The sequence below is a fragment of the Topomyia yanbarensis genome, chromosome 3, assembly GCF_030247195.1.
Source record: "Topomyia yanbarensis strain Yona2022 chromosome 3, ASM3024719v1, whole genome shotgun sequence".
Classification (NCBI taxonomy): domain Eukaryota; kingdom Metazoa; phylum Arthropoda; class Insecta; order Diptera; family Culicidae; genus Topomyia; species Topomyia yanbarensis.
In genome coordinates, this window is record NC_080672.1 from 316109705 (window position 1) to 316236196 (window position 126492).

The following is a 126492-nucleotide window of genomic DNA, read 5'->3' on the forward strand; positions in this document are numbered from 1 at the left end:
TATTCATTTTTTCCTAAATTAGGCATTCTTCAACGAAACGAAAATTACACTATGCAATCTTAAATTCCCATAAGGGAAAATTGGACTGAACCACTTTGTGCATTAAGGGCACAAAACCTAACTTAAATTAAGTTTTATTTTTTGTGTTTCGAATTCATCTCGTCAGTAACTAGCACCATCTGGGTGTCTAGTTAGACGATGTATCTAAACTAGTACCCAAATTAGCACTAGTTAGACACAAAAAATTCCAAACAGTTCACACGACACATGTGAACGTTCAAAGCAACTGACTTGTCCCGAGTGATGTCCCGGGAAGCAAGCACAGAGGCTCAGATTTGCTGACGAGAAAGCGAAAACGAACTCTTGTCTTTTGGCTCGGGAGCCAAACGCCTGGCATTATGCAATCTTAAATTCCCATAAGGGAAAATTGGACTGAACCACTTTGTGCATTAAGGGCACAAAACCTAACTTAAATTAAGTTTTATTTTTTGTGTTTCGAATTCATCTCGTCAGTAACTAGCACCATCTGGGTGTCTTGCTTCCCGGGACATCACTCGGGACAAGTCAGTTGCTTTGAACGTTCACATGTGTCGTGTGAACTGTTTGGAATTTTTTGTGTCTAACTAGTGCTAATTTGGGTACTAGTTTAGATACATCGTCTAACTAGACACCCAGATGGTGCTAGTTACTGACGAGATGAATTCGAAACACAAAAAAAAAACTTAATTTAAGTTAGGTTTTGTGCCCTTAATGCACAAAGTGGTTCAGTCCAATTTTCCCTTATGGGAATTTAAGATTGCATAATGCCAGGCGTTTGGCTCCCGAGCCAAAAGACAAGAGTTCGTTTTCGCTTTCTCGTCAGCAAATCTGAGCCTCTGTGCTTGCTTCCCGGGACATCACTCGGGACAAGTCAGTTGCTTTGAACGTTCACATGTGTCGTGTGAACTGTTTGGAATTTTTTGTGTCTAACTAGTGCTAATTTGGGTACTAGTTTAGATACATCGTCTAACTAGACACCCAGATGGTGCTAGTTACTGACGAGATGAATTCGAAACACAAAAAATAAAACTTAATTTAAGTTAGGTTTTGTGCCCTTAATGCACAAAGTGGTTCAGTCCAATTTTCCCTTATGGGAATTTAAGATTGCATAATGCCAGGCGTTTGGCTCCCGAGCCAAAAGACAAGAGTTCGTTTTCGCTTTCTCGTCAGCAAATCTGAGCCTCTGTGCTTGCTTCCCGGGACATCACTCGGGACAAGTCAGTTGCTTTGAACGTTCACATGTGTCGTGTGAACTGTTTGGAATTTTTTGTGTCTAACTAGTGCTAATTTGGGTACTAGTTTAGATACATCGTCTAACTAGACACCCAGATGGTGCTAGTTACTGACGAGATGAATTCGAAACACAAAAAATAAAACTTAATTTGAAAATTACACCTTTAAAATAACCGCTGCACAATATCGCCTAGCTGGATAAAACCTCAAAATTTTATGTTAGATTTACCATAATTTAACATTTTGCTATGGCTGTGAACAGGATCAATAGTTTTCTCAAAATATTAAATTTTAAGGATGAAAGTTTGAGTTTTTGCAGAACTTCAAAGATGAAATAGGGGATAAATTCTGAAAATAAACTGTATTCAAACTACTATTATTCAAATGAATATATCTTTTTAGTGCAGATTCCGATTAGAAGCAAGGTTTCATTTTAATTGAAAGGTTATTCGTTGGGCTTATACTTACCATTCGATTTAGTCAATACCTTTTAGTTCGGAAAAATCGCTTGGAGTGCATGATACTTGAAAGCTAGTCTATTATCAGATCAAACATTTTCGTATCGCTCAATAACGCTTACCAGAGACGTCGCATTTGTCCATGCTTTTGTCGCTGCTGTTGTCTTGTTGTTTTAAGTTATTCTATTAAAATTGTTACAGTTTTCATAATTACGATTGTGTAACCATCTTTCTAGTTTGTTTCTTCGCTGAAGTGTGCATTCTTTATCCAGTTTCGTCATATCAGGAATGTTTTATCGATATTGTTCAAAAGTTTGGCCGATTCAGAAAATTTTATTTATTTATTTCTAATCTTCGGTATACACCGCAAGACAACTTTTAAAACTATATATTTCTTATTAATAACTTAAATCTATGCTTGGAGATGTTCAAATCGAACATTGAAAAAGTTTTGTTATTATTGGATTTTTTCCCATATGCAGAACGGTGTGTGGTTACGTAGAACACGGGGAAGCGCATACAAATTAATGCCCGAGAGAAGATCTGGACTGACGATATTACCTGACAGCAGCTCGAACACAAAAGCTCTGCTGGAAAATACGGCAAGTCGCTGGAGTCGACAGACCGAGTAGCATACATCTATCGATGTACGGAGCAGAGTTAAAAATAATCGAAGCTCTTTTTTGACGGTTGAAAATGAACCTGATGCGACTCGCGGTGAATAGAAAAAATATTCATTCAAATATCCATTTCATTTAACTAATTATCTAGGAAAATGTTTTCAAATGGCGGTAAAGCATACGAAACAACAATCATCATCACTTACATTGTTCCAGGGCCTACTTTGATGCGTTTGATTCGTTGCTGCACGGTCGCTTCATGTAATAATCGGAGACGAATGAAAATGTGCATGGATGAATGGGCGGTTTGTTCGTTTGACGTTTTCAGCTGCGTCACTGAATATTGAAAATGAATGTGGCTGAATATGATCAATTTTCATTCAATGAATTTGAATATTTTTAACTCTGGTACGGAGGCAATATAACTGGATTATTCCATGAAAGTTTCCTGAGAGCGAATCGCATAAAACATCTTTATATTCGTTCCAGTCGGTCACTTTGAACGGCATGGTATGGTCCCACACTTGCCCAGCGTACTCCAGAACACTTCTGATCAGCGCAGAGCAAAGTGCTTTTAGTGCGTAAAAATCTTCGAAGTCCACGGTGTTCCGCTTTAAGAAGCCCAGCATTCCGAAAGCTTTAGCAGTTGTCGCACGTAGTGCACTGAGTGCGCAAAGTTCAGAAATTTAGAAGAAATTGTCTTAGAGCTTCAGGAGGTCGCCTAAATGCAGATAATGACGTGACTGTCGAACGGTTTAAGTGTACACAAAGCAAACTTCGTTCCATTAAACCGAACATAGAACCATTTATTATACAAAACAGCCGTCAAATCATAAGATAAAAGATGCTCATACTTAAGTAGGATTTTAAGAACATTTTCCAAGATTTTCTTAAAACATGAAAGTTTTATTACTGATAACGGACTTTAGACTTAAAAGTTTCGAGTAACGAGAGCTCTTCTGTCAAATATCAGTTTTGCGCATCTCTTTCAGCCAGTGTGGCGTTTGATAGTTGAGATTTGGGAAAATTTTAGTTGAAAATAAGAAAACAATTGTTGCTTTGTTAAAATATCTTTTGTTTAGAAGTAGTAAATTACATACACGGTGCTAAAAAATTTAAAAAAGTGAACTGTGATCTGTTATAGGTTGTAGGTCTTGTCAAATAGGATACAAAACCACACATGATCAATTTAATATACCCTAAAAAACTTGATTTATAGCATTTTTAGGATATTTGGCACGAAAAAATGTTCTTCGCGATCAGCCACCATGCAGCCGTTCTACGCATAATTGTCCCATGTAGGGGAACATGGGGAGACTTGACCAGGTTTTCAGCCTAAACCTGCATAGCTCTTAAAAGTTTTCAATCCTTTAAAACTTATTGAAATATGATGTGCAATGGTATTGTGCGTGTTCATGATTTGTTGCAGAATTTTAAATTTATTTTTGCAAAAGTTATAAAAGTTTTTTGCGAACCTTTTTTAGTCAAGTCTCTCCACTGCGGGGTCAACCAAGAGAATTTTTGAAAATAAGGACAAAAAATAATGACGTAAAACATACTGTAATCCATTATATATTAGAGATCCGTAGGTAGCAGTAAAAAATATAAAAAGGTTGGGTTTCACAAATTTCGAATTTATAGATGTAATTCCTTTTAAGGATTATCTGTGCTGCTTATACACTGCATGTTCACATGTTACGAAATTAGCCATATTCATGATACCTTTGAATCTAATAATAAAAGATATAGACTGAGGTTTGAAATGGATGTTTTTTGTGGCGTGATTAACATTAACAGTAGATACCAAAGCATAGTAAATATCAGAAACTTTGTATCTTTCTTCCGTTTGTTGCCACTTGGTCAAGTCTCCCCATAAAATCTTTGTCAAGTGTCCCCAACATTGGTTCTTACGTTCAATGTCGCTTTAGTAATTCCAATGTTACGATTTATGTAAAATCGTTTCACTACTTCATAAGGAATAAGATGAGATATAACTACTTTGAAAGTAATTATTAGTCGAGTAGATATGTCCATACAAAGTTTGATAAAAAATTACATCATTTAACTTAATTACGATATATTTTCTATAAGAAAAGAATTTTTCATTCCAAACTTTTAAAATTACCTTAAGGGATCGAAACAAGCATAACAATATTTTTGAATTTTTTTTTAAGAACCTAGTAGAACACGTCATAGGCGATAATAGAATTATGTGCTTGGTTCAAGTTTCTTCATGTTCCCCTATATAGGGTTCGTCGCGGTGCGGATGTGGGCGGTAAAAGGATAGTCCGCACCGCAACCGCAAAAAATAACACCGCACCGCACCGCACCGCAACCGCATTGCATTTACCGCTCCGCACCGCGCGGTAATGCGGTAAATGCGGTAAAAATCATGTATTTTAAAAATTGTGCTGAAAAATTATTCATTTGTTTTGTATAGCCATATATAGTAAAATGTTATTCTTATTTACACGAAAATTATCTTTGACGGACTCCTCAGAATGTAACATTTATGAAAATATTCAACTTTGCAAGTTTTATTAAGAGGGGTAAGGGTTTTGGCGTGAAAAAAAACACTTTTTCTCGATTTTTTTAAAACTTTGTGTGAAGCGAACTGATTAAAACTTTTGTACATTATAGTGTATCATTTCAATAACATGCTGTGATTTTTTTATGCAAAAATATCGACAAACGACTCGGTGACGAAGATATTTGTAGAACATCTCTGGAAAAACATGATTTGCGGTGTCACCTGCCATTCAAAAACTAATTAACCGATTTCTTTCAAATTTTGTATACAGATTCTATGTAAAAATACCTAACTCCTACGTTAAATTTTCGAGATAAATTTTCAATTAAGGCAAAAACTGTCCAAACTATGCAAAATTTGGCAACTTTGACACTTGTCAGAATATGAAGGAAGACCTTAAGGGAGACTTTGAGAAACACAAAAAATCGCAATGCCCTACACTAACTTCGGAAGCTTTACTTTCAAAGAGATACAAAATACTCTAAACTGAAAAATATTATTTGTTAATTTGGTAATGGACGCACGCGAAAAAAAATTCTTCCAAATTCGTTTGGTTTGATGATGATAATTACATTCTTTGGATTGTTTTTAAGTCGTAGTATCATTAGTACATCTCTAAGTTCTCCAAATTAATCAGAATTCACAGTTGAGAAAATGTCATCGAAAACGATTCATAATTGCCAAGAGGAATCAGGAGAAGTTATGCATTTTGTAATTGGAATTGACAGTAAAATTCAATTGTTTTTCAATGATTGGATTTTGTGTTTTATATATTTAAAAAGGTTCGTTTGTTAATAAAATAAATAGTTTTCAAAATATGTGGTAAAAATAATGATGCCAAATTATATTGGACACAGCTTATAGATTTCATTTTTTAGTAACAGTATGTTTTATCATATTTGAATGACCAAAATGTAAAAAATCAGGTAGCTATAGGTCGAATACAGATTATATTCGGATTTCTTTTCAAATCATTGTCAAGTCTATGGAAATTTGAGCAATTAAATGTTTATCATGTTTCTCTATTGTAGGGTAATAAATAGAACTCGAACGTTCTAACAGAGAGATGTTCCTAATAATGACATTGCTAAGCATTCTTTCAGAAAATAAATCTAGTTGCGTCCTTGGTAAAAGTAATTTAATTCACTTTTAATGCAGACTGCAGACATTATCAATTATTTTTTGAAGTGCGGTTGCGGTAATACCGCGCGGTAAAAGCTCTTTTCCCGCACCGCATCCGCGGGAAAAAGTGTCTCACCGCACCGCAGTTTTTGCGGTGCGGGTGAGGTAAATACAGCGCGGTTGCGGTAATTACCGCAACCGCGACGAACCCTACCCCTATATAGGGAATCCCATAGAATATTAAGCTTATAACGGCAGTATGCTGTGTTCCTCCATAAGGAGGAAGATTTGGTAAACACCAATCTTTCTCTTAAAGGAGAAATTTTTTTGTAAAACAACTCTTTAATGTGAAGGGCACAAATCCTAATTTAATAAGTAACCATTATTTTACGATTTTTTCATGAAAAATATAAAAATTGCTCAACATTTTTATTAGGACACGTCGTTGTTTTAATAGAAATTTAGATATGACATTTAATTCTGCATTCAACGACCTATTTATGATCTATGATCGGTTGAAAAATGGCAGAGTTATTGATTTTTTTCCAAATTAGAAACATGCTCACCTGAACTTTTATGAGGCATTTTTATATATTTTTTTTTAAATCGTTTTTTTTTTGCTCGATTACTTATACATTCAAATGTATGTATGTGAGCTTTGAAGCTAAATTGGAAAAAATAATTTAGAATTTTATAGTGCGCGACAATGGCTCACTAACCCCTTAAGAATTCATGCAAGCAAGGTTATATTTCGGAACATCTATTTTTTATCAAAAGTTTTCCTTATGTATGCGATTATTGGTACATCCACCCTATACAACATTTTTCATACATTATTATGTATTGCATTTAATGGAATCTACGACCTATGCCTATACTTGAAAAGTACAAAATCACTGTAGCACCATGTGATCCCGATGAGAGGTAAACTATTTTCTAAAACTAGGGGTTAGTAATGCCCGGGATATAACCACGGTGTTGACGTAGGACTATTCATTGGTGTATATAATTCTTCTTGTATCTCTTTAAAATGGTTAAATTAACACATTAAATTTGATTCGCCGGGCTCAGTGAAATTTTGCTGGGGATTTAAATAGTATCCCGTTCGGTAATCAATTTAGTAAAGCTATTTTCTAACCGAGTTTTCCGTTCAAAATAAAGGTACATAAACATCTGCGAGTGAGAGTTGATAGTTTTCGGTTAATAAAAGTTATGACATGCTGATTAGTTCAGTTATTCGTATTTAAATTTGGCGAATTACTAATAGAAGTAGTACGTTTTAGTCAGGCATTTTCAAGGCTCCACGGAAAATTTGCAAACAAAATGATTGTCCTACCTAAACACGCCGGCTATGTTCCGGAAACTCCCTACCCCTAGTTTTTTAATAAAACGATTTCCGCTTCTATCGTACATGTTTCACAGCGCTACAATATATTTTTTCACCGAACTCTACACATCTGCAGCTTGTATACTTCGATATCAATTACAACTATATCGTGTTCAATAAAATTACAAATTACAACTATAATGAGCCTTTAGTCAGTATACGTCGTGCAAGTATTCAATCACTCCTCTAATGTCTTTCTTGTCTTAATTGCTATTGTTCTAGCACATGATTCGTAATGAGCGTTAGAATGTATCATTAAAAGATCTATAAGCCTTTGGAAGGGCCAACGGAAACGCTATTAGAGGTATAGTAAACACCACATCTGAAAAATGTTCGTGTGCGGAATTCCAAATATGAAGTTTTCTTGAACTGTTCAGTTGAAGCAAATCTAAGTACAGTAACAGTTCTAACTATACCGGCGTGTGGGGCTTCTTTGCGCACTTTTTATCAATTTTTCTATTTTGGCGAATTATAACTCCATCATTAGTAGATGGCTTTGTATCATATCAGCACAGATTTATCGTCAACGTGTATGCAGTATTTATGCCAAATATGAGCAGAATTGGTTCACAAATAGAAAAGTTGTTCACAAGGCGTTTTAAAATATTATATATGGACTAGCTGGGGGCTGCTTTGCAGACTTCTTGAATTCGATATAAAATTAAAATTAATCAAGTTTATTTATTTTTATTGAAACATCATTAATTCAGATTCATATCTGAGGTTTTTCAACAATAAAACATCACCCATTTGTCGTATTTTCTAAAACGAGGGATTCATTTTATTTTAACATTTAAAACGTTGTTCGTCAAAACAAAAACAACTTGAGTGGGTTGAAACTGCATATTGTTTTCCGGTTTCTCTAGTATGTCAGAATTGGTTTTTAATAGCATTTAAAAAAAATTGTAATATCAATTATAAAAATAGTCACACGGTGGGATTGAAAAATTCGGGAAATAAGGGGCTATTAATGACGTACATTTGAGTGCTACATCGATGGCGTACACGCAGAACTTTATTTATTCATCGATAACATACTTTTCTATCTGCCTCTTGTTTGCTCTGCTGTAAATTTTATGCATTGGACATATTCGGTCTATCCACTCATCGAATGCTTACTAGAAGTTTATGCTAGAAAATACATAAAATCACAACAGAATAAAAGAAACGGGAATAGAAAGTATGCTAACTCTGCATATTTTCATTTCTCAGTGTAATTAGTACACAAGGTCACGTTCTCAAGTTATGCACTTTTTAATTCAAGAATTCCGAAATAAAGGTTCGAAACCAGTTTTTTCACGGCAAAGATCACTTTATTTTGCAACTGCCAACTTTGAAGTTACAATGTCTTCGAAGAAATTTTACAATGTAATACAGAGCATCTCTTAAAAAGTGGTAAGTAAAACATTATTTAGAGGCGTGGTATCTTCGGTAAAATTACTGAGAATGATATTAGAAACATCTTTTTTGAAGTCAGAAAAATCTTCAAATTCTCATAAAAACCAATTCTGACGTACTAGAAACAAACGGAAAACGCCATTTTTCATCTTCTTTCCACAACACAATATGTGGTCTCAGTACACTGAAGATTTGATGCTTTTTCGAACAGTTTTGTTTGTTTTGGTAAACAGTTTTGTTTGCTTTGGTAAACAGCGTTAAGAAAAGTGATAAAAGACATAATGCAACACGGTTAAAAAATGTGGCTCTAAAAAGTATTATATAACTATTAAAAGTGCGTGTTAGAAAATATTGAAAAACTGAAGTGTGCAATGTAGCCTCACATATTCAAAGGGGCTCGACGGTACAGTTATCAGATCTTAAAAATCAAACAACGAAACATCATTAATCTGCATCTCACTTAAGACCCAACCATAATGAATTATAATTTATAATATTACGGAATATTATTCAAAAACTTTTTTGATGTAATATACGGTCAACGATCTATTATACTTGTTTTAGACAGCATGTATAGCGGTTAGTAGGATCCTAGCACTAGCCTCAGTAACCCACTAAGAATCGGCAGAGCAATCTGTCGAAACAGAAGGTCAAGTTCCGCGATGAAATGTAGTACCGAGGCTTTGCTTTGCTTTTTTGTCATCGTAGCAACTAGCCACTGAAAACTATTAGGATTCCCAGCCTGGCGTCAGACAATAGTCACGAGTCTATCGTTACGATATCGATGATAATTACCTGCTTTGTTGCGTTCTGGAATTTCTCAGCGACGAGTTCTCCCAGCCCGCTTTCTTATGTATGGGAAACCGGAAACAAGAGTTGTCGGTAAACAAAACACATGCACGCACGCACACACGGCACGGTCGCAGGGGGATGGTTCCAGCTTAACTCTGCTATCAAGCTCAAAACCGGTAAACTGCCTACCGGTTAGCCTATTAGCAAAAAAAAACAGCTCAACCTTTCACGACACGACACAAAGCTCTTCGTTCTGCAACACGCTCAACACATCATTCAAACTGGTTTTCGGTGACTCATAGATTTAAAGTCAACAATGTGAATGAAAACAATGTTTAAATATTGAAGTGTCCTAACTATTTATTTCACATAACGCACTTATGTTAACCTATTAAAACACGACACTATTTTCATTCATAATATTCAACTGGGCTGGTATTCGTTTTTCACACTTTTCTGCAGTTAAAACAAACACATTTCCTCTGCCACTAAGTGACTTCTAATGGGTGCTAGATTACAGCCAAAGCGAAATTCTCTACTTTTACTGGTAGGTTTTCCAAAATCCACAACGGATTCCGATGACAGACCACCAGTCAATGCGAGCTATCGCGCCAAGCAACCGGATACAACTGAACGAGTTGCTGTTGCAGGGACGAGCATCGAGCGATTGCTGCACCCCGGCTTCGATTCGAACTCGATCCGCATTCGCGTATTTGTTTAACTACCCGACCGCACGGTAGGTATCAGCAGTAGGTATCTACCGATAGTCACACCACAACTACCTACATATGTACATACATGAAGCAATATTTTGGGAATTCCTTTGCTTCCCATTTGGCCCAAACCGGCACGGTTCTGCTGCTGCTGCTAGTGTGGTTGATGTCTCGCACGACAGCCGCGAAACACGCCTGCTGCCCTGCTTAGCTTATGCGTACCCCTGCTGGCTTAGGAGGGTGCTAAATAGCTATAGACGTTTGCAGATTAAGATGTAGGGACTGGCCAGAAACAGAGCAACGCAACCGCGCCTTAAAGGTGGCGCGGATGTGATACTCAGGCGATTGTTTACATTTTTGCTGAAATATTACAAACAATGTGCTTCTGCAATTAGAGTTCGGGCGCATTAACCTATTTTTGGGAGCGCGCGGCCCCCGATGCCAACATAGTACGGTGGTGTTGGTTTTTGATCGGTAACATAGTTAAAATAAAAAGTAATCGGATAGTAAGCAGTATTTTCCAACGTATATCAGTTTGAAAGTTTACACAGGTTTTTAAGGAAATTTTGTTCTAGTCCAACCGTCTGTTATCTGTGCTTGAACCTTCAGTATCATCATCTTCGCAATGAAGCGCCAATATGATTCGAAAAGTTAGCACAAGCCGATCGTTTCGTTTTGCAAAACAACTTAAAACATGTGGTTGAAAGTGGCATCGTTGGAATTAAGATTCCCGTATGTATTGAAAATGATTGTATAGATGTAAGGATACATGCCCCATCACCTTGTACCCCTCCTCAGTCAATTGCAAAATGCAGGTCGCACTACGGAGAAGTAGAATCCGTTACGTCTGATACTTGAAGAAACCGCTTCCCGGGTACTCCTGCCGGCGTTTTTGTAATGAGTATGCGGGTTGAAAAGTCTGTACCCTTCTACTTGACAATAAAACTCAAAACTCACTGATCTTAGCTTAGCTTAGTTGACCACCCATGAGTTTCCCGTGATTGATCAAAGCCTGTTGAAATGGCATATTAAACCAATTGCAGGATACTTGGGAGTAGTACATCATACTCAAAGTGCAACCTAAAAAACTGAGATTATAGTATGATCAATAATGTAAATTGCCACGCCCATGTAGGTCAATCCTGGGATGGAAAGGAATGTTAGTTCAACACTTGTGACTATTATGATCGAGGAATTTTCTGCATCATCCACGAGTGTCGCAGAATAGAATTGGTGTTAGTAGGTAGGGAGATGAATCAGCACGTATCTTGGTATATATTGTGATTTAGCTAAGTACTCGTGCGCTTTGTCTTTTCATTTTAGATCAAACCTCCAAGAGAGACATGAATTCCGCTCGAGTAGGCATTTAATAATTATTCTTCAGCGGGCGTTACATAAAAGGACAAAGCCGCGTGGAATAAATTAGAGGTATCTATTCATCTATAGTCAATATGATCTTAGTAATATGTGCGAATGTCGCTCGCGATCGATTTCCGAGAGTTCGAAACGAGCAATTTGAATTTCGAACAGCCGATCATCGGGAGTGTGAGTGTTGCTTCTTATTAATATTCTAATGATAATTTACAAAGTTTGCAGTACAAAGTAAGCGTACAAAAAGTTTAAAGGACGTCCCAAACGAATGTGAAGAAATTCACTGCGTAATGCTAATGACAAGTTGGCATCTCCACTCTCCCTATCAGCCACGTTTCCATAATTGAGTTAAAAGCCAAATTGCAATCGACATGTTTATTATGTGTCAGAAGAATGGATGAAGAAGAGTAATTCTTGCAAAGACCGACTACCATATGAGCGGTTCAAACTCGAAAGAGTGACGTAGTGTACTGCACTGGATAATTTTGATGAAAGAACCAGGAGTGCGAGTTTACGAAGTTTTAGCTGTTGATGGCCCTACATTTTCTGACAGAGTGAAGTTCTGGAGTGTTGTAATGTTCACCACTGTTTTTAGGAAAGCAAAAGTAGTACAAAGCTAGTGTCTGACCTTCGTGAGACCTCAAGATGTCACTTTTGGAGGTATTCGTCAAGGTCAATTCGATAAATTTCCTACATGAAAGTTTGCTTTTTTAAGTAAGGGAATGTAGTCTAGGTTGGGGTTTGTTTAGAAGCTGATATCTTGTTTCCAGGACAATTTTTTAGCTTGTAGTACACCAATTTGTAAATATATTATGTGGCTTAATGTCTGCGAATGGATGATGTTTACTTGCAATTTTAAATAAGACTCAGGATCAATTTTCTGCATGACAGCCAAATGGCCAAAAAATTGTGTCGTATAGGTTGGGACACTTCAAACAATTAAAGACAATTTAAACTTTAATGTATTATATTTATTTTTTGGTTAATATTTATTTGTTAATAGGTATTTTAGAATAGGAATAAGTGACTGATAGACTTATTTACTTCCATTTGACAAAGTTAATCCGACTCACAGTTTTTACATGTAAAACTTGTACGCAATCTTGTACGCATGCGTAAATGCATGGTGTCCCAACCTATACGATACGCTTGTCCAAACCAATTTTTCGAAGAAAAAAATCTAATAAAGCAAACCCTGATCGGTAATAAGATTTCGGTTACTTCTTAACACATTAAAAAAAATTATGCTGCAATTTCGATGAAAAAGATGGCCCAAAAATCAGCACAACAAAAGACTTTTCGCTCGTATTTTGACACTGCTCAGTGCAGCAGTGACAAGAATGAACTATAACTTCAACTTGGCATAAAAATTAGCTGCAACCGAGTCTAGTATGTGCTAAAAATAACAGATGGCAACACTGCATTGGAAGGAAAATATCAAGCTGTCTCAACCTATACGACAATCCCTTACGATTTTCAACCCAAAGTTTTGAAAGTTATACCTTGGCGTGGAAGCGCTGGTATATTAATAGATGCTGTTACTTAGTGTAGAATTAGACTTCATCCTTTACGGTTATTGTACAATCGCCAGAAGAAACCTAGAACTGAACACTGTTGGGAAAAGCGAATCAGAAAAGTTCAGTGATTCACTCAATACAGAATGGATAAATGCTATGATGCAATACCTTAAGGTCCGTCCAGGTTAAGTCTTCGATATGGAGCAATACCTTAACCTAGGAACTCCTATCATATTGTTAGGCGCCCTTTACGACATGGGAGCAGGTTCCCAGTGGTTCTATTCTTGGCTGAAATAGTGCAAAAAGACACCGGACACCACACGGCTTTAAAACTCAAAACTCACGGATCTACAATTAAACAAACTACGCTTAGCACCTATGAGGGGCAAATTCCTTCGTGCCAGTACTGTAATCAGACAGCACATCATGGACAACGTTGCGCGGAAAATGCAGAGAAAAAGGCATCTCAAGCGATTGCCAACTCATCTACGGCAAACCAACCCAAAACAGAGTTTTAAGTACCAATGCCTGAACCACAAATGGTGACCAAATTTCAGACCATAATGACAACCGCAAAAGAAGCATCCAGCACACCAACATCAACTGTAAGCAACATCGACAAGGTAATAACAATGACGGCGGATTTACATTGATCAACAATAAGTGCAAGAAGCAGGGAAGAACATCTGATCGTGGACACCAAGCCAGCTTCGACCTGGACGTGAAAAAGAAGAGAATACTGAATGATTCCTCTGACGAGGATTTTCATACTCATCATAAGTATATCCTAATTTATCATGTTAGATCACTGAAATTCAAAAATAAATCTGTGATTTCATTGGCTTAAAAACTTTTGTACCCTGTAAAAAAAGTATCAATAGATGCCCATTTGTTCAAAAATTTCACAGTGTTTAATGTCCTTAGGTGAATTGGCAAAATTTTGGGTGTATTTCGCATAATTCAAAAACACTGTTAAGTATTTTAAATACTAGAACTAGAAGTTAAGGATCTGTATTTAATAGTGATGTGGGAATGTCATCCCTTGATGTTTTTTAGTATTCGAAAAAATCGAATACACTGAAACCTCCATTTACGAACCAAACCGGGGGTTTGTAAATTGAATTAGTTCGCAAAAAAGTGTTTCGTTATTTGGGATTTAGTTCGTATAAAAAGTTTGCTTCACATTCTTATTAATATTCGTTGGTTGAGCAATATTCTCGATAACCCTAACAATATGGGTATTTTTGGAACTGGCTTGACAAATAGATGCTGAAAATGGAAGTTTTGAAATTCAAGATGGCGACTTCCGGTTGAGCAATTTTCTCGATAACCCTAACAATAAGGGTATTTTTGGAACGGGCTTGACAAGTAGATGCTGAAAATGGACAATTGGAACAGTTTTGAAGTTCAAGATGGCGACTTCCGGTTGAGCAATAACCCTAACAATAAGGGTATTTTTGGAATGGGCTTGCCAAGTAGATGCTGAAAATGGATAATTGGAAACTTTTCCAATATGACGATTGCCGGTTGAGCATTATTCATGATAACGAACAATATGGGTTCTATTTCCGTCATGCACTCGTCAACCCCATTCCTAAAATATCCATATTGCTGAGGTTATAGAGAATTTATCTAAACCGGAAGTCGCCGTAACAATTAACTAAGAATATTGAAGTATATAACTTCATGCTGTAATATACGAACTCAAACTTTACAAAAAGAATTTGTTATTTCGAATTTAGTTCGTAAAAAAAGGATTCGTTATTTCGAATTTAGTTCGTGAAAAAAGTTACGCAAATCGAATATTGCGTAAAAAAAAGAGCTCGTAAATGGAGGTTTCAGTGTACATGCAAATTGCAATTGATTAGGTCGTAAATTTAGAGACAACGAGCGAGAGAACAACAGCAGCATGCTTCGTCTGATATTCGCGCAGGGACTCTCGGAGCGAATATACTTTTTTGCAGTCCGTGTAGTGTAACGGTTTAGCGCTAAGCTAGCTACTCCACTAGCAAGGTTATCTTGAGCATTCTCTATCTCTTCGAGGTTATGGAATTTTTTTCTGTTGTGCGTGCACCGATATTCGACCTACAGAGCAGAGCAGTGGCAGTATTTATTATCTTGTGAGCAGCCTGAATACCGTTATAAAAGATACGTACCGCTATTATATTTTCTTCCGCTTTTTTGGTTCTCCTAACAATGTGCACTAAGCAATAGACCCGCGCAAAAATAACTTCCCCTGTAGCTGGTTCGCCTCAAGATGAGATAATTGTCGGAACAAAATCGACTCCTCGGCACCGCAACTGTTCCATTTGTAATCGTTGGTCCGGCCAAATAAAAAAGTGTTTGAATTTATCACAGAAGTCTCGGTCTCTGACGGAGCAATATTTGTCCATGACAGAAATATCGAAAATTCACCCTGATAGGATTCGGATGGTGGTAAATAAATTGAAGTATTGATATTGCTGGCTAAGGGCCTTATTCGAAGAAATACAGAGTATATGTACCAACTAATCGGGTTTAATGTAACAGGGTTGTCAGCGATTCGAGTTTGAGTTGCGCGGATCCGCAACATGGGGTTTAAAGACTCCATACTTCAGCCAGTTAAGATGCTGGACTGCAAACGTTCGCTTTCAGCATCAGTCGCAGTTCACGGAAAGAGGACATCCCTAGCAACAATTGACGGTTTATGGCACTCTTAAAGCCAATCTTAAAACTTATTATGGACTTGTAGTGTGCTATAAAACCCGAAATGCTACTTGGTATATGAAAACTAACACTCTTAGAGGGTCTGCTCTACCTATCTACCGCCCCTTTGACAACCTTCGTCTACCTGTTGCCTTTTTGTAGAGCTGTCATGAACTGTTCGAATAGCAAACCAAAGGGTCACCCAGCCCCCTATTCTATCAATAATGCTCGTTGGGGGAAAAGCGGTGGGAATCATGTGGATGATTCTGGTGGAAGGGACGTAGAAATGTGTCTCTACTGTTGGGGAAATCCACAAGATCACCAGGCATGTCCCACGTATAAACAGCGTGAGGAGAAACTGAAGCAATCCCTTCAGGGACGCTCTAAGTGATCTTTTGCAGAAATGCTAAAGATAGCTACACCACCGGTCTTTACGAATATCTATACAAACTTGTCTACTGGCGAATGCAACTCTGATGTACCCCAGCAAGACACATCTTCTACAGCGCCTGGAACCAAAAAAGGAGGAACATTTTCTAACCTAAGCTTCGTTGTAATGGTCAGAAGATGTCCTTTCAAGGTTCCCAAAAAATATCAGCTCAAGAAAGTACTGGTGCAAGCCGAAGCAACTAGTTTTTGATCCTTTTAAAAGCATCTTGATAGGTTTTCTCTCCACAGTAAAAACATTCTTGATGCAATTGACTGCAAAATGACCGGTCCTCTCAGCGATTGTATCCTTCGATGGCTAATTCATCGAATAATGTATCGGATCTGATCACTGTTCTACAATGGAAGTACAGAAGTATTATCCCGAAAATCGCTTCTTTAAAAATTTTGATAAATAATTTGAAATTTCGATGCATTTGCATTATGCGAAACATTTCAGAAATAGCCCAAGTAACAATTGAAGTTTTATAGCATGCTACAAGTGCAATCTAAGTTTTATGAGTAGTTATAAATCTACCATAAAACCTCGATTGTTACTAGGGAGATATCAACTTTCACGATTTCAATACTATTTGCTTGTATCGAGAAGATTTCTACGGAGAAATACGTTTCAGAATCAAAAGTGCTATTCTTTAAATTGAATCGATCTCCTCTTGACACCAGGCATTGCAGATGTTACTTGCCAAACTAGAATTAAAGACCTTTGTTGTGTTAACTGGTCTATTCACAGCTGTTGTTACTATCGAAACTAGTAGAGACGTGAGCCGATCCTAAGATGCCAACCAACTTGACGTACATTCTTCGCAGGGTGTCCTTACTATAAAACAATGAAACAGTAGTAGTGTTCGCCCTCTAGCGCCCTGACGGCTGAGAGGATAAGGTCAAATTCCACAACGGAATGTAATACCAGGGCTTTCCTTTGCTGGTTTACAAGAATATTTAATCTATTGTTATTCATTGAAACAAACATTCAATTTTACTAAGTGTACGTCACATCCCAGTTGGAATTGACGCGAAAAATGCAAATAAAAAAATGTCGTTCAATTTAGATGCAAATTTTTTGCATATTCCGGAAGTGATCCGCCCCTCGCAACGGATGACAATCTTTGAAGGAGCAAAAAGACAACTGGACGGGAAAGATGAAATGACTTTACACATAAAAGCTGCTCTGCTCGAAGCAGACTAGTCGTTATTCACTGGTTGGACCGGTACCTTTATCCAACTAATGAATTTGATTCGCCATTTGAAACGACTAGCAGATATCAATAGTAACAAAGCGGTATGTTAGTGCATGTGTTCACAGCTGATGATGAGAGAGGAACAAATCTCAAATAGTGTCCTACTTTGTTCAAAATTCTGTTGTCCGTTGCATCATTCATTCTAACAGCCCAGCAACTCAATCATTTTCAGTTTCATAGACCCTGTGAATATCTCTCTACTGGGGTACTGATTAGGTTTTTAAACAAAACTACTCCACACTGTGCAATTATACACATAAAAATGCTCAATATGTCAACATTTAATCTAAACTTGTCTCTACAAAGCAGATGACAGCTTTGGTTGGTGAACGAATGAACATAAATTTGAAATGAAAGCGCTCGGTTTAGTCACGAAAATCCCGTCAACTTTAAGGTGAATGATTGAGGGAGACTTTAAAATTGAAGTTTGCATTCGCAAAAAAAAATCGCACAATTGGTGGTCAGTTTTAATATTACAGAGAATTTGACATAAGATTTTGATCAAGTTAAAAAGCGCCACGACTGTATACTATACAGATACAGTAAATCCGAATGAAATAGAACGAGATATAAAATACACCTCCCACATGAAGTTCCCAAACAAGGTCCTCTTTAAAGTTACTTTCACGTTCCGCTCTTCAGCATATGACAGCCGTCGTGACCGCCATTGATATATCTGACGTTTAAGATACGCACACTGAGATCTCGCATTTTCATACTACCGCTCTCCCCTTAAGCCAAGAAACGGTTTATTTTCCTACGCGCCACCGAAAAACTACCTAAAATTCAGTAATTTTGACTCAATCTCGTGATATCGTGCAGGAAGGTAAAATTAGGTAAACCGTGTTGAAGATAGTTTCCATTTAACTACGGCAAAAATAATAACTCAACCTTGAGTTTAATTTACTTAAATTTAAGTTGAATTTACCTAATTTTGAGTATACCTCAAACAACTTAAAAGTACCTTACTGCACGGAAGACCTCGACTGAGTCGAATCTCTCATTTTGTTTTTGACAACACCAATAAGTGCGAAAGCGACGCACAGCTCAAAAGTACATAAATTTAAGTTAAAAGAACTTATTCTGTAGGTTATTTTATGGTTGCGTGTACCAATTCAAACGTCAAAACGGCACAATACCATCGCAGCTGGATGAGTCTATGTAGACGCTAAGTCTAAAAGAGCAAATATTATTCGTGTTTTTATGCAAACTACTGCAAACGGATGTCGTCCCGTTAAAGCAGAAGTGCTCTCATAGCTGACAATCACTGACAAGAGAATGTCAAAGCCAGTCTTCTTTTCATCGCAACTTGCGGTTAACGCGGGGAGATGTACAGCACGAAGTCCTTACCGGAAGTCGCACCCTTTTTTAAGAAACATCACCGAAGAACGTATTCTGGCCGGATCTGTATTCGGTAGGAGAGAGGGGGTTACAGTGAAACACGTTTTTCGTGATTTATTTTGGTGAGAATGTTATTTGTGTAGTCGAAAGTCACATACACTCAGGTTTTATGCGCGGTTTGATTTACGCGGATTTTTTTTAATTTACACAGTTTTCATTTACGCGGATTTTGGAATTTACGCGGTTTTCAATTACGCGGTTTTTGAAATTAACGCGGTTTCCATTAACGCGAATTCTTAAATTTACGCGGTTTTCATTTAGGCGGATTTTGAAATTTACGCGGTATTCATTTACGCGGTTTTTGAAATTTACGCGGTCTTCGTTTACGCGGCCTGTATCCCCCGCGTAAAAAACCTGAGTGTATAGTTCCATGTGTTGTTAATTAGTACATATATTTTTTCGAGCTGTTAAAATTCATGGACAATATTTGTTTTTGGAAATTAAACCGTGCTCGATGCAAAAAAATACCTGTTTACCCCATGGGTAGGAACTATGAATCACGACATCGTGTACAGTGAAATAGTTCTATCGAATCCGCCTCTTTCTAATTGGCTGAAATGCTTATAGAAATTTTTTGGGAAATTACATCAAAATAGCTCTTTTGAAACTCTTGTGTTTATTTTTGTTTTGCGGCATATTACAAATAGCATACTAACTTAGAACGTTCATTTCATGAAATATCACTGCTATCAGTCACTTTTACTGTTCAGATAATTCAGGAGTTCTGGGAATATATGTTTCGAGTTATGTATGAAAAAAACTTCCAATATTAATAAATCTATTACAAAACATAAAAAATTAATAAAATTGAGTAATAGAAAAATTAATAAAATTATCAAATCCAACAAAGTTTTTAATGTAAATCGAACAAATAAAATCGATAAGATAAAGTAAAATAAAGTAAACAGAACGAATCAAATAAATAAAATAAATAAGTGAAATTAAATAAATAAAATTTGGAAATCAAAAAAATAAATAAGTGAAATGCATAAAATGAACAAGCAGGATAAAATCAATATAACTAGTAAAATATGAAAAATATTTAAATTTGTTGAATCAATAAAATAAATAAAACAAATAATTCATCTGTGTGAGTGAAATTGTGAGTGAGTCAAATTAACTAAATGTTATTAATTGAATAAAATGCACAAAATTAACGAAATAAATAAAATGAGTTGAATGAAAAAATTAAAATGAGGTAAATGAAAAAAATACCACAAGTGCGAAATTAATATAACAATACAACGCATTAACGAATAAAAGTGATGTAATGATTCAAACAAATAAAATGAACATTTTGAAAAAATATATAAAATACACAAAATGTAAACAGTGAATTAAATGAATTAAAATAATTAATAGAATCGTCAACATGAATAAAAATAATGAAATTTAAAGAATGAAGTAAACGAAATAAAGATAATAACAAATGTTGAAACAAATATTTCAGTTATCAATTGATTTAAAATATTATAAACAGTAATGAAATTTATAAAATAGATATATACAAACGATTAAAATAAATACTATAATTAAAATAATTGTAATTAATCAAATTTGTCAAAAATATGTTAAGTAATTAAATTTAATGAAAGAAATTTTTCGAATAAAATGTATACAAGCTGCAAAACGAATAAAGACGCAAGAACCGTTGTGACCTGTGATTTCTTAGGTCACAATATCGTCGCTTTGGTCACTGAGCCCAGCTTGTATATATTTGTAAATATTGTTATTTTTTTTGTCGTATAAATAAATAACAGTGTACGGTCTATCCCGTGTATTTGACGACGCCTGTTCTTTGTTTATACTTTGAAATTATTGTTCGTAAATGTCTAAGTAGAATTTAAACGTCAAACCATTACTACTCCGTGCTTGCATGTTTGAGTTACGTTTAAGTTCTGCTTAATAGCCCAGGTTGGTGTCAAATGTAGGTTTCGTTATTTATTTGTTCAGAGATTTATTTACTTATTTATTTATTTATATATTTATGTGCTTATTTATTTATTTATTTATTTATTTATATTTGTTATTTATTTTGCTTGTTTATTATTCATTTTGTTATTATATTTTTTTGTTATAATTGTTCAATATTTAAAAAATAATCAAGGAAACAAGTACCGCACATTAAATATTCTTGATAGCTTTTGTACTAAAAATATTTCGTGACACCAACCAAAACGATAAAATTTTTGTAAATGTCAACCGTCATCGTCCTGTCATCTCATCATCACCGTCATCAAATGCGGGGTGGGATGCGAGGAGGCGCGGTGGGTATATTTTGGAAAACGGACAGGGCAAGGATAAAATCTACCGCGAAAAAGTAATGCGCTCGCTAATAGTTCATCGGCCCGGAGGAGTGAAGACCAGCAGCAGCGATTGTCACCGTTATTAAGTGACCGCGCGTTTCCAACGTAAAAAAGTGCAGTGATAAGCAGATCCGTGGGATCTTGTTTTCGCCGTTCAGAACCACCACACGAACGTTAAGGTTCTGTCCGGTCAGTCGAGTGGGATCAGTGTGTTTACCGGTTTTTTTGTGTATTAACGACGTCCGACGCGAGTGCAGAAAACGGTCAGTGATTGGCAAGCCAAAAACGCCATTGTGGACGCCTTTACCCAAGTACCGGTAGGGTAGGGTCCACTCGACCGATAAACGTTAAAAATCCCGCTCGATTGATAGTGAGACACTCGTGTGTGAAAAGTGCGCGCAGTACCACTCTCCGGGCCCAATAGTGAAACGCAGGCCTCCGCTACAAATAGGCCGAGTTGCTGCTTCATCTGGAGTCCCCCGTCGCCATCGTCCGTCAGTTCCTGCATCAACATCGAAGCCCGCCCCGCATCCAGCCAGCTGCAAGTCGACCAACGTCATCAAGGCCGCAACGGTATCGAAAGAAGGTTTTTTTGCGGAATAAAAGTGCAAGTAAAATTATTTTGTTTTTTGTAGCCATTCTGGCTTTTGCTTGAAATTTAAAAATTAATAAAATAGTGTTTGGTCTGTATATACAAGTTGTGTCGTCCATTTTGTTTACAGTGCATTCCTTTAGGTACTTGTTTCCGCTTGATATTACGATTCGCTCAGTGACCATAGTGTGGGAAGAAAAGTCCGCCCAGTGTGAATTTCTCCAGGAGACAACCGTGAAACGACCCTAATAGCTGGTGAGTACAGTGTGGCCCCACCACCACAAGTAAACGTTACAAACCGATACGTAACAATTGGCGCCCAACGCAAAATAAAAGAAAAAGTGATTTGTTTCCAAGACCAGAAGCAAATCCCTTTTTCGTTGTGTCTCCCGGAGAAATTCAGTTCACATTGTTCACTTCATTAATCGCGAAGTCATTGGGTCGATATCCAAACTTGAAGTTGATCCTGAAACTTAATTATGATTAGTGGAATTGCGAATTGTTGCGAGTGATGAAAAATTGTATATCTGGCACGCCGTCGTTTGCTAGTGCTTGAGTAGAAAAATTGATCGTTTGTTTTGAACATATTTCATACACAGGTAGCATTGATAGGATTGAAGTTGACATTTACTAATACCATTACATTTGTTTCTTGTCGGGTTTTTGTTTACTTTTCTAGCGGGTGTTAAAACTATTTGTGGTTTGTGATAATTTTGTTATTTTTTGCCTTTTTATACAATGGCAATGGCACAGCTCACATTCGATCAAGCTAGTGAGCTGATCCAAGGTTGGTATTTTGATATGAGTGTGGAGTTTTTAGCCGACGATGAACTGAATTATGAACTGACTGCCCGTTCTGTCAGTTTGTCTATCGGTCTCGATCGCTCACGAAAACGCAAGTGGCTGCGAGACCAGTTGAAGGTGGAAAGGGGTGATCCGTCGGGAAAATGCCCACGAAGAGTAGTGGGTGATCCTACTGTGGAAGTCGAGGTTTGTACGCATAAGTTTACCGAGTTGAAATCGTGTTTGGAACAGGAGGATGATGAGGAAAAGAAGGTTTGTTCCACTAGAATAGTACACGTCGGTATGCGTTTAGTGACTGTGTTGAGGGACTCGCGGGGGTCGCCCAACTTGCACAGTCAATTGCAAAATACGGTGGTTGAATTAGCGGAGGTTCTTGAACATTTCTTTCGGGGTTCTGCTTCGTCTTTGCAGAGTGATCAGCAAGAGGGAAATGATATTTTAGCTCTGTTGGATGCAGACAAAGCAGATGAAAATCCTAGACCGAGAGTTTCCGTTCTTAGTCAGGATGACCTTGATTGGATCCATTCGTTGCAAGCGAGAATTACGGATCTAGAGGCCGATTTAGCTCGACGAAGAGAAGTAAAAGATGCTGTAACTCAAACTCTTCCCGATCATGCTCAATTTACTTCATATTCACAACACCCCGATACAAATTTCAGAACATTTCAAAACTATAATTTTCCGCCAACAAAGCCTTCCAATTCATTCGATACTTCATCTAGTTACCATAATTTTCAAAATATCCCAGATCGTACATTACATTCTAACAATATACCAATTCCCAACAATACATACAATATTCCCTATCACCCGACGAGAACTTCTAATCCTACTGGAGCAAATCCCGAAATGTACAACCATGCTTCGGCTATCCCATCTTTCCCTAAACGAAATTCACCTCCCATGTATAGTGGTGTTCTACACAATCCGTACCCCGCACCGTACCACAACCGTCACACTCTTCCTGTGTCCAAATGGAACATCACTAAATACAGTGGTGACGATCAAGGGCTGAAGCTAAATGAGTTTTTGGAAATTGTACAGGCTTTATCCCAAGCTGAGCATGTGTCGGAGGTCGAGCTTTTCGAGTCGGCTGTGCATTTGTTTGTTGGTTCAGCGCTCAAGTGGTATATGGCACAAAGAACCACTGGTAGATTGATAAATTGGCAGCATTTGGTATTTGAATTAAAACGCACCTACATGCACCCTGATTTGGACGCGTTGATCAAAATGAAAATTTACCAGCGTCGTCAACAAAAACATGAATCTTTCCACGAGTACTATTTCGAAATCGAGAAACTGTTCAGAACCATGAGTGTTCAGATTCCCGATTACGAAAAAGTACAGATTCTACAGCAGAATATGCGAGTAGACTACAAGCGACAAATGACATTTATTCCGATAGTCGACCTTGAAACACTTGTTGCTGCTGGACAGAAATTAGATGCATTAAATTTCTCGGCATACAACAAGGTTTTCGGGGCGGACAGGAATGTCCAAGTGGTCGAAAGCTCTGAAAACAATTCGAAGAAAAAAAATAAGAACCAATCCCAGACTCAACAGGTGATAGATCAAACCGCAGCAGTATCTCAGGTCAACCAAAATAGAAACAATTCACACACATCCACTAATTCGTCTCGTCCCAATCAACTTTCCAACAAAAACAACCAATCCTTACCGAACACCCAAACGAGTCAAAATTCGTCTCAAAATACCGCCCGACCAGACCCGATCGCGGTGCCATCTGGGTTCAATTCTCGACCACAGTTCACGTTGGAAGAATTGATAAACACGCACATTCCCCCACCGGCCAATACCTGCTACAATTGCGGGAGGATTGGTCATCACGTAGCGATGTGTAGACAGCCTCGGGGCATATTTTGCAGTACGTGCGGTCTTCGCGGTTTTCCGACTAACTATTGCCCGTTTTGTTTAAAAAACGGACCAAACGCGAACCAAAATCGTCGTTCGCAGACACCCAACGCGTAAGTCAAGACCGTTTTCTTCAACGTACGCCTCCCCCTTACTGGGTGCAGGCCACCAGAGATATTTACCCAGAGTCTACGGAAATTCTTCAAATTACCTACCCTGTCCCCCACGATAACCGGCCGTACGCACACGTAAAGATTTACGGTTACCCGGTACGTGCTCTCCTGGACAGCGGTAGCAATCATACGCTTATTAGCGAAACCCTTTTTTCGCAATTGAAGTACAAAAAGTTGCATCGTCCCTCCAAAAACGTGATTCTACGGTCTGCAAGTGGAGATGAACTGCAAATTCAAGGTCAGGCTCATCTTCCATTTGCTTTCCAAGGATGTGTGAAAATAGTTCCTACTTTGGTAGTTGCAAATCTGTTCATAGATTGTATCTGCGGAATGGATTTTTGGAGGAAATTCAAAATTCAGCCCGCGATGCAAAACTGTGGAGGGATTGAGTCCACTGCGTCGGCATCTATTACCGAACACCGTAGTTCTGCAAATATTTTGACCGATGATGAAATTATGGTGATCGAGAACGTCAAAAAACTTTTCCTTCCTGCTCAAGAAGGGAAATTGACCCTGACCAACCGAGCTCAGCATCGTATCGTGTTGGGAGAGGAATGGAAAAATAAACCACCAGTCCGCCAGTTTCCATACGTGATGTCTCCGAAGACGCAGGATCTGGTAGCCGTCGAGCTGGAACGACTGTTGGGTTTAGGGATTTTGGAACGGAGCAACTCGGATTGGTCGCTTAACTGCGTGCCGGTCATCAAGCCCAACAAAGTTCGGCTCTGTTTGGACGCGCGCAAGATTAACGAGCGGACTGTTCGGGATGCTTATCCGTTGCCTCATCCCGGTCGAATTTTAGGTCAACTTCCCAAGGCTAAATACCTGTCCACGATAGACCTGTCTGAAGCGTTTCTCCAGGTTCCATTGGACCAAGAATCGCGGAAGTACACGGCCTTTTGTGTACAGGGCAAAGGGCTATTCCAATACACACGGATGCCTTTTGGATTGATCAACAGTCCTGCTACGTTAGCACGACTGATGGACAATGTCCTGGGCCACGGGATGCTTGAACCGTACGTCTTCGTCTATCTCGACGACATTGTTGTGGTGACGGAGACATTCGAACACCATGAACGCCTTCTAGTGGAGATTGCACGTCGCTTAAGGGAAGCAAACCTAAGCATAAACCTCGAAAAGTCTAAGTTTGGAGTGTCTGAGATTCCCTTCCTGGGATATCTCCTTAATACAGACGGTCTTCGAGCCAACCCGGAAAAAGTTCGTCCTATTGTCGAATACGAACGGCCCAATACCGTAACAAAACTAAGGAGATTCCTAGGAATGGCTAATTACTATCGGCGCTTCATCTTAGACTTTAGCGGGGTGACCGCTGCACTCACAAACCTTCTGCAAAGCAAAACGAAAACCATCCGTTGGAACGATGACGCCGAACAGGCATTTTGCGAAATCAAAGAGCGGCTGATATCTTCACCAGTCTTGGGCAGTCCTGATTTCAGCAAGGAGTTCTGTATCCAAACGGATGCTAGTGACGTGGCGGTAGCTGGGGTTCTCACACAAGAACAGGATGGGGTAGAGCGGGTCATTTCATTCTACTCCCATAAACTGACAACGCCCCAGAAGAACTACCATGCCGCAGAAAAGGAAGCGCTTGCAGCCATTCTCGCCATCGATGCATTCCGTGGGTATATTGAGGGTTACCATTTCACCCTAATAACCGATTCTTCCGCGCTGACCCATATACTCAGTACAAAATGGAAGGTCGGGTCACGATGCAGCCGATGGGCGTTGAATCTGCAGCAATTCGATATGACCGTCAAGCATCGCAAGGGCAAGGAGAACGTGGTTCCGGACGCCCTCTCGCGAAGCATCGCAGCTGTTCAAGAATCGTCGTGGTACGCGTCAATGTCCGACAAAGTGGCCCGCCGGCCCGATGATTTTGTAGACTTCAAGATCGACGATGGTAAACTCTTTAAGTTTATCACCGTGAACGATAATCCCTGTGATACTCGCTTCGAGTGGAAAATGATTCCCCCGCCCACCGAAGTTCCAAATATTCTTCGACAGTACCACGACGATTGCTTACATCCAGGCTATGACAAAACCCTTGCACGGATCCGTCAAAGATTCTACTGGCCTAAGATGGCAGTTGAAATACGGCGGTACGTTCAACAGTGTGGAATGTGCAAGGAAGTCAAAGCTTCTTCCGTCCCTGTTGCACCTGCCATGGGAAACATGAAAATTGCCACCCGCCCTTGGCAGATCGTATCAGCGGATTTCATTGGCCCTCTCCCCCGCACTCGTCGCGGTAGTCAGCACATTTTGGTAGTTTGTGACTACTTTTCGAAATGGGTAATGGTTCAGCCTGTGAGGAATGTCAGTAGTGCCCCCATGTGTGCGATTTTGAAAGACCAATGGTTCCTGAGAAACTCGGTTCCTGAAGTGATAATCACTGACAACGGAAGCAGTTTCATTTCCAAAGAGTTCAAGGAGCTGTTGGATCGTTTCAAAGTTGCCCACTGGCTCAACTCACGATATCACTCACAGGCGAACCCGGTCGAAAGAGTCAACCGAACAATCAATGCGGCTATCAGGACATACGTGAGGGAGGACCAACGCCTTTGGGACACTCGTGTGTCGGAGATCGAGATGGTTTTGAATACCAGTGTTCACTCGTCGACTGGATTCACACCATACTTCATTAGTCACGGTCACGAGTACTCTGAAGTTGGCACCGATCATTTACTCACCCGTCTCGATGTAAAGCTGACTTCGGAAGAGATGGAAGAACGACGATCGAAAATGTTTGAGCGAATCTACGACCTTGTCCGCAAAAATCTGGCGAAAGCTCACAACGCTTCCCAACAGCGCTATAATTTACGGCACCGCAAGTTTGCACAAGCTTTCGTAGAGGGACAGCTGATATACCGCAGAAACATGAAACCGTCTAGTGCAGCACAGAACTATAATGCCAAATACGGCCAACAATTCCTTCCATGTCGTGTCAAGGCGAAAATCGGATCGTCTTCCTATGAACTGGAGGATTTGAACGGCAAAAGTTTGGGTATTTGGCCAGCTGTTCATTTGAAACCCGGTTAGCTAGTTCTCCGCTCCACCGCGGAATGAATTATAAAAAAAGCACCATCGATTACACTTTATTTACAAAACCAAAACAAATAAAATAAACACACGAAAAAAAACACACACAGCTGCCCAGCACAGTGTCAGCCAACTATCCGTCCTCCTGAATCCTCCACCGATCTCAAAAAAACGGTGCAAACTTCGACGTTATATCTAAAATAAAACAAAAAAAACATAATTAGCAACAAAAATACTTACCCACATCACGAATCATCCTTTTTTTTCATCACTACATAAACAATCAACATTAGTCAGCTGAGTATGAGTAGCTGTGACAGATCGGATAATAGACAATCTGACGACAGGGTTGTGCTGGGTTACGACGGGGTTACGTTTGCCCGCCGCCAGTTTTAAGTCGACTTTACACTCAAAGTGTGAATTGGTTAATTCTGCGTAACTTCAGCTAGTTTTCTCTCGCATGTCGAGAGAGTAAAAGAAGTTCGCAATGAGTTAACCATTTCACAAAAGCAATAGTCTTTCCGACTCTTGAAAAAGAGTCCGGTAAAGCACAAATTTAAATTTAGGGGCCCCTAGCATAATTAAAAGTTAGTGTTTAGTGTTATTTATGGTATGAATGTGAGTGTAAATGAAGAGGAATGAAAGGCTAGCAAATTGAATTCTGAGTGAGTGTGTGCGGTATGTAAGCGGTAGTGTTAGATGTTTCGTCCAAGGATAGCCCTTGTGACGGTAATGGTAGCAGAAAGAAATGTCAAATTCCGTCTGATTTCTTTCTGGTAATTTTCCGCAATTTGAAGCGTATCCGATCAATAATTCTACTCAGCCAATGCAGCAACGGCTTTTATTCTGACGCATTATAGGCAATTTCGACAGTGAAACTTTCACAGTTGTTTTGGGATTGATGGATGGATTGAATCGTTCCTGATTGTGACAGATACATCGGTGAGTGCGCGAGACTAAAAACGGACAGGCTCACTTCCTCAGAGTCACGTAATTTCGTGGGACAGATTCCTCTGGCCTTTGGAAAAATCATTCCACGGAATTAAAACTGGCACTCGGGAAGAAGTAGTCGCGTTTGAAGTCGGCATTCATTCAAAAAAAAAACCATTTGGGTTTTTTTTTACCCGAGTCGGGGAAAATTGTGACCTGTGATTTCTTAGGTCACAATATCGTCGCTTTGGTCACTGAGCCCAGCTTGTATATATTTGTAAATATTGTTATTTTTTTTGTCGTATAAATAAATAACAGTGTACGGTCTATCCCGTGTATTTGACGACGCCTGTTCTTTGTTTATACTTTGAAATTATTGTTCGTAAATGTCTAAGTAGAATTTAAACGTCAAACCATTACTACTCCGTGCTTGCATGTTTGAGTTACGTTTAAGTTCTGCTTAATAGCCCAGGTTGGTGTCAAATGTAGGTTTCGTTATTTATTTGTTCAGAGATTTATTTACTTATTTATTTATTTATATATTTATGTGCTTATTTATTTATTTATTTATTTATTTATATTTGTTATTTATTTTGCTTGTTTATTATTCATTTTGTTATTATATTTTTTTGTTATAATTGTTCAATATTTAAAAAATAATCAAGGAAACAAGTACCGCACATTAAATATTCTTGATAGCTTTTGTACTAAAAATATTTCGTGACACCAACCAAAACGATAAAATTTTTGTAAATGTCAACCGTCATCGTCCTGTCATCTCATCATCACCGTCATCAAATGCGGGGTGGGATGCGAGGAGGCGCGGTGGGTATATTTTGGAAAACGGACAGGGCAAGGATAAAATCTACCGCGAAAAAGTAATGCGCTCGCTAATAGTTCATCGGCCCGGAGGAGTGAAGACCAGCAGCAGCGATTGTCACCGTTATTAAGTGACCGCGCGTTTCCAACGTAAAAAAGTGCAGTGATAAGCAGATCCGTGGGATCTTGTTTTCGCCGTTCAGAACCACCACACGAACGTTAAGGTTCTGTCCGGTCAGTCGAGTGGGATCAGTGTGTTTACCGGTTTTTTTGTGTATTAACGACGTCCGACGCGAGTGCAGAAAACGGTCAGTGATTGGCAAGCCAAAAACGCCATTGTGGACGCCTTTACCCAAGTACCGGTAGGGTAGGGTCCACTCGACCGATAAACGTTAAAAATCCCGCTCGATTGATAGTGAGACACTCGTGTGTGAAAAGTGCGCGCAGTACCACTCTCCGGGCCCAATAGTGAAACGCAGGCCTCCGCTACAAATAGGCCGAGTTGCTGCTTCATCTGGAGTCCCCCGTCGCCATCGTCCGTCAGTTCCTGCATCAACATCGAAGCCCGCCCCGCATCCAGCCAGCTGCAAGTCGACCAACGTCATCAAGGCCGCAACGGTATCGAAAGAAGGTTTTTTTGCGGAATAAAAGTGCAAGTAAAATTATTTTGTTTTTTGTAGCCATTCTGGCTTTTGCTTGAAATTTAAAAATTAATAAAATAGTGTTTGGTCTGTATATACAAGTTGTGTCGTCCATTTTGTTTACAGTGCATTCCTTTAGGTACTTGTTTCCGCTTGATATTACGATTCGCTCAGTGACCATAGTGTGGGAAGAAAAGTCCGCCCAGTGTGAATTTCTCCAGGAGACAACCGTGAAACGACCCTAATAGCTGGTGAGTACAGTGTGGCCCCACCACCACAAGTAAACGTTACAAACCGATACGTAACACCGTACAAAATGATCGTAATATAAATAAAACGAAGAAAATTAAGTTTGTTTCCAACCAATTTTTCATTCAAAGTTCTATCATTTTCAGATTCCTCAGATAATTCTACTCAATAATGATGTAATATAATCATAGATTTTGTGAAAAAAATCTAGGGTTTAGCACGATCGAAAGAGTTCCTTTAAAACGCATCAGAGACGCGGTCCAGAGCAACTTTGATTGAAGACATTATTTTTCCACAAAACTTGTTCATTCTGTCTTCTTATTGTTTCTGAAGCTTTTGCCTTGTGATAAAAAGAGTTTCCCGTATAAATAAATACCATTCCAGAAAACTTTGGAACCATTTCCTAACTATTCATATAATACTCACCATATAGGGAATACTACTGATACGTTTCATCATTACAATTCAACTATTATACTACCATACGTATTTAGTTACCATTTCCAATATCTTTCACGTATCCTATATTGGAGATTTGTATACTACGTTGTACTTTTGCATCATAGGTTAATATTGCTCTGGTGGTCTTTGTTATACGTATATCTGTTTACGCAGCTCCAAAAACCTGTAGTTTAACATGATCAAAAATCCTCGTCTTACAATATTGCGGCGATAGCTCAATTGGATAAAGCGACAGTCCATTTAGTGTCAACGAAGCTCCTTCAGAAGATGGCGTGTAACAAAAAAAAATAAAACTTCATCAATCGATAGAATTGAAATGTTAAGGGGAAGAAAAAAAATTCTCCGCCTAATATTTTATGCATCGCTAGATCTAAAATATGCATGTCACCATAATCTGTATAGTTCTTGAATGATATTGTTGTCCAAATGTATATGGAAAGCAGCATATTTTGGTATGGTGAGTGTTCTTAACATCTCTATTTATCTCACCCATTTGAACACATTAGTTAGTGCAGTGTCTGCCATCTCTATTCAACGCATTAGCTCTAATGGTAAGATGAATAAGGGTGCATTGTACTCGGCTTTTCGCTTCGTTATAACGCGAGTGTTTTACATTTCCTGTTGGATTTATTTCGGCTAAGCAGTCATTCACTATTTTTGAACTTCGTTTTTATTTATCCGACGTTTCTGCACTGTATGCGCCATCTTCAGGGGAAACTATGGGTAACATTGTAACATGCATTAACTTAACTTTAAACATCGAACACAAAAGGTTACTTACAATAATATAGTTCGTATCCTTTTTCATCCTAAAATAGTTATAATAGATTTAAAATTGAATTTTTGTATAAAAATCACTAGCTTACAAAATAAATTATATCTCTCCTGAGGTTCTTTTGGAAACAATCTGTCGGATAAAATGGATTTGGAAAGTTTTTTGGTGCCATTTGTTTTTTTATGTATTATTGTCTTTGGCTATGGTTTGTGGGTAAAAGATTGTGAAGAACTGCTGCATACGCTGTATTGAGCCCGTCGAGATCTACACTCTTATTTACGGTATTGGACGTTTATGTGACACATTTCTAGGAATGGTAGAGTGTGTGTATGAATGGTGCGATCGATTATAGTAGTGTTATCGAAATCAAAGTGGTGATCGTGTTCGATACAGTGGTCGATGAGAGCTCATCGACCACTGTATCAAACACGCATTCAAACCTACATTAGTTATAGTTTTCTCAGAGTTCGAACGACTAAAAAAGTTTTCTTTGTCATCTACGGTGTAATATTAAATTCGCAAATACCTCCAAAATTGTATAAAACCACATCTGGCGCTAGTTTAATCCTGTCACTCAGTTAGTGTCGGATTCTGATGAGATGAAGTCGACACGAAAATTCCATAACTAATAAAAAATAATATTTGGCTATACAGGCATATCAGTGATAAATGTTTGTTATATCTTCAGTGATTGAATATTATTTATTTCAGAAAAAAAAATTTTTTGGTTGTTGAATTAAGTGCCAATACCTTATTTAAAGCTTGTTAGTTGTATTTATGTTTACTAACATAGTATTGAATATTTACCGGAATGTCTCGGAATGTTCTCTATTGACTTTTACACAGACCTTCAATCGCTTAGGGAAAATATTAACATAGGACGTTAGTTCCTGAACCGATATAGTAGTACCACAAGGCATTTGTCGGACTGGCCTTCTAGCGTTCTAGCCTGATCTAGCGTTTAGTGTTTCTTCGAGAATTTGTAGAAATGCAACCCTAAATACCCTAGGAAGAAGGTTCGTACTCACTTCGGATTGGCTGTCTAAAATCTGGATTGATTCTTCTACGAAATATTATTTGGTTCAGAGAGTTCCTGTTCCTGAACGATCGGCCAAATTTCCCAGCTCATTATACCGTTTCATAGCATTGTAATTAGTTTGATAGGGCATTTTCAATATTTTCGCGTTACATACTGGTCAATTTCTTTGAATATAAAGCTCAATGCATTTGCGAATTTGACAAATTTGATCACCACACTAAAAATACGAATGATTTTTCCTCACCCTGTAGTGTGGTAACATTTACGATAGCTCCCTTGCCTCTGACACAAGGGAACCACTGGGATGTAATATCATAATAGCTGCTTAATGTTGTCGTTTTGCGCTGATTAGTGTGCCGGATAATTGGTTATTGTCAGTGTCACAGCGTTTCACTCTTGCTTATGCGCTCAAGTCCCGCGCTCTCGGTATGGGCAACAGGTTTTATTATTATCATCTAACACCGCTCATCCGGAGCTGAATGAATGCTAGGGGCAGTAAAAAAATCCAATAAAACGAAATGATAGTATGAATTAGACTCCCCGTTGACTAAATTTAGGATTGTTTTCAGCGTGGGCGGCGTTGCTTACCAATATGAAAATGGGACAAACCGTTTTTCATCTGTGTTTGTCAATCATTGCTTCTTCTGTCATTGGATGTTGTCTGAAAGAAGAGAGGCATCTTTTCAACTTGAATTATATCACACAATGTGGTAAGTATCGTGTTTCGAAGCCTGCGAAATGTTACTAATAATGATTTGTAGTATTTGTGACATATCTTAGTGACAGAGCAACACGCTTGCTATCGTTATATAACTTATCGAACTCTAGCATGGCAGACTAATGCTTAAAAACGTCACAAAAATTTCTAGGTTCATGGTAATTTTTTTATGTTAGATTTGCATCAAAACTTCAAATAATCTTACATTCTGTGGCAATTGGCATAGCCACACATACAAACGTTAAAGAGCCGTTAAATATTTTTAGCAATCAGAGAAAAAAACCATCAATAAATAGCATCAAATGATAGCTTGGATATTAGACTGTTTGACAATTTTCGAGTTCTTGTCGTATTGTTTATTGAAATGGATGTGGATTACGATAGATACGCAATTCATCGACTGTAGGGCTAGTAATTAACGAAATAGTGTGATACTCTACCAAATATGTATACATTAGACTAATTATCGTATATCTCTTTTCTACTTATCTTCCACGCAGACTCGCAAATTGATTAGATGATTCTATCTTTGTGTAGAAAGACAAAACTGTTGACGCCCTAACCGTTAGTTTTGGATATATGTATGATGTCTTCAAAAAATCTTCTCAGTTGTTATGCGGGACAAATTGTAACTTGTTATCCGAAAATTCCCGTCGGATATGTATCTGTCAAGAATTGAAATGTTTACTGAGAGTGCTCAAGAACTAGTTTCTTATTGGAAAACTATAGTTTTCGTCCATCTTAAAATCTTTTTTTCTGACAGGATAATGATTTTCAGAAAGGAGCAGGGTAAGCAATTTTCAGAAAGGAGTACATCATGGGGATCAATATTCGGAAAGGGGTACATTAGACTGCCCAGAAAAACAATGAATCCATCGGCCCACTCCTAAGTCGATTTGAACAGCAAATTTGAAGCAAATCGGACAAGTCTAGCTACCGGACCAACGTATCTGATTTTTGTATTTTTCAACAATTTACGCGGAGAAAACCAACTAGTTTTCATTTTCACCGCTAGGTGGCACTATATGCATCATATTATCACTGCAAGTGAAAAGAAAAAAGATAATTTAATTGTCTACAACTTTGCCGAAGACTGCTAGTCAATCTAACTTTGTCAAAAGAAGTTATTAAACTTTCAGCAAAGTGATGTCTGAATCAGTTTTTCATGGGGCCCAGCAGTGCATGGTTGTGTATCAGTACTCGATTCCCACGAAAGAGCTTCAGCAAAAATATGTGACTTACAAAGTACTAAAAGTATTTACCAAGGGCTTTCCAACAGCATTGATTATATGTCACTCGTAAAAAAATAGCTTGTTTACTTCGTATTTATAATGATTGTTGTATCAATAATATAAATCACGATTAATTACAAAACTACTAAATACATGCTTGATTACACTGAATTACTTGCGATTACTTCGTGTTTATAGCAGAATTACTTCGAATTATCCGATTATTTATATAAAAACTAGTTAACGTGTAACATTTATTGAAATTTTTAAAAAAACATAAACCCCTCGCGCAGCACATGTTTAACCCGTTCTGTAAGTTACATTAATTTGCAGTGTAGGAAAAAAACAGCTCGAAACAACTGTAAAATCTTATGCTAAACATTATAAATTTAATTTACTTTTTTGAGGGGCGTTTGTAAATGGTAAGTAGCAGAATTCCTGTTTGCTCGTATGATGACAATCGTTGTATATTATTAGGAACCCGATTGGTCTCTATGGGAAGTGCTCGCGGTGCACGGTCCTATTCCAAATGCTGTTCGACGTTTACTGAAGTCTACGGGCTACGATAGTTTTATAGCACTAAAAGCGATGACTGATAATGATTTATCTCTATTTATGCTAGCTCAGCACGAAAGATTACTTCTGGGACACCATTCCGCTTTAAATGGGTACAGGAAATCGGTATGTAGTAATAGGGTTGTGGAACCGGTAGCGCTGATACCGAAAATCTCGGGAATGCCGACCCATTCTTGGTACCGAAGTACCAATACTGAATAAATATAAGAACCGGTACTACGCAAAGCTCTTGATGAGCAATATAATAAATCTAGCCTTTCAGTACATTCAGTTTCAAACATAGACTGGAAATGTGACATTAGAAGATTAACGAATGTAACTTCCGTTGTTCGTAACTGAATATTTTAATTACTTATTCGAAAATAAATACAACTATCATTCATGTATTTTGAATTAGCATGAATAAAATGACAATCTATTTGTTTTTTTTTTTTTTAATATCCTGACTTAGTACCTTACGTCGATCCGAGTAGGGATCTGACCTGAGTTTGTGATCAGCGTTGTTTCAATAGAGGGGATTTGCATACAAGGGTAGGTAAGAAGGAATATCTTTCGTCATCTGGATTCTCCCAACATGAACTGTTGAAAATACATGGGAAAAGTTTCTTTAACTAACTATAGTCAATTCTCCTTATTTCGATACGATTCCTTTAGTATCTTGATTTCATCATCATCCAGGTACACGACATTGTTGGCTCAAATGTTATTGTATTTGATGTAGTGTTGCATGAACTTCTTCACAATGACACTTCCAGCTTTGGTTTAACGTGTATGAACGTTGGCAGTACAACATTACGCCCACGATGTAGCCACTTCCGTTAAGCACTGTTCCACAAAGCGCACATTTGGTCTAATACAAATTTGCTTAAAGTCAGTCGCAATGGTGATTCTCGTACTACAGGTAGTACATTTCACTTCTCTGAGTTCACTGCTCAGCCGGAGGAACGATACTGTACTGTTTGTACAGTGGATAAGCAACAAATCAGCAGAAACTGATTGCTTGGTTTATTAATACCTATAACAGATTAATTTTTTGCTTTTGCTCTGGGTGAGATTAGAAGGTACCAGGTCTATATGCTTAAATCCTTTGTTTGCTATTAGATGGCGTTATTGAGCATATTTAGCTACTATAGAAACGTTATACTTTTTTGTGTGAGCTCGACACCTGTTTACATTATTCATTGCACATCATCAATGATTTCAATTTACATTTTCCCTTGCGTAATCAGGTCTCAGTTTGTGTCACAAAAAGAGCATATACGAGAAGCTCTAATTTTCTGCATTAATTTGAAGAAATCGTCTGTCTAATCGCATCGAATGCTTGTGGAGGCCTATAGTGACAATGCGTTATCGGAAAATAAAAAAAAATAAGAAAAAAAATTCAAACAAATTTAATAAAACAAAAAAACTGAAACTGTCAATGTTTACCGCTACCACCAATAACTAATCAAATTGCGCCGTGATTTGCATTAAAAAGGCCAGGTTATGAACATGGACATGAGAAGCCCACATCACACAAATCAAAAATGGTCCAAAACTACTTGGAGACACTAAACTGAGAGGTGCCACCTCATCCCGCTAGTTCACCAGACCTTGCCCCTTCCGATTATCATGTTTTCATCGATGGGCCACGCGCTTGGAGAACAGAACTTCGTATGGTACGAAGACGTCCGGCATGACGAGTAGTTTTTCTCGAAAGGTCAAAAAAAGGAACAATAAAAAAATACCGAGAGATGGGAAAAATGTATAACTAGCGAAGGCAAATACTTTGAATATTTTTTTTTTTTGCGTTCTATATAAATAAAATCCGTTTTTTACCAAAAACAGCGGATTTAAGCTTATGCACCTGGTAGACTTATGCATATAAAAACTTATTTTTGAACATTTGATTGCACTCTGGGGTTTTATTTTTTTTTTTTTTTTTGATAAAAATAGTCCAGTGCCGGTATTTTACCGGTACTACCGTTACTGAGGGATACAGGTTCTCACCAAAAAGGATCGGTACTACGAACCCTACTGCAAATAGAAGTTTGAAACTAAATGGCTCAACGTACTCAGAGGATCCTTAAAATCTTCTGTAAACGACAAACAAAATATGCTTTTCCTAGTACGGGAGGCAAACGAAATAGCTGACGTACGTGTTGAATTATAGTTTATCTATCCATATTCTCATTAACGAAAATTTTGTTGAAAATCTTAGAATAAAGTTCTTATCCTTCGTAACATGAATAAAGAATAGTAAAAAGGAAATTAGCAAGATTGTATACGATGCTTTTAATTCTTTTTTGTTTTAATATTGGAATTGCCAAATGATCTAACCACATAGTCTTTTTGTTATTTTTTCATCAAACGACGATCCGTGTTAGATTGCTACATCTAAACATATAAAGGGCTTTCTCCGCACACTTTTTTTATTTTGTTATCGAAAGCCTTATTATTTCACATTCCTTTTACATTTCTTTTACATTTATTTAAATTTTAGCAGGCGTGCTAATAGTAAAATGCGATTTGAATAAAGAACGAAAATAATCTATTTCACATTCGCCATCACCTAAACGCACCGAACTACCACAGTATACCAACCTACACTCTGAAATATATTCACACAGTCTCGCTGCCACTGCCACAGTACAAATACCGGCAATATCTCTCTTCTGTGTACCATTTCTATCCTTCTCTTAATCATTGGAATAGCTTCATTCCATCGCGTTCTTTGGCCACTGTATGAGGGAGCAACCCGAGCCGAGTCTCTCCCATTCATGGTTTGTCCGATTCAGTGAGTCGATTGTCAATTTTCATTCAGTTCGTTACTCCTCTGCAGCGATAAACAAAAGCACTATCGAAAAGAGTGTTTCTGAAAGGAAAAAGATGCATTTTGCTGTAAAAATGGTGTCACTAATGTGTAAACAATGTGTATGACGATTGATGTCAGGTGTAAAGTGTCACTTATCGTGAAAAATAGTGGGTTTTTCTCTGGTGAAAATTGAACAGTTTTCATTCATTTTCGAGAGTAGCAAAAGGAGGAACGACCCATCTCATGGTGGTGTTGGTGGGAGCGTAGTATGGAAGTGCGCTGCGGCATGGTAGTGCGAGTGTTGCATCACAGGGGGTGGTGACATCGGAATAGCAGCAGCAGCCGTCTCCTGAGTCTTGCCTTGTGGACTGTGGCTCGTATCCACCATGTGATCGTTTTAGATTTTTGTTTTCATATCATGTAAATATTTGTTTAAAAACAGATGGCGCCTTGTGTTGAATTTAATACAATTACTAAACATTTTTCGAGGGGTAAGCAAATACCTGTGTTGGAAATAATCAATGAAAATATTTGGATAATACTTCAGTTGCTCTTACTGTAATTAACGTCATATGTAAATCATTGAAAATAATTAAAGTAGGCATTTGATTGACTTAATATTATACTTAGACTTAGAAAGTACGACTTTTGCACTGCCATACTTGTTCCTCGCATTTTTTTCTAGTCTGCAAAGAATCGAATTGTATATCTCTGAAACTATTTAGTTTACTTAGCGTCTAATACGATTATACTGGATCTGTGATTTTCGTAAATCGAACGACTGGTCGGACGATTAATCATATCGTGAATGAGCCGTTTAACTCGACACACTGGTGCATACTGGCCACAATCATTTGGTACGATTAGGCATGCAACCCATGTTTCTCATCTCGTGTGAGTTTGTTTAGGTAGCTGCGGCATCGGTGGCACCACTATCAAACTGTGTGTAGGTGTATAAGTGAATGAACATAATAAAAAATTTTAGAAAAAACGATACAATCGCAGCATTATTAAAGTAGGAGTGGGAGGAACTTCGGAAAGTTCTTTTTGTTTTATGGCAGCAAAAGAGTAATAAAAAATCTTCGCTGTGTGGTGTGAAAGAACCCTGCGGAGGGTGCGTGCGCTAGCGAAGAAAGGTGGCCACCAAAGTGGAGAGGAACGACTCTGGCAGACGCTCGGAGCGATAGTTATTATGTTAGCAGTCGTTTGTATTGTGGCAGCAGTGTTTTGTTTACATCGACCGGTAACGTTAGGGGAGACAACCAATGTGCTGGATGTGGCGGCAAGCAATGGGTAAATTATAGAGGATAATCAGTATTTATGATTAAATGAAGCTCTCTAGGGTATTTCTTGATAACGGCATGCTTGTGGGTTATGACAAATATTATTAGCGGTACACTTGAGTGCAACGGTAGTGATATCTGATAATTCCAATCGCTTGAAGAACCAGCATACAAAGATACCGATTTTGACCATTTCTTTCTGGTATAGTCACAAAGTGCAGGAACATATCTGATGCAACAGAATCAGTATGGAAAAGAATGACTTGATTGCTGTTTATAAACTAAATTACCAGCAGATGCTCGGTAGTAATATCATCGAGGGAAATACAAACAAGCGGTATTTCTGACGATAATCGCACTCGCTGGATGGATGGATATACCATAATCCAATTGCCTGCATTAAAAAGCTGTCTAGACTTTTTATATAGACATAAGACACAAGGAGCCAAGCTCAATTACAACAATAGTTTGTAAGTTATACACTTGGGAAGATTCCAGAGAAATGGTTCTTAAATAAAAATCATTTGGATGACACTTGAAAGCGAAAATCCAGGATGAAACTTTTGCAAGAGAGGAGCGATTTAATTTGTGAGCGTGATAACACTGAACTATATATATATATATATATATATATATATATATATATATATATATATATATATATATATATATATATATATATATATATATATATATATATATATATATATATATATATATATATATATATATATATATATATATATATATATATATATATATATATATATATATATATATATATATATATATATATATATATATATATATATATATATATATACATACATATATATATATATATATATATATATATATATATATATATATATATATATATATATATATATATATATATATATATATATATATATATATAAACTTCACGTCGATGTGATCACATAATGGACAAAAATAAGTGGAACAGTATATTAGCAAAAAGCCTAAATCATCGACCCCAAAAAAGACCGGATTTCATGTAAAGTTCTACGAACACAACTCAAACTCATTTTTTTGAATAAATTAAGGATCAAATTAAATTGTTTTAATTGGAACATTTCCCGTGTTATTCCGAAATTTGTGCCGTCAAGACGTCAACAATGGAATTTTTACCATGAAGACTACAAACATTTATGAATAAAAATAAAACTACCAGTTCCATTCTGGATTTAGAGAATGTGTTTCGACCAACACAGGTTTACCATTTGTAGTGAAAGCTAGATAAAGTTTTAAGCTCTGATTGGCTGTGGCTGTGGAATGTAGATAACTGTCTATTATATTTCTCCGAACCAATCCCGCCTAAAGGCTAGATGGCATCTGGCGGGTTGAAGCAACTCAAATTTATCCGCAGCTTTCCTGCACGCCTGCGCCCATGTCTTAAAAGGCGACTGAAAACAGGAGCCCTCCAGTCAAGGAGTTTCTCTGTGCCGAGGACTGAATGGCTGGCGGAACTAAAAATAAATAGAGGGTTGTGTACAAGACACGACCACCGACATTGAAAATGCGACATGACGCGAACACTATGTGCACCATCTACACATCAATATAGCCTTATTTTTCAGGTCACACACGCATTACGTTGTTACTTTCAATGTTATTGTTCACTGGTAAAGATACAGAATTGATTATTAACAAGCACAAATGCAAAACAAGCTAATAAAAGGGATGTTTGCATCATGACGAATTTCGCGCCAAATCGTATTCAGAGTTTGCAGCACCCTCTCAGATTCTAATGAAACTTTCTGTACATGAAGACTTTGTCACCAAAAAGCCACTTTGCATATTTTGTTTTTCCGAAAATGATCTAGACTGTCTTTTGAAAAGGGTCAAACTTTTTTACCAATTTTTTTCAAATGACTATTGTCTAAAAATGACAAATCCTACAAAAAAAATTGTAGGAGTGGTTTTCACAAAATTAGTCAAATTTTGAATAAAAATATTGAAAAAATTCTTCATTGACTCCTACACTGAAAAAAATCGATTTTAAAAATTTAAAGTCGATTTACAAAAAAAACATTTTTGATTTGGATGAAATTTTGTTCCAAGATAGATAATTATATTCCCTACCTACTGTCAAAAATTCAAGTTGGGCACTTTTAAGAAAAAAAAGTTATTTGAAAAAAACTTCCTTGTCAAAACTGAATTTTTTTCCAGTGTATTTTTATCGAAAACTAAACCAATGAAAGTCATAATCATCTCAGAATCCAATAAAACTCAGTTTGTGAGAAGATGCTGTCTAATTTAGCAACTAAGCATATTTTTATTAAGGGGTTAACTAATCATTTTTCATGAAATTACTTTATCTGAAAGTACAAATCCTTGAGAATGATTTCCCAAATTTTTATAAAGATCCGAGAAATAGATCGAAAGTAAAGTCTGCCATCTTTGTTCAACGCATTGGGTCAAATGGTATTCCCCACACAACTTCACTTTACGTATCCCATACATTTTCTTAAAATTGTTGAACTACCCAAAACTAAACTTGAAGGAATCTGGCACTTTAAAGTTTTTGGCAAATATCTTGACTATTAAAATCAATGTATTCAAAGAGACTACGATTAATTCCTCGTTGTATCAACATTCATAAAATAGTCACATCTCCAATTCTTGATGTTGTCCTTCCAAAAGAAAAGTTTGCACATCAATTCAAGAAAAAAATGCATATCTCGGCATACCTATCTTGCGTATTTTGTTTTTCTCGTTATTTTGTTAGATTTTCCTGGGGACAACTAACAATTAAGCGAATAAAGAAGAAGTCTATTTTTTTTAACCGGTACACCAGTTACCCGCTTTAGGACACGGCAAATGAGTTACGAAGAATTTGAAACAAAAATTGGAATCGGTCGAAAGATATTTTGACAATCATTACAACGTTGTTGGTAAAACATGATTTCGAGATTATTCACTTTTAAAGTTCTCCGTCCCACGAATAAGATGAACAGTACTATAAATTTGCTTTTACTGCTTAGACCTCTATAAAAATTTAAGATACTTTCTTAAGAATTTATACTTTAAGATAAAAGAATAAAAAGTTCGACTTTTTGACCGACCTCATCATACATAAACCCTTAACGAAATAGTCCGAAACCCACTAGTAGGCTCATTACCCTACATGCAAATAAGCAAATTAATTGTAAAAAAATATTAAAAGTGCTAGGACACAACATGTGGCTTAACTGGATCAAAATGTAGTAAGCCTTTTCCGTTTTTCAAAAAGCGTGATATAATCGAGACAAAACCGTGATATAATCGAGGGTGATATAAACGAGTATTGATATAAACGCATAGTGATATAATCGAAACATTACTGTATTAAATTTCGTAAATAATCGGCGTAGCAATAAAGCAGAGAATCTCTGAATAAAGTTAACAATAATAATAGGCGGCAGCGCACACGTCTAACCAGAAGCCTTCTAACCTTCTTTGCTACTGTCTTCTACTGACCACCCACTTCCAAATGACACCCATATTGGTGATGGTTTGTTTTCGCTGTTGTGTGTTAACCGGATTCCGCCATCTTAGGTTTTGAAATTGCATCAATAATGAATTTCAGTCTTTTACTGACAATCCCCTTTCAAATGACATGATGATGATTTTCTCTGTTTTGTGGTTCTTCTAAACTCGTCCGACGCCCCGCTTGTATGCCGGAAATACCACACGGGGATTCTGAATAATTCCGGAACGGGTCAATGGATTCGTACGACAATATGAACACAGAAACTGGACTAAATTCCAGATCTTTTAAAGCTGGTTCCAAGCAAATCAGTTGAAAATTGACGAAATGAGAGCAGAATAAAAAAAATTCAGAAAATAATAACCTGGTACTGTAATGGTTACTGTAGGGGACAGTGAGGCAATATAAGCACTCTAAGGTTAAAGCATAGATAACTGACATACAACTAAAGTTTTCAATGTGTGTAAGAAATAAAAGGTCTGTTCCAGTTAGGGTGACCATATCAGACAAGTTAAAAACCAGGACAGTCGAAAGGGTACTGCTTCCCCCGCTACCTCTCAATCGACATTGCCTTTTCCGCATGTTTTCGGCAGGTTAAAAGTTCTGGGGTCTGGTAGGCAGAGCTTCGTCAGTAAAAAAGTTCTGGGAGTCTGGGAGGAAGAGCTCTGCCAGAAAGTCTTTCGTCGGAATTCGATCACTAAGACAACAAAGGCAGTTCTTGCTACACCACCATCAACAAACGTTTCATGCTGAGATGGTCCGTGCACGACCGACGAGGAGTTTTCAGTACTAAAAACACGACAATGACAACCATTATCTCTCGATTTGAGAGCTGCAAAACCTATCGTTGTTACTAAAAATTTCTCCGTTTAATCGATTGTTATATGAAAACTGGTGGATAGCTTGGTGTAAATAATATCAATTTGGGCCAGAGCTTGAAAAAATTGACATCTCTGCGTGAACTTGAAAGAAAACAAAAGTCAATTCATGCCCGTCGCGATTAATGAAATGTTTGGTTCGTTTCCCTCGTCATTCGTTCTCCCGACACAGCGTATTCAGGTTCGGACATGTTCGGTTTCAGAAGCAAACTGAATTTTGTTTCCGTTCTACCTATGAGAGGGATTATTGAGCATAAGTGCACCAGATATAGATGATGCAGTTCACTTATGCTCGAAAATGTAGAAGACGTCAGCTTCTGCCTTCAAACTGTCCACATAAAAACAAATAAATGCTTTGGAATTTATATTTCCAAGCATTACATTCTGCATGAAGTTTCAGTCAGTTGGAAAGTTAATGAATCAGGGAGGCGCTGAATCTGAATTTTAGTCTTGGTAAATACAAGCAGAAACTGATTTTGAAATTTCGCAGCACTGGTTTGAGCGCGACATTCCATACTCCCTGTTATGTAGGATGCTAGACTCGGCGGTTAGTCGCTATTCAGCGTCCAAGCGTGACGGCATGTTAATAGTCCTTTAGCTATTTCATTTATTTGATACGCCTCAATGCATTATCTGAGCCGTGGATCTTTTAATATTATCAATGTGTAAATGAAAATAAATATATCGAATTTTATTGTATATCCATCAGATCTTGTGTACGCGATTTGTTACTTTGCGTAAAGATCTTATTTCTTGTTGAAGATCTATTTATTTCATTGCCTCTTGTTGCTTGTGGATCACTTAGTCCGCTTTCTCTCTGTTTATCGTTTTCGTTCATGCTATACTCGCTGTTAATGTTGTATGGGTTTTCACGATTACCTGGTTTGAATTGTAATTTACTTTATTATCGGTGGTGCTATCAGTTGTTTGGGAATTAGTAGGCGCATCCAATGGTCGGACACGCTGTGCGTAGGTTCTCTTGTTCCAGTATTCGTTGGTGCCTGAGCTGCAACTCCGGTGCTTTCTGGTTTAGTTAATGTTGATAAAGGGCTGTGTGATGCTTGCAGTTGATATTGCTTCGTTAGAGGTTTGTGTGCATGGTTTCTCGTAGTGTGTCTTCTTGTGTAACAACGTAGGGCACGCAGGGGTCTGTCCTTCATGCGTGCACAGCGTGATTTGATATTTGGTCACGCGTTTTGCTTTGAATTGAAAGTTCAGATATGAAGGAATAGGTTCCGACACTCGCATTCTCACGAAACAAACACCATTGGAAATACCTAGAAAATTTTTCTCCAGGTTTCAACCTTAAAGGATTCCATCTTACGTATTCCGACATGATGGTTGTAACAAATTTATTAATAGTACCCAGGTGTAGATCGTGCAGACGCATATCAATCTTATCATTGTCAATATAAACGGGTATCTTGGTCCTAACATTATCATGCTCAACGACATATTGCATGTTGTCTTCCATAGCGTAACTTTCCGTTATGGCCAAATTTTAAACGTTAACAGTAACGAGTGTGGTGTATGACGACGACTTCCGTTAGTCTAAACTGCATTTGCAAATTTGCTGTTGAGTTTCAAACATCTTGAAATGATTGATCGATATTGCACCGATGGAAGTAACGTTGCTTTATTGTTCAAATTGTCTTGGGATGAATTTTATTATTCGATTGCTTTGCTTGTTTATAGTACTGGCACGGTTCATATAGACTGCAGACTGTAGGTAGAAACGTTCGTTTCATTCACTGCACTGTTAACAAGCAGAGCGACTGATTAGGTACTGGTATCGACCCCGTAGTAATTTCATGATCCCCAGCTCGAGAGAGCGTTCAATGAAATTTTCCACGATAGTTGATATTTTTCTGTTTATGAAACGAATTCCCAGTAACACGAAAAAAGCCACTCGCAAGAGGACTCAAGTAGAAGCAGAAGCACCCAAACGCCGATGTGTCTTTTCAGAGGTACCAAAGACAATTCTTCGGGTCCCGGATTGAAAGGCGATTTAAGCCGAGAAGAAGCGCTGGTAAACATTGTTTCATCCATATTGACGAGGCACTCTTGAGAGATTAAAAAAACATCGGAAGGTACAATTGGGAGATTCGACTTATTAAGTTTTGTTTATCGCATTCCGATGGAGGATGAGTATAAGTTGCAGTTATGGTTGCGGTCGGTCGTAACTGCGATCTGGAGCATAGTGAAAAGCGTAGACTGAATAAATAGAAATATATTAGGCTTACAGGAGAAAAACCAGGACAAATCAAGCATTTTCCTCGACTTCCCAGGACACCAGGACAGTCAATGCAAAACCAGGACATATCCTGGGAAACCAGGACGTATGGTCACCCTAGTTCCAGTACCAAGAGAAACTGGAAGTACTCCGGAGAAAATCGTTCCTGTACTCTCTTCTTCTCTTTTTTCTTCTTCTGGTAACAAACCGGAGTAAAAAGGAGCAAGAACTTTTTGCTCCTATTTACTCCGGAGTGACTTCCGTGTACTGGAACAAACCTAAAGCTGTTGTTTTTATAATGCCACCGGCAAATAGCAACTTGCTACTAGCAAACCTACTGCCGCTATAAACATAACTGTCCCATGTTGTGTGGGGTTTTCTATTCAGATGGGACAGTTATGCGTATAACGGCAGCATACGGGTCTTGCATGCAAACTTGAATACAATGGCGATACATGCATGCAAACCTGTGTGCGATGGTGATTTTCAACGTACACTCAGGTTTTTCACGCGGTTTTTTTTGGCGCGGTATTTTTTTACTCGATTTTTTACGCGGATTTTGAAATTTACGCGGTTTTCATTTACGCGGATTTTGAAATTTACGCGGCTTTCATTTACGCGGTTTTCATTTATGCGGCCTGTATCCCCCGCATAAAAAACCTGAGTGTATTTTCATTTAAATGTTTACATAGGTTTTCGGAAAAGTTTGTCCCAGATTATATGTCTGTTCTCTGTGGATGAATACCAATATCTCTCGATTCTTGATACCCCCTGAAAACTTGCCGAACTCTTAAGTCCATCTATATCTTATATTTTTGGTGCTGAGAGCAGAAATGAAACTGACAAAAATGATTCTACGAATAATACTTCAAATTTTGTGACTAGTTCACGTGAAAATTTCATGACCATGTTGCAAGAATTGAAAATGATTAGTAATATCTTCTAAATATCACATGTACTAGGAATCATGAACAAGTTTACGAATCTATGAATGTATCATGATTTTATGAGCTATTTAACGTGCGCGAATGGCCAGTCGAATACATGAACAATATTTGATGATTTTGCGAGCTATTTCTCGAGCACGGATGTTGTATCATGACTAATATATTAGGAATAATAAATTAGTTCACGAAGAATGAATGAATAAAACTCCGAGTTTTGCGAAATAGTTCACCAGAAATTATTCATATTGTTTAGATTTTGCGAACTAATGTTCCTAAATCTATGGATAACATCATGAGTCAATCTTTGGTTTTATGAATAATGTTCTTAAAGTTGTGTACTAGTTCACGTAGAGAAAATCGATCTGGTAATGACATGGCGGAAACCGAGACCAAAGATCACAAAATGAAAACAAATATTTCTTCTTATAAATGCGTTACGCAGGTAAATTGAACATAATTATAAAACATATGATATTTGTTTATGGTCCTGTTATCGTAACGTAAAACATGATTGTTTCAGAATGTATGGCACCCTATTAACAATTTTGGGAACAGTGTTTTTTCCATGTATCCAGTCCAATCTGCGTTGGCGTTTCTCTTGTATTTTTAGTGGCTTGTATTTTTGGAAGCAAGAAGTATTATTTTGACTGTACGATGAGATAGCGACAAAAAATGTCCATAGTCAAAAACTGGTCCGGTCCGAATTCCGTGATCAAATTCCCGAGGTGTACCCTTTAACCACTGAAACAGGTTATGTTCCAAACAAATCGTTGTCAAATCATTCCAAAATCAACCACTAAAATCACGGAAACAGATTAAATAAACCGACCAACTTCTAAGTGAAGCAGACTTTAAACCATTAAATAAAACATTATATATGTAAGCCCCGTGCAGACATGGGCGGCTCCAGTTGGATGGTAAAGGGCGAGCACGCCTTCTTGTCAAAATGTATCCATCTGGTGAGTCACCTTTTGGCTGAATGGGGGCAGATTCCCTCGCGTGGCTCTCTGTAGAGCCTCTAGTGCGTACAGCGAAAGACTTTTGATACAATGTTCCACATTGTTTCCATTATCTTTTTTGATATATTTGTGAAAATGTCTTGTGCACAAATCGAGCATCTTGAAACTTATTCAAAATAATGCTGTCATATCACTACCGCTAGAAGCATGCATTTAATCGTAACCCCATATGTAATACCCACAGGTCATAGATAACTCCAATGAGATCACTTTACAATTCCAGGCTAACTCAATCATCGCTGGCAGCGGCCAAGTTTCACCGCCGAAAAAAGAATGAAAAGCTGCTGTACCGTGATGACGATGAACGGATCGAACTGGGCGTGTGCCAGGTGTACACAGGGACTACCTGTGAGGAGTATCTCAAAAATCAGACCGTCTTTATCACGCCGGACATTACGATGGAGGTGCTCGAGGAACGCCTCAAAGCTGCCTATGGCGTCATCAAGGAGTCTAAAGATATGAACGCCAACTGTCGTGGTTATGCTTTGCCAAGTTTGTGCTACAGTATCCTGCCGGTGTGTCGTACACCGGAAATGACGAATCATCAGTATTTTGCTAATAAGGCAGCAGCGGAAACCGCTCGACGTGGCAATGCTTACGGAAGGTCCAAGTTCAAATCGCACGAGAAAAAGAATAACCGGAAGGCGGGTCAGAAGACGGTTACTAGTTCCACTGTGATGACTACAACCGAGAAACTAAAGGTGTATTTCAGCGGTGGAGTTACGCCTACTTTTAGCAGTGATGATTTCAGAGGAGAAATCGTTACGGAGAATGCTTTGGAAGAAGGCTCAAGGCGACGAAGGTCGACAGATCAAATCAAAGAGAAGACTGGGCGTTTTCTGCAGCAAAATACCTACGGAAGCGATGATGGATATTACTCTTCCTACTCGGCCAATGTTAATAGTAAGAAGAATTACCCTCCTACGAGGAATACGGAGAACTTGAGACGAATTTGCCGAAATGATTGTGAGCTGCTGGAGAATGAATTATGTCAGAAGGAGTATGCCATTGCGAAGAGACATCCGACGATTGGACAGAAGCTACCACTGGAAGAGTGTGACGATCTGCCGACACAGTACTCGATCGATGGGACTATTCTGAACGGCATTGGTGGTCTTGGAAGTTCCGGTGATAGGGAATGTATGAGATTAGGAATCGAAATGGACATCGTTCGAGATGACGATTGTTATTGGGAATCTGGCACTACCTACAGAGGAATATTGGATAGATCGAACCTTGGGAAACCTTGTATGCGTTGGTCCAAGCTGATGAGGGAGATTTCAAACTATCCCGAACTTGCTGGTCATAACTACTGCCGGTAGGATTATTATATTCTGAGATGATTTTTGATTTGATACCTATTGTGATTTTCAGGAACCCTGGCGGCGATCAGGTGGCACCGTGGTGCTATGTGGATCTCAAAAAAACAATTGAATTCTGCCAAATTCAAAAGTGTTCGGACCGAATGTGGATTTACCTAATCGTTGGTTTTGTGGTCTTTGTTGCAACAATTATCATATCTATCTCAGTCGTCTGCTGTAAGAAGTTCAAAAAGCACGGTGTATCAAATATACAGAATGTAAGTGTGATATGAGTGTATGTCCGTAAAAGTTTGAAACATATTTGAATAATTTCAGATTAATCTGCCGAACGTGGATAAAAACATTTACGGAAACTCCCGTCACAACTCACCAATTGAAATGACGTCCCTGATAGCGAATCAGAACGCAGCCGGTACTATTCATAGAAATTCAGAAAATGGCGGCATTCAAGGGTTAATTAGCGGTCAACCAGGACAGCAAGGGTCTTCTCAATCCCGTAATAATGGGATCGCGCGGGTTCCGCACCATACCCTACAGGACGTGCGATTCGTGGAAGAACTTGGAGAAGGTGCCTTCGGAAAGGTTTACAAAGGCGAACTGACACAGAAGGATGGGGGCAAGATTTTCGTTGCCGTCAAGGCGCTGAAAGAGAATGCGAGCGCAAAGACGCAAGCTGATTTCAAGCGAGAAATCGAACTGATCTCCGATCTCAAACATGACAATATTGTGTGTATCTTGGGGGTGGTGCTCAAAGAGGAACCTCTCTGTATGCTTTTTGAATACATGGCTCAAGGTGATCTGCATGAATTTCTAATTGCGAACTCACCCAACGAAGGTAAACAGTTGACGCAGCTTCAATTTTTGCTGATTTCTCAGCAAATCTGCGATGGCATGGAATATTTGGCTAGCCATCATTACGTTCATAGAGATTTAGCTGCTAGAAACTGTTTAGTTGGTGATCATCTAACCGTGAAGATATCCGATTTCGGTCTGTCCCGTGACATTTACAGTTCAGATTACTATCGGTAGGGCTACCCAAAAATTTGTAAGGCGCTACTAACTTTAACTTCTTGTATTTCAGTGTTCAATCCAAGTCGCTGCTACCCGTACGCTGGATGCCATCCGAATCCATTCTATACGGTAAGTTTACAACCGAGAGTGATGTTTGGTCTTACGGAGTGGTTCTGTGGGAGATCTACAGCTATGGACTGCAGCCGTACTATGGTTACAGTAATCAGGAGGTGATCAATATGGTTCGAGCCAGGCAATTGCTTCCTTGTCCGGAGGCTTGTCCAAGTGCAGTGTATTCACTGATGGTGGAATGTTGGCACGAGCAAGCCGTACGTCGTCCAACATTCCCAGAAATTGGGCATCGACTGAAAATTTGGTACCAAGCACAAAAAAGAAGTACGTTATCTGACGAGCCAGTCTTGAGTTGCAGAACTACTGATGAGTTTCGTTTTTTTTCAGATGAACAATCCGATCCATGTTTTAATCGAAAAGGATCCGTCTTAAGTGTTAATAATCAACGAATGTCCTCTCAAGGCACACTAAACGCCGTTACGCCTTCGTCGTCATCCAGTCATAATTCGCTTAGTCGTCACCATCAAATCGATCCACGGGAACAACTACCGACCCAACCGACTCAGTCCCACCAACCTCGCAAGCACCATCACTCTCTCGAACGAGAAAAAATTCTACGAACGAGTCAACAGCAAACTTCCCAACAAACTCCCCAGCAGCATTACTCCCGTCCCCACCATCAACATCACAACTCGTTGGATCGTTCCAATAGCAGCAAACTCGAGGAAGGCGAGCAGTTCGAAACTCAAAGCAATCGAAGCTTTTACCACAATGTTGGAACAAGCCGCAGCAATAAGAGCATACACTCCATGCAAGAAAACCCACAATCCCAATCGCATCAGCATCACCATCAATCTAATCCTCAGTCCTACAAAAACTTTAGTTTACCGCGAAAAAGCATAGAAAGTAACCTGGAGTTCGGAGACGGGAACACCACTGCTGCCAGCAGTCCCGGCACCGGATACTCTAGCCGTGAATCCAAACGTCCTCCCAAGGACCCGCATCGGCATCATCATCACCATCATCATCACGGTTCGGGACGAAGTCGGAGAATGGATCATTCAGCCGGAACCATCTCGGTATCATCGCTGACTAGTGAAGCTGACCTTAATCAGCAAAATCAAATCTTACCAAAGAATAGCACTCAATCGCTTGCCCAGCCACCGATAAGCCGGAAACAGAGCAGCAGCGGAAGTATCCTTAGCGTGGCTAGTGAGTCTAATAGTTCCTTCAGCAATGGGAACTACAACAGCAACAGCAACAACAACAGCACCAACAACCAGGCGGTTACTCCCTCCGGGGACAGTGCGACTGGTACCGCCGGATCAGTAACGGGGGGGTTGCCTTTGATGCAAAGCTCGTACCACGAAGGGTAAAAATCAAATGCCGTTTTTTTTTGTTTTAGTATTTATTTGGAATATTATACTGCATGCATTTATCATAGTAAGTTAGAAAGAGAATGAGACCGTGGGCGGTTAGGGTTATTTAGTTAAGCGAAACAGTACTAGGTCTAGTATAAAGACGTATTCCGTGGACAGGCTTTAGAGCAGGATGTCCTCAGAGTAGTCAAAACATTGACTTGATGCGTAGAAATGATCTCCGATTCGAAAACGTGAAATAGTACGGAAAATAGCTCTTATTTTAATAATTGACGTATTACCAGACTTGAAATTTTTATTAAATGCTGGCTTATTTATTTATGTTGTATTTCTGTAATATTATAGACTCGTAACATGATTTGCAAAGTATAGTACAAGTCAGTTTTATTTTAAATACCTCCTTCTGGTAAATAATATACTTTGACAGAAGCGTGAAGACATCCATCTCAGAAATATTCTCATACTTTATAATATAATCTCAAAGAAAGACGAACTTGCTGTCTGGTGAAATAAATTTAAGTATTACATGACCAGTTGATTTTTATCTTAGTCCAAACACGTGAGATTTTATATCCGAACAGTAAACATAACCAATAAACAGACGTACAGCTTTAACCATGCAAAAAATAGTGGGAATGGTACCAATGCCTATAGGCGATTAAAGGGGGATTGGGAATTACGCTCAGGTGAGGTATTCGGTAAAATATTAGATATTAAACTACTTTGGATTATTTTCATGACTTTTGCCATAGTTATTCCATTCAAGTTTAGATTCCAAAAAATTGTTATCAAATTTATATACGAACCATTGTCATTAGCGCACAAGTTATTGGAATTTTATAAAACCTAATTATACTATTTCGCGTAATATACAACAACCATATTTAGTGTCTTGGGGATATAAAAATCAAAAACTTTTGAAACCTTTCTCAGATATCTTGGTGAAATTAATTTATTTGGAGGAACTAAGGTATATTGATGCCATTAAAGGGCATGATACGATAATGAAACTAGAAGCAGTAATTGACAACTAAAAAATGATAATCAAAAAGAAGCATACGAGCCCATTACAAAATCAATATCAGAAAATCAGTAGTTTGAATTTAACAAACTCTTCAAAGAAATTCAAAACTTATTTCAATCCCCTTACAAGACAACTACCAAATTCTACAAAATTAAAGCTGACATCAGAGTTACAAAGCTCGAAAGCTAAATGTCAAAATTCACTTTGAGGAGAAATTCTAGAGAGGTTTCTCTGATTACCAAAGCACGGGCATAGCAGTCAATAAAAGAGGAAACTTTTCTCTATTATTGGCTATCAACGACTGTACTGGACGATAAACGGTTCGTCCGGAATTTCCCCTCAAAATAAATTTTATCAGTCGGCTTTTAAGCCCTAATCATATGTTTGTCGCAAAATATTCAAATTCATTGAATGAAATCATATTCAGCCGCATTCGTCTTCAATAGGCTTTTCTACGGTCCATGTACGTACACGGCACATGCCCCAAACATTACTTCAAAAGTTGGTGGAAAATAATAAACAAAGAAGGCATAAGCAAATGCGATTGTTTTCAACCAAGAAACTGCATTAGTGTTCGTGAGACTGATTGCCAAGAGCTCAATATCCAGTGACACTACCGAAAACGTCAAACGAGCCAATTGCACTTCCATTCCAATGCAGGTTTTCATTCCTCTCCGATTATTGTAACTGAACTATGGATAGGGACAGGGTGGGTAAGACGGACACATTTTTGGCATATAACATTGGTAATTCAAATGAATTGTTTGTTAACCCCAACATTATCTGGTCGGTGGTAAGTCAGACCGGACTAAGTGACAAAATATTGATTTTGAGAAAAACGAGTTTAAAGTTTGATTCGCAGCATCCTTTACATTATGATTGGAAATTAATTTTTTGCTTTAATTCTTGTTTCTTGTTACATATTTCAAATCTGCCAAATTCGAAGGTACCCAAGTAACCACGACGCTTCAAATGATGTAAAGTTAACAGTCTTAAATGAGTCGTTCGCAGAATGCGATAAAATGCTTCATTGCTGTAAATGCAACACCAATGCTTTCATAAAGTGGAAAAGGGCGATTAAGCGACTGATGTAAGAGCTGTCAAAGAAAGCATTTATCTTACATTAGTAACGCTCTTATAAAGCTTTAGTCTATTAAAAGCATTACTAGATGCTGCAATAATGTTTGTTTCGTTTTGACAGATCGATGTTATATAACACAACAAAAAGCTGATATAATGCCAAAATGAAAATAATGAAAATGGAAAAATGAACGTTTTCCCATTTTCCACGTCTTCTTATTAGTCAGATACAACATTAACATCACCACAAAATTCCAATTCCTTCAGATTTTTTAAATTAATTTTATGGGATCCGAACCATGATCATCTGACATCAGCTTCATACGAGGTAGGCCGTTAGCACTCTTATCTGTGGAGGATAGTTGCCGACGGAATGATATTTGCAATACATGAATAACGTTTTACATTATATAGCCTTTGTTAATGCAATCACTCAAAAAAAAGTAAACGTAATGCCTATTGATTTTACACATAGATTTTTGCAATTAACGGAGGCATATAGACACTATTTGCTGGCACATAAACCTAATGTGTGTATTTACAAGAAATATTAATCTTACATTCACATTTCATAACTATTAGCCACATAAAACCCCATTCTATAACAATATGCACATATAACTTATGTGTGTGCATACATAGTTTATACAGTTGACACATAGAAGGTATGTGTGCGCGTGATAACAATAGCATTTCTTCTTCATATGAATTTTAAGCGGTTTGAAGCAAATAGAATTAACGTTTGGATTTTTTTCAGTGATGACACGTCGGTATAGAAGGAGAGGTGCAAACATTTGTCATTTTTTGAGTAGATTAGTATTAATCGTGCGGCTCTCGGATCGCGAAATATAAACATCAACAAACGAAGCAGAGATCAGTTTTTAGTAGAGATTCCGAAACATGGTTAATATTGACATCAAATTGTGCAGATGAAATTATGAGCATTTAGTGGTTTCTCTATGATATGCTTCATCTGAGTTGCAAATTATAGGAATGCATACTCGTGTTGTTTAATTTCATGTATTCCTCAACGGAAATAGAATTGGTCAAAAGCTATAGGCGGTACAGTGCTCCGATATTTTTGCCCCATTCGTAGAAAATTGCCCGTTTGCCACACTACTCTCCATGTTGTTTCAGGTTGATATTTTTTGATTAGAATGTTTCATAACTTTTAGTTCAAGCATTATAGCTTTTCAAGTGTAGCGTAGTAGAGCGTCAAAGCATTTGTAAATGCAATGCGACCAAACACTAAACCGTTGCTCTAAAGGTATGTATAATGCCTGTTACATTGCTCATAAGAGGCAATGTCTTGAAACATTTGGGATGTTGTGTTATGGCAGCACTGTTTTAAGAAAGTAGTTTTAGAGCAAATGAACATTATCGATGTTAAAATAATGCTCAATATAATGCATGTGGTTATTTGGGTAGCTGACGATATTCTTTATCCAGTGCTATCATTATCTCATTTTTTGATGTTTTGCGACTTAGTCCGGTCTGACTTAACACCGACCATCTATAACCTTAAATTATGAAACAGTCAGTAGGCCTTGAATACTAGTAAACATATACAATTTAAGCAAACTTTGATAATCAGTAGTACATCTTCATGCGGATGTAATTTTCAAATAACTGATTTTAAGGTTTATTGGGGAAAAACAAACTTTTCTCGGATTTTTGCCTTTATTTCGATAATGTAAGTCTTAAATGCCATGATACATATGAGGTAGGTTGACTTATGAGCGGAAAAGTGCAAACGTTTAAAAGATATGTGTCACCAGATTCGGTTTTTGCACGACTTTTTCGCACAGTTTCGCATAATAACTCGATAATAAAATTCCTATTACGATATACCGGTTTAATGAAACGATTATCCCGGTTTTTTCACGATATAATCGTTTCATTAAACCGGTTTATCGTTCTTAAGTTATGAACTTTAATATAAGCGAAAGGTAAAAAAAGAATGCTCGAAAACAGTTTTTATGGTCAATATCACATTGCTTCGAAACCATCAGCTTTGAAGGTTAAGAATTTTCGAAAAAATTTGCTACGTAAAACATGATCTGATAACATAATTTGGTGAAGATGGTTGCATTAATTCTTCAAACAAATTTAGTCTCGAAAAACTTGGTGTCTTCAGAAAAGTATTCGAGAGTTTTATTACAAATAACGTGGCTGAAGACATGAATACTCCTGCAGGCGAATGACCTCCAAGATTAAAGCCTCAATAAACAACAACAACAACATGAATACTCCATATATTGAGGGTATCGAGATATATTAGGCTATTTGCGAAAGTGAACCTTCAAAACAAGTTACTCTGATATCACTATATATAATCAATTTCTTCTTCTGTGAATCAACAATAAAATAAACATATTATCCAATCTATGTGCTCTGAAGCTTAATGTAATATTGAAAAAAAATGGATTTAAGAATAAATTCGTAAATATCATTTTATATCTCGATATACTACAAGCTCTATGTAGCTTTTATATCTTCAATAAAGATGTTTTAATGAAATTCCCAACAACTTTTCTGAAGACACCAAGTCTCTTACTACTTTTTTGAAGAGTTGATTTTCCATGATTATTTCTACGATGATTTATCACTAAAATGATGTTTTTTATGTTGGGAAACTTGCTGCTAAACTTTCACTGAAATACCTAACATACCAATCAGTCTAAGGCCTTTTGCTGTATCAAGAAGTCGTCTCCAGTTCACTCTGTCCATGGTTGTTTGTCGCCTCGCAGGGCAAAAAGACTGCTCAGGCCTCCTTCATCTTGGCCGATCTCTTCTCCGTGTAGCTGTCGGTTTAGTTTCTAGAACCATTTTACCGAGCTGTTCAGCATTCTGACGACAAGCCCAGTCCACCGCAGCCGCCCAAATTTCGCTGAACGAACAATTTTCATATGCATGCATATGATCGTTCTCAACACGGTCCATTCGAAAAAACTCAGACCGCGTTGGTCTCCCACCTGTATACTCCAGGTTGCTTGACCGCAGAGGACAACCGATCCAATGAGCGATTTGTAGAAGGTTGACTTTATGCGGTGTCGCACATTCTTCGATCGAAGGGTTTTTCGAAGCCCAAAGTAACAACGTCCACCTGCTAGAATACGTTTCCAAATTTCTCTGTTGGTATTTGGCGGACATTAGTGAGCCCAAATACACGAACTCACCAACCACTGATATGATCGCCATCGATCGATATAGTCGGTGGGAGGTGTAACCTCTTACTTTCATGTACTATGTCTGACGCATTTGATATCAGTTCAATTCGCATTGCTTTGACCCTCGAGCACTCGCGCTGTTGTACTTTGTACAACACTTTGGGATTTTTCGTTATCATTTAGTTGCAAGGACATTTATCAATGCCAAACCACTATGTATTCCTCAGAAATCATGTTTTAGACAAGATACGCTCATTTTTGTGCACTGATATACATCCAGTGCAACAATACAATCTGAAATTGTTTGATGAAACAATATTCTGTTCAATATATCTCGTGATCTCGATCATGTGGAGGGTAACTTCCTTCGGCAACCTTGTTCAGAAGATCAAGAGCTAGTCAGTGAAAGATAAAATAGTTTAATATAAAATTCTGCCGCTAGGTGACGCCAGTGAGCATGTTATTTTTTCAGCTTACTATATCTCAAGATCTAGATTTTTTAGATAGTCAGTATCTTCGACGAAGTTGCTAAGCAGATCATAACTTATGAGGTGGTAAAACGGCTGCTTTAGAAAACTACCGTTAGGCGGTCCTAGTGAACTTGTCAGTTGTTCAACCTAATGTATCTCAATTTTCTAGCAAGTAAGTGCATTCGGCAAAGTTGCTCACGAGATTAAAACCTTCAAGGTTGTACAACGAATAATATGGGATTCTTCCACTAGGAGGCGCTAATGAACTTGAGCATGTAATTTTTTTCTATCCACTGTATCTCAGTTTCCTGTCTCTTTGGAAGGTCGTTGTTCTATTTTTTCTTCGAACTAAAACCAAAAATGGTGAATATCACCAAGGGAAAGAATAAATCGATGATATTCCGAAAATAAGTTCACTAAATTGTTAGATGACGTTCCTCTAACTCAACTAAACAAATTTATTCATTTATAATTTTGGAATATGTTCGCAAAGAAATTAAGATTTGGAAGTCGTGAAACTCATGTGTACCATTTCTGTAACACCAATCAACCACTCATTGTGGTAACCTGTAAAAGGGGCTGCTTATAACATGCACAGAAATAATGGCACAACCTTCCTAAGTACTGAAAAATGCTAAACAAGCACAATTGTTCTTCAATTTCTTCAAAGTACTGATTTGATTCGAAAATAGTATAGCTCACTTGGGGGTGGGCGTGGCGTAGTTGGTAAATCGATTGCCTTGTACGCAGCGCACCTGGGTTCGAGTCCCGACCCCGCACATAGGGTTCGAAATTTTTCACAAGAGATTTTTCAAACCCGAAGAGGCGAATGACCTTAAGGTTAAAACCTCTATAATCGAAATAAAAAAAAAAAAAAAAAAAAATATAGCTCACTTATGACATGAATCATACTTCTAAATAGTCGCAAACTTGAGATTCAGAAATCATGAATATGCATGCTCACTCGCGCTACCTAGTGGCAGAATCCCAAACTATTCAGTGTTTCGCTTCGTAGGTATTTATCTCTTGTGCAACTATATCGAAGATAGCCTCCTGCTAACAAATCAGGAAGTCGAGATACAGTAGGCCAAAAATGGCATAGCCACTAGCGCCACGTAGTAGCAGAATATCAAACTATTTCGCATACCACCTCGTAGGCTTTGATCACCAGAACAACATTGCTGCAGACACATATCTGCTGAAAAATCAGACACTTTAGATATAGTAGATCGAAAAAAATAAAGCTCGCTAGCGCCACCTGGCGGTAAAATTCCATCATGTTAATTCGCCCATCCGAAAGGCCATTATCTACTGCCCAAGTTTGCAGAAGAAAGTAGTGCTCCAAATGATACGGATCACGAAGTATTCTAAAGACGCTCTGTGTTGTACAAAGTACAACGCGCGAGTGCTAGTATTACAAAATTTGGGGCGAGTGCCGGAGGGTTAAGTAGCAGGAAAAAATATAAAAGGGATTCCATTTCATAAATTTCGACTGCTTTTAATGCATTTCCTTTTAAGTATTACTTGTACTGCTTACATTGCATGTTCACACGACACGGACCCAGGCATATTACTGCTACCTTTGTTTACTAGTACACCCAAAACTCGGCCGTAATACCTTTACGGTAATAATAAAAAAATGCTCTAATAGCAAGACTTTTCATGCTAAAACGGTCCCAACAAAAAATTCCCCAAACGGCAATACCAACACATTCAAATCTCTACTGCATCGCACTCATGTTTCATCAATTCTTATTCAATAAATATTAACGCGTCGAATTGTCTGGAAGTGTGTAGCACTTCGCTTGTCATTGTATTGCGCATCGAGCAAAGCGAACATAATGATGATAGAGACGAGTTTCGATTTTTTCTACGCGACACATTCCGTACACCGGCGTAAAATAACTATTGAAATCCATAAGAATCGCTAATGACTTTGCGCCACAAGTATCTCATATGAAAATCATAAGTTTGTCTTATGATTTGGCGAAGAAAATAGCCATCTAGCCACTTACGGATTTCATAAGATATGCTTATGAAATTCCTAGGACGTTCTTATGATCTTCATACAAGTATGCTTATATTAATCATCGTGTTCAAATATAAATTATAAAAGAGATTTCTTGTGAATTTCATGAATGTTATGCGGCTGATATAATAAATAAGAAAACATTTTTTATTCATTTTTTCATGTCTTTTTTTAATTTTTAAAAATAACTATAATTACCCTTATATTCAAAAGTCTCCAATTGGAAAAAGATTACGTATTAGGAAGCTAGATGGTTCCAGGTGGGCTCAGAATTGGCCAATAACCTACGATAGAAACTTCTGTTATTGCACAACATTGAAGAGATACTGTACAATATTAACAAAAAATGAGGCAATAATCATTTAACAAAAAAATACTTACATTTTTTAAAGCAGAGCACCATATCAAAACTAAATCTAACAATGTTTTTTTGACTTATGACATTTTCACAATAATATTTTTATAATAATCTTAGGACACATGTATGAATTTTATAAGGCGAACTTATGAAATTCATATACATGCTTACACTCAAAAAAAAGTAAACGTTATGCCTATTGATTTTACACATAGATTTTTGCAATTAACGGAGGCATATAGACACTATTTGCTGGCACATAAACCTAATGTGTGTATTTACAAGAAATATTAATCTTACATTCACATTTCATAACTATTGGGCACATAAAACCCCATTCTATAACAATATGCACATATAACTTATGTGTGTTCATACATAGTTTATACAGTTGACACATAGAAGATATGTGTGCGCGAGATAACAATAGCATTTCTTCTTCATATGAATTTTAAGCGGTTTGAAGCAAATAGAATTAACGTTTGGATTTTTTTCAGTGTATGTAATGCATAAGCATCTAATGGAATCAAAATTGTACATGGTCATAAGTCGAAACTTATGAAATTCTTAAGTTCTTTTTCCTCGGTGTATTTGAAGATCGGCTCACACTCGGCTAGCTTCAAAGCACAGTCAGAAAAAACGACTCGGAATAGTGGTGCAGGGTTGCCAAAGTTAAATCTGTATTTTTGTCCTAAAAAATCTTTTCATCTGTATTTACTCTTCGAAAAATCTGTGTCGATATCTGTATCGAATCAGTTGAGTCGTTTAACCTTTTGCTGGATAATCTATCGAAGATATTAATTTCTGTGGCTTGAATCAGTCAAGCAAGGACCTGTTTACATTTTCGTAAAAGACACTCCAAATCGTTCTGATATTTTACATCCAGAAACTTCAACTTTACCGATTTGCACAATGGAAAAATAATTTAATGACTTTTGTTGATATATAATGTTATATACATTAAGTCAACCAATGTATCTGTCGAATTTTCGGACAAAAAATTGAGAATTTACAAACTCACAGAGCATTACAATTAACATTTCTGGAAGTAGACTTCAGCCAGGCGTTTGCTGGGTGCTAACCTGAGTGTATTACAAACCTTTACCTTTCAGAATGAGCAACCACTCTCAAAAGTAAGGATATATTTTAATTAGGCTGTGCACGCAGACGAAGTCGACATAAATAATGACTTTTACTGTGAACCGTGTTTACCAACACTGCCATTAAACTGTGAAGCGGTGTTTGTAAACACGACTCACAGTGAAAGTCATTTTTAAGTCGACTTCGCCAGCGTGCACAGCCTAAGATAGAGGGCTGAGCTGAGAGAAACACAGAGGTAGTATTATTGAAACTGAATTTTTTTTCTAAAAATAGGTTTTGTAACATCACTTCTCAAAAATCTATATATCTGCACATACACGCAAAAATCTGTATATCTGCATATACAGATTCTTGGTCTGAAAATGGCTGGCAAATCTGTATAAATACAGATTATTCTGTATTTTTGGTAACCCTGTAGTGGTGAGGTACTTCGGCCGGTGTTAAATTGAAATTTCTTTTCTATCACGGACGTTAACAGCAAGGTAGCGACTGCACAAAACATGAATAGTCCTCCCGTCATGTATGGGAAGCAAGACCTATGGTTTGGATCCACGTATCTGAACCGAGGGTCCAGATCCAGACACTTGTCTGAATTTAGGCACCAGGTCTGGGTCTGTTTCAGGTCCGAACTTGGTAATGGGAAAAGGGGATGGGCTAGATCCGGGTACTGGTCCGGTTCCAGGTACTGGTCCAGATCCGGGCACTGGATCGGAATTTCGGATCTGTGCACTGGTCTGGATCCGGGAGGTCCGGATTTGGGCTCTGGTCCGGATCTGGCAGCTAGGCCGGATCCGGAAACCGACTAAACTTTTTAGTCCACTATCCAACCTACCCAGTAAAAAATCCGTAATTCTGGCTGGTTTCTGCCAATATTGGGCCAGATTCCAGCCTGAATTTGGTCAGAGATCCACCAGGATTCCGGTTGGTTTAGCTCGGTACTAATACTATCATAGCATACGACCGAATTATCCTACATCCGAACAGAGCCGAGGTTGACACATACTAAAAAAGTGTTTGATTGTGTGATACGCATACATGAACAGCAACCGAAATTCGTCATTCCACCGTTTACTACCTTTGCGGGAATATGAGTTTAATACCGCAATGCGCAATTGCGTGGTCTGTTACCGAAAAGACAATAGAATCTTACCCAAAAGTAATAGAAACATGCCCGTCGGATTTTGGGTGTAGGAAAACTTCGATTGTTTACATCTGGCCTATCAAGACAACACCCAAAATGAAAAAACTATATACATTATATATACGCGAACGGAGGTCGAACGGATTGCGAGTTGAAAAGTTTCTGTGAAAATAGGCTCAGACGAAAAATATTTCATATCCGAAGGCGTACGCGATTTCTTTTTCAGAAACCATAAAGATTTTCAAATTCATCCGATCAATAGGAAAAGAGGAGGATACGGGGAGTATCACCCTGTACCAATATGTGCTAAATGATCCAAACAAATGTCGCAACTATACCTGTACGAGCATCGAAACGATCGATTACAATTTAAACCATATTGAAGCTTGAGCTTGTGCGACCACCCCTGGCTGCTACTCCGTTATTGATCTGGACTAGCTGAAGTTGCACAGAGAATAAGTAGATGATTATGCTGGGGAGTAGCGAAACATCTTTCAATGTGCAACTTCTGGTAATCCTAAAGTGTGTATGATCAATACCGGCGCCGGCCAGGCCCGAACGTAGATCGCGTAAGGAAAGGGAAGGAATGGTTAGTCCGATATACTTGCTTTTGCTAGAGGCCGTATATACTACAGCGCACTCCACAAAAATCACAGGAGGGGGATATTTTTGTTAGTAAGAGTATAGAATTTGGATCACTTCTTCTTTACCGACGCCAGAGAGGTGACTTGACTATCTGGACTAGATATCGATCCACCAAAGTCATAGACCGGGGACCAACGGCTTTACTTCTCTTCCGAAGGAAGACGTGACCACAGATTTTTTCACCTCAGAAAAATCTCAACGACCTCGGCTGGAATTGAACCCAGGCCAACTGGAATGAGTTACGGTCACGCTTACCACTCAACCACCGTCGCCGTCACAATTTAAACCATATTGAAGTTGTTCTTACTAAAGAGTGGACCAACGTTATTACAACTCCAAAAGAACCACAAGATAAGCTTATAATCACGCTAAGGTAATGCTATACCCCTACCTTCCCCGTCGTAGTATATCTCCACGAATTTCGGAACGATCTGAATACCACAAATAAATTCTACAATCCCTACGATCTATCGTGGCAACATATTAGCAAAATGTCATAAACTGTTTTTGGATTGAATTATTAAATATTTTTATTTAAATATCAATACAGTGTAATATTTCTAGGTTTCTCGTTCAACGCACTATCCTACACGTTTCGCACTGGAAGATCTACGGCCGCTGAAATCGTTAAGGAGACATGTCTTGCATTATGGATAAAGCTTTAGCCAATTCATATGTCATAGACAACCCAAAATTTATTTAACCAAAGAGCGCAAGATTTCTGGATTTTGTGGAACTTCCCCCATTGTTGTGGCAAGCATAATCGAGTGCAATGTCCACCACACTCTGGGACAATGTTCCACAACTACAAAAAGTTTTTTTTGTAGTACTTGACGGAATCGGCACAACTAGGTATTCCACCAGATAGTAATCTCCCCGGAACAAACATATTCATGCCATATGTTTTCCTAACTGATGAAGCTTACCCGCTGTTAAAACAAGTTTTGCGACAATTTGCTCGACGAGATATCACTGTTTCAGAAGAATAATTTAACTCGAGACTTTCAAAAGCAAAGAAATCCATCGAGTCTGCTTTCGGGACAATAAATGCTAAATGGAGACTGCTATGGAAACCAATTGAAAGAAATGAAAGATATTACCAAAGCTAGCTGTATGTTGGACAATGTTATCATTGATAGGGAATGATATAGAGATGTTATTAGCGAGGGGGAAGATTTCTTACAAAACATTCAAATGCCTACATATAATCCTGTCTATTGTAGCACAATTCAAAGCCGAAGGTTCTCTGGGGTATATAATTTCTTTACATGGGGTAGCAGGCTATCAAAGAATGCTTCATGTTTATCCCTGTCGCGAGATGAAGCTTTCTTCGAGCAGTTCTAGCTTCATCTGCTCAAGCTCTAAAAGATGTTCTGCTTGAGCGTTTTTTTCGTTGTTCTTTTTATATCGTTTGGTGGGAAGCGGCAATGCTTCTCGTTGACTAGGTGGGATTTCCAATACCTCGACGGTGGGATTTCCAATACCTCGACGTCCTCAAACACTTTGTTTTGAGGCTTGAGATTGCCACTTGTTTGCCGAGGCTTCATTTGTTGACGCAAAGGGTAGACTTTTGAAATGCGGTCAGCTAGAGGAAACGATTTAAAAAACAAAAACATCCTCATCCGTCATAGTGAAATCAAATTTTGAAATTGATCGCCTCATTTCGCGCGAAAAACCTGTGCACGTACCGGTTGGTCGCGCAAAAAAATGCTTGGCGCATCGCATCGCGACGCACAGTGGCGGATTTCCCTAAAAACCTGGCCAAAAGTCGAAAATGGTTTTGATTGACCTGCAAAGGTGCATACCACGATTTTCTGGGGCGCAGATTACGATTTTGATGTCAGATTTTCAAAATTCAAAATGGCGGATGCAAAATGGCCGACATTTTAATCTAAATATAAGATAATTTTCAGGAATGAAGATTTAATGGTTCCAGTGTATGCCAATGACGTTTATAATATATCGAATTTTAAATAGTGTGTAGTTAAATGATAGAATTTGTTGATTTGCACGCATTAAGATGTTTGGGTGTCTAGATAATGTAGCTGTTATGAGAATTGATGTTATTAGTCATTTTAAACTATGTATTTTGAAATATTATGCAACATAGTTACAAAACTTTTAAACTCTCTGTACGATTATTGTTCAATTGCTGTCGGATGCACATATTTCTCAAAAAACGAAAAATAGTATTTTTTTGAAATTACAGAAAATAAGCCGATTCTGTGACGAAATGCATGGAGCGAAAATTGACAACAAGTTTGCATGCAAATTACAGTAACTAAAAATGAATATGAAAAAAATACGAAAATAAGTGAAATTCACTAAGATTCATTATTTAATTAAATTAAATTTGACCGATGATTTGTCCAAAGTCCATTATTACGATGAAATTTCCATTTAAATTCATGCGTTATACTTGGTCAGAACCAAAGACCTTAGTAGAAAGGTATACAAAGAGTGTCCAGAGAGTGAAGTCAAAAAGAGTCTACCTATTGAGCAAAATTAGAATCCAACTTTGCTGCAGAGATATTAGAGATGGATTCCAATTATGCTCGATAGGTAGACTTTTTTTGACTTAACTCTTTGCGCAACTGGTCGGTGTTAAGTCAGACCGGACTAAGTCGCAAAACATCAAAAAATGAGATAACGATAACACCGGATAAAGAATTTTTTCAGCTACATTCGACTTTTGCCAGATTTGAAATATGTAACCATAAACAAAAATTATTGCAAACAATTATTTTCAATTATAACGTAGAGGGTGCTACGATTCAAACTTTAAACCCGTTTTTCTCGAAATCAATATTTTGTCACTTAGTCCGGTCTGACTAAACACCGACCAACTGTTCTCTATAAACTGTGGTCAGAACATGCTAGTACTGCTTACTGGTACAGTTTTGAGCAACCACGTTTTGTTGTAATGCTTGCTGACATGCTATGACTGTCAACTGTTTACGCCAAAGTGAGTTCTTTGGCAAAATCACAGTATTGTAGTATCCAGTCATATTTTCCACCTCCAGGTTTGTTTTGCTTTGCATGATCAAAGGTCATAGATCCCCGGTAACGTTTAATCAATTTTTGATATTTGGAACCTTTGGCGATCACTTCTGTTGACCTCGTTGGATTTCAATATGAACGACCAAAATTATTTACGTCTTTTGCGTTCCACTTTTGATAACTTTTGAACATGTTTATGAATCTCGATGAAATTATTGTTACTAAATACAAAATTCTTCCTGGTCAAAATGCAGTATTGTGCGACTCGCTATGACAATCGGAGGTGCAGCAGTAATTAAAAGTACGAGTCCAAATTTCAAATTTAAAATCTTATAATCCATTTCCGTCTCCACTTAATCAAAGATTACTCATAAATGGGCAAATTCGGGCAAGAATTCTATTATGTTCCAAATGGAGAATCGTTCAAGGAACACAAATTGCCTTGAAACATAGAGGACATATGTGAACAAAAAAAGTATTTCAATAATTTAGCAAAAATGTCTGTTGAAATCGTCTGCTACAAATGCGTGAAAGTTATTGACATTTTCTATAAACAAACAAAATAATATATTTTGACATCAATACATATAAATAAAGTACATACTGTCAGCATAACTTTCCATTATTACACATTTGAAACAGGCACTTTTATCCAAATCTAGCTACACTTTAAAAATACTAATATTTCGGGCGCTTGATAAAAAATATGAGCAAAACGCGATGGTTTAAACTGTTTGGATGTGTCAACACCTCAAATATGGAAATTTTGGAGTGCTTCACTTAAAATAGCATGCGGCAGCACCATCTGAAGGACAATGTATTTACTAGAACCCAAAATACTACCATGCAATTTTCGACTTTTTTAGGCAAATCCGCCACTGTGCGACGCTTCCACTCTGGCATATAGGGTGATGAGCCTATTTTGGCACCATTAGGGAGAGGGTCGCACTATTTTTTGTACAACTTTAAAAGAAGCCATATTATCTATAACCTTTCTCAGCATAAAGTATCAGTGTACTGTTTCTTAAACATCTATATAATGCTTATTTAGCAGAATTGCCTCAATTTTCAGCATAAATGAAAATAAATGTTCCATTCTGTGCATCTATTCCCACCTCAACGATCCAATTATCGCCTCATGGGTGTGCCAATTTCCACCTCATCGAAAAACAATTTAGTTGAAACGCAATGCCTCATATTCCATTTGCGTCGATTCTAACTAGCTATCCAGATCATGGACGCCAACGTGTGATTTGTAAAACGAATCATTCTGCTTTTTTCAGCCGATCAAAACAAACGTAAACATCACGCACATCAATGAAACTCATCAGCTGTTAGTAGAAGAGCGCCCAGAATTGCGCACGCAGAAAAAACCATTCGAAGGTTAGCAACTGGAATGACAAGTTTCACATCACACATTGCTTTCTCACGATCCGAATTGTATGTGCAGATGAAAATAAAATATCTGCAATCAACAATTAGTTGAATAACTTGAAGTAATTGATTACTTATACCTGAAATTGCATTACATTATATTTATAAGTTCATGTTTTGGTTTGGCCGCACTGGTGATTCTTTTCTGTATGATGGATACAAAAAGTTGGTTTTGATTGTGGTAGTGTATCAGCAAAACATGCCAATAATAGGAACCCCCGTATTTAGTTTTATCCTATTATGACACTAGGCCTATTCTAGTGTTTGACGAGTGATTTTAAAGTGAAATTATCGTAAAAAGATTCTCCAGCTAAAATAAAGGTATGTATCAGTGCAATGTTTAGTATATTTATGCTGGAATAACGAGATATGAGGCGGTAAATGCTGGCTCGTAAGTGTTTATTTTGCTAAGCGCCGTTGCATCCAGTTGCGGTTCACTACGTGAGTGAGGCGGATTAGTAGATATTTCTATTAGGTGATTTTGTTTTAATTAAGAGTTGGATTTAGAGGATAGTTCTAAATACATATGTGCACAACAAATAAAGAACATAACTTGAGCTTATTTTTTCTCACCTGCTTTAGCCAAATCGATAGTGTCATTATCTCATATGCTTGGTTCGAAACCAAGGGGTACGAAATAGGGTAACAATAGGCTCTACTGCCATAATAGGCACATCACCCTACTGTATTATTTTGCAGGAATCAAATGAACGGAGCTCGTCCGCGCGTCGTCGCGCGATGTGTCAAAAATCGCTTCGCATCGCGTCGCGAATCGCGTTCACTCTGGCATTTCCCTTCTTCTGTTCGCACATGTTCACCCTCCCGAAATCTTCCGAACAGTGTTGCTATTTTTATTAATGAAAATTGAGTCTAGTTAATTTATTTTTTGCCGGCAATATTTTGTATCTTGAATCCACTATATCGATGAAGGGCATCGTTTTTTACATGTCATAGGTGCTTAGTAAGGTTTGATAAAACCATTTTCTGAAAAATTTTAGATTATGATGTGATTTCTGTCTTATTTTTTTTAAATATTAAGATACTACGGGTACGGTGAATGCATGATAAATACTTGTTTCACTTTGCCGCACAATTTCTGTTCAATTTAGTCATTTTTTAAACGATAATAATTTTATTTGGCAAAAGTAATGACAATCTTTTCCTATAAATATAGCAACACTGCCAAACATCATTTCGCTATCCCTGCAGTAACATTGCGCTGAGTGCAAAAAATCAGAATCATCCAATCAGGAGCTGGACCACTCTGACGTAAAATTGGAACAAAATCGGCCCCCCCTATTGTCACGTCTTGTCATAGATACATTGAATGAAGTTTATGTCAAATTAAAATAACCCTGCGGGAAAACATGTATTCATTTTTTCTGACAGGGCATCATTTGTCGTGAAATTCAATATGTCAAATGCTTCTGATAGTGTCAAATCAAGACTGTCAACATATTTCTTTATTTTAAATTTAAATTTTATTTTCACATTTCCTGAGTTGGAAATTTTTTTTGTTGTGATCACGAAAATTAGCTTTATCGATGTATGATGTAATAAAAAAACATTATTTTTTCTCATTTAATGACCCAATTGAACATGCGAAAGAAACATAATTTGATTGAAAGTTTGACTGATTTACACACATTCTTGTTTAAGAAATTCTTCGGAACACCCTTTAGTTCTGAGAAGTTTAATCAGAACTTCTTTTCTTGCGGGATATCACACTTGACTAGGGGTTTGCTTAGGATCAGAAATTGTGTCTCATTTTTTGTAACTATCGTCAATCCGCTAGTGCTTGTTGCTGATTCTGATGAGACGTAGTCGAAACGCCAAATCTATAACTATTCTAATATTTTTAATTTTCAATCAATGTCAAAATAACCCAATCGATATTTAGAAAAACGTCTTTTCCTAAAACAAACTAATTAATTTGTTTTTCAAATTTCTATGATATCTTTTAAAATGAGTGATTAATGTTCTCCGGAGAAAAATATATGATTATACATATAGCAAATGATGCTATAATTAGGGGAAACATTGCGTGTCGAGATGATTGGAATTGTGACGTTGACATGAACCAAGTTCACCAACAAATAAAACAAATAAAGGAACTAAAATAAATTAGGGAACGTCCACCCTAGTCCATTTTCTTCTTTCGTAGCTGCGACGGATTCCTTTTCAAACACATGAAAACTACGCAAATCAACTTCAATGTCAGAGTTAGAACCAGTCCACACAAAGCCGCAATGGAGAAGTACACGTCAAGGTTGTTATATTCGATAAAGTTGAGGTATTGCGCAGAGGATTTAATGTGCTCGGCACCATCATGTCGGAGGACATAGTTCACCCAATACTTGGCCAGATCCATTGGCAGCAAGGGTTGATCACGCAATCGTTTGGAAATAGTTTGCACATTATTCGCGTATCTGAAAGCAGTACGATGTTAATAATTCGAAACAATGATTGAATTCTCGCTTCAGGTATTCTAACTTTTCATTATTGAGCACCTCGTTCAGTGCAAGACTGAGAGATTCTTCGGTGAGATTCCCAAAACTAACTCCAACACCCCAACCGGCCAGTTCCGCGCGGGCCATGTTTAAAAGTTGATCTGCGAAAATAGGAATTCCCACTACCGGCTTCCCATGGTGAATTGATTCGGTGCAACTCAGCAGTCCCCCGTGGGTTATGAATAGTTTCACGTTCGGATGAGCCAAAATGTCATCCTGGGGAAGCCATTTCGCCAGAAGGAACTTATTTTTATCCAACACTAGAGATTCGTCATCCCACTTCCATATTACGGTTTGCTTTAGTTTTGATAGTGCCTTCAGTATGGCATCCCGCTTCTCCTGTTCTATTTTCGATGGTTTGAGATTGGTGCCTAAGGAGAAGTAGACCACACCATGTGTTGAGTTATCAATAAAGTTGCGGATATTCTAAACAAAAGAAAATCTTGAATTAAGCTAGCCGCTATCCACTTTTCATCAAATCCTACCGATGGCAGAGGATTAGCTTTACGGTTCACGTGGAACCCTCCGATTTCGATCATATTCGGAACATATGGACGCGGGAAACTAAGACTGAAGTGACTGTTCACCAAAACCAACGACACTGCATGCTTCCTCAGCTCATCTAGAGACCTCTTAGCATTCGGGAATGCTTCTTGATACAACTGATCCTGCACCGGATCGACCAGTATGGATAGTAAAGTCTTGTCAAGAAGGTTGAAAAGCACGTTCGCTAGCCGTTGCCAATAGTTCATACGATCGGTGAAATGAAGATGCACATGTGGTACGTAGGACAGGGGCTGAGGTGTTCCTACCAGTAAGTTGATCCAGTCCAGTACACCATGAGTGGTCGTTCCGATAATGGGACATTTGAAGTGCTCCGCGAATCCAAGCAAAGCGTGATCAAGAAAAATTTCCAAAATCACCAAGTCGAACTGCTGGTTAGATCGTAGCAATGCTTGTACTTCCGGAGACCGGAGTGTGCTGTTGGACACATTGTTGATGGCTCTGTACATTTCAATCATCTTTTGAACGGGATTTTTATCATGGTTTTTGAAGAGATTATCAAGCAAATCTGTTGGGATGATATAAAAGGATGATTTACTAAGTCATAAAAATGAAATTGATTATTCACCGTTGAAAAACTCCATCTGTACTTTAATTTCAACATGATGATAATTTGCCGGTGGTTCCGAAAGTTTGAATGGACTCATATCAGTAACCTGAAATAATTGGATGTTATGCAATTATTAGTGCGGAAATTATTGTACCTCATGTCCTTCCAGAGCTAATTCTTTTAGTAGCGATGAACCCAATATCCAGTGGGATTTCGAAGGTGTTGGAAAAACTCCCAATATTTTAGCTGCTTCCAATGCATTCCAGTTGAAAACAGAGAGCAGCAGAACTCTATATACTATACTAAACATTGCATTGAACTTGTCCGCGAGCACTAGTTCAATTGGCTGCTATCTCTAGACTAAAGGAATGATTTGTATTTTTATCTCTGTTTCCAATGCCACTAGCAAGCTCTAGAGATTTTGATAAGTTTTTGACGGTCATACCTCGTTGCAGATCGCTATAACATAGCTCATATATGACGTCATGAGCATCGTGATTGTGTTGTTCACGAAGTATGTTCGATGAACCACAGTTAAAATAGGTAGGGGAGACCGACGAGAGCTGAAACAGTTTCTTGATTTTATTAACTAGATCTGTCAAAAATCGTGATTCGATGATTTTGGGTACAGTTCATTTTATGTTTTATCAAGTAATGTCACAATATTTATTTTAAATCTAAAATAAAACTTCAATATGTTGTTGGAGGTTGTCATTTCGTCGAAGTTCATTTCGTTAAATTCGTTTCACCGAATTTAGTTTTAAATGAATAATTGTTTACCAAAACGGATTTCCAGAATTAAATAATATGAAGGATGAATCGCTATTTCAATTTATTTTCTCTCAAGAATCTGTAATGATAAAATATAGAATTAATGTTCTAGTTACGTTAATGATTCTTCTGCACTAGCATGAGCATGATGACCGTACAATTCGTTGTTGTCACTCCGTGATTGACTAGAACAAGCAAAATTGCACAAAGAATTGATGAATGGAGGCTAGGAGTAGCTATCTATCCTCAATGTGCTCGTTTCGAGAGTTCTATACTTTGAAATGTCAATAACGGCGCCGGCCACGTCCTTACAGTAATCGGCAGGGCTACCGAGAGGAGAGGGGAAACGGGGTGTTTCCCCCCGAGACCGGACTTTGAACAGAAGGAATGACTCTGTTAAATATTTCGATTACGATTTACTTAAAAATTCAGTTAGCGTTTCAGTATTGGTATGATTTAATTTCCTCCAATTTATATCATAAAGTTAATCGTTATTTATATTCTAAAGTTTATACTGCATGATAGACTAATCAAAAGAAAATTTAAAAACTTAGAACTCTAAAAAGATTTTAACGCGCAGTGAACAAAAAGACATACCGTAAAACGGGGGAACATTGATCAATTTTTCTACATTTTTTCGAAAAACTTTCTTCAAAGCAGGTAGATGCAACTGTTTGCATTTTTAAAACAAGTACTGGTACCAATAGATTGAAAACGTGCAAATTGTTTAGCAATTTATTTCGTTTTACTATAAAAATAAAATAAATTTGTTATAAATTTTCATTCGTTGTTTTCGGGGTAACTTTGATCAGCAAAATAGGGTAATTTCGGGAGAGATGTCGATCTTTCTATATCTCGTATATAGGGTCACTTTTATACGGTAATATGATATTGTAAGTTTGTCTTTTGAAGAATTACAACATTGGAGATGTAAAATAATAATAATTATTATCTTACAAAAATTTTATTAATGATTATGTGCGTCCAGTTGCATCACGGAGTGCCAAAAGCTTTTCAGTACCACATTAAAATTTCGTTTTTTAAATTTTTTCTTTTTTTTTTTTGTAAATCATGTATCGGTTGAGTAGCTGGGACCTTTTAGAAGGAATTCTGATCATGAGCACTATCATCCATAATTTCAGAGGAAAATATCGTCGTGCGGCATCTCTCCTATACAATTGGGACAGATGCCGCATTAAAATTGCGGATGAGATGCCGCTCTCGATGGCGGAGGATACGTAGCTAAAACGTATTTTTTCACCTATAATTGTCATTAAATGATCATTTGCGTCAGGTATAGATTATTAATAAGCTATATCCACAAACTAACGGACCTAACACAGTGGCATATAGGAATATGAGTCTATTTATCTATATATTTGAACGGGCGATATGTATCTAAGTATTAGATACTTCGGTTTATTCTCTAAAGTTTCAGGCACTAATTTTAGTAACAGCATTGATTTTTAGTGATGTTAATCTTGAGATAAAAATGAAAATTTCGACGAATTGGTGCTTTTTAAAACGAATCTTTCAAGAACAAACCAAAGTTATATAAATACATTGTTGGAAGAAACAACCAAAAACTGCTTTTAAGAAACCCCTACCAATATATCGCTCGTACAAATATATAAATAAACAGTACCCTTAATTAAGTTACTCCAACTTAACCGTTACACAAGGTTGCAAAAATAAAATATTTTTAAAATGTTGAATAAAACAATGTTTCTCGAAATGGTATTACCCCCTTAAGAAAAATGAAGGTGCTGACCGATTTATAGGTGTAATCAAACTTCATGAAACTCAGCTGAAGACCCCTAATCACAAAAACATCAATGATAGCTAAAACCACCACCATTTTTCAGTTTGTGACCATGGTGCGGCATCTCTCCCGCAATGACCTATTTTTTAAAAATGTTCATGGAAATTTGATGATTTTTTTTCATGAAAAAAACCATTTCGCAGTCTTTTCAAAACTTGTCGCAATTTATAAAAATAATTTTATCAAATATTGAATGGTTTACTTCGATGCAGGATCGATTTTAGGTAATGTGCGGCATCTCTCCCCAAATTACCCTATATCTATTGAAAAAAGAAATAACGCTCCAAATGTTGTGTAAATTGCATATCTGCAGGCGATTTTATGGCATAATATTATGTCGTCTCGTAAGAAAGCACAGGGAATTTTGTTTTCGAAGCGGCCGACTTTTATCGATCTTTTTCGGGAAAATAGCTGAAATAAAATAGTTAGCAATAAAAATAATTGGACAAAAATATTTACGGTTTCTAAAAAAGTGATCAGTTCGGTTGAAGTTGGTTGATTTCATTAATATACCCTTGTATATATTGTTTGAACAGATTGGAACGATGAATGAAAGTTGTATTATTTTCAATTTGAATTTTGTTCATAAAACGTACATTAAATGACAAAATAATCGTTGCCGGTAGATGCTGAAGATATTTAGAATATGGTTTGTTTTTTGTTTCGATGATTTTGTTGGAAGAATCATCTTATCGTACGTTACTGAAAAAAGTCTCATTTGATCAAACTTACCCCGTTTTACGGTAAGATCCTTTTTGTATAAATTGTGTATTAAAAGACTATTTCATACTTTACTATAATTATCTCATAGATTTTGACTAACTATTAAAAAAATCCTTAGTGTTTTTGAGTTCCGGGCTCTCGGAATTTATTTTGATTCGTATTTTACTAATTATTTCGAAACGTTGCAAAATAGGGTTGGGTTTTTTGCTTTAGTTATACGGTTTAAACAGAATCATTAGTCTATTTGCGATTTTTATATTTTCTGGACGGTATGTGACCTCTCTTTCTACTTATTTCAATCCGTCATAACTGCTAAATGAATCATAAAACAATCTATTAGAAGAAGAAAACTCAGCAACCTTCTTTTAGAGTGCTCAATTTAGTCAAATAGGACTTGAGAAACGAATTCTGAATAACTCCACAAATCAAGAAGGAACAAAGCACCCTTAATTGAAAAGATTTCTCAAAAACTCGACACAGGGGTTAGGTATTTTTTATATATAATTTGTATGCAAAATTTTAAGTAAATCGGTTAAGTAGTTTTTCAATGGCAGTCAACAGCGCAAATCGTGTTTTTTCCAGAGACGTTCTTCAAAAAACTTCATCACTGAGTCGCTTGTCGATATTTTTGTATGGAAAAATTACAGAATGTTATTGAAATGATACATTATAATCTACAAAAATTTTAATCAATTCTTTTCACCCAAAGTTCTAAAACAAAATTCGTGGAAAAGTGTTTTTTTTTCTTGCTGAAATCCTTACCCATTTACTAATTTTCTCAATTTAAATAATTTTTTTCCATTTTCGCTCTGTTTCCATTGTTTTATATTTGCTACTTTTGTTTCTTTTTCCGTTTCATCCAGGTTTTACTCTTTCTATTTTCTTCATTTCATTTTATTTTACTTTTTTGTATATTTTGCCCCATATTTTTCTTTTTCTATTTTTTCCTTTTCATGCTTTTTTTTTAATTGCGCCATTTTTTGTATCTGTCTCATTTTTTCAATTCGTTTCATTTTTTCATTTTTTTAACTGATTTCTTCAATTTTTTTTAAATTGTTTAACTAAACTTTTAGTTTCTACTATTTTTTTGAATTTTTCATATTTCCCAATAAACCTATTTTAGTATTTCTCTATCCAACCTTTTCCCATATTTTCCATTATAGGTTCCGCTCCATTATGTTCCATTACCTTTAGCATTTTCCTTTTAATTTTTTTAATTTTAAATGGGTAAATTTTTTTGAATTAAATAATTTTTATTTTGTTACTTTTTTCATTTAAACATTTTTCCTATTATTTTAATGTGATCTTTTTGCGTTTTGTGAATGTGTTGTTTTTTTATTTTTTTCCACTTTTACTTTACATAGATTTAATTATTATTTAACCACTTTATTTTTAAAATTTTCTCGTATTTTTTATTCTTTAATGAAATATTTTTGCTTTTTCCCATTTCTTCTAGGATTTTTCTATTTTGATTTTACATGTTTTCTATGATTTTACTTTTGTCTGTTTTGGGCCTATTTCCACTTGCTCTTGTTTTCCATTTTTTTTAAATGTATTCCGTCGTATTGTCCCATTCATTTCTATTTCTATTAGTTCTTTAAAAAAATACTTGTCCACTTTTTTAATTTGTTATAGTTATTTTATTTCTATCTATTTATTACATTCTTGTTCTTTTTCGTTTTTATTGTTTTGAAACATTTTTAACAATTTCCCATTTTCTTGTTTTCATGCTTTTTACTTTTATTTTGTTACTATTTGCTACATTCCTTTGTTTAGATGTGTGTCTTTGTTTTTTCCTTTCCTAAGGATATTTTATGAACGTATCCATTGAAAAACAGACAGAGAAAGCATGACCGTTCGAACGGTGAGAATGAAGAAACGGTGAAAATTCACCTTTTTATTGGAAACACCGAGAAAAGATATGTCCTCAAGCAGGAATCGAACATGCGATCTCCCAGTCTCTAGTTGGGTGCGTAAACCACTCCGCCATCGAGGAACTGTGATGATGTCATCACAAATTCCCAATAGTATCGTGATTACCGCGGCAGCCTCCAATTCCTCCTAATAGACCCATCGACCCTCAATGTCTCCTATAAGCAGATACTATTGCACTATTTTCTATATTTCAAACATTCATTGTCATTTTAATATCTAACTCAGTGGATCGTTAATTTCTACATTTGTTGTAGTCTTGTTTTATATTTTTTGTTGTATCCATTTTTCTTCCTTTTGCCGTTTTTCACGTTTTCCATGTTCATTATATTTTATTTTTCATTTCGTTGTTTTAATTTATTCAATTTGTTTTATTTTGCTATTTCATCAAATTGTTTATATACTTTCCAATTTTCACTTTTCCATTGTCTTAATTTTGTCCATTTCTGTGTTTTCTCCGCTTTGGATTTTTTTCTTTTTTATTAGTATTGGTAGGTTTTTGATTATTTGCATATTATTAATTTGTTTATATTATTTTAAATTTCACTATTTATTAGTTCTTTCTTTAGTTTTTTTACGTTTCCATTTTGCTACTATTTCCGCAATTTGTACAAGGTTTTAATTATGGATTCTTCAATAATATTGTACTAAATATATAAAAGAAAGACTCGCAAAAATCACCTGAACCAGTTTTCCCCGAAACCAAAAAGAGTTAGCCACACTCGAACAAATGAGATGTTGTATTTTTCGAGGCTGGCAATGTTGTGGCGTACCGACTTGACCGAATGTGTTGTTTCTTTAACGAATTGTAGGTGCAACCAGACAAAGATCTGAATAAATCCATGCAATATCGACACCTGCATAAATATGCAAATATTGATAAATCAGCTACTTTCAAAGCCACTAAAAAGATATTCATAAAAGGTTTTGCGATCAAAATTTAGTCGACTTAAACTTATCATTTCTTAACACGATATTCAACAAAAAAAACTTCATTTGCCTGCGTGCAGGAAGCTGCCTTTTTAATTCTAATATTTGCTTTTCAATTATAAAAGTGTCGTCCAAGTAATAATTCGAACTACTAGCACCCCACGTTAGGGTAATCGTTAAAAGTGGCCAAAGCAACTATCACAAGCGCAATGGCAACCGTGAGGAACACTGGTCGATATTTTCAAGCATATGGAGCTGTCGAAGTTCACACAGAAATATCTGGTTTGGCAAGTGTTCTGTACCTGTGGTTTAAAAAGCGACATTTTCATTGCGACCGAGATGGTCAACAAAGAAATTTACCCTGAATGAAGCACCACGCTTGTTTCACGCAATTTTTTTGCCAGATTGTGAATCCTGCCATGCCTACAAGGTTCGGGTGTCGCCCAAAGACAAGAATTCTCCCAAAACACTAGAGCTCGGCTCAATCGAGGAATGTTGGTCAATCGTTTAAGCAAAATCTGAAGAAAACCCAAAACTGTTTTAAAGTAAATTGGCTGTGACGAACAAAGTGGACGAGGTGGCTGTACAGAATGTGATGGCAGTAATTAAAAGACGATCAACCGAAAGCTTAGCTGAATGTATTTCTGTATTTTACACTCGTTGAGATATTCTGAGGTGAAAACTCTGTGTCACGTCTTTCTTCGCAAGGGAAGTAGAGTTGGCATCAGTAGATGAACCGATATCTGGTTGTGGAGTCACCTCTCAGTGCGGACAGAACCGAACGGAAAATAAACGAAAAACATAAATTGACCATAACAACTTTTGATATGAAAAAATCATTGGAATTAACAGCACTAAGTTTATTCTCCAATAGTTCTCCACAAAAGCTTCTATGCAGTATACATAATAACAGATAACTATTTTTTTCCAATAGATTTTGAGCTTAATAGTTGCGTGTTCGAAAAATCCACGATTATGGAGGGGGCGCTTATGTTGGACTCCCGGGCCCGTAATTTCTCTCCATAGCCCTGATAATCGGGGAAGGGAAGAAATGTTAGTATAGCAAACGCTGTTATAAAGACCATATATACCTCTGCATCTCCACATTTCCTACGGGAAGGAGTTTTTGTTAGCAGGGTGAAGTAAAGAGTTACACAAATCTGGATTCACCTTGATGAGTGATACGATCTATGTAACTTTCAGAATTGTTATCGTCTGTTTATTGCTCTGAGCAGCCGGCTTCCGAGAATTTATGAGATTTGTCGTTTATTGAATAAATTTTGAAATGCACTTTTTATTTTGATTAAAGAGGTTTTAACCTTAAGAAATCTCTTAAGAAAAATCTCTAACTCTTTGTGCGGGTTTGGGACTTGAACCCAGATGAACTGCGTTCAAGGCAATCGATTTAACAGCTACGCTATGCCCACCCCTATTTTGAAATTGCTCGGTTTGTAAAAAAGCAACTTAGGCTCCGGATAGCTGACAGCGGGGAGTGTTGCATATGTTTATTTGAATCAAACGGCTGGTGAACGATTTTATTATTTCTTGCTCCTTCATTCCGGCGAAACACGACATTCCAAAAACAAAACAATATGATGAAAAGCGGATACTTTCAGTGTCTCGAAACATTTGTCGATATATCAGTGTAAATAAAGGTTTCGTAATACACACATTTTTTATCGTGTATAAATTTTGGTATTATTATTAATGACAATTATGTAATGGCTTCTTTCTCCTCGGACGATTGATTCTTATGCTATAATTATTCGTTGTTATTGATAGGAAGAGTAATGTTATCCTACCTATGTTTGTTCGATATACCTTAATAAAACATTTGCTTGTAAACGAATTGCGAATATGTCAGGTACGTACACAATTTGTTTGGTAGAAAGCCGCGTGTCGTTCGCTCTGATGGAGGCGGCGAGTACGATAATAAAAGGCTTCAAACATTTTTTTGCGGAGGAAAGGATTAAGGTCCAGTTTACCACACCATATACGCCACAGCAAAATGGTGTAGCAGAGAGGCGCAAAAGGTACCTGCAGGAGATGGCTACTACAATGTTGCTTGATGCGAAGCTTGATACAAAATATTGGGGTGAGGCGGTATTAGCTGCTACTTAAATGCAGAATAGGTTACCCTCGCGCTCAGTGAACACAACGCCATTTGAGAAGTGGTACGGAAGAAAACCTGATGTTAAGCATTTGAGGGTTGACGGGTCACAGGCATGGGTTCACATCCCAGTTGTGAAGCGAGGCAATTTGATAAAAAAGCTCGTAAACTGACATTCATAGGCTACTCAGAACAACATAAAGGGTATCGCTTCGTTGATTTAGAGACGGAAAAAGTAATTATCAGTCGCGATGCTAAGTTCTAAGAGTTTGATAGTCCGTCTCCAGCAGAGAAGGAAGCTGGGTCGACAAGTGACGGAATTGAGTGGTTTGCTGCACAGGGTAATGAAAGTGATCAACAACCGATAAGTAAGCCGGTGGTTGGATTGCTAGACGATTGTGACACAGAGGGAGAGGATGAAGCATCCGATGATCCCACAAATCTAGGCGATGGTGATCGAAGTGAGTGCGAGGAATTCTTCGAGTTGAGTTCCACTCCCTTTCTGGTTGATCCCCTTGATATTGAGCAAGAGCTCAAGGAAAACCACGACGAGCCCGTAAAACCCGCAACAAATTGCCTGCTAAATTTGACTAAATTTTACCGTAGGAGTTGCTACGCATGCGATGACTGCGCCAGCATCATACAACGAGGCGATGAAGTGTCCCGAGCGTGATTCATGGAAAGAAGCAATGGATGATGAAATTTTATCACACAAGGAAAACGGTACCTGGGAGTTAGTACAACTACCGCCAAGAAAGAAGGTGATCGGAAGTCGCTGGGTGTATAAGGCAAAGATGAATGAATCTAGACAAGTCGTGCGGCTCAAGGTGCACGTTGTGGCTCAAGAGAATACGCAGCGATTTGGAGTGGACTTTAATGAAGTGTTTTCTCCAGTGATACGCCACGTCACATTGAGGACATTTTTTGCTCTAGCTGGAAGAAACAAGATGTTTCTCAAACATTTAGACGTCCGTACAGCCTATTTGTATGGTGATATTAGCGAAGAGATTTATATGCGCCAACCCCCTGGCTATGTGATCCCCGGGGAGGAGGAGAAACTATGCCTTTTACGTCGCAGTATTTACGGTATTCACCAATCAGCTCGATGTTGGAATAAAAAGCTGTCCGACGTTCTACAAGGAATTGGTTTTGTGACAAGTTCCGCCGATCCTTGTCTGTATACAGCTGTAAGAAATGGGCTCATCGTATATCTTATTGTTTACGTAGATGACATGTTAATCGGTTGCGCAAATGAGGAGGAGCTAACTCGAGTTTACAGTCAGCTTAAGGAATACTTCGATATTAATTGTCTTGGTGAACCGAAACATTTTTTGGATTTGGATATTTCGAAAGATTCAGAAGGAGTCTACAGCTTGAGTGAACAATCGTATATCAAGAGTTTGATTGTGGCATTTGACATGAAAGATGCCAAAGGAGCACGAACACCAATGGATCAATGCTATCTTAAGGACGCGAGCAAGAGTGAAGCGATGAATGACATCACTATGTATCGTAGTCTCGTCGGTGCCCTAAGTTTAGTGGCCCAACGGAGAAAGACTGGACAGCAGCGAAGCGGGTGCTCCGTTATTTGAAATGTACAGCTGATTGGAAATTAAGACTAGGCGGATCAAATAAAGGCAATCTGGAAGCATTTGCTGACTCGGACTGGGCAGGAGATCCAGGAACGCGAAAGTCGACTACTGGGTTTGTTGTCTTCTTCGCAGGAGGAGCTGTCTCGTGAGCAAGCAGGCGCCAGGACTGTGTGAGCCTCTCGTCCATGGAGGCAGAATACGTGGCACTAGGGGAGACGTGTCAAGAAGTGCTGTGGATACGGCATTTGCTACAGGATTTAGGCGAGAAGCAGGAACAGGCCACCGTTATACACGAAGACAATCAAGGTTGTCTAGTCTTCGTACAATCTGAAAAGACCACCAGACGGTCCAAGCACATCAACACGAAAGAATGCTTCATACGTGACCTTTGCGAACGAGAAGTAATAAAGCTTCAGTACTGTACGACCGATGTGATGCGAGCAGATGTTTTCACCAAACCTTTGGGGAATGTGAAGCACAAGGGTTTTGTTATATAACATCTTGCTAACTATACATGTTTCTCAGTACTACCGGCAAGCCTGGCGCGCACCGGAAGAGTAATCTTATCCTACCTATGTATGTTCGATATACCTTAATAAAACGTTTGCTTGTAAACGCGTGTCTATTCTTTTCGCGGATAGTTTTTCGTGTCCGTTCCGGTTTTATTCCTCGCAGCCGACGTAGATCCACCGTTGAACCTGTCCGCCTTGACCCACAGTTATGCTATATAAGACACATTTTGAACGGTATAAAAAAACCCTACCGAACTACCTGAAACGACTAACTTTATATGTCAGATGTACAACCGATTACATATGCGCGTTTATTACGCTAATATCTAGAAAAAAATTGAAAACAATACGAACGAAAAGAAACTAACTTGTCACCTTTTGCGTCAATAATCAAGCTACAATATTTTTATACTCATGAAGAAATATGGTGAACGTGACAGTAATATAGTGCATGAACTACTCCAAAGCATGTGCAAGTACTCAATGCAATAAAAACAATTAATATACAGTAATGTTTCGATTATATCACGCCTAGTTATATATAGGGAAGGATTTATATATGTTAAAACAATATATAAGTACTTGTATATATATTCATTTAAATATATACATACTGATTTATATATGCATAGTAAGATACGTAAATATTCATATGTATATATACAGTTCCATGCATACATATATGGATATATAAGCGTAATTTAATCGAAACATTACTGTAATTTTCTTGATGATTTAATTCTTCTTGTGAATTGTTAATTCTCAACCTTCATACTTCATATTTCATATTGCTTTAGATACCCAGTGGATTAGTTTCCCAGTTGGTCAAATAAACACTAAACAAACAAAGAAATTAGTTTGCTCAATCCAAAGAAATGTCAGCTCCATTGGCATCAACCGGCGGATACGTGTTCCCTTACAATGCCATGGTTTCGTAATGCAAGAGTCTTATGATTCGAGAATTTTTTAAACACAGCGCGTTTGGCAGTTTTGAAACGTCTATGGACGGTTGATTGCCAGGACACATGATAATCGATTATATAATTAAGAATATAAGAAAACGAGTGTTTCCATGAGAAACCGGCCAACCGCAAAATATGACCATCGACGCACAGAGGAGTAATTGGGGTCGAATCCTGGTCAAAATTATTTGCTGCTGCAATTGTTGTTATTATGCCTTAATATGAACTAAAAATAGACAATTGCTAGTTTTTGGAACAATTTGGCATCTACCCACCTACCAGTGCAGAGGCCAATTTTCTATATCCTTTCGAATACTAGTAATTTCTAGTAGGCGATCTTTGTGAATACATTTGTTTTTCCAGTTGCATAAACACTTGATCAGTGGGAAAGGGAGGAGAAAAGGGACGCCTATGCATATTTTCATAGAGATACATTTTGGTAAACATAATATTTGGCCCTACAGCATTTCGGTGTACCTCAAATTAGTAAAAATTTCAAAATTTTCAAATCGCTTAGGATTGGTGGATCGGACAAGATCGGAAGAGTTCGAATATTTTTTGTATAGCTGAAATCTTGTTTTGTAATACTGCTTCAGCAACTTTGCCGGATCTAGCCGTATAATGCACAGTGTTTTAAAACTTGTAAATTTTTAAAGCTAGACATATGGTGCTTTCAGCAATTTCTTTTATAGTAACATTTGCTACAATTTTACTGAAGACATAAATTTTTGTATATCACTTATAGGGGAATTAATCACTGAACGGTATACTCCTGTGGATGCTCAATCATAAGAACAACAACTTCTCCGAACAAACTATACTTCTAAAGTTAACGGTTTAGACGCTATTAATTTTGAGCACGAAAACGACGTTTTAAAACACTGTTTAATGTAACTTTTTTATCATTAAAATTTGGAATAAAATGTTTAAAAAAGGTATTTTTTAATGTTGATGCAATGCACAGCAAGTCTACTTTTTTAGTTAGTTTTAAGCTGAAGTTAAACAAACGGTTGTGTTGAACTACGTTTGTAATAATATTGTCTTATTTAATACAGTCTTCATCACTAGAAAGCGATTTTGCTGAATATATAACGAAAACGATTGACATATCCCATTAAAATATCACCATTGGGCATACGTGCAAAAATTCTTTAACAATTTTTGATATACTCCTAATTTTGCCACGTTATACAGTAGGTTCTTTGGTATGAAAAAATATAACGAAGCAAAAAAATCGAAAAAAAAGTTTTGGTTTTTGGCCAAGAATTTGTTCTAGTTACTCCTCTGTGCGACGATTCGAACGAAACATTGCAGTTGTGTTCGGTTTATGATCTCCATGATATATCTGGCAATTGCAACTTTTTGATACAAGAACAATTTTTCAAAAGGGTGATCGTCAAACGGTGGGATAACAAAATTCTCACAAGTTTCCTATCTCATGCCTCCACGCGAGTCTAAGTCTATTGATGACATTTGGTCCTTAGACCGGCGACGACTGGGTGCTATCAGCCTTTTGCGGATAGTAGCAGAATGAAAGGGTGCGAACAGATCTAGTCGAGAAAACATTGCCGTAAAAATCAGAAATTAGCCCCAATACGACTAATCTGATTAGTATCTATGATTACGGGTCAATACGTATTGAAAATTTGCCGCGTCTGTGCCCGTGCATTAGGTTAACAATCCTTTATATTTCTCTTCAGTTATACTTGTATTCCACAAACAATCCGATATGGAAAATAAGAAATACTTTTCTTGATTTATAACAACTCGTGCTATTTTTGCCTGTACAATGTATTATCATACGGTAGTTTTCAAGCCAATAATTATATCGTAGAGAAGAAGTAGCAAATTCTGTCGAAATACTGTTGCAATAAACATTGATAAATAAGGGTTTCAGCCTGAAAAAGCACTTTTTTGCGATTTTTTTAGAACTTTGCTTGAAGCGAATTGAAAAAAATTGAAAAAAATCGGCTAAGTAGTTTTTGAATGGCAGGTAACACCGCAAATCATGTCTTTTCCAGCGACGTTCTAAAAAAAGTTTTTTTTATTTTTGCCTAGAAAAATTACAGCGTGTTGTTGAAATGATGCACTATACTGTACAAAAGTTTTGATAAATTTGCTTCACGCAAAGTTCTAAAAAAATTCGCAAAAAGAGTGTTTTTTTCGCGCTGAAACTTTTAAGTGTATCATGGAGAAACTTTCAATGAAAAAGCTTTCCTAACAACAACTAGACATATTTTTATAATTCATACTATTTGCAGTCAAAAACGCAATTTTCTTTCAGAATATAACCGCTATTTTAAATCAAAATGCTCATGATTTTTGTTCTAAAATGTAGTCCTTCTTGAGATAGTTTTAATTTTGTTTTAACAACTTAATTATATTTTTTTATTATCAAAAGCAATAGGTTTTTCAATAGGCCTATAAAATTGACATTGACAAAATCGGGACATATTTTTTTATTCCTTTTTAACAAACCAAACTTGTTAAAATAATCTTCTTGAGTCCCTAGACCATAACCCTTCCTGATTATGTGGTATAAATTTCACTTAAGAGGGTCTTAATAGAGAAAAATGAAATTTTGCCCATTTCGGAATATATAAGATAAGAAAAATGCATTCAAGAAATGATTTATTAATTGACTTGGTCCGCCTGCTAGAGCCCATTAAATGAATTTTCATGAGGCTGACAAATTCACGTAAAAAAAACTGGCAAAAGCGCGTGACTTCACCGTATATGTAAGCCGTGGGTTGTGGCAGTCTTATACATGTGTCGCAGTTAATTTGTTGACAAAGGGGCCGTGCTAGTAAACGCTCGCTCGCGCGGTCGAATATTACGGACCAATCATAGCGCAGATAATTACTACTTTCACAATATCCAGTATTTTCGTTATTTGCACTAATTAAACAGAATTAGTTACAACAATGTTGTGCATATTTCCTATTAAATTTCGCCTTAATCGATTTTTTCTTTCATTCAGTGCAACAGCTGTTATTCACGTTCAAAAATCGGGTAAAATAAAATATTCGTACATATCACAAAAGTAACTCTAAACGCTAGGCAATAATCTTGAACTTTTCGATACACAGAGTCATGTCGAAATGACCATAACTAATTCCAGCTATCGTTGCTTATGATATACCAATATAACTGACACAAATCGCTAAATCGATTAGTTAAAACAAATGATAAACAATATTGAAGTACGGCGGAGCTTCTTCATTACAAGTATAACCCTAGTCGGTTCCTTCTAAAAGGTATCATTTCTTTCCCGCGTAACTACACTCATCATACTAAACGTTGTACCGTCTGGAAACACGCCTCTCGCCAGCAGATTGTTGCGTACATTAATATGCAATCAGTTGATCCGGTCGCAACGCTGAAGAAATTATTTTGCGAAAAGTATTGTACATTTCCTTGTAAATAAAGCTTTTCGTAGGTGTAATGAATTTAAAAAAGCGCTCTCATTGGTTAATGCAAAGAATTCTTCAAAAGAGAACACTACTTAAGTTGCATATACGCTAACCGCATTAATGCCCAACATTAATTGAACATTATATTGATAAAAAAATGGTTTGCTTCATAATCAAATCAAGTTTTTGTCAGCCGAATTTGTATTAAATTTTCCTAAATTGTATTTCTATAAGAAAATCAATACAATGCATTTCGCGCAGATTTTTTTTGAGACGAACAAACTTTTCGCATTTCAGAAATACGCGAATGTAATAAGTTTAACACAAACATAGCATGCTAAAGCAATATTCAAACTTCCAAGTCAATAGTATTTTACCTTCGCAGGGATAAGTATTGCAATAAAATAAAGACGGCGGACTTAATTTTATTAAAAAATCGCCGATGATAGTTTATTTTAATTTTATTCACTTTCTTTTTTTAAAGTGCAGATAAAGTATTTAAAAAATTTCACCACTACAACTTTCTGTTTATTTTCACTCTAAGATACGGATGGTGATAAAGCACTTACACCTAACTAGTAATCATGACGGTTTGACGGATTGTTTGTTTGTATGTTTGTAGCGATCTGAATTTCAAATTTGGTTCAGATTAGTGTTGCTTACATGTGTGGACAATTACCATTGCGGATTATGTATAATGAGAGTGGAGAATGCGGTTACGAATGTACCATGATCCCTATCTTTTTATTGGGTTGAAATGCTAAACCTTGTGATAAGTCAGCTCGACAATGTCAAACATTTGCATTTTCGTAGAAATCAATTTAAAATTTTTAACCGCACTGAAGTTTAAAGGTTGTCAAAAAAAAATCTCATTCTTTATTGAAAGACCAAATTCAGGTTTAATATATACTGACAAAAATATACCACCCTGCTAAGCGATTCAATGACGAGCCCTATACTTTATTTTACCTTCCAACGTCTCTGCATCTCAAACACGCTATAAACGGACATCGCTGAGAAGCAGCTGAACTTTTTGCCACTCGCTCGCGATCAGTCGTAGTGAAAGGGGACAGACAATCACATCACGTTCCATACTGGTTCGTTTTATTGTGTTTTGCCGTTTGTTTGATCACAGATCTGACCGTGGATTTTTACCGCAGTAATCGTGCACCGCAAGTGAAACATTGCCGATTTTTGTTTTGTTTTTTTTTTGTTCAGCGCGTGGTAGAAGATGTTTTCATCCTTGAGTTCATACATATGGAGCACTCCGGAGAGTGGAAGGTAAGACACAGTAACCAAAGCCCGAAAATCCAACAAGGTTTTTTGAAACTGTCAAATTTAACCATCTGTCGAACAATTTCGAAACACTATCGAATATGTGGTTATGAAGAGTTTTATAAATTACATAGCTGTATCTAGTTCCGCCACTGCATCGATATTTTTTCTAAAATAGAGAGAAGATCTGGAACGAGCCGTGCCATGGGAATGCCGCCGTGAACAGCGGCATGACGAAATAATTATAACCTACGGCGGTTGTTATAAACCACCGGTGTGCTAAGATCGGAGATTGGAAAAAAAAATGATAAAATCAATTATCATCACATATTACACTTCGCATAAAGTGATGCTGTCGTGCTGTTGACATTCATTTAACCTTAACGTTTCAAATTTTGCTTTTTCTGGAACCATTTACTGTGCCAAACCTCCAGTTAATGTATGCCTTTTTTGCAACATGTTCCGATCTGCAATCTGTAGCCGACTATAACACAATGGCATATAAGGTGCCAAGAATCGGGACAAAAACGTCTTACCATGTTATTCGTTTCTACACACCTAGAAAAAATCGTTGAAATTTCCATCTCCTTCCCTGGCGTATACCAACCAAAAGTACCAAAACTGACACTGAATTTTAAAAATCGCGACTTTTTACTTCACATGTGGTTTTTGTTTTAAATGCTGATAAATGTAATTTAATCGCACTGCACATCTTTCATGTAAACTTAAACAGAACACGGTTATAGCTTGTTATTTCGTGGACTACGGTTTGGTAAATTATGTCAAGTTTGAAAATACACCAACGATAACATTCAGATTTTTTGGAATATAGACGATAAGGATTCTGTTAAGATATTCCTAAATGAAATACTATACATTTCAATCATTTCCAATTGGGTCATTAAGACATATTCTGCTTTTGGTCTTTTTCGCTGAGACTGACGTTAAAGAACTATTTTTCGACCTTTATGCGTAAAATGATAAATAAAACTTTATAAAAACCATTCATTCAACCACCTTCACTCTATTATTTTGCTGGGATAACTCAAAGATTAGGAATCAGTAGCAACTGGTTCAAATGGCACGTTCCCCATGTTAATCGGAGATTTGTTTCATGTCATTATTTGCTTTTTCATCATTTCCCTGATGAGGAGAATTGGGGAACTAAGGTTAGGGGTGGGAAAAATGACGACACAGAACAATTAAAACAGAGCATTTTGCACCCCCGGAATGGTGCTGAACGATCTGCAGGTGCAGCAATTTTTATTTAAACAGTGAACAGATATATCAACACCCCCGAGGTGATATCGAGATAACAGAACGACAACACCACCGAAGAGATATTGTCATTCAAATACAGCTTAAACTATGGTTCTTCACCACACTGGGTTAGGAACAATAGCATACCCTTGAGCTTCATCTCTCTGTACATAGGTTCATCTATGTATGGAGAACCAAAAATCTGGTGAGTGCCCTGACTAGAATACCGCAATTGTTCTCGGAAAAATGCAGCAAATTCTTTGACATTTTCGGACTCACATCCGGCAGAAAAGTCTTTGTTTGAACGCAAGTTTGCAAGCTACGCCAATGGTTGGTATGTTCGGATGCAGCCCAAGAGCGAATCTTGCGCTTTATCCGACTTATCGATAGTGGTAAAACTGGTTCTGGACCAAGGCAGTCGGTCGCAGTGCCCGCTCGAGACAATTCGTCTGCCTATTCATTTCCAGTAATACCAGAATGACCGAGTACCCATAGAAGGTAGATAGCATTTCCGAAATGCTAAGTACTTCGACTTGAGTTCAACATGCGATTACTAACTTCGATCTCGAATCTGTCGACCTAAGTGCTTTCAAGGCAGCCTAACTGTTAGAGCAAAAAATAGATTCTTTTACCGCCAATTCCCTGTGAAAGTGCCGATTGTACGCCACACAGAACCGCGAAGATTTCTGCTTGGAATACGGTACAGTATCTACCAAGCGAATGAAACTGGTTTCATCTCATTTCACAACAACAGACTCCAGCACCGGCTCGGCCCTCCAACAAAGTATACTATGTTGTATTTCTTCCTAAGAAGAAAAAATTGAGTAAACACCAAAATTTCTCACCAGGGCTAAAATTTTGGGTGGTATGTGTGACCGTCAGTATAACAAACTACATATTCTTTAAATTGTCGCTCCATCCAGACAGACAGCCATTCCTCGCGAGGAGGAATTCTCATATTGAAAGTTTTATTATGTGAGTGTAAGTTCACTGGAAGCAAGTGTATACCAAGTAACCATTTGGGGCCACAGTCTTGTGTGGCGAGTCGCACGATCTATTGGGTTACTATTTCAAACCCCAGTAACTTTAAAACGGAGTGCGCAAGACAGTGCTTCTTGGTTCAAACACACAAATAGTGATTTTATGTTCAGGAGTGCCATAGAGTAGCAGTAGGTGTTGCCGAGAACGCAGCAGTCATCGCCATCAAGACTATCCTCTGAAGATGGTTTAACTTTGACTGAATTGTCACAACTTCTCCCTTCTGCCACCAAACAAGGCACCCGTATGCCAGTATTGATCTAACAATTGTTGTGTAGATCCACTTGTACTTGGGTTTGAGTCTCTAAGATTTGGCGAAAGCTTGTGTACATTGACCAAAGGCAATGCAAGCTCTCTTGATCCTGAAATCGATGTGAGCTGTTCAATTAGGCTTTGAGTCAAGAATTACCCCAACTTACTGACCTGTGACAATAATTTCCGAGTCAAAGAACTGCAACGGACGAACTCGGTTGTAATCCTTCGTCGCGTGAAACTTACCATTGGTGTTTTATTTGGATTAACTGATAGTCCAACATGAAGACACCATTGCTCAAAAACACATAAGGCTTATTACATCATATCAAAAAGTGTATTAATTCAAAAACAAATCATTATAAATATAAATCATTATATGATAGTCATACGTCGGAAACCCAAGCGCATTAAGTTTCCACAACAAGCCTTCGGCGACAAGATTCCGCAGACACTCAGTTTCCTTGTCTCTACTTATCGTAACGATAAGCACAGATATCGGTTGCTAAGCATTGTGTGTATCCAGTTCGTGATATATGAAGGTACTCCATGACTGCGTGCTGCTTCCAAAATGAATTCGAAGGACACATTGTCCAAGACACCTTCAATTTCGAGAAAAACTTCTAAACTTGATTGCTTTTGTGAAATAGCTTTTTCAATGTTGTAGACAACATTATGTAACGGGGTGCTAGTAGACTTCCCCCGCTGATATGCATGTTGCATTGCATGCAGCGGGTGCTCGCCCAAGCTAATATCCCGAATGTAGTGGTCGATTAAACGTTCCACTGATTTGAGAAGGAAGGAGGTCAGACTGATCGGTCTAAAGCTCTTTGGCTTCTCAGAAGTGATGCGACCACCTTTGGGAATGAATTTTACAGTTATTTTCTGCCACGCTAATGTAATGTATCCTGTTACAAGACTACAAGTAAGAACCTTTTTGAAAATATGCTTGAAGCGTTCATATCCTCTTTGTACTGGACTGGAAATGGTTTCATCCTTCTCCGAAGACTTATACGGAGCAAAACCTTTAATTGTCCATTTGATCGATTCGGTTGTCACAATTCTACGAGCAAATGCCCAAGAATCAGCACTACCTGAAAAGAACTCAAGGGCAGTCGTCAGTGATGACTCCGTACAGCCTGGAAAGTGTGTGTCAAAAAGACAGTTGAGTACTACATCTTCGTCAGACGAGTATTCACCATTAGCAGTTCTAACCGAACTGACATGAAAATCTTTCGATTTCGAAAGTAAGTCATTTAATCTGCTAGTCTCGTTGAGCCCTGCGTCTGCGATTCCAGGCTGTTCTACACAACTTTTTGAGTCGAACAGTTTCAGTATTCCACCAGGGTGTTCCTCTCGAAAGACGCATAACTCGAAGCGGACAAGTCTCTTGGTATGCTGTTACTATGAGTGCCTCATCCAAGTGACTTGGAGATTCAATCGTCGGAACCCATGAAACCTAGTCGCCAAGCCCTCTTCGTAGAGATCCCAGTTCGTAGATTTGGGATTACGATATGTGACGATATCTAGTGAGACGTTTAAATGATCAAAGACGATGTACTTATGATCAGATAACGACGGTTCGAGCTCGTTTGGTACGTGCCGGTTTGTCAACTTATGCGTAATACTGTCAGAGCAGAGAGTTACATCTAACACCTTTTCTCTGCCAGCTCGTGCGGGTTTGTACTGCTTAAGTATTCCATCAATTCGGTGCCTCTCAAATTGATATCTAAGCTGCCCCAAATTATATGGTGGGTATTTGCATCACCGCCGATTATAAGGGGAAACCCATTTCTGCCACAGTATGATACAACCCTTCTGAAATCATCAGAAGGTGATGGTTTATTATACGGTAAATATACCGAAGAATAGACGTATTTCTTGTTTATGTTATCAACAGTCATATTGACTGTGACAGCACAAATATTGCAATTTGTAAGGTCGCATATAAGGCATGCGTCAATAGCACTATTCGCAAGTATACATGCACGAAGCGTTTCACGTGAATTGGTCATGCCATTTTTGTTAAAAGTTACGAAGACGGGGTTAAGTAGCTTTCAAATATAGAAGTTTCTTTTATGGAAATATGGTTCTTGATCCAAAGCTATAGAGGCTTTTCCTTCCTGCACAAAGCGGGATAGATTCATAGTTGCTGTACGTTTATGCTGAAGATTAGTTTGTGCTGCTCTAACCATACTCGATCACAGCACTACACATTTCATCATCAGCACTTGTTATACAGCAGCTAGAAGATACCAAACACGTTGACTTAGCATCACCTATAGCGAAAGAAATAGGTATTAGGGACATGACCATTAGGGTGGGGCAAAATGATCGTTTTTTCAGCACAGCACTTTTTTGGTTCCTTTTGGGGTCCCAAACAACTGTGAAAAATTTGGGGTCGATTGGTGTTGACCCGGCGTAGCGCATTGCGTTTGAAATTTGTATGGAGATTAGTATGGGAAAACTTACATTTTTGCATTTTTAATTCTACAGACTACAATTCTTCCTTTAGTATGCAAAGAAATAGATGGAAGTGTAGTCCAGGATATGCTGAACAACTTTGCCGAAGTATGTATGGTGTTAGAATGTCTATAAGCCGAGTTATAGCTGTTCAAAGTTCAATACATCGAATTAAATGCCAAAAATCATTTTTATTGCCAACACTGTGGGTGTACCAATGGTATTTCATATAGCATTCCAAAATAACATTATTTATTTTAGATTTACCACATTGGTATGTTTGGATGAATTATTCAAAAGCCTTAGCTCAATTTCATGAGGTAGTTGAGCAATAGGGCGTAATGAGGGGTGATGGGGGGGGGGGGACTTTAATATGTAGCAATTCGAACTGAAGTGTTGTCGAGTTGGAATGTTCAGATGAATTGTTTCAAAACATTTACACATTGTCCTACGCATAATAGTAACGATGAAATAAAACATACTGTATTCATTTGCCTTGACTTGTATCAATAGAAGTTATGTTACAAACTGAATCAAATGATGTCGAGTTGATATGTCAGAGGTTTATATTTCGGTATAATACGCATGATTTGATAGCATGCTCATTCCTATGCTTTTCGATCACGAGGCGTGAAGCTAATTTCTGGATTTCAACATAAAATCTACCAGATCCCTACATCAATTTTCGCTTGAGGTGATCGAGCAGCATCGAAATGAGCATCCCATCAAATCATAGTGCCTATTAAACTGAAATATAATCAATGCAATTATCTGACATATCAACTCGACATCAATTGATTCAGTCTGTAACGTAACTTCTATTGATAAAAGTCAAGGCAAAAGGATACAGTATGTTTTATTTCAACGTTACTATTATGCGTAGGATATTGTGTAAATGTTTTGAAATAATTCGTATGAACATTCCAACTCGACAACATTTCAGTTCGAATTTCTACATATTATAGTCCCCCCCCCTCACCCCTCACTACGCCCTATTGCTCAACTACCTACGCTCATGAAATTGAGCTAAGGCTTTTGAATAATTCATCCAAACATACCAATGTGGTAAATCTAAAATATATAATGTTATTTTGGAATTCTATATGAAATACCATTGGTACACCTGCAGTGTTGGTAGTAAAAATGATTTTTGGCATTTAATTCGATCTATCGAAGTTTGAACAGCTATAACTTGACTTAGAGACATTCTAACACCATACATCCTTCGTCAAAGTTGTTCAGTATATCCTGGACTATACTTCTATCTATTTGTTGGCATACTACAAGAAGAATTGTATTCTGTAGAATTAAAAATGCAAAAATGTAGGTTTTCCCATACTAACCTCCATACAAATTTCAAACGCAATGCGCCACGCCGGGTCAACACCAATCGACCCCAAATTTTGCACAGTTGTTTGGGACCCCAAAAAATACCAAAAAAGTGCTGTGCTCGGTTGATGCGGCTATGATTACGTTTTTCCATATAACAATGCCCCACCCTAATGACCATCATTTGAATCCAACGCTTTGCAAAGCGAAAGATAAAAAACACACGAAAAGTCTATTCGCAAGACCTATTCAAGGTACTAACGGAGTTCCCCATTAAATTAATGGTGAGAGCCAAGCCAAGGTCCCATTCGGTGCAAATGTCGTTAAACTAATCAAACAATATAAACTACTAAACAGTTATGTTAATTATGTTATCAGCAATCTATGGTAATAACAAATTTTCTTGTTCTAGTCCCTTGGAGGAGATAAATTTTACTATCAATGGCAAGGTATACAAAGGTGAGTACACAAAGCACGTGCCAAACACGCAAGTATAATATGAATACCTGAATAGCACATTGTGGGAATGAGTTCCAACTTTTTGTAATCTGCTTGCTCACACAATCTGTTGATGTTCAATATTTTAACAATTTCTGCTTCATGCAACTGCACTCCATCCTGACTATGTTCTTCAGCAAATTCCAAAACCGTGCCGATTGACACCTCACTGAACACGTTTATCCGCAACCATGCGCACCTCACCGGGACAAAGTTCATGTGTCTCGAAGGTGGCTGTGGAGCATGCATCGTCAACATGAATGGCGTCCACCCGGTGACCAAGGAGAAAACTTCATGGGCTGTTAATTCTGTACGTTCTGATTAAACACGAATAGTTCGGGCGACAATAATGAGCGTTTCGTTCTAGTGTTTGCTACCGGTGTTCGCCTGTCATGGACTGGATGTGCTCACCATCGAAGGCATCGGGAATAAGAAAGAAGGTTACCATCCAGCTCAGCAACGACTGGCTCACTTTAACGGTACTCAGTGTGGATATTGTTCACCGGGAATAGTTATGAACATGTACAGTTTGCTCGAATCCAAGAAAGGTCAGGTATCGATGGAAGAGATTGAAAATTCCTTTGGAGGTAACATTTGTCGCTGTACTGGCTATCGGCCTATCCTGGATGCTTTCAAGTCGTTGGCTGTTGATGCTGATAAGGACCTGCTGGAAGCGTGCAGAGATATTGAAGACCTAACAAAGACGTGTCCAAAAACAGGATCACCATGTGCTGGAAAATGTTCTGCTATCGAGAAAACAAACACACAACAACCAATTCGGATGGTCTTCGAAAACGACTCCGAGTGGTATAAAGTATACAATTCAAACGACATTTTCGCCATTTTTGATAAAATTGGAGCTAAACCCTACATGTTGGTAGCAGGAAACACAGCACACGGTTGAAGAATTGCAACAAAAATGGACAGAACATTTAACTAAAAGATATAACATTTTTAGGAGTCTACCGCCGAAGCGAAAACCTCCAAGTTTTCATCGACATCAGCTCCGTTGGCGAATTACACTCCCATTCGCTGGGAAATGAGCTGATTGTGGGTGGAAATGTTACGTTAACCGAGTTCATGGATATTCTGACGGACGCATCCAACAAAAATGACAAATTCAGCTACTGTAAGGAACTGGTCAAGCATATCGATTTGATCGCAAATGTTCCCGTTCGTAACGCGGGAACTATTGCCGGAAATTTAAGCATCAAAAATCAACATCACGAGTTTCCGTCCGACATTTACCTGATTCTGGAGGCAGCTGGGGCAACATTAACCATTGGTTTGTTCAGTTTTGAGTTTTTTTGTGTGGAATGTAACATAACGTTTCAATTTTTTTACCATCATTTTAGCTGAATCTGGAGGAAAAATATCCACTTGCAGACTGTTGATGTTCGTCCAAATGAATATGAACAAAAAAATTATCAAAAGCGTAACTTTACCAGCGCTGGACCCGTCGGTGAACTTTTTCAGATCGTACAAAATCATGCCTAGAGCTCAAAATGCCCACGCGTATGTGAATGGTGCGTTCCTCTTAACACTAAACAGCAGCAAAAATTGCGTGGAAAGGGCCCGAATTTGTCTCGGCGGAATCAATCCAAACGTGAGTAATCTTGTACATCATTTTATTTTATTTATTGATTTATTTATCGTCTGACCTAGTTAGTCTTAATGAAATGGTAAGGGGTTGGGGAAAAGTCAATTTGAGTGAAACATCAACTCTTCTCAATTTAGCATAAAAACTCCATATGTGTTTTAATTGCATGCACAATACAAAACTGAACAATTAATAGAAAAAATAATATAACAAAACACACAATAAAACAAATACAAAAAACAAACACAATAAAATAAACAAAAAGTAAAAATATAAAAGAAAAGCAGCAAAAAAATACACACTTAGTACATGCTCAAGATACTGATCTCCAGTACAACTGTCATATGAAAATGGCTTGCGATGATACGTAATCCCTCATGTACTTAACGATCATGTATAATTTAACGTCATCAGCGTAGAATATACGATAGTAATACTGGCTGGCTGGATCATTGATGAAGAGTGTGAATAAAAGTTGGCCCAAATTACTTCCTTGAGGAACACCCGAGTTGTCGAAGATGGGGCAGAGAATACGCCTCCAACGTTTTCTTCAAGTTGGCGATCTCTCAGATAAGATTCGAGCCAACGAAACAGATTACAAGACACTCCAAACTACAACCGTTGCAGAAGTATTGCGTGGTAAGCTCTATCAAATATTGATTTCAAGCCGGTATATCGTCGCTGTTGTGCTATGACAAGCGCTATTTTGCACATTTCGAGAAAAACGATTTTTAAAGTTTGAGATTGAAAATCTTGAAACTTATAAATGGTATAAACAATTCAAAGATTGTATTGTGTATTGATGACAAAATTTGTATAGCTTGTCATAATCGTGCATGGAAAATTTTCCATAGAAAAAAATCATCAATTATTACCATTAATTCATATCTTTGGCTTTATTTGGTCTATAAACAACGGGTTGCATTTTGAAGGAAATGAGTCAGGGAATCTAGAAAAATAGTTATTTGTGGTTACAGTGTTGCCAAATATGCTATATTCCCAGTTTAAAACTTAAAACGCATTTTTCTTACAATTCTTGCATTTTTGTTTTGAAAATAATTATGCCATCGTGTTTCTCAGATAGTTTTACATATAAAATCATCTTATACATCAAGATAATTTGAGCCAAACCCCAGACACAGCCGTTTGAAGCAAAAAATTTAAAAATTCTATAAACGCCACTTTGTAGAGATTTTTTAGACAAGTAAAGTGGCATATAACTCAGTTTACCACAAAATGGCGTTTGTCATAAGATAGCACAACAGCGACGATATACCTTGTCGATTTGAGTACCAGCGTCCATGTTACGTAAGCAGAATGAAACCAACTCAGCGAGATTTGTGGAGGTTGATCTTTTTGGGATGAATCCATGTTGATCAGGGAAAATGTATCTTTGGCAGGATGCAGAGAGCACATCGTTCATTATGATCTCAAACATCTTGGAGCAGACATACAACGATGTAATCCGTTTATAATTTTAACATTTCGCTGATCTCTTTTATGAACACAGGAAACATAATTGACCTTTTCCAGCTGGAAGGATAACGACGATGCATGAAGGAACTGTTGAATAGAGTTGTCAACGGTACAATTAAAGCATTCGCGCCTTTCTTAAATGCACATGACGATAGTCCAGCAAGACCAGAAGAGACTGAATATTTTGGCTTGCTGATGGCTACTATAACCTGCCGATCTGCAACCATCTCAAAGGACAGATTTTTAATGGAGTATCTCTACAAGCGTGCGCAATTTGAACATCAGATGAAATAGTTTCATTGTATACGCTTTTAAAGTGAGTGGCGAATATAAGTCACACTTCTCCGAAGCCAGAGTAGCAGTCTGCTCCTTCAAAAACATATCAGTAAGTAATCCGTTATCCTTCTCTGTGGAGTTCATGAATTTCCAAAACTGTCAGGGATTGTTGCGCAGGTTTGCTTGTGTTCGAATGGAGTAGCGTTTGTACATGAAAATGTTATAGCATCGATAATTATTACTCGCTAGCGCAAAACAATATTTGGCGAAACGACAGCGTGTACGCAATGCAATCGAAGTGCCTTAGATCCGAGTCGTTTAAGATGTCGTAGATGTTTTGGCTAGTACTGTCTCATTCCATAAAACAAAGTCCAGGATACGATCGTAACGATTTTCAATGCTATTAATTTGTGGAGACAGTTAAAGCTGAATCCATCCAATAGCGCATGCGCAAGCGATAGAAATGTAAGAGCGGAACATGTTGACTACAGCTGCGACAAGACAAGGTATCTCCCAAATGAGGCCAGACTGATTGCACTAGTTTACAAAGTTAAGTTAAGAAAAAAGGTGTTTTCTAAGTCAATTTTGGGTCGCTGAGCACGAAAATCACATCCATTTTCTTTTTCAAAGAACCGTTTTTGTGATTTTTTGAAAAAGGCGTTTTTGAGCACTTTTTGCAGTTTTTGGTCAATATCTCAAGAACAAATCTTCCGATTAACACAAATGACACCATTCGAAAGGTATTGATGTGCTCATTTCAAAAATGTATAACATATTAGGAAAAAATATCAAAAATTAAGGGTTAAGAGCAACCAAAGTCAAAAAAGTATTGTTTGGTAAAATTGCTAATATTTAGTTGATTTTTCATAAAAAAATAAATCATCAAAAAAAAATTTGAAAATTTTATGTAACAGACAAACTTCTTACGTGAATTTTAAGCCTAAAATCACAAAAAATCGACAAAAACTGGTGATGTTATTAAGCACCGAGTGAAAATTGCTCTGTTTTTCACATATCTCTTTTGGTCTTAAATAAGACTACACTAGTTTACAAGAAAAATGAAGTTACGAGAAAAAGTGTTTTCTAGATTAATTTTGGGTCGCTGAATACGAAAATAATACTCTATTTCTCTTTCAAAGAAGTTCGAATTAAAAAAAAAGTTTTTCTTTTGCTTCCGCTTTTTTGTTTTTGCTTTATTTTTTATTACAGAAAAATAATTTTTCATATTTTCAGAATCTAATGTGACAGATTTTAACAATTTTAAGGTAATCGCGATAAGCTAAGAAGAAAGGTGTTTCCTCAGTTAATTTTGGATCTCTGAATACGAAAACCAAGTCCATTTTTTCTTCAAAGAAGCATTTTCAAGATTTCTTTGAAAAAGGTGTTTTTGGGCACTATTTTAGTTATTTGTCAATATCATGTTCAAATAGGATCCGATCGAAACAGTTCGAAAGGTATTGATGTGCCCTTTCCGTAAATGTATATTATGCGTAGATCAAATCTCGACAAACATATGATTACGGCTTAAAAGCCAACTGTCAAAATTCTCTTTGAAAGGAAATTTCAGACAAACTGTTACCCATCAATCACAGATGTTTATAGTAAACAAAAGAAAAAAGTTTTCTCTTTCATTAACTGCTATGAACTGCGTTTAGCCAGTAACGGTTTTTCCGGAATTTCCTTTCAAAGAGAATTTTGACAGTTGGCTTTTAAGCCGTAATCGTATGGTTGTCGAGAAATGTACATTTATTATGATTACAATCGACCAAAGTAAAAAAAGTCTAATGTTCGACCTTTTTTTAAAAAATGCATATTTCTAGTAAATTTTTAATGATAAATCAAGGACAGAAGAAAATTCTTTTAGAATCTAATGAGATAAATAATCTTTTTGCATGGATTTTAATCCAATGGTCACAAAAGTCGGATGAAAAATGTAGATGGTATGAAGCACTGAATGAAAATTGTAACTTTTTATTTTTCGCGCAATCATGCTTTCGGCTGAAATAATCTTCTATACTTGATTGTTTGTGTTGGGTACTGTCTTCTCGAGCTTGCATCCATCCATCCTGCGGCATTTGAATGGTTTTGGATATTTCATTGTACAACTAAGTGCTCTTTTTAAAATGAGGAAATATCGTTGGAACAGTTTTGTTTTGTCTGTGGTGAGTACATATTTTACGAATTAAAAGAATTTTAGCCTTCTGCTTCAACAGGCTTCACAGCAGATTCTCAGTTCACAGAATATTACGTGGCTAGTGCTACGATCCCACTAAGATTCCTTCCCGATAGGGACTCAACTATTTGACGACTGGCTTATGAGACCAGTGCTACACCCTCTAAACCGCCGCATCAGGGCAGGGTCCGCTAAAATCAAAAAAATTCCATTTCGCTCAATGTGCCATAGCATCAACATTTTCCATCCGATGTTAGTGATATTGGGTTTAAAATTAACGTAAACATATTATTTGTCATCTTAGATTCTAAAAGGTACGAAAAAATAAATTGTTCCTTGGTAAAAAATCATTTAAAAATGAGTAACTTTTAAAAATGGTCAAAAATGAACTTTTTTAAACTTTGGTCGCTTGCAGCACTGAAATTTTTACATATGAGCGACACATATTATAAGTTTTTGGAAAGGGCATCTCGACACTTTTCAACCTGCATATTGACTAAATTAATTGAATGATTTTGACACGAAATGTTGACTAAAAACTACAAAAAGTGCTCAAAAACGAGTTTTTTGAGAAAATCACAAAATCGCTTCTTTGAACAAAAAAATGAGCATTGTTTTCGTGTTCAGCGACTCAAAATTAAGCTAAAAAATACTTTTTCTTGAAGCTTCATTTTTCTTGTAAACTAGTGTTGTATTACACCGCGGCTGGTAGCTTCAGTTTAAAGAGCAGCTGTTCAACCGACGAAACTATTCAATGCAGTAGCTACGGCGATGAGTACACCCCCTTCGCGTGATTTACGGCTGCTTATCAAACTGCGATCGTTTCTATAAGCAGCAGAGAACAATTAACCCTTAAATGCGCAATGTTGTTTTAAAACAACATTGCGAAAACCATCTCAAAATTATCATAGTAACGTATTAAAACTGTTAGACAATTTTCAGAAAATTTGAAAAAAATTGCTTTGCGCCTTTAAGGGTTAATTCGTAATAGGAAGAATAGATTACTAGGGAAACGCATTCGTTTTTTGTGCGCAGGCCTCGTACGTTCGGGTAATAAATCGTCAGTTTAGTCAGTCGTGTGACAACCCGTAAGTCTGGAAGTTGTCATTATTTGAGAGACAAGCAGTAAAATTCGAATATTCAACAAGACATGCACTAGGTTAGTTCCAGTACCAGGAGACTCTGGAAGAACTCTGGAGCAAACATGGAGAAAATCATTCCTGTAGTCTCTTCTTATCTTTTTTCTTCGTCTGCTAGCAAACCAGAGTAAAAAGAAGCAAGTATTTTTTGTTTCTGTCTGCTCCGCAGCATCTTCCGTGTACTGGAAGAAATCTACTGCTTCTAACGTTACCTAACGGAGTAACGCTTCATGCTTGAAGATTACACGAATGTGATGAAGCGACGAATCTTTGATGATGGAATGACGTCACGCACGCATGAAAGGTACCATTACTTAAAAGGCAAGCCGTTCCATTCGAAGCTTCAACAGGACATATACTGCTTCTTATATTACTTGACAACAACATTGATATATACAGGGCGAAATCTTGGTGTTCCGATGATGGAAATCGAACATAGAACAGGTAGGTCTTGTTTTATCTTCAAATATTCAATTTGAAGTTCGTTTTCATACGTGCTCCTTTTTATTATAGTGGTTTTAACCTTAGGGTAATTCGCCTCTTTTCGGGTTAGAGAAATCTCTTTTGGAAAAATCTCTTAATCCTATGTGCAGGGTTGGGACTCGAACCCAGGTGAGCTGCGTACAAGGCAATCGAATTACCAACTACGCTATGCCCGTCCCATTCAAACGTGCCCATTACGATGAAGAGTGTTTTTCTTGACCTAAAACGCGCGATAATTTATAATCGACAACAATAGTGTGTCCTGAGATATTTATGGTTGATCCTCGATAAAAATGATTTTGTAAAAGCAGCTGTTAGCTGTGATTTGGTAAGGGGTATACTTGTTAGCACCCCTCCCCCGCCTCTTTGATGTTAAATCACATCTGAGACAGGTAAAACCAGTTGTCTATGAGAAAAAATCCAGTTTGCGTTTCATCGTCGTAGAAGCCACAAGCATTTGTCGCTGGTAACCTGCTTCGTTAGCACTTAGCAGGTATGCTCCCCTCTTGCAGTGGCCAACGAAACCTGCCCTCAAAATTGCGTCCGCCACGAGATGTTTTAAGAAGCCACATTGTTACTGACAAGAAAATGGCGAGCTGTAGAAATATACATAATAAAAGGTTTGAACCACAAAGCCGTAAGAATTTTAATTGAAATTGTCAGTTCTATTTTGGAAAACAACTTCCCATTCATCGGGTTATTTATTTCATATTATAATTTCCAAAAGAGTGCGATAAAATAAGTATACGTTGAGGAATGGATGGAATGCATGAGTAAAGGTATCCAATTAAATAGAAGTAATACAATACCTAAACCAATACTAATTTGGATCAAAAAAAGAAAATGATTCGGAAAAGAACCTTTGATGTTTGCGTTGGTGTTGATCGGTGATGCGCTGAATTCAAAAATAATTTGATGCAGCTGACTTCTGTCGTCATGACATAATTAGTGAAGGTGTAGGTCGTCAATCATTTATAATTTTGCCTTATGTTGTGCATTGGAATTTTATTCAATTCTATAAAAAAAAACAATATCTATGCGATTTTGCCGTCTTTTGCAGTTGGAAATTTTCGAGTATATTTCTTACTTTTCCAATCGGCAACTTTCGTTGAAAATATTGTTGGAATATCATTGATAAAAGGCGAAAAATGCAAGTGTTGCAACACTGGTCACTGGATGAATAATCGTGAAGACACATATTCGTTTTGGTTATAGGGTGATGAGCCTATTTTGGCACCATTAGGGAGAGGGTTGCACTATTTTTTGAACAACTTTAAAAGAAGCCATATTATCTATAACCTTTCTCAGAATAAAGTATCAGTGTACTGTTTCTTAAACATCCATATAAATAAATGAAAATAAATGTTCCATTCTGTGCATCTATTCCCACCTTAACGATCCAATTATCGCCTCAATGGGTGTGCCAATTTCCACCTCATCGAAAAACAATCTAATTGAAACGCAATGCCTCATATTCCATTTGCGTCGATTCTAACTAGTTATCCAGATCATGGACGCCAACGTGTGATTTGTAAAACGAATCATTCTGCTTTTTTCAGCCGATCAAAACAAACTTAAACATCACGCACATCAATGAAACTCATCAGCTGTTAGTAGAAGAGCGCCCAGAATTGCGCACGCAGAAAAAAACCATTCGAAGGTTAGCAACTGGAATGACGAGTTTCACATCACACATTGCTTTCTCCCGATCCGAATTGTATGTGCAGATGAAAATAAAATATCTGCAATCAACAATTAGTTGAATTACTTGAAGTAATTGATTACTTATACCTGAAATTGCATTACATTATATTTACAAGTTCATGTTTTGGTTTGGCCGCACTGGTGATTCTTTTCTGTATGATGGATACAAAAAGTTGGTTTTGATTGTAGTAGTGTATCAGCAAAACATGCCAATAATAGGAACCCCCGTATTTAGTTTTATCCTATTGTAACACTAGGCCTATTCTAGTGTTTGACGAGTGATTTTAAAGTGAAATTATCGTAAAAAGGTTCTCCAGCTAAAATAATAAAGGTATGTATCAGTGCAATGTTTAGTATATTTGTGCTGGAATAACGAGATATGAGGTGGTAAATGCTGGCTCGTAAGTGTTTATTTTGCTAAGCGCCGTTGCATCCAGTTTCGGTTCACTACGTGAGTGAGGCGGATTAGTAGATATTTCAATAAGGTGATTTTGTTTTAATTAAAAGTTGGATTTAGAGGATAGTTCTAAATACATATGTGCACAACAAATAAAGAATATAACTTGAGCTTATTTTTTCTCACCTGTTTTAGCCAAATCGATAGTGTCATTATCTCATATGCTTGGTTCGAAACCAAGGGGTACGAAATAGGGTCACAATAGGCTCTACTGCCATAATAGGCACATCACCCTACTAGTATTAGAATCAGAAAGGAACGGAAAGAAACATGGCACGAAAACGAAAGAGAGAGAGAGAGAGATAGTAGTTTGTATTCGCTCAACTATGCAAAGTTCGGCCGGTTTTTCTCAATATTTATTAGACCGCCAGTGTTCTTCTATGCTTCCAGAGCTCAATCGTAATAGCCTCCAAGAAGCCAGCAAAGCCTACCTGGTGGGTTTGTTCGGGTATATGAAATAGTTTGCCATCCTCGCCAAGCTAGTAATCATCATGGCGAAAGACATTAAACCAGCTTGCTGGCTCTGCCATTAACGGACCTATTGTGTCTCTCACAATAAAACAAACCAATGGTCGTGTTCAGCACCAAGAAATTATATCGTAGTAATAATTTAACTGAAATTTTCATTTTAAAGGGAATTTCTAAACAAACCCCACCTGCCCTTCTTTTCTGCCGACCTAGATTATTTTCAATCTTGATACACGGGCCGCGTTTCCCTCCAGCTCCAATATTTTAGCGGCTGATATCTCATTACAGCCGACAACTAGACTGATGTTCTGGCACCGGCATACTCGGCGAAGTAGCCCTTTCTCAGCAGACGGTGGATTCGGACAACAGGAAACTGGAGACCGACAGAAAACCAGCGCGCTTTTGGTTTTACGTTCACCTTTCCTTCTTTACCGAATCCAGACATATCGAGAGAATGTTTACTGTAGCCAGAACGAATGAGTTTCAATCAGATGATTTAAAATCGGATTTTCACATGTGTGTATGCAAATTTCGACCCGTCGGCGATAGAAATAATAGTTGGCGAAGGGAAAGATTTTCAAATTTAATTCTTGGTTAATGGTTTGATAGCGCCGATAAGGGCTAATTTGTGTTCCAAAGAAAATGTGCTCTAGGTGGGAGATTTTTGTTCTGATTGACTCCCGTTACTAGCATGGAGCTTTACACACTAATTATTACAAGCAGTCCATGGACCCGGCTGAATCCAAATAATCACCTTGTCTCCCGATGTTGAAATGTAGTGTCCGGCCATCCAACAAGGTTGAGTAGTCGAAACCGACTAAAATCACAATTATTTCTGTACAATATTTGAACCTCGGTGCATGAAATTAGCGGTAACGAATAACGATCTGGCTTCGGTCGGTATAACCATCAGAAATAAAAATATTTGCCTCTGCTTGTAGTAGGTAATGACACAAACTGATTCATCCACCAGTCATGTACAGTTTATAAATATTCCCTCCTCGGTATTGTACAGCCCTTTGAGGAGATGCTCCGTTCGCTCAAAACAGCTTAATACGAATGCTAATTAAAAGAACCTGCGGATATATATGCAAAACTTTACATCATTCTGTTGGTGCAAGATATTGATGGCTCTGACCGAGATGAGCTGATTTTTTACCATTTCCGAGTAGTTTTCGAAAGATATTGCAAAACAGTTTTTCGTTATCAATGCATGCCGTACATACTCCAAAATTTCATATAACTTTGCTGAACATATTTGGTAAAGAAATTGATTAAATCCATGCACTACAACAAAATATATAGGGTGATGAGCCCATTTTTGCCATGTTTCTATTGTCACCCTACCCATTTGAAGCCGTTGGATAGAGCAGTGTCTGCCATCTTTGTTCAACGCATTGAGTCAAATGATAGCACTCGATTCAAGTTTTCGTTGCGCTAAAACACGAGAATTTCACTGTTTTCAGCGCATTTGTGTTATTCTATTGGTTCTTAATAACGAATCAAAGCTGTTGATGTCAATTTTTACGCATTCCATTGATTGTAGGCCGAGAAATTAATGAATTTGTGAGGCACGCTGCTTAGTATGGTGAAAATAGGAACTTTACACTAAGCGTTCCAAACCTTACCCGACTTTTCTTTAAAAAATTTGAAAAGGGGGCCCTATATTGAAAGGTAAGTCGTTAGTCACGACGAAAAGACCGGTTTTGACCTCACTGATTGCCAGCCACAAGAGGACCTGCTTTGGTAACTTCGTATGGGATATGCAATTTACATTGCTGCATACCTCCTTTCTGGGCGACGTGAATTAGCCTGGCAATCGCATCGACTCATTACGATGACCATTAGAATGGTCCAAAAACTGGTTTCGTACGATGATGCCCCAACCGGATTTTGAAATTAAAGGCAAAATAAGAAATTGAAGCTGTTTCCTTCATTTCAATTTCAACCGGAACCACTCGCACAAGTCACTGAAAAATATCGCAAAATAACAAGGTATTGAGTATTATTTATTTAAACTTTTTTCGTGCTAACTTATTTATCATAAAACACGTTTTTCACATTAATAGCCATCGATATGTAACATAAATATTAATATTAAAGTTCAGGCTCCCGCAATGATGGATCTTTATCCCTCCGAAAGTCGCGTCAATAGTTCACTAAACGAGCAGTCTCTGGTGCCGTAAGACGACATTTGGAAAAGCCAAATTTTGTACATGAGAACACAAGACCAAACATAAACCATGACGTAGTGTTTCGGATTCTCCTAGTCAGTAACTAACACCAACTTAATGCTAGTTGGATATGTCTAAACCAAATTGGCACTAGTTAGACACTGCAATTCAAAAAGTCACACGTCTTGCGTGAACGCTAAACAACTCGCTGGTACCGAGTGATGTCCCGATAGAAAGCACAGAAGTTCTGTTTCCGACGAGGAATGTGAACCGTTTTTTGACATAAGTACCAGGCTTTTTTTCATTTTTTGGATTTTAGTGTCTAACTTGCGCCAATTTGGTGCTGGATTGGACTTATCTAACTAGCATTAAGTTGGTGTTAGTTACTGACGAGAAGCATCCGAAACCCTAAAAACCGTGCTATATGGAAGCTCCTGTGTAAGAAATATTTATTGTTACCCAATTCTTATATTTAAGGTTAATCTTTTTAAGTTATTTTTATGCTGAAGAGCTCAGGTTGATTTTTATGCTTGGAGTTTATTCCGATTTTTACATTCTAGAGCTTGAGCTTATGCGACCATTCCTAGCTGCAACTCCGTTATCGATCTAGCTGAAGTTGCACAGGGAATCAGTAGATAACTATGCTTGGGAGTAGTGAAACATCTTTCAATGTGCTACTCCTGGTAATCCTAAACTGTTTTATTGATCAATACTGGCGCCAGCCAGGCCCGAACGTAGATCGCGGAAGGAAAGGGTGGTTCCAAACGCCTGTGCAAAGTTTGGGAGCGGTCGGTTGCTTCCCGGATTTGCGCATTGCGTTCAAAGTTTGTATGGGATTTATGGATATAGAGAAATCAATTATTTTGCATATACGTTAATAAAGAGCACTATTTCATTCAATATGAAAAATCAGCTTTATAAAACTATAGTTCAAACTTTGGTTAACAACTTTGTCGAAGACCGTAACTAGCTACCAGTTTTCAAAAAATAGTTATAACGATTTTAAAACTTATGGTTCAATCCAAATACAAAAATTCATTATTTCTTTCTAGACCTGAGTTAGTTTTTGCATCAAGCAAAAACAACACATAAATTTGTAAGTGTAAATCCAAAATATTGCAAATGTTATTTCCCGCAACAAAGATTGTAGTATGATTCATATTTGGGTCTATCAAAATATTAAGAAAGTTCAGTCGTTGACATTTAAAAGGACGTAATGATTCTGTCTTACACAAAACAATCTAAAAAAGGGACTGGGGAGTATACATACCCCCCCCCCCCTCTTCTTTTCATTTTCTGACTACGTCTATAGTATTCAGCAATTCATTCTGAACATTTCATTCAAATGTACCAAGTCTCTGCGATGAATATATTCTCATTTATTTAAGTTTTTAATGTCGAAGTCGGGGGTGCACCGGCAGTGTTGGAAAAATTAGGGGAGATCGGGGCTAGTTGGCGGTGTTTTTAGTTTTCATTTTTTTCCGCTTTGATGAAGCTAGATTTTGAAAAATAGAATACGTGGCGTGGAAGGGCCAACTGTTGACAACATCTCTGAATTTTATTAAAATGTTTGATGCATTGCCTACATATTTAGAGATAAAAATATGTGACGCGGAAAACCCACCAACTTACCCCGATCCCGGGGTAAGTTGACAGTATGTATAGATACGCCAAAAAATAAGCAATCAAATGGAGAATCAAATACTTCAGGGGTCCTGTTGGGCCGTGCTGAATGTCTTTTCAAGAAAACTGTATATTAACCGACATTTGCTATTATATTTCATTCTCAATACCCCGGAATATTAACTTTGACGCGTACTCGAGATTTAAATGCAAATTTTCGAAAATATTCAGGCGATTAGCCGAAGTAAATGTTTCCTGCATTGACGAGATACACAAGAAAAAAAATTTCTTACTTTGGAGTGAATTCCAGAAATAAAATTTTTTGATGACTATTTTTCCACCGTAAATAGTATCGCCAACTTGACCCGCGAGCAGCACCGCCAACTTACCCCAACCGCATATTTTATAAAAACTATTTGAAAAATAACTTTTGTTTGTGGATAGATGTAATATCTATACGGATACTGAAAGCTCAATTCACGCACTATCGAAAAATATAATCATTCGGGAAAGAGATTGAAAATCACCCTAAATAACACAAAGTGTTTAAAATTTAGGAAATTTACTAATTTACTTGGTATGCTCAAAAACACAATATCGCCCACAACTTCCACAAAACAAAATGTTTTGCAACCAAAACACATTGGATAATGGGTTTCACATAACTTGTGGTACATAACGTGAGGCAGCGCTATATGTCTAATAGAAACGGAGAAAAAGGGATTCCGCCAACTTACCCCAACTGCCAACTAGCCCAGGGCTCCCCTAATGAATTTCTGCATTTGGATTTTACCATAGGTTTTAAAATCGTTATAACTATTTTTTGAAAACTCGTATCTAGTTACGGTCTTCGACAAAGTTGTTAACCAAGGTTTGAATTATAGTTTTATAAGGCTGGTTTTTCATATTGAATGAAATAGCGATCTTTATTAACATTTACGTTAATGCAAAATAATTGCTTCCCTCATATAAAACCCCATGCAAACTTTGAACGCTATGCGCAAACCCTGGAAGCAACCAACTATTACCAAATTTTGCACAGGCATTTGGGACCACAAAAGGAACTCAAAAAGTGCTGTGCCCGCTAGTTTAAATCATTTTGAAGTTTTCCCATACAACCGCGAGCCACATTTCAGTATATACTACTGCGCACTCCACAAGTGTCACGGGAGGAGGAAATATTTGTTAGTAAGCATAGAAGTTGGATTTTACATCTACTTTACCGACCACACGTGACCTCAGATTTTTTCACCTCAGAAAAATCTCAACGACCTCGGTTTGGGATTGAAACCAGACCAACTGGAATGAGTGGCACGCTTACCACTCAACCACCGGCGCCGTCTTTATTCCCGATATAATATATTTAACTAAAATGGGTTTTATTAAACATATTCTATACCTGCGACGTCGCTCATATATAGATAAATTTATGCATCATTAGGGATGACATAAGTTATACAAAATCCATTTTTGCAGAGTGGAAAAAATTTCAAACAAGCTCCATCCAGAGGCAGAAATAAAGTAGCTTGGGGTAATTGAGTGCAGTTTAATTAAAAATCATTCTAAAAGTATTTCAAGCCTATTAAAACACCTATTACAGGAATTATATCAATGAAAAAATGCCATTTAACCCCGCGAAAATGGCCTACTGAGTGAGCAGCTGCTGGTGTGCTAAGAAGATTTCGCTCGATTTTCAGATCAGCGTGCACTCAGTGCACTAGCGCGACTTCCGGAAGGTTAAATATTTTCAATGACGTTAGTTTTAGTAATCAAAAATTGTTGAATGGCTGTGGTTATCAAACTAATTGAAATATTTCTTTTTCAGTTTACCCATGCCAAAAACACAGAAAAGTTACTGGTTGATAAAAATCCCTTTGAAAACAGCATTCTTCAATCCGCCTGCAATACTCTATCCGCTGAGTTAGATCCAGATTGGATCCTGCCTGATGCTTCTAGCGAGTACCGTAAAAACCTGGCCGTTTCATTATTCTACAAATTCATTCTTTGCATTGCTCCGCAAGGACAAGTTAATCTTAAACCAGAGTACAAATCTGGCGGTACAGTTATGGAAAGACCCCTGTCATCCGGGAAGCAAACCTTCGACACCCACCAAAATAATTGGCCATTGACGAAGAACATTCCCAAAATTGAGGCATTGGCCCAGACAACCGGCGAAGCAAAATTCTCCAACGATCTTCCGCCACAGCCCGGAGAGTTGTATGCAGCGTTCGTGCTGGCGACACAGGCTAACTCAAGAATCGCCAAAATAGATCCTTCGAATGCATTGGTTTGTTTGTCGATTAACAAAAAATTATGCAAATCTATATGTTTATTCAACTATCTTTCAGAAAATGCCAGGCGTAGTTGGTTTGTTCTCCGCGAAGGACATACCAGGAGTAAACAACTTTATGTCAGCTGGCTTGGGTAACCAGGATGTAGAGGAAATCCTGTGCAGCGGACAGGTCCGATTTCACGGGCAACCCGCCGGTGTGATCGTTGCCGAAACGTTTAACCTTGCTCAGAAGGCAGCAAATGAGGTCAACATCACGTATGAAAAAACGTCTGATAAATCGATTTACCCTACCTTAAAATCGATTATGAACGTCGATGCCCACGATCGCTTTTTCGATGTTTCATTCGACAAGAGAGGCAAGAGTTACAGAGTCGCTCCGACAGCAACTGCAATCAAGACCATTAAGGGACGCTTCGAAATTGCCGGTCAGTATCACTTCACTATGGAAACACAAACCTGCGTTTGTGTGCCGATCGAGGATGGGATGGACGTCTATTCATCCACTCAATGGATGGATCTCACCCAAGTAGCTATTGCCGAATCGTTGAAACTTCCTCAGAATAGTTTAAATCTCCACGTTCGAAGACTGGGCGGTGGATACGGAGCGAAAATTTCTAGGGCTACACAAGTGGCGTGCGCCTGTGCTTTGGCAGCACACCTGACGCATCGCCCTGTCCGGTTCGTTTTGAAAATAGAAGAGAATATGAGAGCCATCGGAAAGCGTTACGGCTGTATTAGCGATTATGAAGTCGACGTCGAAAAAACTGGTAAAATAACAAAAATGAACAATCATTATGCTCAGGATTACGGAGTTTCATTGAACGAATCAGTACAAGGTGCTACAACGGAGTTTTTCAAAAACTGCTACGACGCCAAAACGTGGAAAACTGTTGGAAAAGCGGTTCGAACGGACGCACCTAGTAACACTTGGTGCCGAGCACCCGGGACAACGGAGGGGGTAGCGATGATCGAAAACATTATGGAACACATCGCCCATGAAATGGGGCTTGATCCGCTTGAAGTTCGCATGGCTAACATGACGAGCGATAATAAGATGCAACAGTTGATGCCCCAATTTCGGAAAGATGTACAGTTCGACGAGCGCAAACGCGTTATCGACGAATTCAATGCTAGCAATCGTTGGAAGAAGCGTGGCATCGCAATAGTTCCAATGCAATACTTGTTGGATTACTTTGGACAACTTAACGCAATCGTTTCAATTTACGCTGGAGACGGTACCGTATCGGTCACACACGGGGGAATCGAAATGGGACAAGGTATGAACACTAAAGTGGCACAGGTGACGGCGTTTGCTTTGGGTATTGGCTTGGAGAAGGTCAGCGTGAAACCGTCAACCAGTTTGACCTCACCTAATGCCATCGTTACGGGAGGGAGTATGACCAGTGAAGCTGTTTGCTATGTAAGTATTGCTCGATTTCATGAGCAAGGAACGAATCCAATTTGATAACATGATTTGATGATATATTTGACGTACTAATTCTAGGCAGTGAAAAAGGCATGCGATATGTTACTGGACCGGATGAAGCCCGTTCGCGAAGCCAATCATGACGCTCCATGGGAGATGATCGTGAAACTGTCCTACGTGAAAAACATTGATCTCTGCGCTGAAGCTCAATATAAGGCGGAAGACCTGAAATCATACTACATCTGGGGTCTCAGCTGTGCCGAAGTCGAAACTGACATCCTGACTGGGAATGTACAAGTCAAACGGGTTGATATTCTGGAGGACACCGGTGAAAGTATGAGCCCTGGAATCGATGTTGGGCAGATCGAGGGAGCTTTTGTGATGGGTATTGGATACTATTTGACAGAAGCACTGGTGTATGATAACGAAAGTGGTGCTTTACTAACCGACCGTACCTGGACGTATAAACCCCCGGGAGCAAAAGACATACCAATCGATTTTCGCATAAATTTTCTTCAGAAAAGTGCTAATCCAGCGGGTGTGCTACGCTCAAAGGCTACAGGCGAGCCGGCTTTGAACATGGCCATTGTAGTTTTGTTTGCCCTGCGTGACGCCCTACGGTCAGCTAGAAAAGACGCCGGTCTACCAGATGAATGGATACCGCTGGGTACGCCCACAACTCCTGATCAGGTTTATCTGCTGGCAGGTAATAAAATCGAACAGTATCTGTTAAACTGATGTGATATAATGCATATATCGTCATAATTTTAATTTTCCATTATGGTGCTGGATAACTGCTAATATGCAATAAACAACGTTTTGTTCAATGCAATTGTGCACAAATGATTGTTGAAAGAAATGTCCCAGTTGGTGAATCCATCAATTTGTGAATGTTTTGGAATTACTCAAAGTTGAATTAGAATATCGCATTTAACGCTTTCTTTACGCATGGGCACACTGGGTCAGGGGCCTCGGTATTTTAGGGGCCCAGCGATGAGGATTGGCGCATAAAATCATACTGACTGTCTGTACTACTAGCGCCATGAAAACGCCATTGTTTCGAAAAATATATCGATGAGCATGCTTGTATAAATATACCTATCACAAGTACAATATTCTTCAGCTGCTGATTTCAGTTTCGGTTAAACCAGACTAATGTCAAATGCAAAGATAAACTATGGGTCACGGTGACATACCAACGTATCTTTATTCCTCATCCTGCTGCAAGAAACGCGAGGCTTGAAAAATAATCATCCTGATTCTTAATCTTTTTAATGTGATTCGCCGACACAGTATCGATTGATTTTAAAGCCTTCTGTTCGCGAAAAGGAATGTTTATTGAAAAACAAAATATTACTTTTCTCAAACCACATTATATCCAGTTTCATCACATAAGGAACGTGGTACTACTCTGGTTCAATATGTTAAGAATAACTCTTTTTAAGCCCCGTAGTTTAAAAATAGATATCAACAAAAATTGATAGACTCGTTTAAAGACATATTCGAGTTGAAATCGTAACAATGCAACGCATAATTTTAAGAGTTGAGTTTTATTGGCATATTGTTACTTGGTTTTCGTAGACTATCATAGTGTTATATAAGCCCTAATATAATGCATCGTCAAACGAAACAAACGAATGCTCGGTACATGAATTTAGTGGAATTTATGTAGTTTATATTATTTATTATACACTGAGGTTTTTGTACGCGGTTTTTACGAGTTTTTTTCACGCGGATTTTCGAATCACGCGGTTTTTTACGAGGATTTACCAATTAACGCGTTTTTACGCGGATTTTACAATTAACGCGGTTTTTGCAAAAATATTTTAAGTCCTTTCAAATGCCAAGAATTTAGAAGAATTTTGGCAGTATTTTTTGTACGTATTTCGCAATTAACACGGTTTTTGCAAAAAATATTATAAGTTCCTTTGAAATTTATAAAATTCAGTCCTTGCAGTTTGGACAAGTATTTATTCATTGTGTGAAGGCCGAGAATTTCCAAATCATTGTTTGAATTGAGTTTGTAGCTATGGTTGACGGAAGCCGGCAGGGGTGACAGTAGCCACTTTGTAGCCATTCTGGGACGGTTTGTTTAGGGATATCAGCTTCCTGGATCAGTCGGACTAGTTGCGGAAGGTTTTTGGTGTCAGATGCGTTCCTCCCCAAGAATAAAGATACCAAGAGTCAGGATCACTGCATGCCACGGAAAATGATTATCGTCAATGAACGAATGGTGAATGGTACTGTGTCTAGCAATTAAATGTAAATCCTTGAACACCAACTCCGTTGTCTGGAACGAACGGAGAACCATAGTACCATACAGCATCATTGACGCCAGAGAGAGTCGACGTTCGTGATTGGATCAGGATTCAACGAAGCTGACAATTTAGTGAGATCTTTCTTTTTAATGTAGAATACATTTAAGGTTTCAATATAGGGGTCCCGTTTCAAAATATCGGCTGCGGCGCCGCGTCAGATTTTGAACGTTAATAACTTTTATCATACTTAACAGAATGATTTGATTTTTAGACCAATTTGTTGCAAATATGTTCCTCTATGCTGTATTAAAATTTGAAGTATGTATAACATGTACTAATAACAAAAAAAATGTGATTTGAAAAATCTTTCGAAAACGACTCGGAAAAGTGAAAATTTTCAGCCCATCCCGCACAGAGCCGTCGTTATGGTAGACCAACCGAACAATAAAATAATGAAAAGTTTATATATAGGTCCATTACATGTTTGTTCGTATGGTTATTCGCATTGGGTTGCTTGACGAGAGCACTTGGTGGGGGAAAGACGGCATATTCCTTTGGTTAGGCCATTAGAAGCCGGACGGAAAGGAAAGGCTCATGCACGGCACGAGAACGAGCGAGAAAGCGATAGTAGTGCATATTAGCGCGATTATATAAATATCTGTCGGTCGGTTTTTCTCATCATTCGTATTCGTTCAAGCACTAGCAAGCAGCCAGTCCACCGAAGAAAAGCAGTCGGCGATGACGACGGCGGAAAAAGTGCCCCAGCTACTGGTGACTCATCGCAACCCGATCAGGAACTGTCGCCCTGCAAGAATTTCGCCCCAACTAAAGGGCAACAGAGTAGGCTATCGTTCCAGCGTCTGGGTCGTGAGATTGTGCAGGACTGCAAAGTCGAGCTACGCTTACAAAGCTCAGTCGTAATGATGCCCCGAGAAGCCAACGATGCCTACTTGGTCGGTTTGTTCGAGAATGCAAAATAGTGCTTTCTAGCTCACCGTGTCCGCGGGGAGTGCGTCTGAATTATGCTCCCGCAATAAAACAATAAACGGTTCTTTACAGGACCAATTAATTGTGTTCTAATAAGAGTTAAACTGAAATTTACATTTTATGGTGTATAACAAATAATTTTCAGAAAGCAATATAAGAAATACGATGTGTGGAAAGAAAGAAAGAGAATTTAAATTATCCTCTCGCTCGTTGTCGTGCACTGCTTTTCCATTCCTTTCTGCTGCTACTACCATCATAACTAAAACGAATGTGCGTGTTCCCCCACCATCTCATGACCAGTGTTGCCACAATTGCATGTCGCTATTACAATTTGAATTATTTTATTGATCCTCTCTAGTATTGATAAAATATAGAACGTGCAAAGTACACTAGTCGCATGCTTTTATTCGAACTTTTTGGCAGCCTCCGTTGATTAACTGCATAAATCGATTTGTTTGTGCAGCTCCTTGCTAGTAGCAAACTAAATAGCCTTTATCAGCGCTAACAAATAACACGAAAGAATTTAAATTTGTGAAAATCTTTTCCTTCCTTCTTTTCAAATCTGCAACATTCTTTGAAAATATTGTTTGAATGTTGTTATTGAAAAACTGAACATGCAAGTTTGCTAGCATTGGCCACTAGATGGCGATGGAAAGACAGAATATTCGTTTTGGTTATGCTAGTATTGGTAGCCGAACGGAAAGGAAAGGCGCAGGAATGGCACGAAAACGAGCGAGAGAGCGATAGTAGTGCTTTCTCGTATATGAATATTGGTCGTTCGGTTTTTCTCATCATTCGTATTCGTTCAAGCACTAGCAAGCAGCCAGTCCACCGAAGGAAAGCAGTTGACAATAGCGACGGACGGAAAAAGTGCCCCAGCTACTGGTGACTCATCGGAACTGTCGCCCTGCAAGAATTTCGCCCCAACTAAAGGGCAACAGAGTAGGCTATCGTTCCAGCGTCTGGGTCGTGAGATTGTGCAGGACTGCAAAGTCGAGCTACGCTTACAAAGCTCAGTCGTAATGATGCCCCGAGAAGCCGACGATGCCTACTTGGTCGGTTTGTTCGAGAATGCAAAATAGTGCTTTCTAGCTCACCGTGTCCGCGGGGAGTGCGTCTGAATTATGCTCCCGCAATAAAACAATAAACGGTTCTTTACAGGACCAATTAATTGTGTTCTAATAAGAGTTAAACTGAAATTTACATTTTATGGTGTATAACAAATAATTTTCAGAAAGCAATATAAGAAATACGATGTGTGGAAAGAAAGAAAGAGAATTTAAATTATCCTCTCGCTCGTTGTCGTGCACTGCTTTTCCATTCCTTTCTGCTGCTACTACCATCATAACTAAAACGAATGTGCGTGTTCCCCCACCATCTCATGACCAGTGTTGCCACAATTGCATGTCGCTATTACAATTTGAATTATTTTATTGATCCTCTCTAGTATTGATAAAATATAGAACGTGCAAAGTACACTAGTCGCATGCTTTTATTCGAACTTTTTGGCAGCCTCCGTTGATTAACTGCATAAATCGATTTGTTTGTGCAGCTCCTTGCTAGTAGCAAACTAAATAGCCTTTATCAGCGCTAACAAATAAAACAAAAGAATTTAAATTTGTGAAAATCTTCTCTTTCCTTCTTTTCAAATCTGCAACATTCTTTGAAAATATTGTTGGAATGTTGTTATTGAAAAACTGAACATGCAAGTTTGCTAGCACTGGCCACTAGATTGAAGGCGATGGAAAGACAGAATATTCGTTTTGGTTATGCTAGTATTGGTAGCCGAACGGAAAGGAAAGGCACAGGAATGGCACGAAAACGAGCGGGAGAGCGATAGTAGTGCTTTCTTGTGTTTTCATATATGAATATTGGTCGGTCGGTTTTTCTCATCATTCGTATTCGTTCAAGCACTAGCAAGCAGCCAGTCCACCGGAGGAAAGCAGTTGGCGATGATGACGGTCCGCAAAAGTGCCCCAGCTACTGGTGGCCCATCGCAACCAACTACCGATCAGGAACTGTCGCCATGCTAGTATTTCGCCCCAACTAAAGGGCAACGGAGCAACTAATCCGCTGGCTAACATTCCAGCGTCTGGTTCGTAAGGTTGTGTATTACTTCAAGATCGAGCTACGCTTACAAAACTCAGCCATAATGAAGCCACTGATGCCTACTTGGTCGGTTTGTGGGAGTGGGCGTAAATTACAATAAAAGCAACGGTTCTTTTCAGGACCAATCAATTGTGTTCTAGTGAGAGTTAAACTGAAACTTTTATTTTAAGGTGTGTAGCAAATTTTCAACAAGCAACATAATACGTTGGGTGGAAAGAAGTAGCTTGCACACGGAACAAAAATTTAAATTATCCTCTCGCTCGTTTCGTGCACTGCTTTTCCATTCCTTTCTACTGTTATTATCAGTATTACCAAAACGAATGTGTTGTTGCATGTGTTTAAGAGAAACGTTGAAGTCGCATGCTTCTATTCAAGCTTTTTGGCAGCCCCCGTGAACTAACTGCATTAAATGATTTTTTGTGCAGCTCCGTGCTAGTAGCAAACAAAATGGCCCTACCAGTGTCTGATTCGTGAGATTGTGCAGGATTTCAAAGTCGAGCTAAGCTTATAAAGTTCAGCCGTAATGGTACCCGAAGAAGCCAGTCTTGTCGTTTTGTTCGAGGCTACAAAACAGTTCGCCAGGCACGTAACTATCATGCCAAAAATATCCAACGATCCAGCGCATCACCATCAACACCAACGCCGATACCAAAGGTTCTTTTCAGAACCACCATTATTACCATAGAGAATTATTTGAAAATTTCCCATTCAAACGTGATTCTGTTGAATATTATTAGATTTAAATTAACGTCTCGAATTGAAATAACGACGCTCCGGTTATGTGACAGACATTACCCACCCATCTTTGACCACGACACCCCATTTCAATATTTCTGAATGAACAGAAGGTCGAGTTTGGAAAGTTTGTAACTTTCATTGTACTTAACCAAATTACACAATGTTCGCACTAATGATTCAGAAATATGATCAGGAATCTTCTGTTAGATTTGTAAGTATGTATAATTTACATGAATAAAGAAAAATTGATTTTCAGGAATCAATTATTATCTGTTCTTCCATTGGCCAGTACTACGCGACTTCCTCATGCTAACAATTAATTTCATCGTTAGCCATCTCCCTCACCAAGGCCAACAACGCCAACAAAACCGGTCCTTTTCAGGACCACCATCATTTTTGTAAAGAATAATTTGAAATATTCCTCGCCCAAATCACCTTTTGTCCGAAAATTCCAATGAGTATCAACATATTTGAAGAACGTGTTCCTTATGTATTCTACATCTCTCCGGTTATGTCGCAGACATTACCCACCCATCTTTTTTTACAACATGTTTTCATTATTATTTTATTATTTAACCCTCATCGTGCCTATAAGGTTGGTTAGATACCTACCAAAACGCAGATCTTACTTGATTCCAACCACATAACAATTCGAGCGAGTAAAGGCGCTATAACCTAGGCTCAATTAGTCAGGACCGGGCTAAATACCTCTGTCCCATCCCAGGAACCAACGGAATTAGGAACATCAACCCTCTTAGCAAAGTCACTTCCAACGATTTATCAAACCCCCATCAAATTGAAGCAGTTGTGTACGGTTGTCGACGTTTCTTCCTTATTCAAGGTTCAAAATAACTCGTTGATTAAATTCTTCATTAAATGAATAGTTTGATTGCGGTATAATTTTGAATCATCTTCATTTTGTACGCTGCACAGTTTTGGTCGATACCTTCGGAACTATCGAATGTAGCCACTTTCCTAGTTTTCCATTGCTCTACAAATTTTGCCAACTTTCGAGGGTTCTCTGATGAGTAATACTGGAAAATTCGTTGAAGCTTATCAGTCTTTCATAAATGTCACCTTAACAAATGAGTCCTCCTTCTCATTGGCCGGATTGGCGCAATGAGAAGGGACCCAAACCAAGGTCATCTGGAATGATTTGTCAGATAAAGCACTCAAAAGCTCCCGTATTTTCACCAAAAAAGTACGAGGTGTGCTTTCCATGTTTCATCGAGCGAATAGCGTCAATGGGACTGAGGATATCCAAAAAAATGAAGTAATGGTCTTCGGGTAATGTGTCAATGACTCCAAGGGTATACTTAAGCAAGGTCACAGAGCTTGTAAAAAGCGGTGAACCTTTGATTGAAAATACCGAAGCCAGTGAACCCTTCGAGGTTTGATAGGTCAGTATAAAACAACTTAGAGCTTACCTGGGAACCACTTGAGGGCTTATGGATTTTTTACCCTTAAAAGCGACTGAAAGGATACCCGTCTACCCGAAACTGAAATTTCTCAACTTTGGGAATTCCAAAAGATTTGATAACTGGCTACCACGAATCCGGATTTCCGTCAGTGTGTTCCAATATTGAATAATTTGTGAATTTCATCGTAGCAATAAGGGTGTAAAATATCTTGGAATTGTCTCAGATGATTGCATCTTACAGTTATGAAAGGAAGTCATGTTAAGAAACGAAATTCTGTAATAGTTCCAAGAATATTGAATCATATATTGCAAGAACTCTGTTGGTAATTACATGCTGCTTGACAGTAGGGGAGACTGAGGAGACTTGATTCCCTTTTTTTATTTTTCAGTCCAACTTCGTGGAATGATAAAAAACTATGTATTTTTTTGTAGTTTTATATTGTTTCTAGGGATGACTAATAATCATAAAAAAATTACATGGAAATATTATACTGGACATGAGCTATGAGCATTTCTGGAAAACAACAAAAAATGGAAAATTCTTAGATTAGTGGAGACTCGATCCCTAATTTGGGGACACATGATTCCTTTATGAAAATGTGTTTAAAAGAGCATGTAGGGTAATAAGCCTATTTTTCCCCTTTTTCTACTATCATCCTACCCAACTGAAGCCTTTGGTTAGAGCAGCGTCTGCCATCTTTGCTCAACGCATTGACTCAAATGATATTGCGATAATGGAGGTTCTCGATTAGAGATTTTGCTGCGCTCAAACAGAAGATTTTCACCATTCTCAAGACAATTTTGTTATTATATTGGCTCTTAATAAGAGGCGAATGACCTTAACATTAAAACTAGAGCTTCCATTTCCCGACGGTTTTCAGCTTCCCGGGATTCGGGAAATAAATAATAAATTTCCCGGGAAATCCCGGGATCCCGGGAATACAGAAGAAAAATAAAAAGATGGGTGGGTAATGTCTGCGACATAACCGGAGAGATGTAGAATACATAAGGAACACGTTCTTCAAATATGTTGATATTCATTGGAATTTTCGGACAAAAGGTGATTTGGGCGAGGAATATTTCAAATTATTCTTTACAAAAATGATGGTAGTCCTGAAAAGGACCGTTTTTGTTGGCGTTGTTGGCCTTGGTGGGGGAGATGCGCTGGCTTCGATTCTCGTTGGATGCTTCTAACTTCTTACTATTTCCGGGCTTAGCTGTTGTCCAGGAGGCGATTCTGACATGATTGGTGTAGGTGTAGGTCGTCAACCGGTTATAATTTTTCAAGCGTTGTTTACATTTGAAATTAAACCACTGGATCAATTAAAGAAAGTATTGGTCTGTGATATGAAAAGTACGAAATATATCGTCGGGTTTCTGCATTGCCGTTTTTGACAAATACAAGATCAATGCATGTGCCTGCAAGTGTAGTTGCTTGTGATGGATCAGAGATCAAACGAAGCTTGAGACATTCATTCATAAAATGCACAAATTTCAAATTCTCTTGTTTTGAAACATCTATGTTGAAGTCGCCTGAAACGACCATTGGAACATTCTGATTTCTAGATTAAATATTCTACATTAAAAGATGGGTGGGTAATGTCTGCGACATAACCGGAGTGTCGTAACTACACTTGTGACGTTAATCCAAATCTAATGATATGCAACGAAATTACGTTTGCATGTGACATTTTCAAATGATTCGTTATAATTATGGTTAAAAATTCTAATTGGGAATTCTTTTCCATCACCAACTATTTTTCTTTTTTTCGAATCTACAGCATTCTTTGAAAATATTGTTGAAATGTTATTGATGAAAAACTGAAAATGCGTTTGGCAACACTGCTCACTAAATGGATGGTGGGAAGACGCACATTCGTTTTGATTATGCTAGTATTAGTAGCAGAAAAGAATGAAAAGACAAATGGCCCGAAAACGAGCAAGCGAGAGAGCGATAGTAGTCGAATACGAACTACTATCGCTCTTCTAAACTAAAAAAAAAGATGGGTGGGTAATGTCTGTGACATAACCGGAGCATCGTGACTTCACTTCGAGATGTTAATTTAAATCTAATGATTTATGCAGTTAATCAAAGGAGGCTGCCAAAAAGTTCGAATAAAAGCAAGCGACTAGTGTACTTTGCACGTTCTATATTTTATCAACACTAGAGAGAATCGATAAAATAATTCAAAGTGTAATAGCAACATGCAATTGTGGCAACACTGGCCATAGGATGGTGGGTGAACACGCACATTCGTTTTAGTTATGATGTATTAGCAGCAGAAAGGAATGGAAAAGCAGTGCGCGAAAACGAGCGAGAGGATAATTTAAATTCTCTTTCTATCCACATATCGTATTTCTAACCTACTTGCTGAAAATTGTTATACACCATAAAATGTAAATTTCAGTTTAACTCTTATTAGAACACAATTAATTGGTCCTGTAAAGAACCGTTTATTGTTTTATTGCGGGAGCATAATTCAGACGCACTCCCCGCGGACACGGTGAGCTAGAAAGCACTATTTTGCATTCTCGAACAAACCGACCAAGTAGGCATCGTTGTCTTCTCGGGGCATCATTACGACTGAGCTTTGTAAGCGTAGCTCAACTTTGCAGTCCTGCACAATCTCACGACCCAGACGCTGGAACGATAGCCTACTCTGTTGCCCTTTAGTTGGGGCGAAATTCTTGCAGGGCGACAGTTCCGATGAGTCACCAGTAGCTGGGGCACTTTTTCCGTCCGTCGCTATTGCCAACTGCTTTCCTTCGCTGGACTGGCTGCTTGCTAGTGCTTGAACGAATACGAATGATGAGAAAAACCGAACGACCAATATTCATATATGAACACACGAGAAAGCACTACCATCGCTCGTTTTTGTGCCATTCCTGCGCCTTTCCTTTCCGTTCGGCTACCAATACTAGCATAACCAAAACGAATATTCTGTCTTTCCATCGCCTTCAATCTAGTGGCCAGTGCTAGCAAACTTGCATGTTCAGTTTTTCAATAACAACATTCAAACAATATTTTCAAAGAATGTTGCAGATTTGAAAAGAAGGAAGGAAAAGATTTTCACAAATTTAAATTCTTTCGTGTTATTTGTTAGCGCTGATAAAGGCTATTTAGTTTGCTACTAGCAAGGAGCTGCACAAACAAATCGATTTATGCAGTTAATCAACGGAGGCTGCCAAGTTCGAATAAAAGCATGCGACTAGTGTACTTTGCACGTTCTACATTTTATCAATACTAGAGAGGATCAATAAAATAATTCAAATTGTAATAGCGACATGCAATTGTGGCAACACTGGTCATGAGATGGTGGGTGAACACGCACATTCGTTTTAGTTATGATGGTAGTAGCAGCAGAAAGGAATGGAAAAGCAGTGCACGAAAACGAGCGAGAGAGGATAATTTAAATTCTCTTTCTTTCTTTCCACACATCGTATTTCTAACCTACTTGCTGAAAATTGTTATACACCATAAAATGTAAATTTCAGTTTAACTCTTATTAGAACACAATTAATTGGTCCTGTAAAGAACCGTTTATTGTTTTATTGCGGGAGCATAATTCAGACGCACTCCCCGCGGACACGGTGAGCTAGAAAGCACTATTTTGCATTCTCGAACAAACCGACCAAGTAGGCATCGTTGTCTTCTCGGGGCATCATTACGACTGAGCTTTGTAAGCGTAGCTCGACTTTGCAGTCCTGCACAATCTCACGACCCAGACGCTGGAACGATAGCCTACTCTGTTGCCCTTTAGTTGGGGCGAAATTCTTGCAGGGCGACAGTTCCGATGAGTCACCAGTAGCTGGGGCACTTTTTCCGTCCGTCGCTATTGCCAACTGCTTTCCTTCGCTGGACTGGCTGCTTGCTAGTGCTTGAACGAATACGAATGATGAGAAAAACCGAACGACCAATATTCATATATGAACACACGAGAAAGCACTACTATCGCTCGTTTTTGTGCCATTCCTGCGCCTTTCCTTTCCGTTCGGCTACCAATACTAGCATAACCAAAACGAATATTCTGTCTTTCCATCGCCTTCAATCTAGTGGCCAGTGCTAGCAAACTTGCATGTTCAGTTTTTCAATAGCAACATTCAAACAATATTTTCAAAGAATGTTGCAGATTTGAAAAGAAGGAAGGAAAAGATTTTCACAAATTTAAATTCTTTCGTGTTATTTGTTAGCGCTGATAAAGGCTATTTAGTTTGCTACTAGCAAGGAGCTGCACAAACAAATCGATTTATGCAGTTAATCAACGGAGGCTGCCAAAAAGTTCGAATAAAAGCATGCGACTAGTGTACTTTGCACGTTCTATATTTTATCAACACTAGAGAGAATCGATAAAATAATTCAAAGTGTAATAGCAACATGCAATTGTGGCAACACTGGCCATAGGATGGTGGGTGAACACGCACATTCGTTTTAGTTATGATGGTAGTAGCAGCAGAAAGGAATAGAAAAGCAGTGCACGAAAACGAGCGAGAGAGGATAATTTAAATTCTCTTTCTTTCTTTCCACACATCGTATTGCTTATATTGCTTTCTGAAAATTATTTGTTATGCACCATAAAATGTAAATTTCAGTTTAACTCTTATTAGAACACAATTAATTGGTCCTGTAAAGAACCGTTTATTGTTTTATTGCGGGAGCATAATTCAGACGCACTCCCCGCGGACACGGTGAGCTAGAAAGCACTATTTTGCATTCTCGAACAAACCGACCAAGCAGGCATCGTTGTCTTCTCGGGGCATCATTACGACTGAGCTTTGTAAGCGTAGCTCGACTTTGCAGTCCTGCACAATCTCACGACCCAGACGCTGGAACGATAGCCTACTCTGTTGCCCTTTAGTTGGGGCGAAATTCTTGCAGGGCGACAGTTCCAATGAGTCACCAGTAGCTGGGGCACTTTTTCCGTCCGTCGCTATTGCCAACTGCTTTCCTTCGCTGGACTGGCTGCTTGCTAGTGCTTGAACGAATATGAATGATGAGAAAAACCGACCGACAGAATCGCGCTAATATGCACTACTATCGCTTTCTCGCTCGTTCTCGTGCCGTGCATGAGCCTTTCCTTTCCGTCCGGCTTCTAATGGCCTAACCAAAGGAATATGCCGTCTTTCCCCCACCAAGTGCTCTCGTCAAGCAACCCAATGCGAATAACCATACGAACAAACATGTAGTGGACCTATATATAAACTTTTCATTATTTTATTGTTCGGTTGGTCTACCATAACGACGGCTCTGTGCGGGATGGGCTGAAAATTTTCACTTTTCCGAGTCGTTTTCGAAAGATTTTTCAAAACACATTTTTTTTGTTATTAGTACATGTTATACATACTTCAAATTTTAATACAGCATAGAGGAACATATTTGCAACAAATTGGCCTAAAAATCAAATCATTCTGTTAAGTATGATAAAAGTTATTAACGTTCAAAATCTGACGCGGCACCGCAGCCGATATTTTGAAACGGGACCCCTATATTGAAACCTTAAATGTATTCTACATTAAAAGGTGAATAATTTTCTTGAAAATAAAAGAATAAATTGAAAAGTTTTTAAACCCGTTTGATTGCATGTATATCTGTCCTAAAAGCAGTTGTCAGAAGATGGTGATTTGGTGGCCTACACATCGTTCAACCATTTGATAACTCGTCAATAGGTTTACACAGCATCAACTTCTTTTGATGATTTTTCTTGGCTATATGTATAACCTAAATTTTGGTAATTACGATTACGATTGGGATGATATACTAAACGTAGCCGCTGGAGTTACTGTCCAAACTTAGAATTCGTTGTTCTGATACGATAGAATGTGATCAATTTAATGCAAAGCACCTTCTTTGGTAATCTTGAATGAAAAGATTGAGCTGCTTCAGGGTAGTGTGTAGTTACTTCCGATCAAATGAGAAAATGTTATATATTGAATCCGTCACAGTAGGATCAGCATCATTTCGAATTAGGCGTGAATAAAAATCAAGCAGATAATGGACGAACTGTGCAGCGATGGATGAAGCCTACCATCGATTTCCTGTTACGGGCAAGTATCTGGATTGCTTGATCGTATCCCTTCAAAAAATCCTGCCTGCATGCTTGCAAGTGACATCTAAAGAGTTGGGATGCGCATGATATTGGACAGATACAACGTTATGTATTTCTTTTCATACATCCAAAAATTTACAGATATTACAGTTACGGTATAACAAATTAGACGAAATATGCATTCGATGAACCGACCAAATATTTCTACACACGTTCTAGAAATATTCCTTATTTTAAATAGCGTTTGCGTTAAGCATGATATCACTACAAACCATCCCAAGTTTTGAAAAAAAAACACTCATCGATTTTTTAAGAAAGTACCGCCATTTCCATTACTAATTTGATTACAAGCACTTTCGTTCAAGATCTAACTAGGTATTACACTAAAGTATAAAAAAACTATTAAAAAATGTGATCAATCGGCTCATCTGTTGCAGAGATATCGTGCGCATCACTAACGCTACCATAAGGAAATGCTTCGGTACAACGGCCGACTAAAGAAATTTGAAAATATCAACAATCTTTAGCAGTGTTTTGTGTATGGCTGGGACTATATAGCTAAAAAATCACGAAAACAAATCAGCGAGCCTAAAGATATATAGTACATTGATCTGCAAATCAGTTGGAAAAGCACAGTCTGCATTCACTACTCATTCCAATTGTTTGCCGGTAAAGATATTTCCTACAGAATTTGATTCGCAGAACCTTTTGGAATAAATTAAAAATGTTTTTCCCGGGATTCCCGAATCCCGGGAATGACGAAACACAATTTCCCGGGAATCGGGAATCCCGGGAAATCCAAAAATCCCGGGATTCCCGGGAAATAAATTCCCGGGATGGAAGCTCTAATTAAAACCTCTATAATCGAAATAAAAAAATGGACCTTAATAACAAATCAAAGAAGCTGAAATAATAAAATTATTGTAGTAATAATGTGGTACCCTTCTTAATAGGGCAAAAACGGGTACATTTCCCCATTCAATTTTATAAATGGATTGTAGTATTGATTAAATTGTTATGATTAGATATTGATATTTTTGTTACTACATATTACGCATCTCTCACCTGATTTTTTTACGAATTCCCCAAATCTCCGTGCAATTATTTGAAAGCTGTCTTTATTATGGTTGAGGAACGTCAAATGTGGGATGAATGGTTGCTACCACAGTCTATAGAGAACAGTTGCGCAAAGAGTGAAGTCAAAAAAAGCCTACCTATCGAGCACAATTGGAATCCATCTCTGATACCTCTGCAGCAAAGTTGGATTTTAATTTTGCTCGAAAGGTAGACTTTTTTCGGCTTCACTTTCTGCACGCTCTTTGCGTACCTTTATACTAGGGCCTTTAGTTGCTACGTATACTGTAGTAAACAATTACAGTTATGTTTCTTTACGATGAAGCGTTCATTTTGGCATTTTTTTATGACAACAATGACTTCAATTGTTCTGGTGTGAATTTGGTTATTTTCAGTGGTGTGTATGAAGTATGGCGAAGGGGATCAAATCTCCACGAATTTGAAGGGATCAAGTGAACCCATAGCATCTATTTCAGCAAACTTTAGTAAAAATATAATTGAACAAAAGAATCAGCTCAATCATAACGTATTCATATAATTGACATTCTCCTGTAATTCTGTATGCAAAAGTAGAGTATGTAGTGGGTGATTTTATCAATTTTATAAAAGTTTGAAAATTTGAAAAATAAATCTTCAGTTCTTCTAAGACTTTTTTTTAAATCGGTAAAAATTCGGTTACACAAAAGTCCAATTTCTTTTTTCTGTGTTAATGAAATTTATGTTTAGATAAAACTACGCAACTTTATAGTATATTCGATTAATGTATTCTGATCCGCCTTTGAGTTACAATGATGGGATCAAGTCTCCCCGGGGATCAAGTCTCCTCAGTCTCCCCTACTAAGACATGCCCATTGAAATCCCGATATCCGAGAACAAGGCAAATTGTTTCTTTTAGTGTCCAAATCGGTTCAAAATTAGCATGGTTATGAGTAAGTTGACCAACTGTGGGCTAGGCAAAATCCGTACACCTTTCAATTCAAAATTG

At 37.8% G+C, this 126492-nt stretch overlaps 5 protein-coding genes across 14 annotated transcripts in view; 3 read left to right on the forward strand and 2 right to left on the reverse strand.

The window, feature by feature from the left end:
• LOC131694128 (G-protein coupled receptor Mth2-like) overlaps positions 1-10203 on the reverse strand; it is a 175535-nt gene extending 165332 nt beyond the window's left edge. For all 3 annotated transcript variants that reach the window (XR_009306412.1, XM_058982569.1, XM_058982566.1), the window contains exon 1: positions 9583-10203. The gene's annotated coding sequence lies outside the window, so the exon portion shown is untranslated. The remainder of the gene's footprint in view (positions 1-9582) is intronic.
• Positions 10204-22587: 12384 nt separating this feature from the next.
• LOC131688064 (uncharacterized) lies at positions 22588-27755 on the forward strand. The gene is made up of 2 exons (XM_058972215.1): positions 22588-24538; positions 24628-27755. Exons 1-2 carry the CDS (start codon positions 22588-22590, stop codon positions 27753-27755), a joined length of 5079 nt encoding a protein of 1692 aa, XP_058828198.1.
• Positions 27756-37991: 10236 nt separating this feature from the next.
• Positions 37992-52157, forward strand: LOC131690140 (tyrosine-protein kinase transmembrane receptor Ror). Of its 8 annotated transcripts, none has more exons than XM_058975683.1 (7): positions 37992-38481; positions 38899-39283; positions 48067-49161; positions 49218-49422; positions 49481-50190; positions 50247-50572; positions 50636-52157. In XM_058975683.1, the coding sequence occupies exons 2-7, from the start codon at positions 39183-39185 to the stop codon at positions 51622-51624; spliced, it is 3426 nt and encodes a 1141-aa protein (XP_058831666.1). In that variant the 5' UTR covers positions 37992-38481; positions 38899-39182; the 3' UTR covers positions 51625-52157. The 8 variants fall into 8 exon arrangements, with proteins under 8 accessions (XP_058831666.1, XP_058831669.1, XP_058831668.1 ...); XM_058975686.1 differs by having other exon boundaries at positions 37992-38410; positions 38890-39283; XM_058975685.1 differs by having other exon boundaries at positions 37992-38410.
• Positions 52158-68549: 16392 nt separating this feature from the next.
• On the reverse strand, positions 68550-71046 carry LOC131692630 (UDP-glycosyltransferase UGT4-like). Its single transcript, XM_058979786.1, has 5 exons — positions 70858-71046; positions 70722-70809; positions 70075-70661; positions 69573-70015; positions 68550-69508 (listed from the first exon to the last, which is right to left on the reverse strand). Exons 1-5 carry the CDS (start codon positions 71011-71013, stop codon positions 69220-69222), a joined length of 1563 nt encoding a protein of 520 aa, XP_058835769.1. The 5' UTR covers positions 71014-71046; the 3' UTR covers positions 68550-69219.
• A 15450-nt stretch (positions 71047-86496) lies between these two features.
• Positions 86497-111699, forward strand: LOC131690075 (uncharacterized). Its single transcript, XM_058975573.1, has 9 exons — positions 86497-86751; positions 93500-93546; positions 93723-93895; positions 93953-94484; positions 94544-94870; positions 94941-95191; positions 108984-109445; positions 109507-110871; positions 110956-111699. The coding sequence occupies exons 1-9, from the start codon at positions 86702-86704 to the stop codon at positions 111613-111615; spliced, it is 3867 nt and encodes a 1288-aa protein (XP_058831556.1). The 5' UTR covers positions 86497-86701; the 3' UTR covers positions 111616-111699.
• Positions 111700-126492: the final 14793 nt, after the last annotated feature.

Excerpts from the sequence above, each read along its gene's own strand:
- LOC131690075 (XM_058975573.1), top strand. The coding sequence starts at position 86,702 with ATGTTTTCATCCTTGAGTTCATACATATGGAGCACTCCGGAGAGTGGA. Across the intron at positions 86,752-93,499 it reads AGCACTCCGGAGAGTGGAAG|TCCCTTGGAGGAGATAAATT; the intron begins GTAAGACACAGT and ends TTCTTGTTCTAG. Across the intron at positions 93,547-93,722 it reads CAATGGCAAGGTATACAAAG|CAAATTCCAAAACCGTGCCG; the intron begins GTGAGTACACAA and ends TATGTTCTTCAG.
- LOC131688064 (XM_058972215.1), top strand. The coding sequence starts at position 22,588 with ATGGCAATGGCACAGCTCACATTCGATCAAGCTAGTGAGCTGATCCAA. Across the intron at positions 24,539-24,627 it reads GCCTCGGGGCATATTTTGCA|ACACCCAACGCGTAAGTCAA; the intron begins GTACGTGCGGTC and ends CGTCGTTCGCAG.
- LOC131692630 (XM_058979786.1), bottom strand. The coding sequence starts at position 71,013 with ATGTTTAGTATAGTATATAGAGTTCTGCTGCTCTCTGTTTTCAACTGG. Across the intron at positions 70,662-70,721 it reads ACAGATGGAGTTTTTCAACG|ATTTGCTTGATAATCTCTTC; the intron begins GTGAATAATCAA and ends TCATCCCAACAG. Across the intron at positions 70,016-70,074 it reads AAGCTAATCCTCTGCCATCG|AATATCCGCAACTTTATTGA; the intron begins GTAGGATTTGAT and ends TCTTTTGTTTAG.
- LOC131690140 (XM_058975683.1), top strand. The coding sequence starts at position 39,183 with ATGTTAGCAGTCGTTTGTATTGTGGCAGCAGTGTTTTGTTTACATCGA. Across the intron at positions 49,162-49,217 it reads GCTGGTCATAACTACTGCCG|GAACCCTGGCGGCGATCAGG; the intron begins GTAGGATTATTA and ends TGTGATTTTCAG. Across the intron at positions 50,573-50,635 it reads GTACCAAGCACAAAAAAGAA|ATGAACAATCCGATCCATGT; the intron begins GTACGTTATCTG and ends GTTTTTTTTCAG.